This window comes from Eretmochelys imbricata, chromosome 1, assembly GCF_965152235.1.
Source record: "Eretmochelys imbricata isolate rEreImb1 chromosome 1, rEreImb1.hap1, whole genome shotgun sequence".
In the NCBI taxonomy this organism is placed as follows: Eukaryota; Metazoa; Chordata; order Testudines; family Cheloniidae; genus Eretmochelys; species Eretmochelys imbricata.
In genome coordinates, this window is record NC_135572.1 from 54,689,136 (window position 1) to 54,833,314 (window position 144,179).

Consider the following 144,179-nt stretch of genomic DNA (forward strand, 5'->3'; position numbering starts at 1 on the left):
CAGGAAGTGGCAACTCAGACACTCCTTAGTCTCCCTTCCCCCACACCCACTTGGGCCCTGGGCTAGGACCCGGTGGAGAGGGAGGGCCGGGGTCCCCCTACCTTCTCCCTCCCCACATCCAGTCAGGAGAACTCGTGGAGCACCACAGAGCAATGGACTGCAGCACTAGCTGCCAGACCTGCAGGCCACCGGCAAGGCTATCCCAGCACTTTGGGAACTGTTGAGCCACAGCCTGCCCACTAGGCCTGCTGGCCTCTGAGTGTGCCTGCTACAACCTCAAAACTAGTGCCCTGAAAACCAAATTGATTCGTAAGCAGCACCATCTTCTTGTCAAAATAATTTATGCTTTATAAATGAAAACTGCATCCTTGTATACACATGAATTACGAAACAAGTTTTTTTACAAGAGCCTGATTTTCCAGTTGTGTTACTATAGTCCATTTCTAAATAACACTGGTTGTCTGTAGCCATGCTTGAGCTGTTTCTGATGAAACACACAGGTGGATGTCTGCAGCAAGAGTGACAGGATGTCAGAAGTACCAGGGGCTGCTATCCTAGAATATTATTCATGTGCTGCATCAAACATTATAAGGACTAAAAATCATTGATTTGAAATAAATTTGGGTTGAATTTGTTTTTCTACTGTGAAATGTGATTCTATAGTTTGACTCTCAGTGACATAGAGAAAAAAGGCTGTCACATTGCAAGACCACAGATGGGGGGTTTATAGTGTAAACTCACCTTGAAATTTAAATTAAATTAAAGCCCTTTCTGGTTCATGTGTAATCAGTAGAGATTGTCTAATTTGAATTTAGGCCCAGGTCAGGCTTTCCACCAGAATACCAACTATGTAGAGGATCTGGAACCTCCTGCAGGTTTCCCACCCCCACCCCTTGATGGTCAGTGTTTGGCCTCCCCTCCACTGAGCGGGAGAGAGATTGAGGATCCTGAATCTGAAGACTTTTGGGGATCCACTAGCAGCTATTCCATTGGCTGCTGAACCTGTAATGCCTCAACAGAGAGGATTCCATAAGGGATTGCAAACAAAAAGTAATAGTGACTCAGGGTGAACTTTGATCCCTTTGGGTGTTAGGGGAGAGGGAAGACAGCAGACGCTTGTGCCTCTGGATCTCACTCCCTCACTGTGTGTGCATTCCCAATCCATTTGGTCTGAGAGAGTCCTTGGGGGCTAGTGCCTCACAAGTTTCCATGCCCTCCACTAGTGTATGTGGATGGAGCAGTTTGGACTCCAGTTAACAGTTCTGTTAATTCACAAGTCATACTAGAATCTGTTCACTCTCTTTGAGTTATGTTATTAGACTGTAAGCTCTCTGGGGTAGGGGCTTTCTCTCTATCAGCTTGTATTGTGCCTGGCACAATAAAGCCCTGATCCTAATTGGGCCCCCTATTATAAATGAGTGATAATAAAATGAGCTCATAATCTGGAATAAACAGAGGGAATAGATGGACTGAGTAAGAAGGTGCCATTTTCTAATTTCTCCTTAACCATAACCACACTTTTTAATGTGGAAATCATTCTAGTTCCATATGCAAACAGAACAAAAATGTGTTAGAAAACAGTTATATGCACCAACACACCAGCAAAAACTCACATCCTACAAATTAAAATAAATTGAACAAATCTTGTATTTTTGAAAATGATTAGTCCGCACATAAATTTCAGTTCATTTTTAAAACCTCATATTTCAGTTAGTTTTCCATTGCTAAGTGACTTCCAGTCATTCTAGCGAGATGTGAATTATAATGAAAATATTAATATAAAGCAGTTTGTTAAAAGTCTTTCCCATAAAAAATCATAATTCATTATCTTAATGACATTTTAGATGACAACACCAAAAATTCTGAGAACAATTTTTCTTGGCAAGGTCATTTCATTACTTGTCAGAAGTGGTTTGTGTTTTTATAAATCAAGTTTATGTGGAGCAATTACTGGGTGGGGCGGAGTACTCAGTTGTCTTATTTAGAAAGAAAACAGGATCTGATTGCTTTTGTGCAGCAGCAAAGGACTACACAAGGGCTCTGATGTGCCTTACAACCCCCACCCCCCAGGAGCTGTCCAGGATGAATTCTGCCTCAGACAATTAGAATTCCCCCTGAAGAGTGGGGTGTGTGCCTACTGTTGCACTTCAGAGGTTGTAACATGCTCCCTGACTGCATGGTTGATCATTATGCAAGGAACAGTGCCTAAGGATTACTGATCTGTATCCCAAAATGTGCTCTATGTATTGGTCTAAGATGGTGTCAGACTACTTCAGCATCCTCCCCCGATAGGTAGATATGGTCGAAAGAGCACCAGTGATTACCAGTCATTAAGGTGGAATGCCTCTAACTATCCAACAATGGAGCAGCTATCAGAGGAATGTTCTAGATAGCCCGTTGGGCCAACTGGGTAAAACCAGTCTGAGGCAGAACGAAGTCTTCACGCCTAGGCCCTGTAACAGAGACATCACTGAGCATTGGTAATCAAACCCAGACACACAGAGGGAGTGGCAGCCAATGTTCCCTCTAATTTTTGACAGGCCATGTGTGCAAAAAATTTCTTCTGTGCAAATTGTTGTGCTTCTGTGCAAATTTTTGTGTGTGCGGTGTTTCGCCGTGTGCGCAGGGTTTAGGATCTGTGTGTGCACGCACACGCGCACAGCTTAGAGGGAACAGAGGTGGCAACTTTGAAGGGGTGTGGGGACATTTTTCCTTTGGAGAGGAGAGAATAGCATTCTTAAAATGTCTGTGTAGAAAGCACAGAGCTTGGGCTCTGGAACCTACCCCTTCCGTAGGCTTCAGAGAAGGAGCTGTAGCCCACGTCACAACTTAAAAGCACTGTCTACACAGCCGTTTTAAGAATGCTAGTGCAAGCCCTGCTGGTGCAAGTCTGTTGACCCAGGCTGGGAGGCTCACTTACGCAGGCTGTATAGACATACCCTCAGAGACAAACTGAGACCAAGCAGCAGCCCAAGATGACCTTGGCTTGCTCAAAGAATGTAAGTTCTGTTCCTGCAACATAGGCTTAATTCTTATCTAACTTAGTATTATCTACACTTCATTACAAGCTAACTATGCCCGTAGCTTGTGTTTTAAAATCCTCTTCTCTCTCTAATGCTTTGTTCCTACTGCTAAATAACACATACTTTGTTTCAAGAAAGCTGTTGATACTATCAATCGCTGGTCATGGGTTCCCAAGGAAAGGAAACGCTGGGGCCTGAAACCCAGGTGGACCTTTAGAGTGGTAAGCAGTTGCTATACGTAGGATGCTATAGCTAGATCCTGGTCTAAGTGTGAGAATCACATGACTCCGCCCCGAGACAGGTAAGGGCAAGACACCGATCACCTGAGGGGGTTCACTCAGAGTCCAGAAAGGGGATAAAGGTGCAGTTAGTCCTCTAATGGTGACATGTGACCTGCATTAAAGTCACTGCCTTTTTCTCCTTCACATTCCTCTTCAAGTTCCATGTCTACTGCAGTGCCCACCAAAAATCAGCCAGCCAAGGTGGACCAGCTTGACCAGTACTCAGATACCTGACAATGTAAAATAAAAAAGGAAAACAAACCCTTTCAAATCATTTGAAACCATCAAATTGTACAGAGTGTTAGCCTATGTAACTGCATGATCTTATTACCCTTACCCATTGTCCTCTTTTCCCTCATACTGTTTCTTCTCTTACTTGTGGCTGCCATCATGTAGGGGTTAGACATAGCTGACCTAGTAAGTGGGCCCTTCCAAATCACTGTAGTAATTCTATGAAATGTGTCTCGTTACATAATAGTTGTTAATATGGTGAACTTTGTTCCTATGAAATATCTAGGATAGTTCACACCAATGGGCCAACAGACTAGATTTGTCTCCTTTGCTATAGCAAATCTTCATATTCCTAGCATGCCTTGCAGGGCATGTGCATCATGTTTAATGTATGTTAAGACGTATTTTTATGTGAATTCTTTAGAGTACAATTACACTAGTTTTATGTGTGTTGATTTTATGTATGAGGTTAATGCATAAGCTATTGGTACTCTAGGGCTGACATCACATATGAATCCTCCTTTTCAGAATTCTTAGATGTTTTCATAAATGTAAGTGCTTTTGTCATGCAGTAAATGCATACATTTGCCTCTTTAGCTTAACAGTCCCTTGTGGGGGTTAGAAATAATTAGTGATGCATGGGAGAAAGGAACAATTCCAGTAATCCTTATGTGAATTATATGGGGGGGAAAGTGCTCTAACCAGTAGCCTAAAAGTTATAAAGTCGGCACCACTGCCCCCACCCACTTTCTGGGGAGTGAGGCAGCTGTCTGACTCATACTCACAAAAAACAACTAAGCTGGTTGAGTCTTGGAGAGGGTTTCCCAGTTGTGAATCAGAAATAGTTGCCTCCCTACAGCCTTGAGTTAGGTGCCTATCCCTGAGACAGGGGCAGCACTTAGGACACTTCCCTCTTGCTGGCATCTCCTATTGGCTAGTGTAGATAGCTCCCTCCCTAGCATGCTGCCTTTTGTGTATTGCAGTCTGACACCAATCTCTCCCCAATCACTGTATAGAGATCTTAGGTGCCTACCTCAGGCTTTGTGTATCAGTGTTGTTCTGTGATTTTTCAAAGCACCTAACAATTAGGTGCCACGATACTTAGCATTGCAATGCATAAGTCCTTTTGTGATTCTGCCCCTAGGTTCCTGAGCTTCCATCATTCAAGTCCCCAAGAAGCTTGAATTACAGTGTTGTCCTTAAATTCCCAGCCACTTGGGGCCTAACACACACCTCAGCTCCAGAAGGAGTCATAAAGTAGGTGTTTCCCCACCAATCTTGCCTTTGGGGCCCAATCTAGTAGACCTTCTGAGAGCACATCTAAATAGATGGAGGAGAAGATCAACCTAGTTATTGAGAGCATTGTGAGGAAAGAGGAATTCTGAGGAGGAAGACTGGCCAGGTGCTAAGCAACATCTTCAGTTTAACACCATGCCACAGGATGTAGCAAGGCTAATCTCAGTGAGGGTAGATGGGACATTCCCCATGGTACAATCTGGATGGTTGAACATCTGTGTCCTTTCAAATCTCCAACCTGGGTGCCTTTTAAACTGCTTTGCTGTGAGAACCACCACACCTGGCCTGTTCACACACTGCCTCAAGCATGCAAAATCACTCCCAACTGAATGATATGAGTGTTCTAGCCAGACACTCCTGAATTATATTAGAGAATGACACTAGCAAATTCTCAGTCCCAAAGTTGTACCCAGAAATGTGAGTCTTGTACTGTCCAACATCCTCCTGGACAATACAAGCTCAGAGAAAGTCTGTCATTTCATTAATGGAAAATTATATGCACAAACTCTGTTATCTCAAATGGAGGTTCCCAAACATTTCAATCCAAACACACACTGGTTTAGATAAAACAAGTTTATTAACTACAGAAAGATAGCTTTCAAGTGATTACAAGTAATGAGGCATAAAAATCAGAATTGGTTACAAAGAAATAAAAGGTAAAACCCAAGCTAATACCTAACTTATTTTGAATTCACTTAGCTTGATAAAGAAGTCTATTTGCCAAGATGTAAATTTCTCATTCACTACCCTCTTCCTGCCAAAGAATGGCCTCTTACCCAGGTGATTGTCCAGTTGATTTTGTTCACACCTGGCTGAGGTCATCGGCACCAACTCTATGGGTGCTCCGGGGCTGGAGAACCCACGGAAAAAAACTAGTGGATGCTTAGCACCCACCAGGGAGATCAGCTGTTGGAAACTGCCAATCAGCTTTTTAGCACAGCAGCCCTCATCAGCTCTTTGGCTGGCTGCAGCCAATCAGCTGTTTGGTGCAAAGTCCCCATCTATCAGCTGTTTCCCCTGCTGCTGCTCTGAGACTGCAGGCAGATGTGAGTCCTTCTAATTTTCAGGGCAGAGGGAGCTGGGTTAGGGAGGATAAGCATCCAGGGCACGGCAGCTTCTGGGCTAGCTGTGGAGTGGAGTGGAGTGGAGTGGAGGGGAGGGGAGGGGAGATGAGGTGGGCAGCCTCTTGGCAGGCAGCTGAGGGGAGATGGGCAGGCATCTTGGCTGGCTCCAGAGGGCTGCTGGGGGGAGTACGGGCTGGGGGCTTTCTCAAGGACTGAGCCAACCATTCTCAGCCCACCCTGGTGTTTCCCCCAGGACTTATGTTCCCCTGCCAGCCAGGAGAAACCAACTGCAGACCCCCTTAGTGCTGGGCAGGGGGACAAACCAAAGGACGTGGCTCTTTTAAGAAAAGTTTGCCCTTGTGTCTCATGAGTGACCTTGGGCTGAGGCCAGCAGCTCACCCCCTCTCCCTCCTTCACCCGTCCAGAGGGGCTTCACTGCAGCCCCAGCCCTAGCCCCTGGTGCAAACGAGCAGCCTCCCCAAGCCTGGATCCTGCCTGTGCCCAGATCCCTCCTACACGGGCTCTGGGAACTCCCAGCCCCTATGGTTCTGACCCAGGTCCTGGGGCACCGCTTCCATTCCCCCATGCATGGGGTGTTAGGAGGGGGCAACACACCACCAGTACTTCTAGCTGCATCCTCCTTGCAGGCTCTTCTTCATGGCCGGCTCTCATGCCTGGGAAAGTAAGGCTTGCCCAGCCCAAAGCTGTCTCCCCCTCCCCCACGCCCAGATTAAGCCTGCCTGACAGGGCTTTTCCTCCCAGAGAGGAAGTTTATCCCCTCCCCTGCCAATCAGCATTCCCTCCTCCCTGCGTCAGGAAGGATTGATTCCCTTCCCCTGGATCCACCCTCCCTCCCAGCTCCCGGGGAATTCCTTCCCTTGCATCCACCTCCCTGTATCAGCTTCAACTCAGGAGATGCTGCCTTGCTTCATCTTGGGACGCCTGAGCTCCTCTTGCTTCAGGATGCTGGCCTGCTGCAGCGGGGTGGAGGAAGCAACCACCCCTCTCCCCCACCTTTGGCCATGGTCCCAACAGGGGTGTTTGCCTTTTGTCTCTGAGATACTGGTTTGGTCTATTTTCTCAGATTTGGAATATGCCTTAGTAACATCATACAGTAGGATCTTATAACTTTGCATATAATGTTGCCAGATATATTTTACCAAGACAATAATGATCAGCAAATTATGAGTTTTTAAATGATACCTCACAAGGCATACTTTGTACAAGATTTACCATAGTTTTGTAAAAGTGTTGAACATAGGGGTACAGTCTGTCACCATAGGGTCCCTTTTTCATTGAGTTTAGCTGCTTTCCCGTTTTCATACTGTCCTATTTTTTGCACTGTATATTCATTTATTTATTTTCCTAAAAGAAAATAAAGATTATATGTATGCATTGCATTTCACTGTTCCTTTGTTATAGATTCACCTGCTTTCAGAGTAAAAGTTAGAGTAGCAATTTTTTCTTCATTTTCCTTTCTGTAGTTAATTAATGTTGACCAGATCAAAAGCTCCTTCTGCCTTTTGATATAAATTGAAGAGCGCTGTTGAAAAGGCCATGAAATTACATATTGTTTCACGTTAGCACGTTAGCACCAAAAGAGCTCATCATAATTAAATACTAAGAAACCCAGATTTGCCATTTGCTCTAAAGTGATCATCTCCCAATTCTATTTTCAAAAGCTGCAAAACACAAAATCCTGAGTTTTAGATGTAACATTTTGATCAACAAAACCAGCTGCTGAATGTCAGGGGATCCTGACCAAAATAATCCATGCTGCACAGATTCTAGTTCACTAAATTACTAAAATGCTGCACAACTTGATGCACAAAAGAGCTGGCAATCAAGCTCACTGTGTGTCTCTTTTTAACACCAGAGACTTTTTCTATAGACTCTGCTATAAATACTGCAGTGCCTGTAGCATATTTCATCTGAACTTGTCTTTGGTTTCAGAGATAGGGACTTTGATGACTAAGCGTTCAAACCTTTCGGATTATCTAAGAGAAGGTTACAAGGTGAGTTGATCATAGTTTAGTCACAGAGGTCACGGATTCTATGACTTTAATGAACATCTGTGATTTCTTCGGCTTCAACCCCTGCAGCAGCAGCAGGGCTAGAGCTGTCAGTCCCCGAGACGGCAACAGGGGCTGGAGCTGTCAGCTGCTGCAGCAGGGGCTGTTGTCCCTCTTCCCCCCATGTGGTGGTGCTTGGGCTGTCAGTCAGTCCCCCACTTTGGGGCTCGGGCTTCAGTTCCCCCAGTTGTCAGCCTCCCCCCCCTTTCTTTTTTATAAAAGTCACGGACAGGTTGTGGGCCTCTGTGAATTTTTATTTATTGCCTGTGACCTGTCCGTGACTTTTGCTAAAAATAACCATGACAAAATCTTAACCTTAATCATAGTCTAGAAGTACCTATATGGGGAGAAGCTATCTGGTAGATAGATGGTCCTTTGATGTAGCGGACAAAGGCATAATGAGATCCAATGGCTGGGAGATAAGGGCTTGTCTACACAGTGGCATAATGCGCACTACAGGAGATGTGGTATATAAAGTGCACTAGTATGTTGCACATTAATTGGTCTGTGTAGACCTCGCTGGGGTGCACTATGGAACATTCAGGTCACACCAGTAGGATCTACACAGACCAATTAGTGCGCTTTAGAAATTACACCACCATCACCTGCAGTGCATATTACCCCACCTTGTAGACAAGTCCTAAAATGAAAAATGTTTAATAGTGAGGGTAATTAATCAGTGGAACAATTTGTCAAGGGATGTGGTGGTTTCTCTGTCATCTGAAGTCTTTAAACCAAGGCTGGGTGCCTTTCTATAAAATATGCTGTAGCTCAACCAGGAGTTATCAGTTTGATGCAGGAAATATGGGATGAAATTGTATGGTCTGTGTTATACAGATGATTGGACTTGGTCTCTAAAATGTATGAATCTGCTTGGGGAAACACATCTGGGTGTCCCTCCTTCATGCAAGAGTGATTACGGTCTCATCAAAGACATGGTTCCTGGAATGGTTCAATGACTGGGTGCCCGGCATGTTCTCCCATCTGCTGTTGGAGGCCCCAGGGCATAATGGAATGTTACTCTTGACCATGAATGATTTCCATGTAGCAGTACTCATCTGAATTGGCTTTCAATGTCTTTGCCTTTGATTTCAAGGGCTGGGCTGTTCCTGGCTGAATACAAAACCTGTTTGGAGATACCCACCCAACTGTCTCTGTCCTTTGTTTGGAATAATCTTTGTTCCTCTGTGTCTGAGTAGGCATGCCGATCTTGTGCACATTTTCAGGAATTCACTTGTTTACACTTCACTTCTTTATTGCACAACAATATGCATAAACTTACAGAAATTATAATCAATGCTCTATAGAAATGTGGTAGCATTTGAAATGTTTCCAAGCAAAATTCTGGCTTTGATTGTTTTTGATAGTAGTATCAGACAAACAGACCATTCTGAGACCACCCACAACACACATGTCCAAGAATGAGTGTTTGACAGCAACAGCAATGTGGTGGAGGGAGTGGAAAGACCAGTGTCATTCAAGGGCACACACAAGATGCTACTTACCTTGCTGATCAGATGCAAGACTCCTAGTGTATACAAGTGCTTGTGCAACTCTATTCTTCCCTGATCCAACTCCTATGGGAGGCAACAGAGCTTGCTCCATACAGTACACAGGACATGACTCCCTCCTTGCAACCTTGATGTCCATTGGACTCTGTGAGAGTGAATATGGGCTGTTGAAACACCCCCAAGTGCCATCTGACACTGATTCTTTGCAGCCAATGCCCTTCCTTGGTTTGGATTGATGGGAGTGGGACAGATCTCAGCTCGGTGGTCCCATGAATGTGTTGGTGAGCATCCTGAGGCAGGGCAGAGCAGAACATCTCTGACTGCTGCCCCTGCAGTGGGTACTGGTGTCCCACATGTTTGCCCTGTTTAGTGGCATCTGGTCTATTCAGTTTGGCACTTAGTGATTGAGTCACTGGCCCAGGTGTTTCTGTTACTGCTGGGTGACTGAAGGGTGCACAGCTGGGGCGGAGAGAGTCTGACTACCAACACACAACAAGGGAGGTTGTGGGCAAATGGGTTCTCCCGCCCCTGTAGCGATGAAGCTATCTGCTACCCTGGAATGGTGATTGCCCCATCACCTATTGGGGCATAGCTGTGAAAGGCTGTGGGCAAGGTAAACAGCTGGTAGGTACCTTTTCCCTAGTTCCCCATCCCCCCGAGGAATGGGATGCAGCATGGCCTTGGCATCTCACTGCACAGGTGTTTTGTGTATAGGAATATAGCTTGGTCTGTGCTTGTCTGATACAGTTGGCAGATCTGCTCTTGGGATCCTTAAGAGTTCTGCACTGCAAGGAACTCCCTCTGCGAGGTACAACACACTCTCCACACTCTGCACCACTCCTGCTCCTTCTGATCTAGCTCTAAATCAGTTGCAAGCCTTCTATATAGGTGGCTGCACTTCAGTATGCAGATTGATGGCTGTTTGCTTGGTAGAGTCTGTTTCTAAAGTATAGAGTCTGGACGTAGTCCTACCAGACAGCCAATGAAAGACAGACCTCTAATTTATCCTTCAAAAATGGTTCTTCTTCGAGTGCCAGTCCCTATGTGTATTCCAATCAGACTCTGCCCTCGCTTGCCCCTGTTACTGAAGTGACACTGCTGAGTAGCATGCACCTCAGCCCACTGTTACAAGGGATGTTTGCCTGGCCCAGATCTGACTAGAACCAGGCAGGTTTTGAAGCCTGGAACTCTGAGTCCTGTACCGGGGAAGGGGTAAGCAGAGAGGGGGAAGGGGCCCCCAAATCTAACTATCCTTAAGGTATTTACCTTTTTTTTTCCAGTTATTACAGGAACAATCAGAGTTTCAATCTGCAGATAATGAAGGGTTCAGTCTCGGACCATCAGTGGTGAGAAAGGACAGGAGAGGTGGCTGGTCTGCACCGCCCCTTATACCATTTGATCAAAGCATGAGGAGAGAAAGAGCATAGGTGTGGCCCAACAGACACTACGAGCAAGAATCTATTGTCAAAGGGTTCAGCCAAAGTATCCCTGAAACTATTGATGAACAGCATGTACATAGATTCATAGACACTAAGGTCAGAAGGGACCATTATGATGATCTAGTCCGACCTCCTGCAGAACACAGGCCACAGAATCTCACCCACCCACTCCTGCGATAAACCTCTCACCTACATCTTTGCTATTGAAGTCCTCAAATTGTGGTTTAAAGACTTCAAGGAGCAGAGAATCCTCCAGCAACTGACCCGTGCCCCAGGCTACAGAGGAAGGCGAAAACCCCCCAGGGCCTCTTCCAATCTGCCCTGGAGGAAAATTCCTTCCCGACCCCAAATATGGCGATCAGCTAAACCCTGAGCATATGGGTAAGATTCACCAGCCAGCTACCCAGGAAAGAATTCTCTGTAGTAACTCAGATCCCACCCCATCTAACATCCCATCACAGGCCATTGGGCCTATTTACCATGAATAGTTAAAGATCAATTAATTGCCAAAATCAAGTCATCCCATCATACCTTCTCCTCCATAAACTTATCTAGAAGTGATCAAATCAGTCTGGCCTAGACTATCTCGGATGCAGCACTTTATGCTTCAGTGTGAATATCTACCATCCGGTAACAGCTCCTCCTTATAAAAAATGTTGAGACTATTCAATGTGAAATTCTGCAGTTGACTGAAGGAGGAAAATTAAAACACGAAAGAAAGATCAGTCAAACTGCAAAGATAGCACTTAATTAATGAAAAAAATCCCCTTGTTTGAAAGCATACATGACGTACACTGGAGAAGATGTAAGAAATAGGATGACAGCTAATTTCAGTGTATAGTGGTGTGAATGTATATCGAGCAGACAGAAATAAGGAAGATTGAAGCTTCCAAGGTAAAAATAAAACTTGCCATTCTCGAAGCTGGGAGGGAAGCTGCTATGTTGTTGGGTTTATGGCATGTTTGGAAAAGGATAGCTGTATGTTTACTATTTCCCCCCAAATCAATCCACCAGAATACATAAAGGAGCGATCTGAGAGTGTCACTGGCTTTCAAATGTAAAATACTTGTGTCCACAAAGCCTTACTAGAGGCTCAACAGGCATTCAATCAATATCAAGAGTGGAATACAGACCTCAAGCTTGGACCAGTGTGAACCCATCAACATGGGATACATTTTAAGCTGCAGCAGGCTCCTCAAGTAGAGGGACTGAAATGTTTTTAAACTGTAGCATAACCCAGAGAAAGGGTTTAAAAGGGAGGAAATACAGCAGTTTGCCAGTTCAAGGCACCTCCAACAACCAAAGGAGACAGCAATGATCCAGACCTGCTTTACGTGCATAATGTAAAAGAGGAAGGGGTTGCAAACACTTTGAAGGAAAGGAAAGAGCCCCTTGTTGATAGAGAGGAGAATAGATATTGGGTACTATTCAGAAAAATACATATAGCAGCTCTATTCCTGGGGCCACATCGCCCTCTATTCCTGCATGGGTTATTCCTGCAGAGGAAACCAGAAACTGTGCTTGTTTTAGGATTGCTGTGTCCAGTTTTCGATTGGAATGCTCAGAAGAGGGACCCAGGTGGCTCCGGTCCGCACCGCCGACCGGGCCATTAAATGTCCGTTCGGTGATGCTGCAGGGCTAAGGCAGGCTAGTCGCTACCTGTTCTGGTACCACGATGCACACCGGAAGCGGCCAGCATGTCCGGCTCCTAGGCAGGAGTGTGTGTACGGGGGGGGTCTCCACGCACTGCCCCCGCACTGACTCTGCAGTCCCATTCAACGGGAACTGTGGCCAATGGCAGCTGGGGTGGGTGGTGCCTGCGGGTGAGAGCAGCGCGCAGAGCCTTCTGTCCCTCCAGCCTAGGAGCCGGACCTGCTGGCTGCTTCCAGGGCACAGCACGGAGCCAGGATGGGGGACTAGCCTGCCTTAGACCCACTGTGCCACTGACCAGGAGCCACCCGAGGTACGTCCGCACCCCAACCACAAGCTCCAGCCCTGAGCTCCCCCAAACCTGGAGCTCCCTCCTGCACCCTAAACCCCTCATCCCCTGCCCACCCCAAAGCCCGGACACCCAGCCAGAGCCTCACCCCCTCCTATACCCAACTCCCTTCCCTGCCCAGAGTCTCCTCCCTCACCTTGAACCCTCATTTCTGGCCCCATCTTGGAGCCCGCACCCCGAGTTAGAGCTCTCACCCTCTCCCACACCCTAACCCCTCAATAACTTTTTTCCTTTTTCTTAGCTAATAAACCTTTAGTTAGTTTACTATAGAACTGGCTATCAGCATTGTCTTTGGTGTGAGACCTGGGTGTGTGAATGGTCTCTTGGGACTGGGTGTAACCTGAATATTTTGTGATTTTTGTTTTCATCTAAGTGGCCATTTATCATATAGTCTAGCTTGCCTGGATGGCAAGACTGGTGTGCCTAAGGGGACCATCTGTGACTCCATTATAAGACTACTGTGGTACTTTGGGAGTTCGCATTTGATACTGTGTTTGTGAAATCTAATTCTAGAATGTACCATCAGTTTGGGGGCTCTGCCCTGCTTTTGACAGCCTGCGCTGACGTAAGCACTCACAGTCATGAGCCATGCCAGACAGCTTGACACCCTGCTCATTGAGTATTGGGCCTACCCTGTCCTTGGTCTTCCTCTTGCTTCTAACGTATTTTTAAAATGTTTTCTTATTACCTTTTATGTTCCTAGCGAGTTTAATCTTGTTTTGTTCCTTGGCCTTTGTCAAGGTTCCTTCCCCACTCTGAACTCTAGGGTACAGATGTGGGGAGCTGGATGAAAGACCCCCTAAGCTTATTCTTACCAGCTTAGTTAAAAACTTCCTCAAGGTACAAACTTTGCCTTGTCCTTGAACCCTATGCTGCCACCACCAAGCGTGTTAAACAAAGAACAGGGAAAAAGCCCACTTGGAGATGTCTCTCCCCCCTCAGGCCCTACACCCCCTTTCCTGGAGAAGGCTTGAGAAAAATCCTCTCTAATTTGCATAGGTGAACACAGACTCAAACCCTTGGATCTTAAGAACAATGCAAAAACAATCAGGTTCTTAAAAGAACAATTTTAATTAAAGAAAAAGTAAAAGAATCACCTCTGTAAAATCAGGATGGTAAATACCTCACAGGGTAATCAGATTCAAAACATAGAGAATCCCTCTAGGCAAAACCTTAAGTTACAAAAAGACACAAAAACAGGAATATACATTCCATTCAGCACAACCTGTTTTACCAGCCATTAAACAAAAGGAAATGTAACGCATTTTTAGCTAGATTACTTAGTAACTTAACAGAAGTTCTGAAGAGCATTCCTGATCTGTTCCCGGCAAAAGCATCACACAGACAGACAGAGCCTTTGTTTCCCCCCGACCCTCCAGCTTTGAAAGTATCTTGTCTCCGCATTGGTCATTTTGGTCAGTGCCAGCGAGGTTATCTTAGCTTCTTAACCCTTTACAGGTAAAAGGGTTTTGCTTCTGGCCAGAAGGGATTTATAGTTCTGTATAAAGAAAGGTGGTTACCCTTCCCTTTATATTGATGACAACCTTTTTAATTTCTTACGTTTTCATTTTTGATTCATCCCTTCATAATTTGACCTTAGTTTCCACATTTTAATGATTCTTCTTTTTTGAGTTTCAGGTTACTGAAGATCTCCTGGTTAAGCCAGGGTGGTCTCTTACCATACTTCCTATCTTTCCTATGCATTGGGATAGTTTGCTCTCATGCTGTTAGTAATGCCTCTTTGAAAAACTGTCAAATATCCTGTAATCTTTTTTCCCCTTAGGGCTGATCTAACTTTGTAATGTAGACCAATGTACATCGCCCTGTGTCGACCTAGTTGTTCGTGTGTCTATGGCCATGTCTACACTACAAACTTTGGTTGACACAAGTTATGTCAGCATAAAAGCCGCTGCAGTTGTGTGCATGCATACTTGGCTCCTTGCATCAGCACAGTGCGTACTCACCAGGAGTGCTTGTGTCCATGCACAGTGCGTTGCACAATGGGTAAGTATCCCAGTGGGCAACCTGCCACCATCCAGTGCACTCTCTTTTGTGAAGATTTGGTCATGCATAGTGGGGCAGAAATGACTCACACAGGAGTGACTGGGAACAAGGGATTAATTTCTCAGTGTGCAAATGTCTCCATCCCATAAGTCACCTATATCCCATAATTTTTGCACCTTTTTAAAAATCCCATGAATCTGTCCGGCCCTCCTCATTGTCTGCCATAAGAACATAAGAAAGGCCAGACTGGGTCAGACCAAAGGTCCATCTAACTCAGTATCCTGTCTTCTGACAGTGACCAATGCCAGGTGCCCAAGAGGGAATGACTAGAACAGGTAATCATCAAGTGATCCATCCCCTGTCGCCCATTCCCAACTTCTGGCAAAGGCTAGAGACACCATCCCTGCCCATCCTAGCTAATAGTGATTGATGGATCTATCCTCCATGAATTTATCTAGTTCTTTTTTGACCCCGTTAGTCTTGGCCTTCACAATAGCCTCTGGCAAAGAGTTCCATAGGTTGACAGTGTGTTGTGTGAAGAAATACTTCCTTTTGTTTGTTTTAAACCTGCTGCCATCTCTGACACAAGCATGGAGCCTGCAATATGCAGGACATAGTGGATGGATTTGCAACAATGGGGTTCCCACACTGATGGAGCAATAGAGAGCGTGCATATCCCAGTTTTGTCACCATACCACCTTGCCACAGAGCTCATTACCAGAAAGGGCTACTTTTCCATGGTTATACTAGCAATGGTGGATCATTGGGGATGCTTCACTAACATCAGTGTCGGCTGGTTGGGGAAGGTGCATGAAGTTCGCATCTTTAAGAACACAGAAGTGTTTAGAAAGCTACAAGCTGGGAATTTGTTTCCTGACTGGTGAATTACCATTGGCAATGCTGAAATGCCAACAGTGATCCTAGAGGACCCAGCTTAGCCCTTGCTTCCCTGGCTCATGAAGCCGTACACTGGCCTCCTTGACAGCACCAAGGAAAGAATCAACTACCAGCTCAGCAGGTGCAGAATGACAGTTGAATGTGCTTTTGGTAGAGTGAAGAGACACTGGCATTGTTTACTCAGAAGATTGGATCTCAGTGAGAAAAATGTCCAAATGGTTATAGCTGCCTGCTGTGTCCTGCATAATATCTGTGTTTCAAAAGGGGAAATGGAGGTGGAGCAGGTGTTTGCTGAGTTTGAACAGCCAGGCACAGGGCTATTTGAAAAGCTCCACATGAATCTATACGGCTCAGGGCGGCTTTGAAAAAGCACTTTAACAGTGAGCCACCTTAATGCATTGCTGTACCTGGCCCGGCTGTTTTGGGGCCTGTTGGGAATTGGTGTACATCTATGAATATAACACTGACACTGTACCTACTAATTTTGTGGTGCTTGCTGTACATTTATAATTATTATATTGTTTTTTATCACTGATCCTATGTGTTGTCACCCTGTACAATAACAAGTAAGTGGGTGCTCTCACTACTGCTAGGCCCTCTACAGAATATGCTGTGAACTAATGAAGATGAATTATTTTCCAAGTAATAGAATTTTATTCAGTAACAAAATCAGTGCAAATAAAAATTTGTGCAATTTAGAAACAAATGCATTAAAAACTTAATACATTAATGGAACAGAACTTAACATGGGGAAAGAACATTCATGTCCATTTTACCTACACACGCAGGAACTGTGGCTTTCACAGGTCACTGTATGTGAAGCTGTGGTTGTCCTTAGTGTTCCTTAGGGTGGAGTGGTAGAGGTAGGGATGTGCCTTCTGATGCCATGTGGAATATTTAGGGGGGGTGGGGCGGGGTTCAGGAGGTGCTATACTGAAGTTATCCATGGACTGCAAAGGGAGGGGAGCCTGTGATTGTTGAAGCTGCAAGAATCTGAAGCATCTGTGTATACTGCCAGAGAAGTCCCATTATGTCCTGGTGGATCTCCATCTCCTTTTCCTGACAGGATTCCTGACCCTTTCTCCTCTCTGCTCTTTTCTTCTCCAGCTGTCAGCAATGTTCATGCTCCAGGCCCTTTGCTCACAGACTGATGCAGCACTGGCTTGCAGGATCTCATTGAACATGTCATCCTGAGTCTTCTTTCTCCTCCTTATCTGGCTCAGGCATTCCACATATGTGGAGTATGAGCCCCTCAAAGTAACAAGGCAGCAGCTACAGATAAAACACACCAAGTTACCACTGTCAGTATAATCACAGTGGAAGGTGAAAGTTAAGATTCAGAACTCCCTTCCCTTGTGCCCCTAAAGTTTTAAACCAGACATGCTCATTGACGCTTCTGCTTTGGAATGCTTATGCATGGTACCACTCACAGCACCGGCCATGGGAACTGAGGAGGGAATTCCTTGGTTGCATGAAACTATGAGTATAGGGTGATGGCACTGAATACTGGCACCATTTCTCACTAGCGGTGGTACTTTAAGCTGATATCTCATTCCTAAGGGTAACAAAGGCAGAGAGAGCACAACTGCTGGTGGTGTCCTAAAGCCAAGCAGGCCTGTATGCTGCCTACCCTGTTTACTACAATGGTGCCTGCTGAAGTTATCTCTGACTAGCATGGGAAAGTGTCCTACTGAAGAGGAAGAAATAAGCCTACTGTCCCTAGAAACTTTCAGGAGACAATTGCACAGTACCTCCATGAAAGTTTAATCGAGATTCCTCAGGAGGATTCAAGGGACATCCTGTGTACTTAAACACACTGCTCCATGTGGTTCCCCTGCCTAACTCTACAGAGGAATGAAAAGCAGAGAACACTACCTCTCTTTGTTGTACCACTATCTCTTCTAGCATGAGTAAATTAATGGAAAGTCAATAGCTGTATTCCGTTAAGTTGGGGCTGCCATCAGGACATCAATGTAATAGAAAATACAATTACACATTTCTTTGAGGTTCCTTCCCTTGCATCCTGCTTGCCTGTGCTCGACTGCTGGAACTGACTGCCCTGCGGTGGAATCTCAAATAGGTCCTGGCTCGGGGCATAGGCAGACCCCCCCCGGTTGCATGTCCCCCATCCTCCACCTCCTCCTCGTCCTTGCTGTTCACAGCAGAAGCCTGTGACTAGGGCACCATTGCTGTAAACAGGTTAGCAGCATATGGGCCCGGATGGCTTTAGGACAACAGCAGCAGCTGTGCTCTCTGTGCCTTTGTAACCCTCAGGAATGAGGTATCAGTTAAAATCACCACTGCCACTGGAAAATGATGCCAGTATTGAGTGCCATTGCCCCATATTCATAGCTGCATGCAACCAAGGAACTCCCTGCTCATTTCCCTCTCCACTAGCCACCCATCCTCACCATTGCTGGTGGTGAGAGTGGCATCGCACACAAGAAAAATATCTGCTTTTTCTGTAAATAAACTTCAAGTGTGCACGTCAGGGAAACTCTGACCTGCTTTTGGGCCATGCTGTTGGCAATACTGGTATGGGAAACTTCTAACTTGTTTACAAATGTAAATCTACCGACTTTCACCTGATTGTTATTAAGAATAAAGGTTTTAACTTTGCTTTTTTCATGGAGACAGCAAATAAGTAAAACTTTTCTTTATTTCATTTTAGTATTATTTTCTTTCCCCAAAAATTATACTGAGCACATAATGTGTACAATTAATTATAGAGGGCTAATTAAAACTGTAATACCGAATTCTATTTCACTTTAATATTCTTTTTTTCCCCCCAAATTTTTTTTTACTCAGCACATAATGTGTTCAATTAATTATAGAGGACTAATTAAAACTGTAATATTGAATTCTATTTTCATTAACAGCCGTATGTTATTACTTGAAGCACTTCCATGGGACAATACAAATATTGCTCAGAGCATTTTGAAGGAATTATGCTAACTAAAAACTAAGCTACTACAATTTTCATATTTAGCAGGACAATTACTGCTGGGATAGATTTTAGTATAGTCACCAAATGAGTGCTACTGCTTAAAATAAGATTTAAGAACCATCTTGTTAAAACTATAAGGGATACAATTAACAATAAGTTGTGTTGACTTGCAAATTCAGATGAATGATTTCATTACTGAAACAAGCTGATAATTAAAGCTTCACGGTAAGAGAATGAGTTGCCTTGTGTATTAGCCAGCTGTTTACAATAGTATTAGGTATGATAATGAGGGAGTATTTAAAATACAGATGAAGATTCTGTTAGAGCTTTCCCTAGCTTGACACAGCTGTGGTGAGGGAGCACAGTTGCTGCACTGAGACCATCTTCTGAAGATGTTTTGGTTTTGGAGGGCAGAGGCAGGCAGAATGTGTCTGGGGTACTGAAGAGGCTCATTAGTAGAGGCTCATTTTTTACAGTGTAGGATCGTTCTACCAGCTTCAGCCTGTCAGCCACGCAGAAGGGAGTAGGTGAAGGAGGCAAGACCATAGCCCTATCTCCGTCATGCTACACCCTTTTGGAATACTTTGCACAACTAGTGGTGCCGTGGCTACCACGTTCTTGAACTCGGGGATCACAAAGACCTGGACTGTAACTTCCCCGGCTCATAGGTGTGCAGGCTCAGGGGGAAGGTTCCTTCTGGCCATTTACCTTCTTACATAGCCAGGGAGAGGCTAGACACAATCTGGCCCTTAATTTGTTAAAAGCTATAAGGTAGGAATTAGCTTGCCTTGGCTTAGAAGGTTTAGGTTCAAAGTATTTTCAGTTTGAACCCCAAAGTTAGGCCAGCTGTTGACCTTTTCGTGGTGAAGTTAATACCTTGGGCTAATGAAGTAGTGCGTATATGTGAGGAAAGGTGGATCCCAATTTGAATTTCATATCATGGGTTAATCGAGCAACCTTTTAGGAGGGGATGCAGCCATCTCAGGCCAAAAGTTTTTAGTCCTGCTAACTAAACCAGCTATTTATACTGCAGCTATGAATGCCACTAGCTTAGGAGTAAATGTCTGCTATAGATCACTAACCATGACATTTAAGATGTTCTTAATTGTGACTGCAGGTGCACATGAGGCCCTGTTGCTGTAGTCTGATTTCATTACATTTCTTGATTACTCATCCACGTCATCATATTCCTTCTCCTTTTCTACATTTGCTGAAAGGTTTGTTTCCAAAAGATGCCAGCATGTGGGCATTTTCAGCGGTTATGGTATCCTTTGTTGAGATGGGAAACTACCAGCAGTAGAGTTGAAAGATTTTCCTTTTGGAATTTGAATCCAGAGTGACCTCTCCAAAATGTTCCTGTTTTATAGTAACTTTTGAATTGTTTAAAAACAGTAAATGCAAATGTTAGAATTCTCTTAGGTCAAAAATGTCTTCAAAGTGATCCAGACTAAAAATGGTTTTCTATGTTTCTGTTGTTCATCTCACTGGCTCTGAATTTAGAATTGGGTAGCAAAGGGCATGCTGTAGATCCTATTTCTTGCCATTTAATTCACAGATGGTGCTGACCCAGGTTTGGCATAAGATGGACAGAGATGACTGTCACCTTTGTCATTACAGTTGTCTCATGCTCATTTAAAATAATTGCACTCATTGCTCTGTCATTACTCTTATGATAGCCACCTGAGAGTCTCAGAATAGTGTAGGAATGGCTAATAAGACCTTTAACAGCAAGCATTTTCTAGTAGACAGCAAGTCATTCTTTTCTGTCTGTTTTGATATGGACTCTAGTATACTAATCATTCATTGTTGTCTCTTGCATTCATACAGAAAGCTGGCGTTCCAGTGCAAAGAGAATGCTTAATTAGATGTCTAGACAATATTTTGTGCTGCATTGTAGTTTGGTTAAGATACAATGTCCTTTGGAGTGTGGTTGATCTGGCCCTATGATGTTTGTGTTCACAGTACTGATATACTGAATGTCTTGTTCCTCAAGAGAGAAATATCAACAAAAACTCTGCAAAAGTGCTACATATAAAAACTGAATCTAGACTTACTGATCCCAAAACGCCATCTGTATTTATTTTTGAGGGGAGAGGGGAAGAAATCATCCCACAAGAGTTGCACATAGACCTTTCCCTCCTTCCATGAAAGGGAAGGGGGCCCCTACGGTACCCCTGGACCTGTAGAGCCCTCTGTAAGGAGCAGGTAGCAAAGACGGGTGCTCTATAAACTTTGTTCCCCCCTTATATCATATGCAGACAGAGGTGGATCTGCTCAAAAGTTAAAGCCTGACACATGCATTCCCTTATCCATGACCCTGTCCATGTGCAAAACCCGTTTTTACGGGACTGGGTGGGGGGGGGTTCCAGTGGTAGTAGTAGATTGGGAGTCTCTAACAAAGCAATGCTGCCAGCGGGATGGAAGTGGGGAGTAGAGGGCCCTGGAGCCATTATGAAGACACAGGGACACCTCACAAATGACTCTGGTCTAGGATGGGTCCCCTGAAATCCACTGTTCATGGAAGTTGACCCCCCTGCTCATTCTACAATGGACAAACCCTGTCCCCCAATATAACAATCTAGAGAAAGTTCTGTGAGGGGATCGTCCCCCATGCATCTTATCAGTTTTCCATGGGAGGGGGAAATCTGTACCCCAAGCAGGTTCTCAGGGGACTGTTCTATCCTAGTGCCAACAGAGTTGGCATATGACATTGTTTTTCTTATGAAGAAAAGGAAAAATGGAAAAATCACTGTCAGACTGACCAATGCTGTGGTGAAGAAAATCACCCAGGAGTCTGTGACTCTTGTGGTGGAGGACTAGGCCACAGGTCTATTATAAGGTGAAGTGAGTTATTTGTTGCCTGAGCTAAGCAACTTCTTGGCTTTTCCCTGAAGCGTCTGGGATGGTTGCAGGGGGAAAATATCTTACCAGGCATATCCTAATACCTGCCAAAATGCTTTAGTTTTCAGAAACTCAGAACACTGAGGTTCCCTAACTACTCCTTCCACTCTTCAGTTGTCCTATATCTCTCCAATATACATCCTTCAAACTTCACCAGTTTTTGACCCTTTGAAGGAAAAAGGGACTCTAGATCTCAGACTCTCAGAAGTCTCCATTTGTTTCTGAGCTGAATGACTTGTGTCACATAAAACTATGAATAGATGAGGTGATGGAAAAAGCCCAAAGAATATTTAAACCATCCTTACATAGACAGGGCACAAGGACTGTTGTGACTATTGCAATACTAATGAAAATAACATATCAATACACCGGGACTCTTCTGGCACTAAGTTGACTTACTATCTGTAGTTTCTTAAGCCAATAGGGGAGTTTTTACTAGATTTTGCTGTATTATGCAGCTAGCACAGCTGCTACTCAGATCTACAAGGTGACTTGTTCGTGTACCCCACCACTCAGTCACTATACCATTCACACATCTCAGTTTTAGATGTGGTAAGACGTGGTTTACTTTACAGCTCTCAGGTTTGCTTTTGTTTACTGACTGTACTGGCCTGTGTTTGGCATGCCCTTGAATACAGGGCTCCGTAACTCTGGCCCTTGTCCAAAGAAGTCAGTGGGAGTATTTCCATTGACTCCAGTGGGTTATGGATCAGGCCCTTTATCCACAAAGAATTACAGTCCCTCAGACTGTGCCTACATTTACCACAGCCAATATCTCAAGTGGCAAAGACTCAGATCCATAGTGGTTCTTGGCACCTGACTCCCAAACTTAGGTACCAAAGACCCATATTTAGGCACCACTATAATCTAGAAACCTGTCACTTGGCGCTGCCTAACACTGTAAATGCTTAAATTCACTCAATGGCAATTTTCCTTGGCACCTATGATCCTGCCTCTGAGCACGCACACAGCAGCTTTCCTCTAGGTGCCTGTCTTCCGCTTAAGCCTCAGAGCCACCCATGAACCAGGGGAAGATGGGTATTCACGGGCCTAACTTGCACGTGGGACTGCCTAACTGCACACAAAATAGCTGGGAGAGGAGAGGAAAGAGAAGGCTCACCCTTATAACTTTTAGCCCCGTGGTTAGGGTATTCACCTGGCATGTGGGAGACCTCCACTTTAAGTGTTCCTGTTGCCTGCTGAGGAGAAGGAATTTGAACAGTGATCTGCCACCTCTCAGCTGAGTGTGCTAACCACCAAGCGACACAGGGAGTCTCACTCTCTGCCCCAATTAATATTTAATTATTCAATTAAAGTGGAACAACTTCAATAGGTGAAGTTGAAGGAGACCCATATCAGAATATCCCATAACCCAGTGGTTTTCTGCCCTCTCCCAGCCCACGGAGGAGAGGGTCTGAGCAACAAAGGGAAGGCCAGCTGGGGAGAATCTGGTTCTTAGGTTGCAGCTTGCCTGAATTGATACAGACGCCCAAGAAGGAGGGTTGTGGGAGTGTGGCTCCTAGGAGGAGACGTCTGACTGAACCAATGTGGACTCCAAGAAAGAGGGCTGCAGGACTCCTGAATGAAGAAGGGTTAGAGCTAAAAAGTCTTTGTTTGTGGTAAAGACTAAATAAATAATTCCCCACAGAAGGGGATGCTTGTGTAGCCCAAGGTCTAGTGTCCTTCAGCAGCAGCAGCAGCCATGGGAACTACAAATTGTGGGCTACAAATTGTGGCATGTTGGGAGAACTTCCTGGTTCCTACCAGGAGGTACCTTCTGCCCCTCCCAGCAGGAAGTCCCAGCACTGACTGAAGCTGGGAACATGAGGAAGGCAAGCAGGGAGGAGGCTGCTGAACAGTAATCCCATTCTATGTTTCTTTGCAGAATAAAGCCTTGTTCCTGGTGGTTTGTCTGAGTGGGTCTGGTCTGAGGTGAATATACACTACGCACAATGCAGAGCACACAGAGAAGCCTCAGATCCAGTATCCCAAACTTGTGTACAAAGTCACAAGGCAGACTTCCCCTATCTTGAACAAACTCACACTGGGCCAGTGAACAGGAGGGGGGCTACACTTGTTTAAGTACTCCCATGCCAGGAGAAGGATGTGTTGGGATGACAGTTGCCCTCTTGGCCTCACATGATTATAGCATGTGTAATATGCTTCTCTCATGCTATTTTAGTGTGACACTGAGGACATTCAGGATGACATCATACCAAATTTCAGTAATCTTAAATGATAGACATTATCATAAAGGCCCACCTAAAAATTAGTATCTGTGCTCTTGTATATAATAAAAAACTTAAACCACTACCTAAAAAAAACATAATTGCACAAAACAAAGGTAGTATTCCATAAAACAGCCTTCATATCTCTGTATATTCAATAGCTAATATGTGTGTGTTTGAGACTGGAGACTTCAATAGGGAGCCGCATTGGGCCCTACATTATTTAACTGAAAAAATCTATAATAAAACATTTCTAGCTAAATTATCCATTTAATCACTCCATATAAGATTTTGTTTTCCTTCTAGGATTCTTCTTGGAAGGGGAAGCATTCAAAGTGCGTGAAAAGAACAAAACTGAAAAGCTTGTTCACTGTAATTAAGAGATTAGGGTAGTTTATTATTTGCCAATGAATCTGTTTAATCTAAGTTGACTGAGTGTCCTTTGAAGAAGAGGTCAGATCAATGAGGTCTTTCTGCCTTCAGTATTTATAGCCCTGTGTTCTGTATTCTCAGATGTAGTGTTTTCATCTGTGAAGACTAGAATAATGGAATTTTCAGTAAACAACAGACCACAGAAAAACAACTAAAAGAGGTTCACCAATGTGCATTGTTGTATGAATTGTTCATTTCAGATAGTAAAACCTCCAAAGTGATTTTCCCCCCAAAACTGATTTGAGCTGTAAATCTGTAAAGAACTGAAATCCATCTAAAGCTTTGAATTTTCAAAAACAGACCGTCAGTTATGAACATATTGGGAACCCTACTGAAATTATTGCCCAGTCTGCATATCTCTCGGGCAGAACTCCTTCTTTGTGTGCATTACTTATACAGGTAGGCCCAGGGGCTGCCGTTAGGACCCATAAAGCTCAGGAGAATGGTGGTGCACCAAATCCTGAGGTTTTCTGGCCATTAGGCCAGTCTCTGGCATTAAGCAGAGCAGCCTCAAGGCAAATACACTTCATAACTAGCAGTCTGTGGCCCCAAGGGGCTATTCTGACCACTGGAGATGTTCCCAGCACATAGAGACAATCCCTTTTTCTTGATCAAGCTGCATTCCCTTCTGTAGGGACTGTAGCTACTTCAATTTTCACCACTAGAAAAAAATCCACTACGCATGGGACATTCTCTGTTGGTCAACTAAACTGGCTTTAAGACTGCTTTTGTGTTCCTAGTTGTGCAATGCAGCCTTAACAGGGCCAAGAGTGCGGAGCTTAGGTTCCGATCCTCTTTCAGGGCACTTTAGGGCTAGGTCAGATCCCTGAGCCCAGGGAGAATCCTATTAAAGTTGCGGGGGAGGAGGGGCATTGCTCAGTTCAGCTGAACACTCAGAAGTTTGTATGTTGCTTATCCAAATCTCTCTGGACTGCAACATTGTGCTAGAAGTGTGAATACAGTGGATTTCTGGCACTACTTACTTCCAGTTGAGACAGGGTTAAAGACTGCAAAAACAGCCTTGTGCATGTTAGTTTAGTAGCTTTTCTTCCTGGTACTTGCTGCAGAACTGGAAAATGAAGAGGGTGCTGAAGTAGACAACACTGAAGAAACAAGCAGTAGTATATTCTTAGCAGGGCCGTCCCTAGAGACTGTGGTGCCCTTCGCAGCCCCCCTGTGGGGGGGCCGGCCCCAGCCTCCGAGGGCGGGGGCGTCCCAGGGGCTTTGGGAGGCAGGAGCAGCCAATGCAGGAAGGCAGCAGGGGTCAGGCCAGCACTAGCATTCACAGGGCAGCGGGAAGTGGAGCGACCTGGCCCCAACCTGCTCCGCTCTGCTCCCCCGGCTCCCAGGCTTGGGGAAAGAGGGGGAACTGCCCCCCAGCACTCACCGGTGGCATGGCTAGGAGCCGGCATAGCGTAGCGGGCTGGGGCCGGGTTGCTCCATTTCCCGCCGCCCGGTGAGTGCAAGGTGGGCCCAACCCCTACCCCTGCTGCAGTCCCCAGGGACGCTTAGCTCAGGGGACGGGGTTTGCGGGAGAAGGGGTGGAGATGGAGCAGAGCAGGTGTAAGCGGGGGAATGGTCCCGCTATTGTGGGGAACTTTCCTGGCTTCTGCACTACCCCGGTGAAGTGGGCTAGCGGAAGGATCTGAGTCCTCGCTCCCACTCCCTTTACCCAGAGGCCTCCCTGCCCTTGAGGCCTCCCCTTCCGCTCTCCTGTCTGGTAGAGTCCTTGTAACCCCAACAAGGCTGGGCCCAGGATTCCTGGGGGGCTCGACCCCCAACCCTGCTGTAGTCACCTAGGACAGGAGCTAGGGTGTCCCCACTCCGGGGTACTCTCTCTGCACTGGGCACTTCCCTGACCCACTGATCATTTCATACAATTTAAAGCAAATACAAGTTGTTTAATTAACAATTAATTTAAAAAAAGAATAAGTAAAAATGGGAAAGGTTAAAGAAAAACACATCACCCTGCTCTTTGGCAGGGAACATCACAAACAGCGTCTCTGGACGTCAGGACATTTCACAGTCTGTTCCTTGTAGATCCCAGGTCTCCTTCTCAGGCCCTGGCTGTGTTGCAGGGATGCTGCAGGTTGGACACTTGCAACGGTGATGGCCACACACCTCCAGGCTTTGGGTGGTGGGACCCTTCTTCCCAGAGTCAGCCCCCCGTTGCGTTAAGTTCCCCCTCCCAGTCTGGCCTGCAAGGACCCTTGGCTGGGGGTGTCTTTCTGCACTGGGCCCTTTCCCCAGGGTTCTCCCTTGCTGGTCCCAGTTGCTCACCACCCCTGGCTCTGTGGCTGCAGCTCTGCTCCCAGCACAGGATCTGCTCTCCCTGGGCTGCTTCTGTGACTGCTCCCAACTCTGACCTGCTTCCCGGGCTGCTTTTCTGGTCCCTGTGGATCTGGCACGGCTCTGCTCCCAGCTCAGCTTGGGCCCCTACTTCTCCTTAGCTCAGCCCCACTCTGTCTGACCCAGGCAATTCCAGCTCACATGGAGGACAGGAGCCCCCCGGCCTCCTGACTCCCTGATTAGCCTGCCCGCCCTGTCATTCAGGCTGACCTGAAGCATTGGCCTCTCCCCATTGTTCCGAGGGACTGTCAGCCTCAGGGTCCTCATTTTCCATTGACCCTTCCTCTTTCTTTTGGTACTGGGAGCTAGCCAACCAAAACACCCCCACTGAATGTTAGTAAGGGGGCAACAGTCCCCTTACAAGGGTGGGAAGAGGCAGGGCGGGGCTGAGGGGAAGGGGTGGGGCAAGGGCAGAGGCAGCTTTCCTGGGCCCTGCTGTGTGCAGCCCATGACGGGCCGGCTCAGCCGTCCGGGGGATCAGGCTGGCCGTTGGAGTTGGATGCAGCAGGCAGCTGCATAGGGCACCAGGAAATTTGGTGCCCTACGCAGCTGCGTAGTTTGCGTATGGGTAGGGATAGTCCTGATTCTTAGATCTGCACAAATGAGGACTGGTTTGAGTTTGGGACAGAGATTTCGGTCAGTTCTTAATTTCTGATTTTGTACAGGGCATGTTTATGAATAAAACCAGTAACAGCTGTTGGTATGTAATATAGTGAGATAAATAAACAAAGACCTGGTAACTTAAAATTGAAAGATCATTTTGATTTTTAAATACTGGGCTAGAAGTCTACTGCAAAATAATGCTTTACCTAACTTAAGGAAACATTATTAATGATCTTCAGTTCTCTGTTTATAAAATTTAAATGTTTGATTAGTCTGTATTTCTAAATGATTCTGAAGATTCCGCAAAGGTAACTTAGTCTAACTTTCAGGGTGCAAGGTGTTTGTTAGAATTTCGTTTTGATTAATTGTGTAAGTGATAGGCTGGTCAACAGAATCATTTATTTGCAGCCAGCATATCACTTTGTACATTATAGTTATTTAAACAGAAATCAATAGCACACTGCAACCTAGAAGGTATCACGTCTATGAATATGCATACCCAATTGACATATTTAAAGTATAAATTAAATGGATTCTATTAATTAAAATGCCATTACTGTGATTCTTACATTGCCATCTTGTGGAAAATCAATGCAATTTTAATCTCAGGGAACTGACACTGAAATTATCAGTTTGAGAGGGATAGTTTTGTAGCCTGATCTATGGATTGTGTATTAACTATATTGATTACATACGAATTCCCAGTTATCACTCTGAGGTTTGACAGGTTCTTGTCCCAAGATCAGGCCAGTATTATTAAAACCAGTGTTCAGCTGGGAACCCTGATGTGCACATTTGCGACACTCACACTTTAGGAATACTGTATAGGAAGACTGTAACAAGGCACAAAAAAGAACTAGATAAGTTCATGGAGGATAGGTCCATCAATGGCTATTAGCTAGGATGGGCAGGGATGGTGTCCCTAGCCTCTGTTTGCCAGAAGCTGGGAATGGGCGACAGGGGATGGATCACTTGATGATTACCTGTTCTGTTCATTCCATCGGAAGCACCTGGCATTGGCCACTGTTGGAAGACAGGATACTGGGCTCCATGGAGCTTTGGTCTGATCCAATATAGTCGTTCTTATGTATTTATAATAGTTTATTAATGCATTTAGCAAAATCACAAACACTCTAACCCAGCAAGGTAGATAGAGGTAATACAAAATGTACATCTGAACATCCATATACTCACACCATCCCTTGAGAATAACCTGATATGTTAGCTGTTATCTTCCTTACCACCATCACCTTCCTCATCGTCACCAATGGCCATCATCCTGGCACCTCTCATGGGCTATATGTCTCTCCCCCCTGCACACAGGTTGGGCTAAAATTTTTATAATATGTTACACTGGCACCACTATTCCTAATGCATATTTAGTAGGGGTGTCTCCACTGTTCCTTATTTGTATTTCCTCACCCTACTAATGTTGGGGTGCCCTTCTTCTATAGGTTGGGATATTAATTATCTCAATTTATTATCAGATACGTCATGTCACTCTTGTGGTCACACATTTGCAGATGTTCCTACCCTAAAATATGCAAAAGCTGGTGTTAGTTCATGTTCCTGGGGTTGGCAGGTGTCGTTATGGATAAACTTCCCCCTTAAACACTCTATTCCCAGTTCTCCAAAATTTAGGGGTGACCGTTGGGCCATTAATCTGTGCCAAAGTTCATAGGCCTCAAGCCTTATGCTAACTGCTGAAGCCAATGTCTTGCAGGATACCAGTCTGTATGTTCCTTGCATTAGTGCTGAATATTATAAATGCTAAAACTAGCTCTATATGCACAGTTTAAGGGGAGGAAGGATGACCCAGTAGTTGGGGGTACTGGCGTGGGACAGAGGAGACCTAGGTTCTATTCCTTGCTTGGCAATGAATGTCCTGGATGACCTTGGGCAAATCACTTAGCTCCCTGTACCTCAGTTCCCCATCTGTAAGAGGTTCTAGGGAAGAGATGGGCACCACCAGGTAAAAAAAGACCCATTGAAACATTATGAAAAATGACATCCCTGTGACCGACTTGGCCATGAGAGACGTAGACAAAGAGTAGTTGGAAGTTAATAGGAATACCTATTAGAGAGAGATTATTTTTGCAGCAAAGATGAAACAAAAACAAGTTCTGAGGGGATGCAATATTTCTCAGTGAGTGTTTCTTTCTCCAGCATGTTTTCACTTGGCATTTCTCTAATTATAACCAAAATGCATTCAAGCGCAGAAACATTTACAGTGCATTGTCTGGAGCAATAAACGCATTAAAAATACACTAATTGACTTGTTTTCATTGGAAAGCCTAGAAGGAATTAAAGATTTGAAACAATGCTTTAAAATCATAAATATTTGAATTGCTTATCTCTTACAATTAGAATAATGGCTGTCTTGTCCGAAAACATACCTTATTGAACATATCGAACAGTATTCACAGGGTGAATTCCTGCCCCCACTGACATCAGTGGATATTTTGCCAATGACATCGATGTGGGCAGGATTTCAATAAAGTTGAAAATTTGCCCTATTTCTTACTCCACATATTTGGGAGACCTCTCTCCCAGAGAACTCTATGGCTTTCTAAATACCTTCTCTTAAAGGGGATATTCTACAAGAAACTCAGAAGGTGTTCCTCCCTAAGAGTTTTCCTGCCTTCCTCTTCCCCTCCCGTGGGTGTCTCTATGAATAACAGGAATTTGCCCCAGGAATAGATTTTTTTAATGCAATTTCTTAATTTGGAAGAACACTAGGAAGTGGCATTAACATGTTTTTTTTTAATCTCAACAAAAGAATGGAAACAAAAGTTTGTCAACTCTTCATTAAACAATCCCCACCACCATCACTTTCCAATCAGCTGTAGTTATCATAATCAAAAAACTTATTTTTCTATAAATGAAAGCTTGGATTCTGGTGTACAAGATTCAGGCATCACAGGAAAGAGCTGGTTCATTGAGATACTGCAAGCAAGCTCAATGCGATCCATGCCACCAGTTAAAATCTAGAGTAGAGATTGTGAAATGAAATGCCAGCATTTAATTTTCTTTAACAAACTCCAAGGCAAATGATACTGCATCAGGGTAGTGACTCAAACCATGTTAGAAATAATGCATTGGTATTATGGGGCCCGATTCACCACTGTGTTCTTCTAGTTTTACACCAACGTAACTCCATTGAAATCAATGGAGTAGCACAGTGGTGAATCATGCGCATTGTCTATAAAAGATCAAATATGGTGGCGAAACCTGGGCAACACCCTGAGGACTGTATTCTCTGTGCCTCTATGCAATCATAATAAGCATTTTAACATCATATTTTAAAAAGATTCTTGTATGTGCCGTATTCACAGAGAAATAGGTAGTTACATTATAGGAAAATTCTTGGTGTTATATTTTTTACTGCAAAAAGGTAAACATACATGAATTTAAATCTGGTTTGCCTGAAATTTCATATGTTCAGTTCTTGGTACAATCAAGGAAAGAGATTTGGCTTGCACACTTTATCCATCAGTTGTTTTAATTTTTACTTGTAATTTTCACTACAGTATGTTCCTATTGCAAAAAATAATCTCCTCTCCCATGGATTCTAATGAAAGATTGTGTGCAGCCTAATGATTTATATTGCAAATCCAGTGTGTTCAAATCTGATAGGAGGGGGTGTGACTTTCTTACAATTTCTTTGTATCTTTTATTCTCTCAGAATCAAAGGGCTAACTAATGCACTTAAAGCTCTATCCTGTTGAAAATATCTGTGGCTCTAGCTGTGAAACAAGCCAACCTATTCAGTAGCGGGGTTGTCCTGCTCCCACCTCTCACACAATGCAGCTACCCTTTTATTCCCAGTGAGTCTGTCATTTTGCTGAGCACATACAGCAGTCATAGAAGGAAAAGCTCTGGGCCCTTTCTTGGCCCTACTGTGTAGCAAGACAGATTAGTGTTCAGACAAAGGAACACCTCGAGAAGCAGAGGACTTTTGTGCTTCATTTCTGTAAATCTGTCCTATAATGCAGAACCATCAAAGGGCCAAACTTTATACCACAACTGAAGATGTGAGGAAACTGAGGAAGGGAAGGTGTGGCAGGGTGCTGCTAGGAAAGCCCTTAATCAGCTCCTGCCATCCTAGCCCCAATCAGGGGGAATGGATTGGAGCTGGATAAATAGCCAGTGCTTGCCTGGGAACTGCCTGCACCTGCTAGCCTCATTAGCAGGAGCTAAAAGGCTGGGAGGAAATGGAAGAAGGGGTGGGGACCAGGAGCGGAGCGGAGCGGAGCAGAGCAGAGCGGAGCGGAGCGGAGCGGAGCGTAGCATAGCATAGCATGCTACTCTGTTGCTGACCAAGCCTGTGTTAGGCCAAGCCATTGTAAATAGCCAGTACATAATAGGAAACTGGTGGTGGGAAACGGACACAAATAAAGAGCATGGGAGTTGCACCAGCTTGGAGTGTCCCTGAGTCTATAAGGAGCGGGGCTAAGGGGTGGATACACAGGGGTGCAACAGGCACCCTGTTACAGAAGGGCAGTATCCATATGCCAGCAGACTGGACAGATAGATAATTCTTTCTCTGGGAGACTATGCTCCAAACCCTACTTTTGTGGATTTCCCAAAGTCAACTGCAGCCACAGAACTTGTTCCAAAGAGATCATATGACAACAATATCCCCAGAAGGTAACTGTCACACGAGCCAACTGGAGTTGTTCAAATGCAAGAGAGGGTTATTGAAGTACCATCTTTGCACCTAGACTTTGATGAGGCAACTCCAGATAAACTGGAGAGAAAATACATTGAAAAAAGGGTCTCTGAGGAATTTGAGAATTCCTTCTCCAGGTATGACCTGTATTGTGAACATATCTTTGGGTTACCAATAAAATCTGGCTGGAGGATGACAGTCCTTTCAGACATAAAGCCAGAAGAAGTAGTTTTTGAGGATTTGCATTCAACATCTGTATGAACTAATGGTCAAATTAATCACTGAAGAGCCTGACAGTCTTTATACATCACCAGTAGCAATTCTCTGAAAGAAATAGGTAGGTAAAGAACTCTCTTTAAATGGTTATGGACTACTACATGCTTTATCATTTGACTTGACTTATAAAGATGCCTATCCATTTCCATGAATAGAGGAGGTATTTGCCATGGTTTCTTGTTCCCAACAGTTCCCATCTGGCATGGGCCACTGTCACAAGACAGGATAGTAGGCTAAATGGACCATTGGTCTGACCAATACGGTCATTCTTATGGTTTTCTGCCCAGAATTTAAAGGGTGACTTACTACTATGTGAAAGTGGAGAAAGAGTATGCAAGGACAGACTTATCTACACCTGTGGGGATCCAATAATTCAAGAGGAAGCCCCAGGTATTGACAGATAACCCTAATTGTCTTCCAAAACATGATGAAGTAAGTCATGAGTCTTAAAGATGCAGTTACCTCCTGAAGTGACTCACCCTCTCAATAGTGGAGGAACATATGGGTCACCTAGTGAAGCAACTACCTGATCATGTGCTGAACTTCTCCCCTTCAAAATGCAAACTGTTTCAAAGATCTGTCAAGTTTTTGGAACACACAAACTCAGAAGACAGGATAAATAAAACAGCTGTGACAGAGGAACGGCTACAGTTTATTATGTCCAGGATCTACTCTCTTTCTTGGGATTTGCCAGACATTACCTGTATTTTGCCCTGAAGTCCTCTGCCATTGCAGAACCACTGAATGCCCTGCTGGAGGGACTAAGCTGTAAAACAAAAGAAAAAGGCCTGAGGAAGCACATCAAGAAAGATATCATAGGTTTCTGGACAGTGGAATGCTAGCAGGCTTTCAGTAAATACCTGGTAAACTAAGTTAATCTCTATACTAGCACAGGCATTTGGAAGTTGCCTTATCCTGCATACTGAGGCAAGTTTCCTAAGATTGGAAGCAGCATTTCTGTCAGATCCAAAAAAGTAAGTTTGTAAATGTAAGCCATGGACTGATCTGAAGTGAGAAATTGTATTGTCCAAAAGTTCAATTTCTTGCACAGAAATGGGGAGAGAAATTTCATGTCTATCTATCTTATATGGTGTAGGATTTGAAGTAACCACTGACAACAGTTCACTAATATAAGTTCTCACTATAGTCAAGTCAGATGCAGTGAGCCATTAATTGCTGGCACCGTTTCGTTTTGACATCCAATGAAAGGTTGGGATCCAGAATGGTGATTCAGAGAGCTTCTCAAAGATCCCACAGGGAATGTACGAAGAGGACTATAATTCAAGAGAAGAGGAAGGATGATCTCCACAGCTTGACCACAGCAGGAGAACTATAAGACTATAATCACATCACCTTTTGTTTCAGAGTAGCAGCCGTGTTAGTCTGTATTCTCAAAAAGAAAAGGAGTACTTGTGGCACCTTAGAGACTAACCAGTTGTGGTTCTCATAGATTTAAGTGCGGTATGGGACAAAGTTTTGAGAGTGACAAGCTAGGGTCAGGGCTAGAAGATTTCTCATGAAGAAAATACTATGCTAGAAGAATATAAAGATCCAGACAATAGCCAGGTATCCCCTTTAGTTTACCTGAGACTCCACCTACTGAGTGAAGGCAATTCCAAAGGAAGGGCAAATACATCTTAATTTTCAGTAATCTTGTTATTCTTGAGAAGGGTCAGAAAACAGATGAGAAATATGAACCCCATGACATGCTCTTGTAATGGAATGAGAGATGTTATACTGGGTAGTCTGTGAGGTCCAACAATTTGGTCCAGCCAGTTGTGGTGCCTCCATATACAGTATAAACAAATCTTTTATGGACTCCATGATGCCCCGGGCCATCATGGGGGTGTCTATTATCACCAAGAATTGTTGAGGTGAGGTCCTCTGAAATCTCACCCCCAATCTCAGTTTGGAGATAATGAGATGTTTAATCCAGTGGGCCACTCTCCTTCAGTCAGCCAGGGAGGATCCTGCTCTTTGAAACCATTCCATTATTGTTGATTACTATAGAAGACAATCAGAGAGGATGGAGTCTGAGAGTCCACCACTGGCAGGGCTTCATAGAATCCAAGGCTAGAAGGGACCATTTTGATCATCTCTAATCTGACCTAAATATAACACAGGCCAGAGTATTTCCCCCAAAATAATTCCTTTTGAACCGCTATCTTTTAGCAAAACATCTAATCTTGATTTAAAAAATTGCCTGTTGGAGAATCAACTAAACAAACCCAATTTTTTCAATCTTCCCTCATAGGTCATGTTTGTTAGACCTTTAATCATTTTTGTCGCTCTACTCTGGACTTTTTCCAGTTTGTCCACAACCTTCCTGAAATGTTATACATTTGTCTGCTACACTGAAGAGTCCATTATCAATTTTCTGTTCCCCATGTAGGTACTTAGATTGTGATCTTAATCTTTTCTTTTCTTAAACTAAATAGATTGAGCACCTTGAATTTATCACTATAATGAATCATAGAATATCAGGGCTGGAAGGGACCTCAGGAGGTCATCTAGTCCAACCCCTTACTCAAAGCAGGACCAATCCCCAATTTTTGCCCCTGATCCCTAAATGGCCCCCTCAAGGATTGAGCTCACAACCCTGGGTTTAACAGGCCAATGCTCAAACCACTGAGCTATCCCTCCCCCCTTTAACCATCCTTGTGGCTCTTTTTTGAACCCTCTCCAATCTATCAACATCCTTCTTGAATTGTGGACACCAGAACCAGACACAGTATTCCAGTATTCAGAGTAGCAGCTGTGTTAGTCTGTATTCGCAAAAAGAAAAAGAGAACTTGTAGCACCTTAGAGACTAACCAATTTATTTGAGCATAAGCTTTCATGAGCTACAGCTTGCACTTGCATCCGATGAAGTGAGCTGTAGCTCACAAAAGCTTATGCTCAAATAAATTGGTTAGTCTCTAAGGTGCCACAAGTACTCTTTTTCTTTTAGTATTCCAGTAGTGGTCACACTAGTGCCAAATACAGAAAAAATAACTTCTCTACTCCTACTCGAGATTTCCCTGTTCACGCATCCAAAGATCACATTAGCTCTTTTCACCACAATGTTGCATTGGGAGCTCATGTTCAGTTGTTTATCAACCATGATTTCCAAATCTTTCAGTCACTGCTTCACAGGATAGAGTCTTCCATCCTGTAAGTAGGGATACATTCCTTGTTCCTACATGTATACATTTACTTTAGCCATATTAAAACATTGTTTGCTTGCGTCCAGTTTACCAAGTGATCCAGATCACTCTGTATCAGTGACCAGCTCTCATTAATTGCCACTCTCCCCTAATTTTTGTGCTGTCTGCAAAATTTATTGGTGATGATTTTGTTTTCTTCCAGGTCATTGATAAAAATGGCAAATAGGGTAGGGCCAAGAACTGTTCTCTGCAGGACCCCAATAGAAACACACCTGAAGTGAGTGACTTTGTAATGCTAAAATGTACCAATATTTAAGCCTCTTACATAGAAAGAGTTACATTTTAAAGAAAATTTTGTTGCACTATAAATAGCAATATTATGACTGTAACTGATGCTTTTGTTGTCCTTCATATTTCTTACCCCAAAAAGTAGCTAGTGCATAAAATCTAATTCTCATTAAGCTAGATACGGGAGTTAATGTAATAAGTCTTAGGTCTGGGCTGTGGAAGCACTGTTTAACTTTCTCCTAAATTATGGTGCACCTACCATACTCACCCAATTGACACATACATAACAGGATGAATCTAGGCTTAAATATATGGTCCTTCAGTTTGCAGAAGATGTAGGCAATGTTCCTGAGCATAGTGCGTCATGACACTGTGAGCCATAGTTTCTTGAACTCTTGTGATTAAATCCCGTTAGGGTTCACAAGAACCCTTACTACAGTTTCCCCTTAGGTTAGTTCCTCAGTGCACATCTCAAAACATCCATTAAAGAGCAAATATAAAATAAGAGTGAAAAAAGAGTAATAATTCTGCAGATAAGGCTGACTGGAGAGGAGGGAGAGAAAGCTTTTCCAACAGCCAGTAGAACTGCTGAAATTGAAGATAAGGTGAGTAGGGATGGGAGAACCAATTTGGATAAAATAAGAACAGACCAAAACCCATTTTTTGAAGTTCAAAGAGGTCAGAAATGAACTTATTTTAAATTGATTTCCTTTTTGCATGCCTCAGTATATCTTGGCTTCAGATGGAAATGAAAGTGTAGCTAATTATCAGCTGACTCTTCTATAGACATCAAAGCAGACATGAGTCTAAAGGAGGCATCTGACGGAAGATAAGGGCGTGGCTTTATATGGGAGGCTGGGCCTCACATAAGGAGGTGGCATGGGAGAAAGCGCAGAGGTGTGTGTCAGAGAAACAGGCAGTAATGGCTGGCAGCATTGGCATATACTAACTAAATTAAAACACTAAAATAAAGCAAATAATTTTAAAGCTATTTCCCCTACCACTTTACATAAGAATTAATAAACTGGACAACTCCCAAGTTTAAAAAGCTCAACTAGGGACATAATTAACTATATGAAAGTAATCTGTATAGTAGTAAACTTGTACCTTGAGACTATAGAATGACATTAAAAAAAACTAAAGTGACAGTAAAAGCCACAGCCGCTGATTATGATTCAGAAGATCACTGCAACCAGATTCAAGTTCCACAGCCTAGAATGGGAGACTGGAATTGGCTATGTTGAGAGAAAAGGGTTGTTTGCCCTCAGTTATTTTACATTTCAGGCACTTGATATATTAGTTTGAAAAACTGCTGATGTTGTATCTGAGCATTTTAACACAGTTTAGTATGAAAACGCATCATCTCCTAACATAGCCAAACATGAAGCCATGCTTTAAAGCCCTTTTGGCGTGGTGTGACGTGAAGACAGATGGAGAATGTTGTGTGCAGTTTTAGCCGGTAATATGCTATGCCTTCCAAAGTTCAGTAAGTAGCTTAGCTTAGAACCATCACAATAATAAATAAATAAATCTCAGGAAGGCCAACGGCTTCCCCTCAGTCTTGTTATACCCCCTTCAACTTCTCAAATTTTAGAATGCTCCTCCTTCCAACATTGTCTGATGTCCCCCATCCCACAGCTCCATAAAATAACCACAAAAAGGATTACTTGTTCCTCTTTCTATTGAAATGCCAGCACTTGCTCTTTATTTTGACGTTTTATTGAGCAATACAATGACATCGCAAGAAATTACTATCTTGTTTATTTCAGGTGCATTAAGGAGGACTCTAAAATGACAGGATGTCTCAGAAGCCGAGCAGTGGGTCATACAGGAAATGTGTTAGAATTGTTAATAGTCTTGGTAAGAGGGTAGATCTAATAAGCTTAAGGCTGGGTGCATCAAACTTCTACTAGGAATTCGCTGGGCATGGGTGTACACATTTGTCTTCCTTTTTTTCCCCACTAACACCTCAACAGTGTTTTCCACAAGAAGGGACATATAAAATATATAACTGCGAATTGGCACTGGCTGTGGTTTGGCTGATCACTTATTCCAACAACACATCTGTGTATGTCTAAAGACCCAGAGGGTAGTGTTCAGAAAGTGCACGTCTGTGTTAGAGAGCTTATTCCTTCACTCTTCCACTTCCCTGGTTCTTCTTGCATGAACAGAGCAACAATACCCGAAGTCCGAAGGTGCAAACCATTTGATGTTTATTGGGGTGAACTTCCAGTAAGCTTAAATCCAAGTTCCTTTTTCCTTATTTTCAAATCCCAACTTACTTCCTGTTTGCCCCTAATTTATATAGTAATATTCTTAGCTATACCTTAACCAATCATTCTACTGAAATTTACCTAACCAATCCTAACATATTGTAACATGATTAGCTAACTAGTTATATCCCACCACCTTAATTAGTTTACACCCAGCAAAATTAATTATACAGCAGACAGGAACCAGACAGAGACCATGCAAATAAACAATAGCAAAGTGGGCAAAACAATACAGAAGTGAGGATTTCACAACTACATCTATAAAGACATAAGGGTTTCCCAGCTGTGTCTGTTGATAAGTGAGTTAGAATCATAGAATATCTGGGTTGGAAGGGACCCCTGAAGGTCATCTAGTCCAACCCCCTGCTCGAAGCAGGACCAATTCCCAGTTAAATCATCCCAGCCAGGGCTTTGTCAAGCCTGACCTTAAAAACTTCTAAGGAAGGAGATTCTACCACCTCCCTAGGTAACGCATTCCAGTGTTTCACCACCCTCATAGTGAAAAAGTTTTTCCTAATATCCAATCTAAACCTCTCCCACTGCAACTTGAGACCATTACTCCTCGTTCTGTCATCTGCTACCATTGAGAACAGTCTAGAGCCATCCTCTTTGGAACCCCCTTTCAGGTAGTTGAAAGCAGCTATCAAATCCCCCCTCATTCTTCTCTTCTGCAGACTAAACAATCCCAGCTCCCTCAGCCTCTCCTCGTAAGTCATGTGTTCTAGACCCCTAATCATTTTTGTTGCCCTTCGCTGGACTCTCTCCAATTTATCCACATCCTTCTTGTAGTGTGGGGCCCAAAACTGGACACAGTACTCCAGATGAGGTCTCACCAATGTCAAATAGAGGGGAACGATCACGTCCCTCGATCTGCTCGCTATACCCCTACTTATACATCCCAAAATGCCATTGGCCTTCTTGGCAACAAGGGCACACTGCTGACTCATATCCAGCTTCTCGTCCACTGTCACCCCTAGGTCCTTTTCCGCAGAACTGCTGCCTAGCCATTCGGCCCCTAGTCTGTAGCGGTGCATTGGATTCTTCCGTCCTAAGTGCAGGACCCTGCACTTATCCTTATTGAACCTCATCAGATTTCTTTTGGCTCAATCCTCCAATTTGTCTAGGTCCTTCTGTATCCTATCCCTCCCCTCCAGCATATCTACCACTCCTCCCAGTTCTTACCAGACAGAAAACTATCAACCTATATTTCCTTTTACATCTTCTAGGCTCTTCCCTTTCTCTGGAGGTGATAGATCGGATCACCTTGCTAACAGCCCCATATTGACTAGTTTGGAATGTGAAGAGGTGACCGGTCGCTTCCCAGCTTATGGCTGCCTCTGCTGCTTAGCCAAAGGCCTTAGCCTAAGAACAGGGCCTCAGACTGTCACAGTGATAGAAGGCCCTTACACAGATTCTTTCTTGTATACCTCTATTACTAGCTAAATGATAAACATATACCTACATTCTTAAAGTATAGGCCTTTACAGGCAGGCCTGAATATCTACATCCTAACAGTCTGCCTTCAGGGGTCTCTTTTGGATAGTTAAAATGTCCTATTATTTCATTGCTGTGTAATGTATAATTCAGGCTTGATCAATTGGCAAGAGCAAATGGGACATATACCCACTTTTGTCTAAATAATGGGGTGCGGAGGTACATGCGGGGAGAGCAGCGATGCCAGCCCTGCTTGGGCAGGGGACAGGCAGGGCTCGGGCGAGCAGCGATGCCAGCCCTGCTTGGGCGGGGGACAGGCAGGGCTCGGGCGAGCAGCGATGCCAGCCCTGCTTGGGCGGGGGACAGGCAGGGCTCGGGCGAGCAGCGATGCCAGCCCTGCTTGGGCGGGGGACAGGCAGGGCTCGGGCGAGCAGCGATGCTAGCCCTGCAGAGGGGAGGTGAGGGGCTCAGGCGAATGACTCAGGCCAACCTTATGTGGTGTCCCATTTTCCCTTCGGGATACATGGTCACCTTAGCTATGCCTTTCTCACCTCCAGCTTGGCTTACCATGATGGGTTCTACTTTAGGCTACATCCAAAGACCATTTTGAAGTTTTAGGCAGCACAAGATGTGGGTCCCCATTTTCAAACAGGGAGCATATAACATTTGTGCTCCATAGTCTGCACTGACTACCAGTTTCTAGTTGTAAATTAAGATGTTAGTTTCAGTCTATAAAGCCCTCTACAGTGTGAGTCCTGGGTACTTTTAGACACCAGTCTTCTATTTGTGAGAAATGCATGATTTGAAGGAAACCATATGTGTGCCTAACCCACATGGTACTGTTGATGGTACTGTTCTCTAACAATTCAAAAATTGCATCACTATCCTGCCAAGCTCATTGAGTCCTTAGGATATCTGCCAGTGAAGCCAGCCTCTAGTTGAGGGGGAGGATACAACTGGATGTCTGAGATGACAGAATGGAAATCCAGTTCCTCTTGTTAAATCTTTACCACTCAAGTCGAGTAAAAAAAAAAAAAAAACCAAATTGCATCTTAAGGCATTCAACTTTTTAAAATTTTGCATCATTATGCTATATCGTTTTCCCCACCCTTGAGCCATTGTCCTGCACTTTGTTTTGGTTGTGTCTGTTCATAACAGAAATATACAGCTACGCAAGACCCAAAGTTCAGGTTGCCACAGTCTCATTTTATCAGACAAGATGCATGTAATCAATTGCTTTTCCAGTTGAACTATCTGTAAACAGAACATACAATTCAGTCAGACTAAAGCCACAATCTTGTTATGCAGATAGTTGATTTAACTAGTCTGTATATTTAAATGAATATTCACTACAATGGACTGTGGCACTGCATTGTAGATGAGGCTTGCTTTGGGAAATGAGTGGTTGGAAGGAATTAGGTCCAATTAGCACAAATCTGCTTCCCTCCCCCACCCCCTTTGTTATGTGTAGTCTACACTTAATCCAGTAGGTAAATATTTCTTTGTTATATCCCCTGACCCAATGTTTTCCTTTGCTAGTAGCATGGTTTATATAGATGGTCAGCTCTTCTGGCTATCAGAGAAGTTACCATGCAGAAAACACAGTTTGTAGTAATGTGAAGAATCCATAATACAGCATGTTTCATTAAAATTCATATCAAAAGGCACATACTATGTTTGATTAAAATGTACTAAAAATATCCTCAGGGTGATTCATATGTTTTGGTTTAATCCAAAAAGGTTAGAATTAAAATCATGTCCACATAAAATTAATCCCTTTCCCAAAATTTCCAGCTAAAGATCCTTGCTTACAAGAAGAAATACATGTTTTTGCCCTGTAGTTGGAGTAATATCATTGGATAAATTTTATAGTAGTTAAACACACAGCCCTGTCCACTTACATGTAGGCATGTTTGGGAATCCCAAGTAGAACTGGGGAATTTCATTCTCTCTGGACATTTAATCTCGGCTCCTAATATGGAAGGGAAAAAAAGTTGGCATATAGGTTATGAACTGAATTACTCTGAACAAGATGTGAAAACTGGCCCAAGGATTTAGTGTCCATTCATTGTACATCAGGGTGTTGTCTCCAGGGGAAACTCACAATGAATGGAATAAGATCAGGCACAAGCACAAGAGGGAGTAATTTTAATGCCTATGAATACATAACACTTACAAATGTTTAAATAGGCTATATCCACTTTATATACTCCTTTCCAATGTCAAAATGGCCAAGGAACTTTCTGAATAACAATACTATAAACTGCTACTTAGTTTGGAGCTAGCTTGTACAGCCCTTACTTTCCTCAGTGAGCACTTACTCATGTTGGAAACCCCACTACCAGCTTAAGGAAAGGATGCACAATCTACTCCTCAGTGAACGGATGGTACTGTTAGCTATGCCATGTTTGGCTCTAGATTTGCTTTAGGTCACGATTACGAGGAGCAGTTACCAAATCTCTCTAGCTGTAGAATCATATTTCAACTGCACAGAAAACAGAACGAGAATGGAAGGAAAAAAATGAAATTTTTCTGATCACTCATCTAATCAGACACAAAAATGAAAGGGTAAATTCAATTTAGAAATGGAGTTTGGCCCCTCTGTAGAGGAAATGAAATAATTTAGAGTAACATACAATAGTGTAAAGTTTTCCATCTAAATCATTTCTCCTTCAGAACATTAGCATTTACAATGTAATGTGTTTCATGAACAAGCTGTTATATTGGTAAGCAGAGGCATGTGGTGAGATCAAAACAAATGCATATAGTCCATAAACACAGGAACATAGTAAATTGCTGCACAGGATGTTCAATCTCTCTTCCAAAATGTTGCACATTTTCCAAAATAAGCACAGTGTACCCTTCCCTTTAAAATATATACTCAACATTAAATAATAAATGTTTTGAAGCAAGGACAAAGAACAAGATTTTTAAAGGTATGTAGGTGCCTAAAAGATGAAGATAGGTGCCTACCAGGATTTTCAAAAGTGCCTAGCCACCCATTCACATCCTTAGGCATGATGAGGGAGTATGCACCCAGTGATGAGCTGCCAGAAGCTGAAGAACCGGTTCCTTCAGTTGCTCCAGGTCTTCAGCAGCGCTTCGGCGGCACGTCCTTCAGTCGCTCCGGGTCTTCGGCGGCATTGAAGAACCCGCCGCCAAAGTGCCGATGAAGGCTCATAGTGCCGCCTGGTGAGTAAAAATTCACAGGGGAGCCTCCCCAGCCGAGAGCTCAGGCGGGACAGATAGGATGGTCCTGCGGGCCGCATGTGGCCCACGGGCCAGAGTTTGCCCACCCCTTTAACAACCGGTTCTAAACTGGCTTCAAAATTCAACAACCAGTTCACGCAAACCGGCTCCAGCTCACCACTGTGTGCACCCCATACTGGCCCAGCAAGAGCTGGGTGGGGCCAGATGGCCCCAAGCTACTAATTAGGCTGCAAGGCAGGAAGTTAATTGAAGAGGACCGGACTCACCTGGGCCAGAACAGGTTTGGCCTGTAGAAAGTCAGATATTTGGCTACAGGGTAAGGGATGGCTGCTAGGAAAGAGCAGGCAATCCCTGGAAAGTAGGAGGTGTGTTTGAGATTGTAGGAAGGCAGGTTGTACAGACTCCCTGAGAGGAGGGAGTGGAAAAGCTGGTGAATCCAGAAAGGAGGGGAGTCAGGTAGGTAGGAAAGGAAAAATCCCAGGGAAACAGCAGCAAGGTCAAAGGCAGTGCAGGCTTTCGCTGTGTGTTATAGGGTCCCTGGGCTGGAACCTAGTGTAGAGGGTGGACCTAGGTTCCCTTACCAGCCACTGGGTAGTGGGTTAGGATGCTGGAGGTGACAGCTGGTATGGAAAGACTGATATCCCCTGAAGAGGAGGGACTTAGTGACCTGGCTGGAGGGCCAAGCCATGGACCAGAAGTGGCAAGAGCAAGAGAGGCCACATACATTAAGAAGATGAGTAGAGAGACAGCTGAGAGACTGAGCTAATCCCCAGAGTGACCAGCAGGAGATGTTATGAATGGAGAGGAAACACCATCTCAGGTGCCCAAATATCTTTACAAACTTGGCCCCAGGTCTTTGTATGTTTTCATACAGTGTCTAGCAGAATGAGGCTCTGGTCCTGATTGGGTCTTCTGAATGGCAAGATAATGTACTAAATTATTAATTACTAAAAAATTAAGAATATAAGAATGGCTATACTGAGTCAGCGCAATGGTCCATCTAGCCCAGTATCCTGTCTTCTGACAATGGCCAATGCCAGGTGCTTCAGAGGGAATGAACAGAACAGGCAATCATGAAGTGATCCATCCCCTGTCATCCACTCCCAGCTTCTGGCAAACAGAGGCTAGGGACACTCAGAGCATGGGGTTGCATCCTTGCCCTTCTTGTCTAATAGCCATAGATGGACCTAGCCTCCATGAACTTATCTAGTTCTTTTTTGAACCCTGTTATAGTTTTGACCTTCACAACTTCCCCTGGTAATGAGTTCCACAAGTTGACTGTGCTTTGTGTGAAGAAGTACTTCCTTTGTGTGTTTGCTATTAATTTCATTAGGTAATCCCCTGGTTCTTGTGTTATTTGAAGGAGTAAATAACACTTCCTTATTCACTTCCACCACACCAGTCATGATTGTATAGGCCTCTATCATATCTCCCATTAGTCATCTCTTTTCCAAACTGAAAAGTCCCAGTCTTATTAATCTCCCCTCATATGGAAGCTGTTCCATACCCCTAATCATTTTTGTTGCCCTTCTCTGTACCTTTCCCATTGCAATATATCGTTTTTGAACTAGGACAACCAGATCTGCAAGCAATATTCAAGATTTGGGCATCTATCATGGATTTATACAGAGGCATTATGACATTCTCTGTCACATGCATCCGATGAAGTGAGCTGTAGCTCATGAAAACTTATGCTCAAATAAATTGGTTAGTCTCTAAGGTGCCACAAGTACTCCTTTTCTTTTTGTGAATACAGACTAACACGGCTGTTACTCTGAAATCTGTCACATTAGCTATCCCTTTCCTAATGGTTCCTGACATTCTGTTAGCTTTTTGACTGCCACTGCACGCTGAGTGGATGTATTCAGAGAACTGTCCACAGTGATTCCAAGATCTCTTTCTTGATTGGTAACAGCTAATTTAGAGCTCATAATTTTGTAATTATAGCTGGGATTATGTTTTCCAATGTGAATTACTTTGCATTTATCAACATCGAATTTCATCTGCCATTTTGTTGCCCAGTCACATTTTGTGAGATCTCTTTGTAACTCTTTGCAGTCTGCTTTGAACTTAACTATCTTGAATCCTTTTGTATCATCTGCAAATTTTGTCACCCCACTGTTTACCCTTTTCCAGATCATGTATAAATATGTTGAACAGCACTGGTTCCAGTACAGACCTCTGGGTGACACCATTATTTACCTCTCTCCAGTCTGAAAACTGACCATTTATTCCTATCCTTTGTTTCCTATTTTTTAACCAGTTATTGATCCATGAGAGGACTTTCCCTCTTATTCCATGGCAGCTTACTTTGCTTTAGAGCCTTTGGTGAGGGACCTTGTCAAAGGCTTTCTAAAAGTCTTAGTACACTATATGCACTAGATCACCCTTGTCCACATGTCTGACCTCCCTCAAAGAATTCTAATCGATTGGTGAGGCATGATTTCCCTTTACAAAAGCCATGTTGACTCTTCCCCAACAAATCGCGTTCATCTGTGTGTCTGATCATTCTGTTCTTTAGGACCGTTTCAACCAATTTGCCTAGGACTGACTGAAGTTAGGCTTATCGGCCTATAATTGTCAGGATTGCCTATGGAGCCTTTTTTAAAAATTGGCGTCACATTAGCTATCCTCCAGTCATCTGGTACAAAAGCTGATTTATATAATAAGTTACATACTACAGTTAGTAGTTCTGCAATTTCATATTTGAGTTCCTTCAGAACTCTTGGGTGAATACCATCTGCTCCTGGTGACTTATTAATGTATAATTTACCAATTTGTTCCTCAATGTGGGACAGTTCCTCATATTTTGTCACCTAAAAAGAATGGCTCAGGTGTGGGAATCTCTGTCACATCTGCTGTGAAGACTGTTGCAGAAAAATCATGTTTCTCCGCAATGGCCTTATCTTTCTTGAGTGCCCCTTTAGCACATAGGTTGTGCAGTGGCCTGGTTGATTGTTTAGCAGGCTTCCTGCCTCTGATGTATTTAAAAATTAATTTGCTATTACTTTTTGAGTCTTTGGCTAGTTGCTTTTTGAATTCTTTTTTGGCCTGTCTAATTATACTTTTGTATTTTTAAAATAAGAATGTTATTATTTAAAAGGGGAAGACAATTTTTAACAACCCTGTCCACTGCTCTGTCTCAGGGAACAATTCTCAGCTGTCATGCTGTTTAGAATACACAGCTGTCTCTATCCCACACCCCTCACAAAAGTCTTTAAAGCAACTCTTAAATATCATCTAGTCTATTAATATATTCTTAGTTTAAAAACTCATAGGAATAATGGGATAGTGGGGGACAGTTTTCAAAAGCACCCTGGTGATTTAGGCCCTTTTGAAAATATGACCTCATTAAAATATATGGAGATTTAAGCTTTGTCTACACTATAGACCTTACAACAGCACAGCTGTCCTGCTGCAGCTGCACTGCTGTAAGGTCTCCTGTGTAGCCGCTCTATGCTGGAAGGAAAGTGTTCTCCCACCAACATGATTAAAGCCCCCGCAATGAGCAGCGATAGTTATGTTGGTGGGAAAGCATCTCCTGCCAACATGGCGATGTCCACACCAGCACTTCAGTCAGGGGTGTGTTTTTTTTCACACCCCTGACTGACATAAGTTTGACTGACAGAAGTGCTAGTGTAGACAAAGCCCTAGGGTCTGACTCTCTGCTCCACTGAAGTCACATTGACATAACTGTTCTACCGGAATGAAGAATCAGATTCTTACATTTAGCGAAGTCCATTAGAGATCTTACATTTCAGCCCTACTCAGTCTATTGTATTTCAGTACTTTTCTGTTATAGTGAAAGGTTCTTTTACTGAAATATGTAAGTTCTACACTTCCGTACAACACAATGCTAATATTCTTGAAGAAAACAGTACAAAACATATTACTGATGGAGATACTTGGAATCAACTTGAAAATGTACATGTAATGGTCGATGATAATAGTGAGCAAATAATTTACTCAACAATTTTAGACTTTTCAGTTCACAGAATGTCTGCATGCAGATTGTGATGTCCCTCTCATTTGTTCATTATTTGATTTAACTCAGATTTATTTTGAAAACTTATTTAATCTTATGGATCAGGTGTGTGCAGGGTATCACCAGTATTTAATATTTTATACTCTAAATTCAAGTTACATTAGTTAGTTGGCCACATAAGACACATGATGCCCTTTCTGTTTCCTGACTGGATGAATGTAATTCTTATAATCAGGACATCGCAACAAAGTCATGGGGGCTTTGTCTGGTGTATGCCTTACTTTCTATATGGTTGAGAAGTGTGTATATGTGGTTGCCTATATTGTAACTTAGAGGAATTCTTGGAGTTCTTGCAAATGTGTTCACAACCATTTTAATTGGGTATACCATACAAAAAAGAAATCCGGCTTTTCCACTGTACTCCAGTAGAGGCATCTCACCCTCCCTGTTAGACAATGAACCCAGACCTATTAGAAGACAGGACAGAGCTATACCGTTACTGTATGCTTTGATCTCACTTGGGAACCAGATTTACAATTTATTTCCTGCTTTGATCAACCAAGCATTAAAAGGGGTGGGGTGGGGGAGAACATTGTAACAAGCATAGGCATAGCTAAAGATATGGCTATTGAATATGCATTGCAAAACTGAGCTGTTGCCAAAAGCAGGCTTCAAAAATTAGTTCCCCTCCCACCCCAAAAAAACCCCAACAATTTGCAAATCTGAACAGCACAGCTTACGAAGCACAGTAATTTGATTTTTTTTAAAACTGAATTTACTACCATATGTGACTCAAAACTAAAAAATATCTAGGGAAGCATATCTACCAACTTAGTGAAGTCTATATTTAGCCTATCTTTCCCTCCTTCTATCAAATGTTTGCTAGCTTGAAAATTAACTAAATGAATTTCCCCCTCCTGCACCTCTCTCTCACTCCTTTCTATCAACCCTCATTATAGGCTATAGGAAGAAAAGTAGCTGTAACTCTCTCATACTCTTCATTGGGTTACTATCAATATTCTTACATTTGTCGGCTGGTATTACTGTCTGGCTTGAGGCTCTTCATTATCCTGAGGCAGTAGAGATATCACATCTGACCTGTACTGAAGTGCTGAAGATTAGGAGTGATTTCACTGCACCTGCTGCATGGTATACGAGTGTTGTGTGTGATCTCACGGTCAGTGTCTCCACTAGAGTATGGTGAAGTAATGTTTGAGAGGTGACATAGATGCCTATTTTTAAAAAAAAAAAAAAAACTGCTTAATGCTGTTCTCATTACATTAACACATACTGTTTAATCCTCTAAAATTCCATTCATGCATTTCTGATTGCATAAAGGCTGTTCGAATGCAAACTTATTTTGAGCTTCTGGTCTGGTCCATACAATGGGGACAACACACCATGAGGATTACAGAATCACAGAATCACAGAATATCAGGGTTGGAAGGGACCCCTGAAGGTCATCTAGTCCAACCCCCTGCTCGAAGCAGGACCAATTCCCAGTTAAATCATCCCAGCCAGGGCTTTGTCAAGCCTGACCTTAAAAACCTCTAAGGAAGGAGATTCTACCACCTCCCTAGGTAACGCATTCCAGTGTTTCACCACCCTCTTAGTGAAAAAGTTTTTCCTAATATCCAATCTAAACTTCCCCCACTGCAACTTGAGACCATTACTCCTCGTTCTATCATCTGCTACCATTGAGAACAGTCTAGAGCCATCCTCTTTGGAACCCCCTTTCAGGTAGTTGAAAGCAGCTATCAAATCCCCCCTCATTCTTCTCTTCTGCAGGCTAAACAACCCCAGCTCCCTCAGCCTCTCCTCATAAGTCATGTGTTCTAGACCCCTAATCATTTTTGTTGCCCTTCGCTGGACTCTCTCCAATTTATCCACATCCTTCTTGTAGTGTGGGGCCCAAAACTGGACACAGTACCCCAGATGAGGCCTCACCAATGTCGAATAGAGGGGAACGATCACGTCCCTCGATCTGCTCGCTATGCCCCTACTTATACATCCCAAAATGCCATTGGCCTTCTTGGCAACAAGGGCACACTGCTGACTCATATCCAGCTTCTCGTCCACTGTCACCCCTAGGTCCTTTTCCACAGAACTGCTGCCTAGCCATTCGGTCCCTAGTCTGTAGCGGTGCATTGGATTCTTCCGTCCTAACTGCAGGGTCCTGCACTTATCCTTATTGAACCTCATCAGATTTCTTTTGGCCCAATCCTCCAATTTGTCTAGGTCCTTCTGTATCCTATCCCTCCCCTCCAGCGTATCTACCACTCCTCCCAGTTTAGTATCATCCGCAAATTTGCTGAGAGTGCAATCCACACCATCCTCCAGATCATTTATGAAGATATTGAACAAAACCGGCCCCAGGACCGACCCTTGGGGCACTCCACTTGATACCGGCTGCCAACTAGACATGGAGCCATTGATCACTACCCGTTGAGCCCGACAATCTAGCCAGCTTTCTACCCACCTTATAGTGCATTCATCCAGCCCATACTTCCTTAACTTGCTGACAAGAATACTGTGGGAGACCGTGTCAAAAGCTTTGCTAAAGTCAAGAAACAATACATCCACTGTTTTCCCTTCATCCACAGAACCAGTAATCTCATCATAAAAGGCGATTAGATTAGTCAGGCATGACCCTCCCTTGGTGAATCCATGCTGGCTGTTCCTGATCACTTTCCTCTCATGCAAGTGCATCAGGATTGATTCTTTGAGGACCTGCTCCATGATTTTTCCAGGGACTGAGGTGAGGCTGACTGGCCTGTAGTTCCCAGGATCCTCCTTCTTCCCTTTTTTAAAGATTGGCACTACATTAGCCTTTTTCCAGTCATCCGGGACTTCCCCAGTTCGCCACGAGTTTTCAAAGATAATGGCCAATGGCTCTGCAATCACAGCCGCCAATTCCTTCAGCACTCTCGGATGCAACTCGTCCGGCCCCATGGACTTGTGCACGTCCAGCTTTTCTAAATAGTCCCTAACCACCTCTATCTCCACAGAGGGCTGGCCATCTCTTCCCCATTTTGTGATGCCCAGCGCAGCAGTCTGGGAGCTGACCTTGTTAGTGAAAACAGAGGCAAAAAAAGCATTGAGTACATTAGCTTTTTCCACATCCTCTGTCACTAGGTTGCCTCCCTCATTCAGTAAGGGGCCCACACTTTCCTTGGCTTTCTTTTTGTTGCCAACATACCTGAAAAAACCCTTCTTGTTACTCTTGACATCTCTCGCTAGCTGCAGCTCCAGGTGCGATTTGGCCCTCCTGATTTCATTCCTACATGCCCGAGCAATATTTTTATACTCTTCCCTGGTCATATGTCCAACCTTCCACTTCTTGTGAGCTTCTTTTTTATGTTTAAGATCCGCTAGGATTTCACCATTAAGCCAAGCTGGTCGCCTGCCATATTTACTATTCTTTCGACTCATTGGGATGGTTTGTCCCTGTAACCTCAACAGGGATTCCTTGAAATACAGCCAGCTCTCCTGGACTCCTTTCCCCTTCAAGTTAGTCCCCCAGGGGATCCTGGCCATCCGTTCCCTGAGGGAGTCGAAGTCTGCTTTCCTGAAGTCCAGGGTCCGTACCCTGCTGCTTACCTTTCTTCCCTGCGTCAGGATCCTGAACTCAACCAACTCATGGTCACTGCCTCCCAGATCCCCATCCACTTTTGCTTCCCCCACTAATTCTACCCGGTTTGTGAGCAGCAGGTCAAGAAAAGCGCCCCCCCTAGTTGGCTCCTCTAGCACTTGCGCCAGGAAATTGTCCCCTACGCTTTCCAAAAACTTCCTGGATTGTCTATGCACCGCAGTATTGCTCTCCCAGCAGATATCAGGAAAATTAAAGTCACCCATGAGAATCAGGGCATGCGACCTAGTAGCTTCCGTGAGCTGCCGGAAGAAAGCCTCATCTACCTCATCCCCCTGGTCCGGTGGTCTATAGCAGTCCCACCACTACATCACTCTTGTTGCACACACTTCTAAACTTAATCCAGAGACACTCAGGTTTTTCTACAGTTTCGTACCGGAGCTCTGAGCAGTCATACTGCTCCTTTACATACAGTGCTACTCCCCCACCTTTTCTGCCCTGCCTGTCCTTCCTGAACAGTTTATAACCATCCATGACAGTACTCCAGTCATGTGAGTTATCCCACCAAGTCTCTGTTATTCCAATCACGTCATAGTTCCTTGACATCACCAGGACCTCCAGTTCTCCCTGCTTGTTTCCAAGGCTTTGTGCATTCGTATATAAGCACTTGAGATAACCTGTTGATCGCCCCTCATTCCCAGTATGAGGCAGGAGCCCTCCCCTCACAGACATTTCTGCCTGTGCTTCCTCCCGGTATCCCACTTTCCCACTTACCTCAGGGCTTTGGTCTCCTTCCCCCGGTGAACCTAGTTTAAAGCCCTCCTCACTAGGTTAGCCAGCCTGCTGGCAAAGATGCTCTTCCCTCTCTTCGTAAGATGGAGCCCATCTCTGCCCAGCACTCCTCCTTCATGGAACACCATCCCATGGTCAAAGAATCCAAAGCCTTCTCTCCGACACCACCTGCGTAGCCATTCGTTGACTTCCACGATTCGACGGTCCCTACCCAGGCCTTTTTCTTCCACGGGGAGGATGGACGAGAACACCACTTGCGCCTCAAACTCCTTTATCCTTCTTCCCAGAGCCACGTAGTCCGCAGTGATCCGCTCAAGGTCATTCTTGGCAGTATCATTGGTGCCCACGTGGAGAAGCAGGAAGGGGTAGCGATCCGAGGGCTTGATTGACATATATACACATATACAACATATATACACATATACAACATATATACACATATTGGAGTGTACATAAACTACCTGTTTAATTAAGAAAAAATAACAAATCTCTTCACTCAGCTAAAAATATATCCTCTAGGTCATAATTTTTGTTTTATAAATGCTTCAAATGAACTATAGTATACATTAACGTGTAAAATTCAAAGATATGTCTTACTACTCCTTCTCCTACAAATGACATGATTTATGGGTATGAATAGAAGTGTTGCACATACCCAGTGTTGTTCCTTTGTATCACTATAATTCAGAGCATAAAGAACAGCAGCAATTAATTCTATTCAATCAAATTAGTCTGCAAAGTGTACAAATCCCACCCCCAGTACCAAACAGCTTCAGGAGAGATTGTGCTCCCTCTTTTTCCTTTTTTTACAACTAAATCAGATTTAAAATACTCTTAATTGGAGATAAAATAAAAAGGCCCAATCGCATAAACCCTTACTCAGTTCACCTATTCATTATCCTGGTAGGATGGGAGGGATTCAAGCGACATCTGCCTAACAAATCTATGCAAACATGCTGAGGAAAATGACTATTCTCAGTGGTAGAAATGCTTCAGCTCCTTATGCTTCTCGTCCTCCTTCCTTCCATCCCCCAGTGCAGAGGAGATGCAGAGGGACAGACATGCAGGATCACGTGCCTCCCCAGATATGGTGCCTGGCTTGTACTGAGCATGCTCAGTAACACTACTGAAGCCAGCTGCTCTCACTCTGGGCCCCCCCGCCTGCCCCAACCGCCCTGCAGTCATTTCAATGAGATTAAGGCTGTGGCAAGGTACAGGTGAATGTGTTGCCCTGAAGAACACATGTATGCACTTCAGTAACTGTGAATGCAGCTTCTCTTGCTTGAGCCTCACCCTCTCTATCTTGTTAGGGGTGCAGTAGCTGTGAGCAACGTAGCTACAATGAGAATGCATTGATAGGAACAACGTTAACTTAAAGATCACATCTCTGTCTGATTCTTTTTACAAGCAACGCCAGAGATTACTATAAAATGAACATAATCACAGAACAGAAATTCTCAGTTTTTCTCCATTTTGTTTACTTTGTGTATCTGGCAATATTGAGTATAGCAGTTTCACTCTTTCCCTCATGTAGACAGTTTGTGTTTCCATGGATTGATTGAAAAAGGTGACAGGTGACATAAAAAACAGGAAAACTGTATTGTAAATCTACAAATTGGGGCATCTAGAGCAGCGTTTCTCAAATGCAGCCACGGTGGCTACATGCGGCCACCAGCGGCTTTCCTTGCGGCCACAGCCTTCTGGGCGGTTATTGGTGGGGGCGGGGCAAAGCAGTGGCCCCTCTCTGGAGACACAACAGCTGGAGGAGTAGGCAGCCAGTGAGTTCTCCCCCTTCCCAGAGGCAGTGGGGTCAGGCTTCAGCCCTGGAGTGGCAGGTGGCAGGCTCCAGCCACAGGGCTTTGGCCTCCGTTCCCCAAGCTCATCATCCCTACCATCACATCTGGCCCCCGCTGCGTTCCCTAGTGCCCCATTGCCCCTGGTCCCGCTGCCTCCATACCCACCTCCCCATTCGCGGCTCAATTTGTCCCCTGGATTGCCAGGGCTGAGTTAGTCTGCTGTGAAAAAGTTTGTGCGCAGAAGTTGTTGAGTCAGACTTGCAGTTCCACCTAAATTATTGTAGTTATGCGAAACAAGGTAACGTAGCCCAATGTCTCTAAATGACATTGCATAGTCTCTGTTATCTGGTACCTTGCTTTTTCAGGACTTATTCATTTCCTCTTTGTCCAAAAATGAAAATTACATCCCATTTGTTAATCAGATCTACAGTTCAAGGAGAAAATTGAGGATGAACAATATCTTTTTGGTGAGACAATTCTGTCTTTTTAACCCTGCTGCATATACACCTTTCTCTGAAGAACTTCAGACCAAGCTTCAAAGAAATATTCTCAAATGTTGCTTCATAGTTAGAGAATGTTCCAAATTTTACAGCCTCCTAAATACCAAGGGTGAAATCCTGGCTCTACTGCGGTCAATTGCAAAACTTCCATTGACTTCACTGGGGCCAGGATTCCTTCCTCTAGTCTCATGCAGTAGTACTGTCTTGAAGATTCTGTTTATATATGTAATGCTAACATATGGTTTATGAGATTAAGAAGAATTTTCCTAAGTAACCTCTGGGCAACATCTATTCTGTTATAAAAATCACAAGTGTCTAAACCCTGATAGTTTAGAGAACCATTTAACAAAAGTAGAAAACTGCCCTACCAGACACAATTTCTATCTAGCTCTTCAGATTGCATCTTCTCTTCGCCTTCCTACTGCCCTCTGGTTAATCATCCCAATTTTATTAATGAGTTCAAGAATCTTCTGTGACTCTTTTTTGCTTTCCTTAGTTACAGCAAACATTCTATTGAGACAAGCAGATATTTTAACAACATATATACACATATTGGAGTGTACATAAACTACCTGTTTAATTAAGAAAAAATAACAAATCTCTTCACTCAGCTAAAAATATATCCTCTAGGTCATAATTTTTGTTTTATAAATGCTTCAAATGAACTATAGTATACATTAACGTGTAAAATTCAAAGATATGTCTTACTACTCCTTCTCCTACAAATGACATGATTTATGGGTATGAATAGAAGTGTTGCACATACCCAGTGTTGTTCCTTTGTATCACTATAATTCAGAGCATAAAGAACAGCAGCAATTAATTCTATTCAATCAAGAAAGAAAAATGAACAGTGCACAGGTAAGATCAATACAACATTTACTCCTCAGGAAATTCTGCACCAAAAAAAAATTAAAAATCTGGGCCCAAAAATGGAAATACTGCAAAATTGATGAACTCCTATAAGCTTGCAGCATCCAGTGGGCATAACTGGACACTGCAAGATGGAGGTTCCTGGGGTTCTGTCTAGGACCGGAGATATTGGCTAGTGTAATTCGGTTGCACAATTCAAGAAGTGGCTGGCCAAAAGTGCTCACTCCTGTAACTGGGAGCAGCTTACATGCCAAAGGCTGTGCGTCAACAGCCCAGGACTGGAGGTTCTCACAGCAGAGCAGGGTAAGGCTGGCTCCCAGAGTCGAGGATTGGAGTGACCTAGTAGATCACCGGTCCAGATAACACCAGGGGAACATCACATATCTGCATATTTTCTCAAATAAAGCACGCCAGTTTCAATTATTTTGGTAATTTATTTAAACAACAATACAGAAAAAAGTCACAATAACTATTCACCATTTCTTAAACACACGAAAGTTAAGTTACAAATAGAAAAGGAGTACTTGTGGCACCTTAGAGACTAACCAACTTATGTGAGCATAAGCTTTCGTGAGCTACAGCTCAATGCATCCGATGAAGTGAGCTGTAGCTCACGAAAGCTTATGCTCAAATAAATTGGTTAATCTATAAGGTGCCACAAGTACTCCTTTTCTTTTTGCAAATACAGACTAACACGGCTGTTACTCTGAAAGTTACAAATACTTGCTAACCAATACCCTGCATTCCAGTTATAATCCTGGCTGGCTACTTTTGGAAGTGCTTTGTTCTGACTGTCCTGACATTTAATTGACTGCTCGATAAACATTTTATTTGCCCTCAAATTCTTTTTTTTAATGGGTAAGTAAAATAGATCCTGAGCTGTAATCTAACCCCATTGTGCCTCTCTAGCACAGGAAAAACACAAGAAAGCACATAGATCATCCTAGCTGAGGATTCCCTTACTGTACTTTACAATAAGGCTCCTTTACACCACTCTGGCAATGTAAAGGAGCCCTACAATTTTAGACCTTTTAATGCTCCTGGGGGAATTCACTAAGAATGGGAACAATCAGCTTACAACAATAGGAACAATTAAGCAGGCAGGCTGCTACATTTTCTGCTCTGCTTGCAGGGACAGAGCCTGCCTCATGCTTACCTCCAAACACTGAAGCTCTACCGCTCCACATCCGGTGCGCCATAATAGCGAGCAAGAGGGACAGAGCCTCTCTTGTTGCATGTGCAGCTCCGTTCCCCCTGTGGTAAATAACATTTCCCCACACTCATCTCCCCCAGCTGCTGCGAGCACTCGAACAGACACGCCTGGACTGCTGGGGAAGGGGTGCACATCCCCCACCGATTGCTTTGCTTCCCCATTTTTCTGTGGGGAAGCAAAGAAATCTGCAGGGAAAATGAATTCTGGGCACACGCAGTGATTCCCCCAGAATTCCCCCAGAAGTAAACATTATGTCTACTACAATACACAGAACATCATTTTGACCGTATTTACATGACTATTATATTCCCTAATTTACACAGGATGAGAATGTTCCTTAAATGCATTACTATAATTCAACCTTCTATTTCATGGCAAAAATGTTTAAGCTAATTTATCATGAAGTCAAGAATTTTCACTGACACTTAAGGTTTTGTCTATAAAATTTAACAAAACAAGTTTTGGACTGTAACTACTTAACAGTGTCCCGGCAAATTACACAGTGGTGGTAGTCTGCCAACCTATAGCTCTCATGTCTCTTAATTTAAGGCAGTAGGGACACAGACAACAAAGGAGAGGTGATCCTGTAAAAATGAAGATACATTGCCCAACAGAGGAAATTTTATACATTCTCATGTCAAGAAGCTTTAAATTTTTAAGTTGATGCCCAGAGACCACAACCAAGACCAAGGCCTCATTGTACTTGGCCCTGTACTGATATATGGTCCAAAGAACTTACCAGCCTACCCAGACAAGAGTGGGAGAAAGGAAGTGTCATTCCCACTATGCCGGTAAGATTAAATGATTTGCCCAGGATCATATGGAAAGTCTGTGCCAGACGCAGGAATTTAATCCAGAACTCCTGAATCCCAGTCCAGGGCCTAACCCCAAAACTATCCCCCTTTTCCAGCTTTTTGGAAATGGATTAGCCTAATTATTGTTTTCTGTCTACTGCCACATGAGCCTTTCTAGTAAAAGCCGTTGCCTCTAGTGTGGCAATCAGGGCCATACTCCCAGCAACACGGACCCAAACAAATACTACACCCATGTGCCTATTATTTGCAGCAGCTTACCCGCACCAAAGAGAACTATGAGATCCTGGGTAAGGAGCTCCTAGCCATTAAGACAGCCTTTGAGGAGTGGTGACATTATTAAGAAGGGGCTCACCAAGGGAAGCAGTGGGGTCAAAAGACATATCTGGCTTCAAGACAAAGCTTGGTAAATTTATGGAGGAGATGATATGATGGGATAGACTAATTTTGGTAATTAATTGATCTTCGACTACTAGTGGTAGCTCTGCCCAATGGCCTGTGATGGGATGTTAGATGGGGTGGGTACTGAGTTACTACAAAGAATTCTTTCCTGGGTGTCTGGCTGGTGAGTCTTGCCCACATTCTCAGTGTTTAGCTGATCACCATATTTGGGGTCGGGAAGGAATTTTCCCCCAGGGCAGATTCGCAGAGGCCCTGGGGGTTTTTCGCCTTCCTCTGCAGCATGGAGCACGGGTCACTTGCTGGAGGATTCTCTGCACCTTGAAGTCTTTAAACCACAATTTGAGGACTTCAATAGCTCAGACATAAGTTAGGGGTTTGTTACAGGAGTTGGTGGGTGAGATTCCATGTCCTGTGTTGTGCAGGAGGTCAGACTAGACGATCATAATTGTGCCTTCTGACCTTAAAGTCTATGATTCTATTTAGTCCAACTATATGCTGAACACAGAAACCTGGAATATCTGCTCACAGCAAAGACATTAAACCACCGGCAGCTCTGGTGGGCTCTATTCTTTTCGTAGTTCAGCTTCACTATCACATGTTGCCCCAGAACCAGAAACAGCATGGCTGACGCCTTGTCCAAGAACTTTGATACTGAACCACATGGACCTAGCTGGGAACTGGCCCACATCCTCAAGCCCCACAACTGCCTGAATGCTGCTCCTTGCTAGGACCTAGTTGCACTGATTTGTTCTGACTCTGACTCGGAAATTCTGTCTAGCGAACTAGCTGCTATCAAAAGGGAATGATATTATACGTGGGAGGGGGTCACATCCATGAATAATGGCATTTATGTTCCTCCAGGTCAGGCTAGAGTGACAGCCTTACAGCTATGACATGACTCCAGTTGCCAGGACGCGTGGGTTGCTTTGAAACTCAGCAATTGATACCTTGTCTTTTCTGGTGGCCTCGAATGAGCCCCTGAATATGGGCCATCATACCATCCTGTGATGTGGCTTGATCCAAGATGCCATGCCACAAATCCTGCAGTATACTCTGACCTCTAGACACTCCATCCCAACCCTGGGTCACTATGGCATTGGAATTCATCGTGGAGCTCTCTGAGTCCAACAGGTTCATGACGATCTTGACAGTGGAAGACCACAGTGGTCTATTTTGTGCCCTACACCAGGTTACCTTCTACCAAAGAGACACCCAGAGTCACAATTTACAGCTCAAGTTTGGCGTGAGGCCCTACATTTTCTGAGGGTCCAGCCTCACCACTCCTCCACCTACCATCCTCAGTCCAATGGCCAGATGGAAAGGGTCAATCAGATTTTAGAGCAATACCTACAATGTTATATTAAACACCATGAAGATGATTGCTCCGCACTACCACCCTACGTGGAATTTGTGTACAATAACGCAGATCACACATTCACGGGGAAAAAAAACCCTCTCTGCCAACGATGGGTTCCACCCGAATTCTACCCACAACTACCTATGACCTCTCCTAACTCCATCACTTCAGACTCAGTGCAGAGGATTCATCAAAGCTAACTACAAGTGACATGCAGACTAACATCATCAACCAGGTCCCACCTATTCAGTGGTACAAAAAGTATGGCTCTCAAAAGAGCACCTCTGCATGAACAGACCCCTTGCATAAGTTGGACAAGTTAATCAGGTCACCACTGAACTACACCTATCCCGATCTCTCAAGATTCACCCGGTATTCCACATATCCCTCCTGAAACCCTATACTAAGAACTCATTTCCACACAGGACCCAAATGTCTCCCCTGACAGTGTGTGTATAAGGCCACAAGGAATATGTCATGCATGAGATTTTGGCTTCTAAATGCCAGCAGGGTAAACTTTTACACCTTATTGACTGGGAAGGCTATGGTCCTGAGGAGCATATGTGGGAGCCAGGGAAATACATTCATATACCGGCTCTAATTCAATAAGCCTTCCAGAAGAACCACCCTAATAAGCCTCGACCCACAGGGCCCAGAGGGCACTCCTTGGAGGGAGGTGGTGATGTCAGGCCCTGCTGGTCTCAAACCTGGGTGCATAGGTGTCATGGGAGTCATCACATTCCAATTCTCCACCCAGCAGCTCACAGACAGCACCTGGGACTGGGGTCCACGAACCCCAACTGGGCCACAAGACTTGTCCCTACATCTGATTGGGTGAGATCCAAAAATTCCTGATTGGGTCACAGCCCCTATTTAAGCCAGAGGAAGAAACAGGAAGTTTTCTGTATAAACTGGGTCTTACCCTGCCATGGACTGCTAGTCTGCCTTCCTGATCCTGACCTCCTGGTATCCTGACTCTCGATTCTGACCTCCTGACATTCTAACCCAGCCTCATTCCTGGTCATTGGCCCCTGAGCCCATAGCCCTGACCACTAGATTAATGGATTATAAAGCCAGAAGTGACCAATGTGACCATCCAGTCTGACTACATGCAGGGAAGGTCTCTTTCTTCCCAGCAATCACTTTCTTCCTGATCCACAAAGAAGAGGAGCCTCCAGGTCCATCGCTAAGCTCCCAAAATATCTGTGTTCACTCAGCAAGCTCTGGAGATGGTCACAGGAATCACATCAGTTGTGTCAACAGCAGGACACCCAGGGCATGAACCCTAACGTTAGTAGTGGTGCACCTGATTAATACATGCTATATTTAGAAGTCTTTACATATTTTTAAAGCCTTGACAAAACAAAGTGTGCAGAAAGTGGCAGAAAGTTGTCTTAACCTGTAAACATGTTATAGAAAGATTGCAGTTGAAAGCAAGTACAAAATCAAAGGAATCATGTGGACTGAGTTTTAAACTAAAATATAATATAAAAATGCATAGCTCAGGTCCTTCTCTGACATTGAAGGACCACTTCCTACTGTTTTTAGATATTATTTATTAACTTAAATTGTTGGTTACTCTTTGAAGCTTAAAAAACATTCTCTGTGCCAGTGTATTAAATTTCTACTTACCAAAAACATTTTAGCACTGTAGCATTGCATTAGATGAGGTGATTCATTTGCAGACATGTTTCCCAATTCAGAACTTTCCCCCTAAACTTCTAACTCCTTAGGAAATCCACAGAAAAGAGACATATGAGGAGTGGATCTTGGCATTGTACTCAGAGAAATTAGAAGCTGAAGTCTGATAAATACACAGTCTTAAGAGTTCTTCTGATGTCTTCTGCTGCAACAGGTTAGAAAGACCTGTCCCTGGATGAAGAAAATAAAAGGTCATGTTTATTTTGCTGCCAAACAAAGGCTTCAGCAATTGAAAACAACAGATTTTGCAAACACAATGCAGGATTTTCTCTGCAAATTGCAGACACATGCACTATCCTATTCTGTCTCAGTAAATCTCTCTTTTACACTCTTCAGAAACACTAGATTACTGATCTGCATAACTTTACCTCCCTGTCAGTGAAAACAGTCCTCCTGCAGCACCATTTGAAGACTTTACAAACCCTTTTCTGGGCTTCCCATCAAAGAACATAAAAAGGGGAATAGGAGAGTAATGAATGACAGAATAAAGGAAATGTACACCCACTAACCTTTTTTAGAGTACTGTGATGGTTACTGTAACTGACATCTTGTACTCAGTCTATCCTAATCAATCTTCCAGAAGCTGACATTAAATTCTTATTATGTAGTCCAATTCCTGCTGTTTCTTGAAGTAAGAAAATAAAACTAAATCAATATATAACTATGAAGTCATTACAATAAACTAAATTAACTGCAGTAAAAATGTCATCCTGATGGAAAAGTCCTAACAGCATATGCACTTAATGAATAACTGAATTAGAGCAACAGTAGAAATAGGGCCCCTACTAGTTTCTCCATCATTGCCCTAGATTGAGAGTGAAATTTTGGTGAGACTGAAGTCACTGGCAAAATTCTCATGGACTGTGGTAGGGCTAGGATTTCACCCTGAGTATACAGCAATGCTCTTCTGAGAACCTGAAGTAGAAAAACTGTGAGAGGGTCCCATTAGTTAGTATTAGAAATCAGGAAGCAACTTGGTCTGGAATAACGTTAATGTTTTCCAAAAACAGAAAGATACTCAGACTGCAATAAAAATGTACTCGGATTGAATTTAAATCTTTCTACACTGTTTTGTTTTACTGTATGAGCCTGTAATGTCTGTACACATTGCCTGATTCTCTGAGTCATCTCGTAAACAAGATCATTTCATCTCCATTAACAAGTCAATCTACAGTATTTCAGTGTATAAATAAGTCAATTATAGCATTACATGGCCTGATCATGGAAGTAGGGGAATCAACTCAGAGGCAAGCTTAATGGGTAAGGCATTCTGTATAACTGGATGAAACTACTTTCTTCAACTATAGCATGTGATCATACAAGGATGATCTTTTGCATTTGCTGGTAACAGTAAATGACCCAGCAGGAAAGAAATAAGCACCCCTGCGATTAAATTGTACCAGCACAGCTGCAATCATATCACAATTCAACAAAGCATGGGCACAAAGGGTAGGATTCATGAAAGGACTACGGTGTTGCAACCCTGAGTGACACGGCACCTAGAAAATTACAAGAACAGCAATGCAATCCACAAAGCCAAGTTAGGTACCTAGGCTCTCCATATAATGAATGAGGTGAGATTGGTGCCTCCACAAAACCCAGCATGCTAGGCAGGAAGCCACCTAAGCCAGCCAATGGGGGATGCTGACAAGAGGTGCATGTGCTAAGCCCTGACCCTCTCTTGGAGATAGGCACCTAAGTCTGGGCAGCAGAAAGATGCCTATCTCTGCTTAGTGATCCACGAATAGGAACCTGATGGCTGGAGTCAGGCCGTTTAGGTAACTAAGGGGTTTCTTGTGAGACTAAGTAAGGAGTTGGCAGCCAGGGATTAACAATTCACCAGGAATGTGAGATTCAACCTGGATTCAATTTCCCTCTCTCTGCTGGAGGAGGAAAAAGGATTTGAACAGGGGTCTCCCACCTGTCAGGTGGGTACCCTAACTATTGGACTACAGAATCATTCATTCATATTCTCCCTTCCCCCATTCTTGACTACTTAAGTATTTACCCACTGTGAAACAATCATTGGTGCCAGAGAGAAAATGACTGAGGTGGGAGATCCAGGATGCAGTCCCCCTGCTCCAATCATTCTTTCAATGTGCTGTGACATTTTAAATTAGGCATGCAATTCTACACTTGCATACAAAATGGCATCATCCATGTACATTCGGGAGGTGGACAGAATCACCCCCTGGGCACAGCCGGCCCTGGGACATGCAAGGCATGCATTGTTTACACCAGGGGTCGGAAACCTTTCAGAAGTGGTGTGCCGAGTCTTCATTTATTCACTTTAAGGTTTTGCGTGCCAGTAATACATTTTAACGTTTTTTTAGATGGTCTCTCTCTATAAGTCTATATATTATATAACTAAACTATTGTCATATGTAAACAAGGTTTTCAAAATGTTTAAGAAGCTTCATTTAAAATTAAATTAAAATGCTGATCTTATACCGCCAGCCCGCTCAGCCCACTGGCAGCCTGGGGTTCCATTCACCTAAGCTGGCAGCGGGCTGAGCGGGGACGGCGGCCGGGACCCCAGACTAGCAGTGGGCTGAGCGGCTCAGCCCGCTGCCGCTCAGCCCGCTGCCAGTCTGGGGTTCCGTCCGCCGGCTCCTGCCAGCCAGGGTCCCAGCTGCCGGCCCCGCTCAGCCCGCTGCCGGTCTGGGCTCCCGGCCCTGTCCACATAGAGTGGGTACCTACCTTCTCCCTGGTTCTAGCCATTCTCTTCCTCTCTCTCTCTGCACTGAGATGAGGGTGGGAGTGCACTGAGCACAGGGCTGGGGGTGAAGGATCAGGCTGGGGGTTGGAGTGTAGGGACTGGCCAGGAGCTAGAATGAGGGAGGGGGCTCAGGGTTGGGGCAGGAGGTTTGGGTGTGGAGCGCTTACCTGGGCAGCTCCCATTTGGTAGGAGGGGTGTGTGTGTGTGTGTGTGTGTGTGTGTGTGTGTGTGCAGGAGCTCCCCTTTGGTGTTCAAGGTGGGGGTGGGTATGTGGGGGGGTGCAAGAGTCAGAGCATGGGGTTTAGGGGTGTGTGAGGAGGGTGCAGGAGTCAGGGCAGGGGGCTGGGTATGTGTGGGGGGGTGCAGGGGTCAGGGCACGGGGCTGGGGTGTGTGGGGGGTGCAGGGGTCAGGGCAGAGGGCTGGATGTGTGAGAGGAGGGTTCAGGGGTCAGGGCAGAGGGTTGGGGGTGTGGGCTGGGGTCGTGGGGGTGCTCCCAGCCCCCTGCCCTGAGCGGCTCATGGCAGGGGGCTGGAGCGGATATGCCGATTCCACCCCCTTTCCCAAGGTCCTCGGAGCAGGGAGCAGACTGCGGCTCCACTTTTCCCTCTCCCACTCTGTAGCAAGGGCCGTCAGCTGATCAGTCGCAGGGAGCGAGAGAAGGAGGGGCAGGATCCCTGCATGCTGGGGGAAGAGGCCGGGGGAGGGGGAAGCTTGCCTGCCTTGCAAGGAGAGAGTGGGGGGGCGGAGAAGAGCGGGCTGGGCTGGGCAGGATTTTTAATGGCACGCTGCTGTAGACAGCAGCGTGCCATTAAAGATCGGCTAGCGTGCCGTCTTTGGCACGCGTACCGTCGGTTGCCGACCCCTGGTTTACACAAATGGCACACTACTGCTCTTTCATTATGGACATGGGGGAACAGTTTCAATAGGATTGAGGGAGCTCTCACAGCAGAATATCCCTTAGCTCTGTGATTAGAACACTCTCCTGAGAGGTGGGAGATCCCCCTTTCTCTACCTTAGGTAGAAGGGGAAATTGAACCTGTGTCTCCCATATCCCAGGTGAGTGCTCTAACCACTGAGCTAAAAGTTATACAGTGTGCAACAGCACCATCACCTCCTCCTCTGTCTTGATTTTGAATGGCATCCGATCTGGTAAGCATGCCAGAGGTCACCTACCACATTGGGCCCTGCATGTGACTTAGGTGGCCAAATGCCTGTCTTTCCCTAATTCATGAATTGCTCTGGGGCTTAGGTGGGAGATAGGCGTCCAGATGCCAAGAGTGAGGCAGCAATGAGTAAGCCCAGAGACAGAAACTGCGACACTGAAACCCCTTGGCAAAGAGTCTCCTGTTCTTTGCAAACTCCCCTCAGCTCAGACCTGGAAAACTCACTACACCAAACATGTCTTACAGGATATTTATCCATAAAGAGTAACATGTAAGGTATCTACAGAAATCTTGTAACTTGTCAAGATTCATAATCATTATGAGGTGGAAGTATGGGCAATATTTAAGGAATTATGTATTTATATTGCAGGTATGCTTTATGGACTTAGAGTGAAAAATATTCACCAGGGATAATGTGTCTCATTGATGCCCATTTGGGCAAAGGAAAGTTGTCACCGCACCCCTAGTTAGCCAATGAAGTGCCTAGCCTTGCTCGCTCCCAAGATTATCAATTGAAAACCATCAGAAACAACTATAAATGATCGAAACCTCTTGGAGGTGAAAGAGGAACATTACAAGACAGGAGTTTGCCCGATCTGTGAATGGAAACAAAAGACTGTTTTCAGTATAATACAGAGGAGGGAGAAGCACTGTGTATTCATTCACTCAGGAAAACCCCTGGTGGAGGGGGATGCTTTCCTGAATGTTTGGATCTTGGCTTTTGTCAAACCAGCCAGATCTGCAATAGCCTGATTTTTGAGAAAAAAAGCCTACTTTATTATATAGGAAAGATAGGTATTGATAAGTGTAGAGCCAGATAAGCATTTTATGATTTTGTTTTGTCACCAGGTGTTCCCATCACTTTCTCTCACTTCTAGGTAAATCGTAAAAAAAACCTACACCTGTTTTATTATAAGTAAGGCTACGATTTAGTCATGGGTATTTTTAATAAGTAATGGACAGGTCATGGGAAATAAACAAAAATTCATGGCCCATGACCTCTCCATGACTTGCAATATAAATACCCATGACTAAATCTTAGCTGGGGGGGCCACTGTCTCGGGGTTCTGGGGGGAGCCGCTGCTCTGCGGGGCCTAAGAGGGCTGCTGCTCGGGGGGGTACTGCTGGGGGAGGGTCGGGGCTGCTGTTCTGGGGGGTCCTCGGGAGCCACTGCTTTGGGGGGGTGGGCCTGGGGCCAGCAGCACCAGCTGCCAGGAGCTGCCGATCCACAGCTGCTCTGGCCATCCATGGGACTGCTGCTGGGGGACACCGAGGTGTGACTGCTCCCGCCACCCCCGGGATGGCTGCTTAGGTGGTCCCTGGGGCCAGCCACACCGGCCGCTGCTTGGGCGGTCCCTGGGGCCAACCGCCTGGGGCCACCCAAGCAGCAGCAGATGCGTCTGGCCTCAGGGCAGCTCCAGCAACAGCTGATGTGGCTGGCTGTGGGGCTGTCCCCAGGGCCGCTTGAGCAGCTGTCCCTGGGGCCAGCCACACCGGCTGCTGCTTGGGCGGTCCCTGGGGCCAACTGCCTGGGGCCACCCAAGCAGGAGCAGATGCGTCTGGCCTCAGGGCAGCTCCAGCAGCAGCCGATGTGGCTGGCTGTGGGGTTGTCCCCAGGGCCACTTGAGCAGCTGTCCCTGGGGTCAGCCACACCGGCTGCTGCAGAAGTCACGTAGTTTGCGGAAAGCCATGGAATCCGTGACTTCCGCAACCTCCATGACAGACATGGAGACCTAATTATAAGTACTCACAAGTGCTGTGTAGTTTACAGGAGCCATGGTTTAAGATAAAACTAGTAAGCAGGTGTACACTGCATCTTTTGAGTGCAACGGATCTGGAATTTCTGTGAGTAGCCAGTGTCAGGAGCTTGATATCATAGGGGAAAGATTCAAAGGGACTTGAGTGTACCTACAGTTAACATGCCTGCCAGAGGAGAGTGCTTGAGCAGCTGAAGGGCTGGCAATGCCAAGGAGCCGACACGCAGATGTCACAAGAATGGCTCCTTCTCCCTGGAGGCGGGGAGTAACAAGGTCATTGGCGGTCCTGGGTACCTTGAAAATTGTCTCAGAAACTTAGGTACCAAGTGACTTTAGGTGGCAGGTTTGGCAAGAGTTTTGTATACCATTCATATGTTCACTTGTTTTAAAAACAAGCATTCATATATATATATCAAAAGAAATTATTATGTACACGTATCACTGCCAAAAATGTCATAGTGCTCATTATCATACATGACAAAAGAAACATGAATCAATCTGGGACACCTGGAAAATTTAGAAAATAAGTGACATTTCATAAAAATACATGAAAAAATGTCCTGGTCCCTTTATACGCTTATGATGGCTTTTTCCATTCATTATAATTAAATTTCTGGTCCAAGGTCAAAGACTATCATAAATGAGATCACAGGACTACAAGTTCCACTTGGTCCAGCCATTTTTCCTGTAGGATGCTAAATATCCTTCTGACTCATTTTTTAAAATCTCAGTAATCAACTTCTCTTAGCTAAAAAATGTTACTGGCCACATGCGGAAAACTACATCATCTACAACTGATGAATGCATTCAGTATTCTTGCTTTGGAAGAATATAACTGTTTGCTTGGCAGTCAAGTATCAGAACTATATATGTACGTGGACCACCCTTGTATTAATACGTAGAAAAGAAATTTTGCAATGTACAAGACCTAGTCTATGGGTATGTCTAACTCGCAGCTGGCCTGTGGCAACTGACTTGTGGGCTGTTTAACTGCAATGTAGACATTCCAGCTTGGGTTGCAGCCTGTGCTCTAGGGCCCTGAGAGGGTCTCAGGGTTCAGGCTGCATCCCAAGCCTGAACGTCTACAATTAAACAGCCCCTTGGCCTGAATCCTGCAAGTCTAAGTCAGTTGGCATGAGCCACCACAGGTGTCTAATTGCACTGTAGACATACCCTAAGATTCTCCATTTTATCTGATCCTGGAAGGATTAGATTTTTATTGGTGAATGTTGGTAAACATCAATTTCATTGTACATGCACAAATCAATGAAAAAACATTTTAATCAATAACTGAAATTTACAAATAGGCAAAGTAAGAAAAATGCTGCTTGATAACTTCTTAAAATTTGATTTAAGGATATTTACTTTATATAGTTTGACATGTGATGTTGACATTTTGTGTTTTAATGGTTATAAAGTTTTAATTTTTGAATCTCAATGTCTACTTTCAATAAATAATTGTCTGTCCCCTCTTACTGTCTGTCCCCACCATAATTTCCCACACCAGTGAAAATGTAAATCAATTGCAATTAAAAATTCTTATAACCCATACTTTACAAAATTCGATACATTTAAATTGATAAAAATTAAAATAAATGTTCAAAAATAAACATTAATATTATTCATCAAAATAATTTAAAAAATTGAATTCTACCTACCCTAATTATGACTGATATGATTAATCATTATAACTGTCTATTTTGTTTGATTTGACAAACTATTTTTGTACATTATTTCTGACACATAAATGAGAGAACTGTAAGGATAATTTTAATTGTGTTTTGCTAAATAAAGATTACTGCGATGCGTTCATTCATATAATTGTCCAAAATACGCAAATGAAACCATTGTGTTCCTCATGTTTTATTTTCTTTTGATTCTGTCATATTTTGAAGAGACACAAACACTTTGTGCATGGCAATTTTTTTTTTTTAATGTTTAGATTTAAACATATAGACACACACTGTTATATTGTATTTGCTTTGATCTTTCTCTGGAAGATGAGGATAACTTTCTGTCAACTGCATTGTGTTCTAGTACAGCAGAATGCCCTATTTTATAAAATAAGTGGGGAATAAGTTCATAAACTCAAATAGTTAATTGAACATCTCAAAATTACAGTAAATGTGGTGCATCACTTTCTTCTCATCCTTCAAACCACTCCAAAGTGATTTAAGGCATCGAAATACAAGGGGATGTTGAATTGTTAATTACCATCACTTTCATAGAATCATAGAATATCAGGGTTGGAAGGGACCCCTGAAGGTCATCTAGTCCAACCCCCTGCTCGAAGCAGGACCAATTCCCAGTTAAATCATCCCAGCCAGGGCTTTGTCAAGCCTGACCTTAAAAACCTCTAAGGAAGGAGATTCTACCACCTCCCTAGGTAACGCATTCCAGTGTTTCACCACCCTCTTAGTGAAAAAGTTTTTCCTAATATCCAATCTAAACCTCCCCCACTGCAACTTGAGACCATTACTCCTCGTTCTGTCATCTGCTACCATTGAGAACAGTCTAGAGCCATCCTCTTTGGAACCCCCTTTCAGGTAGTTGAAAGCAGCTATCAAATCCCCCCTCATTCTTCTCTTCTGCAGGTTAAACAATCCCAGTTCCCTCAGCCTCTCCTCATAAGTCATGTGTTCTAGACCCCTAATCATTTTTGTTGCCCTTCGCTGGACTCTCTCCAATTTATCCACATCCTTCTTGTAGTGTGGGGCCCAAAACTGGACACAGTACTCCAGATGAGGCCTCACCAATGTCGAATAGAGGGGAACGATCACGTCCCTCGATCTGCTCGCTATGCCCCTATTTATACATCCCAAAATGCCATTGGCCTTCTTGGCAACAAGGGCACACTGCTGACTAATATCCAGCTTCTCGTCCACTGTCACCCCAGGTCCTTTTCCGCAGAACTGCTGCCTAGCCATTCGGTCCCTAGTCTGTAGCGGTGCATTGGATTCTTCCATCCTAAGTGCAGGACCCTGCACTTATCCTTATTGAACCTCATCAGATTTCTTTTGGCCCAATCCTCCAATTTCTCTAGGTCCCTCTGTATCCTATCCCTCCCCTCCAGCGTATCTACCACTCCTCCCAGTTTAGTATCATCCGCAAATTTGCTGAGGGTGCAATCCACACCATCCTCCAGATCATTTATGAAGATATTGAACAAAACTGGCCCCAGGACCGACCCTTGGGGCACTCCACTTGACACCGGCTGCCAACTAGACATGGAGCCGTTGATCGCTACCCGTTGAGCCCGACAATCTAGCCAGCTTTCTACCCACCTTATAGTGCATTCATCCAGCCCATACTTTCTTAACTTGCTGACAAGAATACTGTGGGAGACCGTGTCAAAAGCTTTGCTGAAGTCAAGAAACATTATGTGATTTATTTTTCCATCAGGAAAAACAGTTCATATAACTGGTCATTCATAAGATTAGTGTTTGTAAAACCGAGGGTCTACTATATAACAATGAATAAAATTAAAATTACTCTTAAAAAACAACGAGGAGTACTTGTGGGACCTCAGAGACTAACAAATTTATTTGGGCATAAGCTTTGGTGGGCTAAGACCCACTTCATCAGATGCATGGAGTGGATAATAATACAGTAGGAAGATATATAAACACAAAGAACATGAAAGAATGGGTGTTGCCATACCAACTGTAACAAGACTAATCAATTATGGTGGGCTAATAGCAGCAGGAGGAAAAATCACTTTTGTAGTGATAATCAGGGTGGCCCATTTCAAACAGCTGACAAGAAGGTCTGTGAGAGTAAGGGATTGTCATTCAAGATAGGTTGTAGATCCTTGATGATGCACTGGAGAGGTTTTACTTGGAAGTTGAAGATGACAGCTGATGACGTTCTGTTACTTTCTTTTTTGGGCTTGTCCTTTAGTAGGTGACTTCTGGGTACCCTTCTGGTACCAGAATTCAATACTAGAATAAAATACCCACCTGCTGAAGTGAAGAAACAGATTGACAGAATCAGAAGGGTACCCAGAAGTCTGAATAAAGACAGGGGATGGGTCAAGAACTAAAAACTAATTTCCCCATGCTAATTTTCCCCCTACTGTTACTCACACCGTCTTGTCAACTGTTTGAAATGGGCCACCCTGATTACCACTACAAAAGTAATTTTTCCTCCTGCTGATAATAGCCCACTTTAATTGAATTGTCTTGTTAGACAACATAAGGCAACTCCCATCTTTTCATGTACTATGTATATATATCTTCTTACTGTATTTTCCACTCCATCCATCTGATAGAGTGGGTCTTAGCCCACAAAAGCTTATGCCCAAATAAATTTGTTAGTCTCTAAGGTGCCACAAGTACTCCTCCTTGTTTTTGCTGATACAGACTAACACGGCTACAACTCTGAAACTCTTAAAAAAGGCATTTCTCTTCAGCAATAGCAACAAAATATGAAGTTTCTAGGCCAATACATTTTAGACATATCAGGAGCTAAAAAACTGTTGGAAAACTTTTCAAAAAGAAATCTACAGCTGCATTTCCAAAACTCCACACCATGGGCCAGATCCTTTCCCGTGACCGAGCTCAGATTAGTGCTAGAGTAATGGGGAGGAATTAGGGAGCTGATTATGACTTCCTGGTTCTGAAGACTGGTCTGCACCAATTCTGACCTGAATTAGATCTTCTCTAACTTATGCCACTTGTGTAGCATTTTAAATGGACACTACACCACTGGATGATAGGCATTGCAAACCTCTGCTACTCCATGTGTGATATGACTAATACATCCAGGTTGTGAAGGGAGGTAATGTCGCTGGTGCAGGAACAGCCCCTGTCAGTTTTGTGGGAGCACAGAGTTCTACACCAGGGAAATTCCCTGCTGACCACTTACAGCTCAAATCTAGATCCATAATTAAAAAACCCTTTAGGTGCAATTCTCCACTGCTTTGAACCTTGTGTAGTCTTATTTCTGGGCAGCAAGTATAAAATGCTACCAAATCAGAATAGTAGCCTCTTAGACCCACCTGGCACATGGGTAAATAATTAGTGAAGGATTGCAACCAAAGGATTGGTTTCAGAGTAACAGCCGTGTTAGTCTGTATTCGCAAAAAGAAAAGGAGGACTTGTGGCACCTTAGAGACTAACCAATTTATTTGAGCATGAGCTTTCGTGAGCTACAGCTCAAATTATGGGATTGGCCAGCATGGAATTGCCTTGGTGTAGGAGAACACCATAGGGTCTGATTTATTTATTTATTTAACCAAACTTTCCAGAAAAAAATTTCACCCTGAGATGAGATGCATCATGTAAAATTTCAGGAAGAAGAGTTTCGTTTTGCGGAAAGGAAGGGCAGGACTGAAAATAATACAGCTCGGTGTAAATTTAACATTAGTAAGTAGATTTCAATAAGGTAAAAACTTTGTGCCTATCCTATTTTTATTCTACATCCTGATTGTCCTGTTTAACTTCCTTTTCACACAGTTAAAACAGACCTATTTAGGTGGATATCTTTATATTACAGGCAAATGAGAAGAAAAGCGCCTTTGTTCTGCAATCTTTAGGAGTAGCCTCCCTCTTCCTGTTTATTTTTTAACACATTAATTACAACTCTAACTATTATTTTAAAGTACTGCATTGGTTTTTATTTCTTTAATTCAAATATATTCACATCATGCTCTTCAGAGGGGTATTTCTGTTGTTTTGTGGAGGGGTTTTTAATCTCTTCTGCCGAACACTTTCCATTCTGCTGGTTTATTTCGATTTATTTGTTTGAATCTCTAATAGTGCCTTCCAGTTAATGTATTATAATTACACACTGCGAGAAAAGCCAGCTAACTATCTGTGCCTCATTTCTATCACACAACACAGTCAATACCTCAAGGGTGTGTAAATAAGAAATGCACAAAACATAAATACAATAATGAACCTCCAACTCTAGAATTGCTGCGCCAAGTCTCACTCATTCGGGGAAAGAGAGGAGACTTAGTTGGGGGTAGATTTTAGGGGTTTTTGTTTACAATATCTCTGGAAATGAGACGGAATTTGCTGTGCATAATTAAATGACACATGTAGCATTCCGCTCTAGTCCATCCCTGGCTGGATCTGTATATGGAATAACTCAATATTCCCTGGTTGGCAAATTCAGTTCATATCCTCCTATTCAGTATTAAAAAAACCCTCACTCGGCCACTCAAAGTAAGCAATAGTGGTATAAATGAATTTAAACAAGTGTACAAGACCTAGAACGCAATGAACTAATAAAATGCCACTGTCTGGCAACGACAGAGCAAGCACTTCTCTGAGAACACTTTAGGTCCTGAATCTAATTTTAAATATCCCAACTCTGGGGCTTGCAACAAGTGAGAAGACTATGCCACAATGTAATAGATTTCACTACAAAGTTCTTTTGGCATTATCTCAATTGTTCCCTTTCTCAGTTTCATCCCATGAGCCTGAGTTCTTATACCTTTGTGTACCTCAGTAAATTAATTTCTCCTTGGTGTTTACATTTTTGTCATCTATTATCATGTCCCTCTGTTCAGTCACTGCTTAGCCAATTTGCACATATTTAACTCTTTTAATCTTTCCTCATACATCTCAGTCGTGGTTAACCACCTGTCAAACAATTCATCCCAGTTTGTGCTACAGCTCCTGAAATAACCTTTCTCCACAGTGGGATACATTGTGAAAACCATCTAACTTAAAACTGTGTATTACTGCCTATGACCATACCCAGTTGCCTTCTGAGCAAAATATATTGGCAATAGCAGAGTTCATGGAATCTCTGGTTCTTAATTTCCAGATTATAGAAACTCTACTTGAGACAGGGATTTTGTTTTGTTGATGCAGAGGGTGCAGAAAGGGAACACTTGATGCTATGAATGGTCTGGTTAGAAAAGATTTATAAACGAGAAAGTTTGCACAGTGTTTCCTAAAGGTGGTCAGATTCTAGAACAGGGATGGGCAAACTTTTTGGCCCGAGGGCCACATCTGGGTATGGAAATTGTATGCCGGGCCATGAATGTTCATAAAATTGGGGTTGGGGTGCAGGAGGGGGTGAGGGCTCTGGCTGTGGGTGCAGGCTCTGGGGTGGGGCCAGAAATTAGTTCAGGGTGTAGGAGGGGACTCCGGGCTGGGGCAAGAATTGGGGTGTGTGGGGGGGGTGAGGGCTCCAGCTGGAGGTGCAGGATCTGGGGTAGGGCTGAGGATGAGGGGTTTAGGGGGTGCTCCAGGCTGGGACCAAGGGGTTCGGAGTGTGGGAGGGGGCTCCAGGCTGGGACAGGGGATTGGGGCACAGAGAGGTGCAAGCTCTGAGGCTGGGGGTGCAAGCTCTGGGGTGGGACTGGGAATGAGGAGTTTGGGGGTGCAGGAGGGTGCTCCAGGCTGGGATCAAGGGGTTCAGAGGGTGGGAGGAGGCTTCAGGCTGGGGATTGGGGAGCAGGAGGGGCTCAGGCTCCAGGCAATGCTTACCTCAAGCAGCTCCTGGAAGCTGCGGCATGTTCCCCGTCTGGCTCCTATGCATAGGCAAGGCCAGGCAGCTCTGCGCGCCACCCCGTACACAGCCGCCACTCCTGCAGCTCCCATTGGCAGCAATTCCTGCCCAATGGGAGCTGCGGGGGCAGCACGTGGGGCAGGGGCAGCTTGCGGAGCCCCCTGGCTGCTCCTACCCGTAGGAGCCGGAGCGGGGAGATACCGCTGCTTCCAGGAGCTGTGCAGAGCTGCAGCACATGCATGCAGAGCGCCCCCAACCCTGCTCCCCAGCAGGAGCTCGAGGGCCAGAATAAATCAGCTGGTGGGCTGGATGTGGTCTGCGGGCCATAGTTTGCCCACCCCTGTTCTAGCATCATCTAAATTCCTCCTCTGGAAGTTCATTCTCCATCCACAGTCTCTCAACTCTCTCTTATCTTGCTGAACCCTACTCTTGGCTGAAAACTTGAAATGACCACAGTGAATGAAAAGTGGCAGAAAAGATCATTTTAATCTATAAACAGGCATGTAAAATTACTGTTGAAAAAACTTCCCACAGAATGTAGTCACCACATATCTAAACAGTTTGTCTCAACTAAAAACTGATGTTTAAGGGTTTTCTAGGCTTCTGGTGATGCTACAAAATGGTTTTACTAAAAGAAAGTGTATATATAGATATGAACCACAAACTATTCTTTGGATGGGTTCGCTTTGACAGGATAAAATTGCCAATGCTTTTGGACAGGCTTTCCTGGAGAGCACCTAGTAACTTGCTTACACCTGGCAGGGGGCATAATCCATCATCACATTTCTGATCCTGAAAGATTTTTTCTTACCATCCAGACAAAGAGAAGGAATCAGAAGCCATTTCATGGCTGTATCCTGAGCCACTCCTGAGATGTGAATCTAGGGTCTATTTTTTTCCCCCTCCTCAACATGTCAGTTTCCTCTTTCACCTTATTTCTTCTACATCTCTTCTTTCTTTTTGCCTTCTATCTAATAAGACTCCAATTCAGAAAGCTGTGACAGATTTAATTTTGCAACAATTTTGCCGTGACCAGTTTGGAAAGCAATAAACGATAACAAGCAGCCTAATCTGCAATGAAAAATTTACCTCCCACAAACCAGTGAGAGGAAAATAAAAGCAATTTAGCCAAACATTTGCCAGAGGAGAAAAAGCCAAAATTCAGAAATGGCCAATTGGGTCACACGCTGTAGCCTCTGATCTTCTAACAACTGAACAACAAGTACTAGAGACAAAAAGCTGCATTTTCTTATGTTTTCCTATTCTTTCACAATTATTGATTTAGTCTGTTTTGTCCCGAGAAGAAAACTGATTAAAATTTTACGAACAAAAAAACCTGAGAGCTAGTACCTAAAACTTATTCTCGTCTTCTAAGCAAGAGTATTTGATACCATTCAAGAATGTCAGGCAAGGAGTTCACATTTAAAACATGCTATAGAGAGAACACAGGAATTGTTAAAATGAAGACAATTTTGAATTGTACCTGTTTTTAGTAGGTTTTGTTTCTTTTCTTCTGTCTTTTTTTGGGTTCATTTAATGAATGTTGAAAAATTATCATTTTTTGTTTGTTGAACAATCAAAACCAAGACCAAAGCAACCAAACCTAAATTACTGATAGTTTGCAAATGGCACAAAAATTGGGGTAGTAGTGAAGAGGAAAGGTCACTGATTCAGAGCAATCTAGATTGCCTGGGAAACTGAGCACAAGCATGTGTTTTAATACAACTAAATGTAAATGTATATATCTAGGAACAAAAAATGGTGGCTATACTTACAGGATGGGGAACCTCTATGCTGAAAAGCATAAGAACAAAAGAGCAGTCATACTGGGTCAGACCAAAGGTCCATCTAGCCCAGTATCCTGTTTTCTAACAGTGCCAATGCCAGGTGCCACAGAGGTAATGAACAGAACAGGGAATCATCAAGAGATCCATCCCCTGTTGCCCATTCTCAGCTTCTGGCAAACAGAGACTTGGGAGCAAGTATCAGGGGGTAGCCGTGTTAGTCTGTATCCACAAAAACAACAAGGAGTCCGGTGGCACTTTAAAACCTAACAGATTTATTTGAAAAGGAGGACTTGTGGCACCTTAGAGACTAACAAATTTATGTGAGCATAAGCTTTCGTGAGCTACAGCATCCGATGAAGTGAGCTGTAGCTCACGAAAGCTTATGCTCAAATAAATTGGTTAGTCTCCAAGGTGCCACAAGTCCTCCTTTTCTTTTTGTGATACAGACTAACCGGCTGCTACCCTGAAACCGGAGATTTATTTGAGCATAAGCTTTCGTAGGTAAAACCCCCACTTCTTCGGATGCATGGAGTGAAAGCTAGAGGCAGCATCCCTGCCCATCCTGGCTAATAGCCATTGATGGCCCCACCCTCCAGCAGCAGTGACTCTGAAAAAGATTTGGGGGTCATGGTGGATAATCAGCTGCACATCAGCTCCGCGCCTGACGCTGTGGCCAAGCGCTAATGGGATGCTCGGCTGCAGAAACCAGGGACTCTCAGGCAGAGGCTCTAGTGGGTCCCGGGGCCAGTGCTGCTCGAATACTGCGCCCGGGCCTGAGGGCCACAATGCCAGGCGGCTGCTGGCGGACTGGAAAAGAAGTCCTGCCAGCTGCCCCGGGCAAGTCACCCACCGGCCGCACAGGGAGGCGAACCCCGCCCCTCCCCGCGAGGACCCTGCCAGCCTGGGAAAGTCCTTCCCGACCCCGCCGGGCTGCTCCTCGCACCCCGCCCCGCCGCCCCCGCTCTCTGTGCACCGGGCGCCCGGGCCACCGCGGGAGTCGGGGAGCGGGTGGGCTCAGGGGGCGGAGCCAGGCCCCGGGCCTCGCCGCGCCTCACAGCGGCAGGACCCAGAGTGGCTGCCCCCGCCGCTGCCTGACGAGGACCCGCTCCCTGGCCCCGCCCCCGCCGGCTCAGGGTCCCGCTTGCTCCGTGGCGGTTTTGTTCAGGCGGCGGCCGGGCAGCTCGGGCGGGGCGGAAGCGGAGGCGAAGGACCCCGCCCCCGGCCGGTCGGCCGGCGCAGCGGTGGCTGACGTGTGCCTGGGGGCGGTGGCGGCGGTTCCTGGGCCCGGACCGGATCATGTGAGTGACACGGACACCCCCCCCCCGGCTCCCCCATCCGCCGCGACCTCCCCCTGCCCCGCCGCCTCTAACGCTCTGTCCTCTGCCTCCCCAGGTCGAAAGTCACCTTCAAAATCACGCTGACTTCGGACCCGCGGCTGCCCTACAAAGTGTGAGTGACCCCCCCCCCCCGCCGCCTCATGCCTTGTGCGCATGCGCTGCCACATCTACTTCCCCTGCACCTACTGCCCGTCCTCCCATGGGCACCACTGCACGGGCACTGTCCCCCCTCCCTGGCCCGTGGGCACCCCCCACACCCTATGCCCCCAGCCACCCCGCCCCTGGGCACTGTCCTCTACACCAGCTCCCTTCTCCCCCCCCGCCGTCAAACGCTGACAACATCCCCCAGCTGCCTCACCCCCAGGCACTGACCCCTGTATGCCAGCCCCCACCCTGCCCCTCGGCACTGCCCCCCATGCCAGCCTCTTGCCACTGACCTCCCTGCTGCCACCTCCTGTGTCTTGTCCATGGGCACCGCCTCCCTCCCCACTCCAGCCCCACAATCACCCTGACCACAGGTACTGCCTCCCCACACCAGCTCCTCCCACGCCAATGGGCACGGCCCCCTCACACCAACTCCCTTGCCATCGACCCTCCCCTGTCATGGGTATTGCCCCTCCAACTCTCTCTCCCTGCCCATGGACACTATGCTCCTGGTCACCGCCGTGCCCACAGACACTATCTCCAGACACTGATCCACCCCCGCCCACTGATACTGTCTGCAAGCCTCCCTCAGCTGTGCCCCCAACCCACCCGTCTTGCCTACAGGCACTGCCCCTAGACCCATGAGCACTGCTCCCTCCTACATACTTCTTTGTCCACGTAGACGCTGCCTCATGCCTATAGTCACAGAGTTTAAGGATGAACGAGACCACCAGATCATGTAGTCTGATTTCCTGTAGAGCATAGTTCACCAGCACCACACACTAAACCCAACAACTGAAATTAGATCAAAGTATCGCAGCCCACAGGAGACTAGATTGTTCTATGCCACAGGCAAAGAACAGGTGGGACTGAAGTGCACTGATGCCAGAGGGCCCTGCAATGGCAGAAAATTGTTTGAGATATACGCAGGTAATCTCGGGAAGTGACCCATACCCCATGCTGCACAGGAATGTGAAAACCCCCTAGGTTCACTGATCTGGGGGATTTCAGAGTAGCATTCTTTCCCAACCCCATATAGGGCAGTCAGTTCGACCCTAAGCATGTGAACAAGAACAAGCCAGCAAAGCACATGAGAGTGAGTGCTTGTGCCACTTCAGCCTCCTTCTCTTTCCATGTGGGTATTGCCCCGTGCCTATAGCTTCAGTTTCATTCCATGTGGGCACTGCTCCACATCTGCTGCTTTGTCTGTGCTTTCAAGAACGTTAGTTTCAAGTGTAGTACGGATGGAAATGGTATTCTTATGGGACTGATTTGTTGCACAGTTATTTGTAATTGATGTTTTTGTGTAGTTTACTAAGGCCATGTTTATACTACACAGTTTTGTCGACATAAGGCAGCTTATGTCAAACTAACTATGGAGGTGTACACACTGCAGTGCTCCTGCCACTTTAACTTGCCTGCTACGCCTACATAATAAAACCACCTCAACGAGAGACTTAAAGCTTAGAGAGACGTAGTTAGAGCAACACAGTGTCAGTGTAAACAGTGTGTTGCTTACGTCACCATAAGTGGCCTCCAGGAGGTATCCCACAATGTCCACTGTGACCGCTCTGGTCATCGTTTTGAACTCCACTTCCCTGCAGCCAGGTACACAGGTGAACACTCCACCCCTGTTAAAGCCCTGTGAAGTTTTGAACTTGCTCTTCCTGTTTGCTCGATGTGGAGAGCTCTGATAGCAACTTCCCAGCTGAGCATGCCAGCTCCACACAGCAAACACGCGCCTGTCTGAAGGTGGTGGATTTCCTGGGTCTGTGGAGAGAGGAGGTTGTGCAGGCACAGCTCCAGTCCAGCTGCAGGAACTTGCTTGGAGCATCGAGGGGTATGGGGAAGGGCTACGATAGGACACACACACAGCAGTGCTGTGTAAAACTCAGCAGAAGACATGGGAGGCAAATAGTCACCTCTGGTGCAAAGCCGAAGACATGTTTCTTCTACAAGGAGGGGGCTGGAGTCAGGGTGATGGTGAATTGTGCCTCTCCTCCCCTGTTGAGCTTCTCTTATAGCCTTGTGTTCATAACACACAGCACAATACTGAAGAGCAGTGCGGATTCCATGCTTTCTGACACAGACGGCTGGCTCACAGATTACCAGGGCAGTTGAACAGCAGCTGGAAATCTAGTAGGATGCCCATGGAATGATGGGTCAGTGAAACCTGCATCATGTGATGCTGAACTTGCCACCATGAGGCATTGCAAACTCTTTCCAAAACACCCTGTGGTCAGTTACCCAGTGAGATAGCCACCCTCGGTGTACTGCTTTCTGCATCAATGTAAGAGCTGCTACTGTGGATGCATTCCGCTGATACAAGGAGCATAGTGTGGACATGCAACAGCGGTTTAATTTCAATAGTGGCTATACATTGACTTAACCTTGTAGTGTAGATATAGCCTAAGTAATAATAATTAATATATGGTTTAAAATGAGTGGTATTCCGTATAACTAGATAAAGTTTAAAAATGTGCAGAATTAGGGTGTGGTTCAATGATACTTGGTTCTGATCTGGCTGAATTTAAATTGTTTTATTACTGTCACCTGGACAGTACTTTACAGATGCAGAAAAGGGTAGCGCTTATCTTCTTTCCCATCAAACAGACGTGTTCTTTATAGATGGTATATAGCTTTCTACTGCTCCTGGTCTATTTATCTAGGTATCATCACTGTGGGCTGGAATGACGCACAGGACTCCTCATTAATCTGTATGATGTAGCACTGAGGCCAGGTCTACACTACAAACTTACATCAGTATAACTACATCATTCAGCGATGTAAAAAATGCATGCCTCTGAGCGATATAGTTATACCGACCTAAACCCCAGTGTAGACAATGCCCTTCCATTGATGTAGCTATTGTCTCTTGCAGGGGTGGATTAACTATGCCTACAAGAGAAGCTCTTCCCTCGGTGTAGTAGCGTCTTCACTAAAGCCCTGAGTTCATAACTGGCCATATTGCTCATCATGTTGGTACCACAATATGGTTTTTGAAGTCTTATCATTAAATCAGTGGTACTACTCATGGTATTAAACACCATGCCCCATAGTAAGTATTTGCAAGATCAGGCTGTTGGTAGGGGAAAGTTGAATATGTAATCTCACACACTCAAAAAGGTATGGAGAGTAGATACTGGGAAGTCTTCCACAATTCTTATGTGGTAAACATGTTGACATCACTTCTTCTGGAATGCCTGTAATAATTTATTTAAAAATAAAAACTTCAGGTTTTTATTTTTTTTGCAATGTACTAGTCTTCTTTCTGTTTTTTAGGCCCTTATCATTGGGCACTACCATTGATTTCAGTGAAATTATAATCAATAACTTTAGAACCATTGGAATTAGTCTCTAATTTGGTCTAGAAATCATATTTTCTATTAACTCTTCTTTGTTTCAGGTTAAGTGTGCCTGAAAATACACCTTTCACAGCTGTCTTGAAGTTTGCTGCAGAAGAAGTAAGTGTTGAATTGTGACAATGTTTACATCAATAACGAAAGAGTTAAATTACAAGACTCGTGTAAATTTTTGTGTGAAATTATAGATAGCTGGGTCTAGAATGATTCATGTTGGAAGTTCGCTTTTATTGAAAAAGCTCATTGGAATTTCATCAAGGCAGTTACATAATTATTCTTTTTTTAAAGTAATAAAAAGTGATATCTGATCCATAACATATTACATGGGTGTAAAATGTATATGTGTATGATTTAAAAATATGTAGAGATAGAAAATAGGAAGTAAACATTAAATTAATGAAAGAGAGAAACCTGGTAAGCAGTAATGACTGTGGACAACAAAATGTCGTTGGCTTTTTTGCTGTAACACATTAAAATTTGTTTTGGGCTGCGTATGAGGAAGTGCCACATCACAGTTCAGTGGGGAAATGGTGCGTCTCTACTTCGCTTTGGTGAATCTACACCTGGAATATTATGATATTTTGACCTTTTTCTTACTCAAGGGAAAGTGATAGTTTGGAGGGATTTCAGAGAAAGTAAAAATGATGAAGGGGCTGGAGGGATAAATGTGAAGAAAGAGCCGGAGAAATGTGTATAAATTGCCAAGTGATGACTAAGGTGGAGGCATAGCTTATAAGTATTTGAAGGGTATAAACTCCAAGGAGGAGTAGAGAAGAAGGATGGTCCAGAGGTTAGGGTGCCAGGTTAGGATTTGGGAGCCCCAGGTTCAGTTCTTTGCTTTGTCACAAACTTCCTGTGTGATCTTGAGCGAGTTACTGTTGGCTTGCCATTGTAGGAAAGTTTATACAAGTATAAAGTAAGACGTGAATTTAGGCTGTGTCTACACTGTTACTTTCAGTGCTAAAACTTTAGTCGTTCGGGGTATGAAAAAACACACCCCATGGCAACAAAAGTTGTAGGGCTGAAAAGCACCAGTATAGACAGCGCTTTATCACCAGGAGCCGTGGTCCCACCATTAAAGCTACCACCCCTCATTCGGGGTAGTTATTTTTTATCACCAGGAGAGCTCTTCCCTGGCAATAAAGCTTGACTACATTGCCCACGTCGCTGTAACATGGGCAGTGTAGTCATAACCTTACACTAATATAGTTATACCAGTATAACTCCCTGTGTAGACACTCTTATTCCTGAATATTGTATTATTCCTGAATTATTATACCAGTATAGTTAAACTGATACAATTACACCAATATAGCTTCTTGTGTGGACACTCTTATTCAGGAATAAGAGTGTCCACACAAGAAGCTATGCTGGGTGTAATTGTATCAGTTTAACTATACTGGTATAATTATATCCGTATAACTGGTAAACCTTTCCTATGTAGTCAAACCCTTATTCTCTCTCTCTGCCTTGGTTAGAGGGATAAAAATGGCTAAAAATAACAGTATGGCTGCAGTGGCTCAGACTAGCCACTCAAGTACAATCCCACTTTACTCCTTGGAACATGTACTAGAAGAAATAATAATGTATTGGCAGAGGGAATGGATTTGATGACATAGGCCATTCCATATTAGAAAGGGTTTGCCAGTATAGCTGTTCAGGAAGATCCTCTTACTGGAGATGCAATTTGCATCACCAAAGAGTGCTTTTGCCAGTATAGCTTATACCAGAGGTCGGCAACCTTTGGCACCCGGCCCACCAGAGTAAAGCCAAAGGGATGAGCTAGCCACTGCTTCCCGCAGCTCCCATTGACCGGGAATGGCGAACCCCGGTCGGTGGGAGCTGCGGGGCTCCGTACCTGCAGACGCGCCAGATAAACAAACTGGCCCGGCCCGCCAGTGGCTTTACCCTGGCGGGCCGGGTGCCAAAGATTACCAACCCCCGGCTTATACCAGTTCCCCAAACAAAATAAGCTATACTGGCAAAACAACTTTTTTGATGGTATAACTGCATCCAAAGTAGGGCTTTTGTCAGCTTAGCTATATTGGTGAGGGGTGTGATTTTTTTTTTTTAAACACACACTCTTAACCAAAATGGCTATGCCAGTAAAACTTTTAAGTGTAGACCAGACTTTTGTAGGTCTTTTCCATTTCAAAGGCTTTTGTGTACACTAGAAGCCCATGCTTTAAAAACAGCCATGTTAGGAAAGTATTAGTTATTAAAATGGTCCCATTAAACAACATACAGTTGCAACTAGTGTGTATTTATGTACTTTGGATCATGCCTTTTGAAATCAACGGGAGTCTTTCTGTTGACATCAGTGGGCTTTGAATCATCCCCTTTGTGTAGGTTTACAACCTAGAGGGATAATTACAGCTGTTTTCAGGAGGCTTAGAGGGAAAATGAAGAACAATTGTTGTAGTGGGCTCTTGTACCCCACATATCATTAGAGTTCAGTTATATAAATCCACTTAGCGCACACAGAAGAAAACATTTTATTTTTGAAAGATAAGTTTTGATATTTTTATAGTTTTTTTTGGAAGCCACCTATAATACAATATGATGATATTTAGCTCTTTCACACACTGGTACAAGGATCTATTGAGGGGAGGAGGAAATAATGAAATGATCACTTTTAAAAATACTGCATTGTCTTTGGTTATTATTGTTATTTATAATATTTATTTGTACTACAATAGGGTCAGCAAGCTCTAGTCATGAACCCAAGACCCCAGTGTGCTACGTGCTATACAAATATAGAATAAAAAGACTTTGCTTCCTTGCTTATTAGTTACATTCTTTGGGGAAGAGGAGAGGGGTAATTTAATTTTTAATTCAGACCACAGGTACTGCATGTATTTGGCACTGAAAAGAACAAGACCTGGTTTCTGGCTTTATAAATGGACTATACTCCTTGAACCACTTAGTTTAATGTTAACTCAGTCATTTGAATAGATGAATCATTCATTTACTGTGAAGGGAATTTTTTAAGATAACATACAGAATATCCGTAGCCCGTCAGAATAAACATGCAAGTGCTGGTTTAGAATTTTAAAAAAGCATAGTTTACAATGTGTTTCTAGAGGCAGAGAACTAAATGATTTCTAAATTATGTTTTTAGTAGGCATGCCATCTGAAATATGTAGATATTTTGTTCAGTTTATTAAGATGTTATCAATCCTTAAATACAGGTTTCATATGAGTTATGTTTTTAATACTATACCTTTTAATATAGTTACCCCTTTTGACTGAGCTGTTAGCTGAATTTGGGGTGTTGCAGGTAGGAGGAGAAATTGATGACAGAAACAGGTATTTTCTTTGATGCAATCTCGTTTGTTTACAAAAATTATACATAAAGTCCTGTTTTCCTGAATACAATAGGAATCAAACAGCAGGAGACAGTTTCGCTACTTGTACTTCCATACCTGTTCTGCCACCAGCACTCTGTGCCCACATAGTTTTCTTTCTTAGCTTTCCATCAGGGCCACATTGCCAGCACTTCTGTTACTTTTGACTTTCTTGCTGCTTCGGTCTCTCTGTCTTGCTTCTCACCCTCGCATGTGCACATACACGCACACACACCCTTAAACGATGCCCCGCTGAGCCCCTCTCCACATAGTTCACGTTCCTGAGTGGCTTGGATGTGCCTTTGTTTTGGCTGGAGACATGGGCCTGTGTTTAGGGTGGAGTCAGCTTAATTGTTTCAGCCACCTGATTACCATGTCCTGTTCGTATTTATCCTGAATATACAGCAGATGGTTATTCCTGACCCATAACAACAATGTTTAACTCAGCCCATAGCAATATGATATTTTTTTTTGGTATGACTCTGTGAAGCAAGTATTTAAACCAAGAATTAACCATTCTTTTTATACCTAAGCATTATTTTGCCACAAATATTGCAAAGAATACAAATGTGGACGTTTCTAGAATAAACATGGTATTTGCTTTCAAAAAGCATAAGTCCAGCAAAATTGGATGGCTTTTTCTACAGTATCAGATATGATCTTTACATTATTTACCTACAACAGTTTGAAATATAGGCATTCCTGCAAAAAGGTCTTGATCTGGTTCCCGCTTCTTTTAACGGAGCAGGATCAATCCCCAAATCCATATTTCAGACACAAAAGCTCTGTTAAAAACAAGTTACAAAATCAAGCACTCAAAAGTTAGAAAATGCTTGTGCAACCTTAATTTAGCCCCCCTATTCATTATGATACAGATTTTCATTACATGATCACATACTATTTTTTCTACTGGACCCCTCCCTCATTCAATGCACATCTCCTGTTCTGGAGATGAATCAGGGCAGTGTAGTAAAGGAGGCTGATGTCTGTAGGATCCCTGCCTCAATTGTTGCAGGAATTGAAAAGAAATGAATAACACAGGGAACTGTAAGAAGAGAAAGGATGGTTTTCTGGTTAAGGCAGCTGGATTCTATCCCTGCTTCTGCCACAGAGTTCCTGTGTGATGCTACCATGCAAGTCATTGAAACCAAACCTTTCAGAGGTGGTCACTAATGATGTTTTCCTCATTTTCTGCATGCCCAACTTGATATCTTGGGCCTCTTTTACAAAAATGCTGATCGCTCACAACTGCAGTTGACGTCCAAGGGAGCTGTGCTTGAATATATAAAGTGGTATAAAAAGTTAAGTACGTTCAAAAATCAAGTCCTAGGCATCTCAGCTTGAGCACCCAAAATTAATGGGTACTTTTTACCTTACTGTCTCTGTGCCTCAGCTCTCATCTGTAAAATGGAGATAATTCCACTCCGTCACCTCACAGGGGTGAAGATAAATTAATTTTATGAAGCACTCATATATGAGAGTGATGAGGGCCGTAGAAAAAATCATGCAGATATCTTCAGAGCAGGGTTTGAATATTGTGTGCTTAATGAGGTCTATGGCCACACCTTACATAAAAAAGATTAATGAACAGCTATACAATACTTTGTATTAATTTGAGCACTGTCCATCCAGTGCACTGAATGAGACAGGGATCCGATGGTAAAAAGAGTATGTGATCATGTAATTAAAGGCTGTATAGTAATGCACATGCGCAAGGGGGCTCAATTAAGGTTACACTGGAAACTTTAATTGAGGCATTTCCTAACTGTTAAGTGCTTGATTTAGCAATCTGAATAATGTTTTCTTAGTATAGTTTTTGCGGGTGTGTGTAATTTCATAGATTTCAGAGTAGCAGCCGTGTTAGTCTGTATTCGCAAAAAGAAAAGGAGTACTTGTGGCATCTTAGAGACTAACAAATTTATTTGAGCATAAGCTTTCGTGAGCTACAGGAATGCATCCGATGAAGTGAGCTGTAGCTCACGAAAGCTTATGCTCAGATAAATTTGTTAGTCTCTAAGGTGCACAAGTACTCCTTTTCTTTTTTTGTAATTGCATAGCTTTTTAAACAAGCAAACTGAACAAACATAAATTCCATCATGTGGCATCATATGGACACTCAATGATTCATCAACAGGATTGAACCTTATAGTTCAACCATGCAAATCTCTGCAATCTGAGCTTACAAAGTAACTGTTAGTAGTAGTAAGTTGTCATCCTCTGTGTGGGCCAGCAGTAAATGGGATGAGACACTTTGCCAGTAGGTTTCACACATACTTTCAGACAACAGAGGACTGTTGGGATAGGAACCTTGGGTTCCACTGCAAGCTCTGGAGGGGAGTGTGCTCTAGTAGGAGCAGACTCTTCTTGTTTCCCCAACGTGACCCCTTATGCCCCTGCCCCTCCCCCTCCAACATGTCACTGTCCTGTCTTTTCCCCATCTCTGGCTCATTGTCCCAGTCCTTCTTCTCTTGCTTGTCCAATCCATCTCTACTCCTCAGGCTTCTCATTCAAGTCCCAGTTTCCTTGTCCAGATGGTTCTAATCTACTTTATCCCACTTCCAAACTCCCTCTCCCAACATCCAGTCCCATTCTCCTTGCCCAGTCTCTCTCCTTCCACTGGCTCCCAGTTCTATTCTCCCTCCCTGCATTCTTCATCCAGTCCCAGTCTCCCACATTCTCCCTGGTTCCTTGTCCCTGTATCCCCCGCTCTCTTATCCCAGTCTCTTTGCCCAGCAAACCCAAGTTCTTTCCTCACTACCCATCTTGTCAGATCTGTCTCCCCTTCCCCCAACACACACACTCTGGTTCCTAGATGCAGCCTCCTTGTTCAGCCTCCCCCCACTTCTTCATGTCGTGTTATCTCAGTGTCTGCCTACCCCAGTTCCCAGTCCTAGTCTCTTTGTCCAACCAGTTCCAAACTGCCCTTCCTTCCTACACAACCAATTAAAGCCTTCCCTTTTCCCACCCCCCACAGCTTCCAGTTCAAGCTTCCTCTCCCTTTCATTCCCAGTCAACGCCCACCAACCCTATTCCCTTGCTCAGACGATTCTGGTTTTCTCTTCTCCTTCCAGCCACAGTCTTGTCAGACTAGTTGTCCAAATCTCCTCTTTTCTCTCCCCAAGTCCGCCTTGTGTCTACTCTGCTTTTGAATTTGGCAGTTTCCACCTTCTTACTGGCTGAGTGCCAACAGAGGTGTCACTGAGAGCACAGGACAGACAGGTTTCTTGCTCTCAGTTCCAGTGCCAAGCCACACTGCAACCTCTAGCAGCCATTACAGGGAAAGTCCAGCTTCTCTGTAGCCTTGGGCTGGAAGGAAGCATGTTCAGTCATTCACTGGAGATGGTGCATATACAGACCAGTCATATAGGAGATGTAAGAGGATGGATGCTCAGTTGCTCTTTGGGGATAGCCAGCGGTATCCTTTCCGTTACATACAGTTGGTGCATGAATTCAACGGTTCCTTGGAATATTAGCAAATAATGAGTAACATTGGGAGCCCTATAAGCACTGATTACTGCTGCTTTCCCCTTTCATCCCAGATTTCATAGACTTGGGCCATGTCTACGCTACCGCTTATGTCAGCAAAACTTATGTCGCTCAGGGGTGTGAAAATAACACTTCTTTGAGTGACATAAGTTTTGCCGGCATGAGTGGTAGTGTTCACAGCACTTTGTTGGTGGAAGAGCTTCTCCCGCCAACATAGCTTTCACTGCTCGTTGAGGTGTTTTTTTATGTCAACGGGAGAGCTAGAGAGTCATAGAGCCATAGAGTTAGAAGGGACCGCAAGGGTCATCTAGTCTAATCCCTTGCCAAGATGCAGGATTTGTTGTGTCTAAACCATCCGAGAATGATGGTTATCCAGCCTCCTTTTTGAAAACATCCAGTGAAGGAGCTTCCATGACCTCCCTAGGCAGTCTGTTCCATTGTCCTACTGTTCTTACAGTTTGGAAGTCTTTCCCTGAGATGTAATCTAAATCTGCTATAGCTTGAACCCATTGCCACTTGTCCTGCCCTCTGTGGCAAGAGAGAACAACTTTTTTTATGGCAGCCTTTCAACTATTTGAAGACCGCTGTCATGTCCCAGTCTTAATCTCCTCTTTTCCAAACTAAACATACCCAGTTCCTTCAGCCTTTGCTCATATGGCTTGCATTCCATCCTTCTGATCATCTTTATCGCTTGCCTCTGGATCCTTTCCAGCTTCTCCATATCCTTTCTATACATAGGTGGCCAAAATTGGACACAGTACTCCAGCTGAGGTCTAAGCAGCACCGAGTAGAGCGGTACTATCACTTCCCGTGACTTGCATGCAATGCCTCTGTATTTTGCAACTGCATCGCATTATTGGTTTATGTTGTGGTTGTGATCCACCACAACTTCCAGATCCTTTACAGCAGTGCTGCTGCCAAGTCAGTTATCCCCTATTCTGTATTTGTGCATTTGGTATTTCATCTCTAATTGTAGCACCGTACATTTGTCTTTGGTTGAATTTCATTTTGTTGTCTATAGCCCAGTTCTCTCATTTATCAAAATCTCTTTGAATTTTAGCTCTATCCCCAGCTTTGTGCCATCTGCCAGTTTGAACAGTACGCTCTCTAGTCCTACATCCAGGTCATTAATAAAGATGTTAAATAGCTCCAGACCCAGAACAGATCCCTGTTAATCCCTCTTGAGACCTCTTTCCAATCTGACATTATTCCATTCAGAATAACATTTGTTTGTGGTGTTTAACCAGTTATATATCCACTTAATGGCAGTTCCTCTGAGCCCACATTTCTCCAGCTTACTTATTAGACTGTCATGTGGGACTGTGTCAAAAGCCTTGCTAAAGTTTGGGTATATTAATGTTCACCACTTTCCCTCTATCCACCAAACCAGTTACCCTGTAAAAGAAGGAAATCAAGCTGGTTTGGCATGATTTGTTCTTAATATGTCCATGCTCCTGGTATTCACAAATTGAACATTTTATTCATTGCTCTATTAGCTTCCCAGGTATCAAGGTCAGGTTGACTGGTCTACAGATCCCTGGCTTCTCCTTTTCCCCTTTTTTAAAGATGGGCACTACATTAGCCCTTCTCCAGTCTTCTGGGACCGTTCCTGTCATTGATGCATTTGCAAATATTATTGTCTATGTTTACCTACATTTTAAATGTATACCAGGACTCATTAAAAAAACGAAAAGGAGGCTTGAATCAATGTGACTTTCTCTGGTAACAGTAACCCTTTGTCCACACCTACTATTTTCTCCTGTACCCTGATGTTAAGCATAATATGTGGTAGACCATTTGAGTCCAGAAACAGAGCATACTGGGTCAGATCTTTCAAAGATTTAAGCTTGTGAGTCACTTTATGGACCTGTGTGTTTACAGGATGGGGATGTTCAGTTGGAAGCTCTTTGAAGCAAGAACTGTATTTTACTATATCTTTGTACAGCACCTAGCACAATGGGGTCCAATTCTGGCTGGGACCTATGGACAGTACTGCCACATAAAAATAATATCGTAGTCCATCAAAATTCCTAACTATTTTCAATGCATTACCTTAATATAGAAAAATCAAGTAGCCTGCAGTGAGTGTTTCAATCCAAGAGACTTTTGAAAGATTTACTGAAAATACGGTCAGAAGTGCAGAATAGAGTCTATTTTCTATCTGGCCAGCTGTGACAGGTGTTTTTTTGGTTTTGGGTTTTTTTAAAGGAGTTAGCAGTTTATGAAATGGTTGTAAATTCCCCCACATAAATTGTCTCAGTAGCAGACCATCCCTGCCCAGCCCCAAGTCAAGTCAAGCAGGAATTCTGCATTGTGATTCCGCTCATTGTGCTCTTAATAAATGTTACTAAATATGCACACAAATGATTTTACAGTTGCTCATGCACTGAAAAACACCATAGCTCTCAATACCGGGACACTGTACATTTCAGATTTCAGCCATTTTTGCTATAGCCATGTCTTTAAAAAAATAAAATCACGTTTACGCAAAGACCAAGGCTCCAGTTCTGCAAATTCTTATGCACACGCTTAACTTTGTGCCCATGAATTGATACTTGAGTAGATTCCGTGAAATTGTTTATGTACATAAGTGTTTGAAGGTTTTATTTGGCCATTTTTATTCCAGAAGGTTCTGGCATCTATATTTGGTCAATTTAAATTAAAGCAACTTATAAAACAAAATTGCATATTTGTTCCAGAAATGTATGCAATTTAGTAGTTACTCATTTTCATCAACATTTTTGGTGCTGCTCCTTACAGTATTATCAGAATTATTATTTTTTGAACTTTTCAATTAGCATAATTTTGACATTATTTCCAGATTTTTTTTCAGATGATTAGATCTAATCAACTGTTTTAACACTGTGTACTTTATGTTCCATGTAACCTCTTAGTGCATAATAAGCTTTGATTGTAAACTATTATTTTGATAGTCCTATAAAATCTGAAGAGAATTTTTTCCCATAATTATTCTTTATACAGGCCTAAGCATCTAAAATTACAACAGAGTTTGAATGTTCACTGTAGTATTTTCCACTTTGTTGTCTGTCTTTAAAACTAATTTGTCATACTTTTGTTTCCTTTAGTTCAAAGTTCCTGCAGCAACAAGTGCTATTATAACAAATGGTAAGAATATGGTTTTTATATTGTTGATTCAGTTAAGCTGTATTCCAGAAAAGTATAAGCAGGTTTTCTCTATAACCTAACCAGCATACAAACTGATGAGCTTTAAAAGTAATACCTCACTGTTATACATAATGCTGGTGCATGGGATTTTGCCATTAATATTTTATTGCTATTTGAGAGGTTTTATTCTACAGCATATCTTGTGGTTCACTATGCTGAAATTTTTATCATCAACTGTAAATAATAAAGCTGACTAGCGATACTTTTTGGCAATAGGAAATTAATAAAGACTGATATTTAATAATTATTACAGTATATTGTTTAGAACCTTGTATATTTTGCATTCATTTTAATGTTGTAAGTTTACGCTACGAGATACTTGGATCTTTTTTTGTTTTAGCCCCTAAATCAAACTGTTTTTGTTTGTTTGTTTTTAAAACTTAGATGGAATAGGAATAAACCCTGCACAGACAGCAGGTAAGTAGTTATTTGTGAAGTCCAATTAAAAAAAAAAGAATTATTTTTTATTCAGTTACGATGCACCACAGTGAATGACTTATGTTCTCATCTAGTTTATCCAAGTTTTAACAGCTTTTCAAATAGGGATCCAGAAGTACTAAACAGTGGCTGAAAACTGCATCCAAAGCCTCATGTCAAACATTAAGATCATATAATTATTGCTCAATATTTTGTTTATTTAGATCTGTGAAACAGTAGGTGCCTAGCTAATATTCCAGCTAATATTCACATAAATACTTAATATGATAATGAAAAAGAAATAGCAACCCCATAATATAATACTAAATAACCATGCAGGGAAAAAACAACAACCTTTAACTTACCCTGTACATCACACAGCAATATTTACTACTTCTGCAGCCTTTCTAAATAGATTTAGCAGTGTGCCCTGAAGGTCAACTAGTTAAAGCTACTTTGGACTGGGTGAGAGAAACATTCCAAAGGAAAGGGAAACATTCCTGCCAGCAGTCTCCTCTCATTCATGTCGAGGGGGATCCAGTTAAAGGACCTCTTCTGATCTCAACTGCGGCAATGTGCCACAGAGAGAGAGGTGGTCTCTCAAATAGGAAGGTTTGAAGTCATTTTAAAATCAACATCTTAAACTGCACCCAGAAACACACAGGCAGCCAGTGCAGCTTTTGGAGGCTTGATTGGGTATGTGCATGGAAAGACGCTCTGTTTACAAAGTAGGCTGCTGCATTCTGCCCTAGCTTACCTTACAAATAAATTTAAGGTTTAACCTTAAGAGAACATTGCAATAGTCTAGTCTCCAAGTGACAAAGGCACGATTTATGTTGGCAAGGTCCACTTTGGAAAGACTTTTGTGACTTTTGCCAAAATCTTCTGATTGCTTTACCGAGCCTACCAATATCCTCTCCTTCTTATCTGGAATGAGCCTCAGCCAGATCTAACTCATCTGTGTCCTAGTCTCCACGAAACGTTGTGGTAGACACACAACCACTCGGGATCAAAAGAGAGAAAAATGAAGCTGGGTGTTTTCGGCACATTTGAAATACAACAACTCTTTATTTCCCACTAAAGCCCAGTCCCACAAAGGACTTAAGCACCTTGCTGAATCAGGGTATAGTCCACTAACATCCTCATATGTACACTGAATGAGAAGGAGGAGAGATTAATAAGACTGGGACTTTTCAGCTTGGAAGAGAGACGACTAAGGCGGAATATGATAAAAGTCTATAAATTCATGACTGGTGTGGAGAAAGTAAATAAGGAAATGTTATTTACTCCTTACTACACCAAATGAAATTAATATGCAGCAGGTTTAAAACAAAAGGAAGCATTTCTTCACAGAAAACACAGTCAACTAGTGGAACTCTTTGCCAGAGGATGTTGTGAAGGCCCAGATTATAACAGTTAAAAAAACCCAAAAAACTAGATCAATTCATGGAGGATAGGTCCATCAATGGCTATTAGCCAAGATGAGCTGGGATGCAATCCCATTCTTTGAGTGTCCCTAGCCTCTGTTTGCCAGAAGCTGAGAATGGGCGACGGGATGGATCACTTGATTACCTGTTCTGTTCATTCCCTCTGGGGCACCTGGCATTGGCCACTGGGCTAGATGGACAGGACACTGGGCTAGATGGACCTTTGATCTGACCCAGTATGGCTGTTCTTATGAGAACAAGATAGAATCTTAGAGAATCTAAGGCAGATGATAAATCTGATAATGCAGTATGGATACTTGAACTTCATCCATCACCACTAGAAAGTCATCTCGGAATGTTACAAGAGCAATATCGTAATTGACATGAGTCAAATAAATAAGAGGCATCTAGGTACCGAGAGTTCTCACCACAATCTTCTCATGATTCTTAGCTGCAAAAGGAAGATTAGACGCAGGGTGATCGGAAGCCAGATTGTCAGCATCAGGTGACGGTTTCTTAAATACGTACCGATGCTGCTAAGCAATGCTGGCACGTTGCCCTTCTGAAAGTGTTGAAAGTCTTCACCAGCAGTAGGTTCTGCACATTCACTGGTATTTAGTGCCCCATGCTTCAGTTGTCATGGGTCATACGTAAACCTAGATGACTTATGACAAAGCTGGTTATCAATAGACATGGTATCATGTACTACTCCTGGGGGAATTCTATGCCACTGCGCGTGCTCGAATTTATTTTCCACACAGATTTCTTTGCTTCCCCACAGAAAAATGACTTTCTGATGGGGAAACAAAGGGAAGCTACAAGCGCGGTATTGCGATCCTCCCCAAGAGTATGTTTCAGGTGTCCAGGGCAGCTGGCAGAGAGGTAAATCACTGTGGTGCAGGAGGCAGGGCTGGGGAAGACCCAGCTCCCTACCCTGTGCTGGGCTCAGCTGCTAGTCCTGGCTGGACTAGGGACAACGGGATTTCCTCTTGCCTTCCACAGCATCTGGGGCTGGGTCAGACCCCCACCCCCCCCTCCAGATTTCTCCCCCAACTGCAGGAAGCTCTGCAAACTCCCCCATCCCCCCGCTTCCTGCACCCATCACTCCTCAGCTGCAGAGGGAAGGATGCCTGTACAGGGAGTGGCTCCCCCATCCACGCAATCCCCATGCATCGAGACCCCCTCATACCCAGACCCTCCCGTCGATCCTCAATCCCCTGCACTCAGAACCTCCCCGATGAGCCCCACTCCCCCTGCATCTGGGCCACCCCAACAAAACACCCGGATCCCCACCCCACCAAGCCCCAATCAGCTGCACCTGGATCCCCACCACACTGAGCCACACTCCTCCAGCATCTGGATACCCCACTGATTCCCCCCTCCCACCAGACCCCCCCCTACAGAGCTCTAGACCCCCACATCCAGACACCCCCCACCCCCGCTGAGCCCCAGTCATCTCCCCCCCCCCCCCCCCCCAGAGTCCCGTTACCATTGCACCCAGAACCCCCCGCAACAAGCCCCTGTACATCCAGATCCCTCCTTCACCCGGATCCCTTACTGAGCTGCCTGCACCCAGATTGCCCCACGCAGAACCCTTTCAACCCACACCTGGATCGCCCCCACACTAAGCCACTCCACACTTGGATCCTTGTTTTGCTGAGCCTGCCTGCCCACACCTGGTGCACCTGCACAGAGTGGGGATGTTTCTGGGGCAGGCCCAGTCCTTGTGCTGTGTCAGGGTTGGGTGCAGCCTCACTGCTGAGTTCGGGGTGGGGAGAACTGCACAGGGATCTCCCACCTCTGTGCAGCCAGTGGCCTGTGCTCCCCAGTGCCATGCTCAAGCCTCCTCGTTTATTTGACAAATAAAATTTGCAGAATTTTAAAATATTGTGCTCAGAATTTTTAATTTTTTGGTGCAGGATTTTTATTGTTTCAGCTCAGAATGCCCTCAGGAGTAATCATGTACTTACCGATATACAAGAACTCGTGTTTTTAATATTTTCATTTAAGATGCTTTTGGTGCTTTAAAATCTCATTTGATAGAGCAATTGTTTCAGTCTTTAGAAACCTCAGAACGTGAGGATCTATTGGAAAAAATTTAATGTTATCCCTGCAGATCTCAGTCATTCCATGAGAAGACACAGTCCTTCCGTGCCATTCCCCTGTCTTCCCACCCCAACAACAGTAATGTTATTCTGCCAAAATATAATCTCTCCTCTTTCCCCACATTGACTGTGAGTTACCTCCATTTTGGGAGGGAGAAGTAAAAGATGCAGAGCAGGAGTTAAAGCAATCCAACCAGCATTAACTCCCATACAGATTTCCATTTGGAAGACGCTCTGGTTTGGGAGCAAGCATGCCATACCTTTATAAAGAAAACACTGTTGCATTAATGGTAGAGGCAGGGAGAAAGGGGCAGGAGTGAGTGGTGTGTGAATGGGGGTAAATGTGGGCCTGTTTAAATAACATTTGTACAGCTTGTGTGTGGTTTGTAGTGGCACAAGTATATTTCATCCAGATTAGAGTGTTTAGTCGTCAGGGTATCAGATTCATTGTTCAAGCCCTAATGTGTTTGGATATAATCTGCTATATTTTCATGTTTCCTTTGTTGTGCTTTGGCTTTGTGAGTAGCATAAAATAATACAATAGCCGTATAAAATCTTTTGGCTTTTTTGTGCTTTAGCAGTATATGCTCCTGGCAAACCTCTTAAAAGTATATGCTTGTGGCAGGACACTCCAAGTGCGTGGATCTGCCAGCCCTCATTAGGCTGGACAAATGGAATGTTGTAAATCACCACCACTGTGCCTAAAGTGTCCCTTAGTTTAACTTCAAGGGAAACAGATAAATGTTGCTCCACTGTAGTGATAACTTGGACAAGTGTTAAAGATTTTGATCTCTGTCATAAAAGCAAGCACTTAGCAGAAGAGATGTTGAGGCTTCTGGGAGAGAACTTGTAACAGGCATATTTTCACACATAAGTACCAAGGGATAAGTGCCTTAGATATTTGTCACATGTAGGTAGATTTTTTTAGGGAATAGAATTGAAATTTGTACAGGAAATACTCCCTAAATGTTAGATATTTTTACTTAAAACTGCTTTATCTTCCTGAAAAGCCTGTCACTACCTGCAGTATAGGCCTGCTATCCATTTAAATTGTGGTTAAGGTTCTACAGAAGCTAGGTTTTGTTTGCTCAGTCACACTAGTAGTTCGCAGTCTCAGTGTACCTGTGTTTTTTGTATTATGATTGGATTGGAACAGCTACCTAAGGATTGGACACTACTTCCTAAAAGGTGGACTTACTCTCAGCTAAAAGAAAAGGAGGACTTGTGGCACCTTAGAGACTAACCAATTTATTTGAGCATGAGCTTTCGTGAGCTACAGCTCACTTCATAGCTCACGAAAGCTCATGCTCAAATAAATTGGTTAGTCTCTAAGGTGCCACAAGTCCTCCTTTTCTTTTTGCGAATACAGACTAACACGGCTGCTACTCTGAAACCTGTCATTACTCTCAGCTCTCACTCTTACCTTGTTTTCTCTGTTTTTCTTTCATTTCCTGTGTGGTCTCATTTCTCCACCACCATCACTACCACCACCCTTTATGTCCCTTTATCAATTACTCCCCCTTCACTCTCATTTTACTTTCTCATGGTATCTCATCTTCTTTCCACCTCCAACCTTGTGGTGGTGGTCTGTGTCATTCCCTGTCCAACCATTATTCTCTGTTTTATTCTCCCTCCCTACTTTGGTTTTCCTGATGCATTGTTCCAACCTGTCCTATTGTATGTGTGAGCATTAAAGTGAAATTTACTAAATTCCTGATCTCTGAAGTGTACTGTCTGCAGGTTGTTAAGATATTGGAAAGTGGTCTTCATTTTGCTGCCCGTACAATACAGCTGACTGAGAGAGAAGGAGAAGGAAGGAATGAAGGAGGAGGAAATTTTAAAATAGTATATAATTTTCTGTTTTCAGAGGCAGAGATGAGGAACCGCTGACAGGGCTAGAAGATACATTTTTAGTATAATACATAAAAGTAGAGGAGTGAGTCTGTTTTTCTCTTCAATGTCCTGCTCAGGAAAGAGATTAAAAAGTACTGCTGCAGAGATGTAGAGAGATGATTCTTTCAACTTCTAACCACTGAAATAAATATTTCTTAAGGCTCCACTAGATTTCTTTCTTCTTTTCATTTACAGTTTGAGCTGGTCATAATGTTTTAAAAGAAAAAAAATGGAAAAAGTTTTGACTAAATTTTCACATTCTCCTCCTCCTCCCCCCTTCCAACCAAATATAGAAGTGGTCAAACTTTGCCCGCTCTCTTTTTACACACGCGTGTGCATACACACACACACACTTTTCATAGCTCTATTTACAAACCAGGATATCAAGATGACTTATCGCTTTCTAATTTTTGGTTTTAGACGTATATTTTAATCGCCATCTCTAGCAGACACTTTGGTTGACATTCACATTTGAGAGGTTAAACATCCAATCAAGAAAGCTTTCTTCATTTGAGGCTTTATTCCCTGATATGCAAATACCTGTGAACAGGTAGTCACCTATAACATATGTTGACAACAGGGAAGAAAATTTTGAAGGAAATCTGATTTTAATGATGTTTGACTGCTTTGAGGTTCATAGAGCACAGAATGGGTAACATTTAAGTTAATTTAGGACTATGTTTTGATATTACAAACCGTCCAGTAGTATGGAGGCATTGAAAATCTACTTTCCAGCCTCCTGGCTGCTCCAGATTGGCCTAAACTGTATCAAGTCTATACCCAGTGCTGTGGAATCTCCCTGATGTACTGCACCGCCAAGGTTCATTTGGGTGTGTGGGAAAGAGCAGAGCCAAGATTCCACCCACTCTCCCTCTGACCGCCTTCATTGCACCTCTAGAAAACGGTGGAAGTAGCAACTCTGCTGAACCTGCTTCTCTCTTTATGTTGCTTCCCGTGATGTGGGTAGCTGGTACAGAGTTTAAGGGCATCTTGTGCCCCTGTACCTCCACCAAGAGATGTGTACCTGTATATAAATTCATAGTAAGATCACCTTAGGCTTGGAGAACTTTAAAAACCTGTAAGAAGATTCAATGCATTAGACACCTGTGAAAAAAGTTCTTGAAAACACAAGCTAATGAGTGAGGAGCTGACTTTTCCTGCTTCATTGTTATTCAAGAAAGATAGTACATTTATATTCAAACAAAAAATTATGTTGAGCTAGTTAAGGTTGGGAGTATGTGTCAGTGATGTTAGGGTTGCCAGGTGTCCGGTTTTCGACTGGAACACCCGGTCAAAAAGGGACCCTGGCGGCATTGGTCAGCACTGTTTACCAGGCTGTTAAAAATCCAGTTGGCGAAGGGCTGGCTCCGCACAGCTCCCAGAAAGCATTTGGCATGCCCCTCCGACTTCTAGGCATAGAGGTGGCTGCGGGGGCTCCGTGTGCTGTCCCCACCCCGAGCGCCGGCTCTGCAGTTCCCACTGGCTGGGAACCTGCCCCAGCTCTGAGCCCCCTCCCACACCCAAACTCCTTCCCAGAGCCCGCACCCCCTGCTGCACCCCAACCCCTTGCCCCAGCTCAGAATTCCTTCCTGCACCCAAATTCCCTCCTGGAGCCCATACCCCTTCCTGCACTCCAACTCCCAGCCCTGAGCCCCCTCCCGCACTCCGAACCCACAGCCCCACCCCGGAGCCCACCCTCCCAGCTGGAGCCCTCACCCCCCCCCATACTCCAACCCCTGCCCCACGCAGGTGCACCCTCCCACACACTGAGCCACTCATTTTTGCCTCTATCCCAGAGCCTGCACCCCCAGCCAGAGCCCCCCTCCACTCACGCACCCCAACCCTCTGCCCCAGCCTGGTGAAAACGAGCAAGTGAGTGAGGGTGGGGGAGAGCGAGCAATGGAGGAAGGGGGAGATGGAGTGTCCTGGGGCGGGGCCTCTGGGGTGGGGCAGGGCAAGGGTGTTCGGTTTTGAGCACTTTGTTTAATTTTTGTGACAGCCAGCTAGACTGTACTACTTGATCTACATCGTTAAAAACTCACTACCGTGCACAGTATATGGTATGAATAAAGCAGCCATAGCAGGCTGTACATAATGCTGGGAGGCCTTGAAAGCATATTGTATTTGCAATATCTTTGCTTTTTATTCTTTCCTTGAATTTTTGTTGTTATGTTTAAAATCATGGTGAAACTATTAATTTATATTGTTAACTAATGAGCTTAATATGTAACCTTGTGCCTGGCTTTTTTGTTTTAAATTGCAAAGTGTTCATTAGACTGTGCGTATGTGAGAGGAACTGGAAAATGTTATAAAGTACACAGTCAGTTTCTCATGCATAAGAGACATTCTGACTTTGTAATTGAAAACTGAAACATGATGATATTTTATTGTTCCTAATATCATACTTACACCTTTTGGTATCTGATTTCCTTGAAGAGCTCTTATTGATAACACATACGTGTATTTAACCTATAAGTGACCAATTTTCTCTTTTTTTGTTTAGGAAATGTTTTCCTAAAGCATGGTTCAGAACTACGGATTATTCCCAGAGATCGTGTTGGGAGCTGCTAATATCTACTGAGTGGTTTTGGAATAAGTAAAATCACCATGTTAAAGAATAAATGGTCATATTTATTTTGGAATTAGTACAACTAATGAATCAGCCTGTTTTAAAATTACTTACAATGACTTCCTGGGATTTAAAAATTAATTAAAAACAGAGTTTTCATTTTCTTTCCCTGTTAGCATTTAACAAATCATAAGCTGGCCTGGCCCTTCATCTACTAACAGAAGAATGGTCTGATGTAATGCTATATTCTTGAAAGCAGGATGGACCTCTTTCTTTTTACTAACAGAACCTCTTAGGAAATGTTATTGAAAACAAAAGGGCAAACCTTGTCAGTAGAAACATACAAGTGTGATTGATGGATTAATAACAGAATCCTGTATTTAGAAGTTCATTTCATGGAGGGAGAAGCTGTGTTTGATTTTTAGAAAAAGAGACCATTAGGAGAAATGCTTTCCTACTGAAAGCTAAAAAACATAAGTTTAAGCCCTGAATTATGTATAATGTACATTGTCAAACTCAAAGAAACAGTTTTCCTCACCGTTAAAATTGTCAGTCCAAATAGAAGGGGTATCTTGAAAACTTCAGACTCTTGTTACTGAAATATGCAGAGAACTTCTAAGAAATGTAAATACTTGGCTACAATCATAAGGTACTGGAAAAAAATTAATTAAAGAAAAATAAATATACTTTTGTTAAATCTTCATTTGAGCTTCATTGGTCAAACTAGCTTTTACAAATTTTCACTGATGCTGGATTTAACATTTTAAATAAAGTGTCCTCAACTGAAAGGTGGTGTAAAAACACAAATCATGGGAATCCCATGTGCTGTATGGTAGGGATTTATCGGTTGAGTACTACATTCCTTCATCAGCAAACATATTTATTTGAGGAAAATGTCTTAGTTTGTTGCTACTGTGTGTTACTTGGAAAACAGTGTTGGAATCACTTGTATGTTTGTATATTCAGAAATTAAGCATTTTGTTTATAAATTGTCTGAAGTTAAATTGTTACATCAACCACTGACCTACATTGGAGAAACCAGTATGTCTTGTTTTGACACACAATGATATACTGTAGTTTCAAGATAGTATGCATTTTGCCAAACAAATCATTATTGCATTTTATCTATCCTCATACATTTAATTTATTGAGGTTACAAAAAATTGAACAATAAACAATAATACTTCGTAAAAACAAGTATTTGTCATGTATGTGTTTATCTCATTCAGAAAACAGACCCAGAGGGGACTCGGAAAGGTGTACTGGTGGCTAATGCTATTCACAGGCACCCGAGTCCCCTTCTTAATGGAAATGAAGAAATGCGCAGGTGGAGGCCCCCTACATGTTCACATGTTCAGGAGGCATACAGATTCCTGCATTTTTCAGCTCTGTCTGAACTGCCTGTATTTTGGTTTCCCTTTAGCAGAGTAAACAATGTCCTGGAAGGAGGGGAGGGAGAAAAGAAAGAGTTGAAGCAACTTGTGTTCATTCGTCATTTTCCCAATCAGATTGTGATAATAAATTAGAAATTGTGCACTTACACCTTTTAAGCAGTATACTCTGAAATTAATTATAAATGGAGAGCTCCCTATTACAGTAAATTTTATGGTATGTTGATTTAAAGGGCAAAGTGCATAACTTCTATTAATATATTGCCACGATATAATTAGAATGAACAGAATTAATTGCTTCTAATTTTTGTCCTCAAGACTGTTTGGCTGGATAGCTGAAAACCACTTGCCATCAGAGCATAAAAAACAAACACGGAGTTTCTCTAATCAAGAAGTTTTCTTGTCTGTACAAAGTGCAATACAGCTTAAAGCCTACCAAATTCTAAGGTCACTGGAAAAGCTTCAGCATCTTTTTATGCCTTATATAAAGGGAACTAGGTTAAAAAAATAATTTCAAATGCTATATGCATGCATTTTATTATAAATACACTCAAGTAATACCTTGACCATTTTAATAAACAGATTTGACCTATTTCAAATTGTAACGAAGAAAATTGAGTAGATACTGTGAAAAGGATCTCAGCAACTTGGAACAATGAATGATCACATAGTATTGCATGGGTGTATTCTTGCAGTACATTCTTTTAAACCTGGGCATAACTCTCCTTACCATTAAAGCAAATGATGTGTTGCGTCAGTAGTAAAAGGCTTGTTGAACTCTTTGTGGGCGTGCAATCTGATTTGATGTGATTTTCCATTTTGTTATGACCAAATTATGTTTGACACTGGTGGGGGGGGGGGGGGGGAGGAGAGGGAATAACCAGGGACAAATTTCCAGGGGCTCTCAGCATTCATAGTTGAGGTGAGATTTTTCAAAGGAGGATAGTATAGAACTCAGCATCCAAAGTGGTGTGTACTTTTGGAATCTGGCTAGTTATGGGAGTTGAGCTCTTCATAAAATCTGGCTCTGATTGTGAGTGTGGAGCTGTTTTTGAAAATCTGCCCCTTGGAGTCTAATCCAAAGTTTATTGAAGTGCTCGCCTTGACTTTAGTATGTGTTAGATCACTCCTTTGGTGAACAGACACACGCAGCCAATTCTTGGGCTGGTCTGTGCATTGAGTAGGTCTCAAATATTCAAGTAACTATAATTTTTCAATGTAAAAAGTGTGATGTTTTTGTTTTTGGGGTTTTTTTTGTGACAAGTCAATATTTGCATGTAAGAGCCAATGTTATGATCCATGAAAACTTCTCTGCCAAAGAGCTTTGGTCAGTCCTTAGATTTGTAAATTGATGCAGAAAATGTATTCCTAGGACACATACATTTCAAATAGATTTACTTGGGAGTGAACTGCACAGAGACTGATAGTTTATGGAGGAATTGAGCGATTCTAATCTCCTGTTAAAATTGCTGCTATTGGCAAGTGCTGTCCTCACTGTTTCTGTCTCTGTTATTAGTATTCCCAAGCCACAGAGTTGAACCATAGCAACAGGCTCACTCAGGTTTTGGAGAGCAAAATACTTTTTTTTTTTTTGGGAGGAGTTATCTTCTTGTGGCTGAAAAATCACTGTAAAAATTGGTGATGACAGCTCCCAGCATTGGATGTTTTCTCAGAGGTAAGACACAGATTTTTAACACCTGCTTCAATGTTTAGCCCCTGCCAGTACAAAGGGTACAAGATGCAGTCAGAGTGAAAGGAGGAACGCTGTTCGTGTGACTAAAGGCTGGGAGTGGCTGTAGAAGATTATGGATGCAGCAGCCCTTCAGATGGCAGCTTGTAGATGATGGGTGAACTGAACAGCTTAATGGGCAAGATGAAACTAAATCCTTGAATCAGCCTAATGTTACTGTTGAGATCACATTTCAACAATCTTGTCATTAGTTACATGTTCTGTCTCAGTGAAATTCACCCATAAGAACAGCCATACTGGGTTAGACCAGAGGTCCTTCTAGCCCAGTATGCTGTCTTCTGACACTGGCCAATGCCAAGTGCCCCAGAGGAAATGAACAGAACAGGTAATCATCAAGTGATCCATTCCCTGTCACCCAATCCCAGATTCTGGCAAGCAGAGGCTAGGGGTACCATCCCTGTCCATCCTGGCTAATAGCCATTGATGGACCTATCCTCTATGAATTTATCTAGTTCTTTTTTGTACCCTGTTAGTCTTGACCTTCACAGCATCCTCTGGCAGAGTTCCTCGTGGGTGGGGGGGAAGGGGGAAGGGCGGAGGGCGACAGCACAAGCCCTATGCCCTATATTTAATGGATTTAAGTGGTGCATCGTCTTTATACCAGTGCTGTGCACAACAGTAAATTTCATTCACTGTTTCCACCAACTCCCAGGAGGCTGGAACAGCAAGAATCAGATATGGTCATTCTGTTTTCCAGAAGCTGAGAATGGACAATGGGAATGGATCACTTGATAATTACTTGTTCTGTTCATTTCCTCTGGGGCACCTGGCATTGGCCACAGTCGGAAGACAGGATACTGAGCTAGATGGACCTTTGATCTGACCCAGTATGGCCGTTCTTATGTTCATAGTATTCAAGTACTGTCGTACCTAACCACCTAGTATATGTTTAGTATAGCAGGGCACATGAAGCTCCAGTGGTCCAGTTTGAAGTCAAAATTATAAGAGGACCTTATTTTGCATGCCATTTCTTCCTTATATAATTATATTTGTGCTCACCTCTTTCCATTTGTTTGCTGTAGTTTTAGCAACAGAGAGCAGTTGTCAAATTTTACAATTGGATTTGTCATTTAAAATTATTTTTAATTTATTTCCGTCTGCAAGCAAGCAATAATACACTTAAGTATGAGAGAGAGGAGCTACATTCCTTTTACTGCATTTCTTTTGTGTATATTATTTACCTGCTTTTTCTAACTTCAGTGACTTAAAAAGTCCCCGTAAAGTAATGTGAAAAGACCCAAATACATGTGAATATTCAAGATACAAGTGCAAATAGTAGATCTCATGCATAATGCTGTTCATTACTAGAGAGCAAACTCTGTTCCCAATGCCAAGTGTGAATAACTGGTCTGGCTGTTGTGGATCTCCCAGCAGGACAAAGGGAGGAATCCTCTTGCTCAGGGTGTGGAAAGACAGCAAAGTTGCTCTGTAACCACTGCTCCAGCCTTAGAGCAGGACCCTAGTGATCTATTTCATGTGGAGAAGTAGCTTATAGATTCACACAACAGCAGATCCACAGACCTTGTTCCAAAATAAACTTTTATGGACAAGCAGGGAGACTGTAGAGATAAGCTTGGTGGCATGGAGGAAGTGCAGACCCTGAAATCTTCTACCAAATCCAGACAACTGACCTGCCGTGTTGACTGTGCACACAGAGAAAAGGGCGGGATTTATCCCGATGGGATTTTAGCTCAAAGGCTGAATACTAATTGAAGGATACAGTGCATGTATTTTCTAGAAAAGACTAGGACAGGCACAGGGGCTGTCAGAACTAAAGAAAAATACTTGTGAAGAATGTGCTTCATCTTCTACCTCTGTGCATCTCACAATCCTAGGGTTTCCTACATCAGCCTTTACTAGGTATGTGCTACCCGGACCCCCGTGACTCATCTGATTTATAAATTATACCATTGCTGGTGAGACAGTGGCTATGAGAGAGAGGAGTACTTCAGGTGGCCTATCGCTATTATTGTACATTGAATTATTTATTGTGATGGCCGATCTGTAGTGCCCTTGTACTATGTTGCTTTACTCTCTTTATGATTTAATGTCAGGGCATGTTACTAGATTTTTTTTTATTTTTTGCAAGGATCAGGCATTTTGAGACAATGAGTTAAAGTTCATGAGCGATAATTACCTTAAGTTGTTTTTCATAACTTTGTTAGGATTTCTGTAGCCACTTAGAATAACTCAAATGATAGGCTAATGTTTACATTAAAAAGCATTTGACTTTTTATACCAGACTTCCTTTTGAATGTTCAGTGATACAGGGTTTGAGTGATCCAGTGCTGTTGCTTTGTAGCACTTGTCAAACAACATCTTTGAAAACATCCTAGTACAAATAAAGAGTTAGAAGATGTGACCTAGACTACCCCGGTGCAGGGGAATAAAAAAGAGTAAGAACAGTCCCTACAGCCCTACTTGGGCATACCTGGACCTTAGGTACACATGTATGTGAGGCCGTGCACCTGTTTATTCCCCCCTGAAGAAGGGGGTCGGGGAATGGAGGAAGCCTCCTTTTGCCTTCACTCACCAGCCAGAGAATCTGAGCCAATGCAGGTGAGGAGGTAGTGATTTACTGTTGATCAAGGCAAGCAGAAAATGACTGCCTCCTTGGAGCTAGGAGGAAGCAGATGCAAAATGGAGTCGGAGATGTGTAATCTGTAGTCCTAGGGCTTCTCCTGAGGCAGTGCAGCTCGTGCAGCACCTCTTGCTCAGGGCTGGGCCCAAATAAAAAATCTCGCACAAAATATAAGTACTTGATCATGCAATACTTCCTCATGTGAGTTGCCTCATTGGGAAGTAATCTGTTTGACTCCAGTATAGGGATTCTCACATGAGCAAGGGGTGCACAATCTGGCTTGACTGGAACAACTGACCCACACTTTGTTCTGAAATAGCCATTAGAACAAGTTACAAATATCAGCCAATAGATCAGTTTGTCAGTGAATGTGGCTCGAAAGCAAGCGATTGTTTTCCCTGAACATTTAGCTGGGACTCCAAGTCTAATTCCAGTTGTCAACAGCAGTTTCCTTATTTAAAAAATTTACATTTTCAAGGAAAATACCCCCACAACTTTTTGTTCTGATAATTTGTTGCTGTGTGTCTGTACACCTCATACTTGCAATGCAATAAATAGGCTATCTTGCTGATCATCTCATAATTACTGTATTGAAAGGAGACCAAAGTTGAACTGATGTATGCCACGGGGGGGGTTTATGCTCTGGAGCCATCGAGACAATGACACGTCATCTGAATCTTTTGATATTGCAGATTTGATTTTCTCTCTTCGTACAAAGTAATATTTCAAAGGCTATTACAAAACATAATGATTGTTAGCTGGTTGTTAGGAGTCAGATGGAAAATGCAGCCGTGGTGTTTGTCTCTTTGCCCAGCTCACAGAATTGATGGTGAGAGCTCTGTGCAAGCCTACAAATGCCGACTGTACTGCATCACTATTGTATTCTAAATGAATAATCTTGGGAGATTAGAATTTGGGCCTGGGTTAAACTAATAGCTTTTATAACCAGTGAGGAAATTGAATTGGCGCACTAGATGACTAGTACGTCTCTCTTGCTTGAAATAAACTCTCTGCTTTTTTGGTGAGTGAAACTAGGGGAGACAACATATAAACCAAAAGCTCTATTATCAAATTTGTGCACTCATCTGAATTTTCTGTTTTATCAGCTACAAGTCCCAAATTAGTTGCCTGTTCCATGTCATAAAAGTTCTAAATAAATGTACAGTGTGAGGGCCGCTTTTAAGTGTAACCCAGTAATAAATTAGCGACTCTTCAAACTATAATTTCTTTGAGAGTTCCAAAATTAAACGGTCAAAGAACCAAATTCTGCCACCTCTTCTCACATTGAGTAAAAGTATGAGTAACCAACTGCAGTGAAATGAAGACAGCTACGTGTGGAGCATGTTGCTACTCAATGTAACTAAGGATAGCAGACTATGATCCTAAATAATGACACACTTTAAAATAATAGCTCAGTTCCACATTTTAAATTTAATCTATTATTTACTTAGATTCAGACAGGCCAATTTTTGTGTGTGTTTGTACAGGGCTTAGCGCAATGGGGCACCAATCCATGACTGGAGCTCCGAGGCGCGACCTCAATACGAATAATAAATCATCATCATTATAATGTTGATTAATTATCAGTGACGAATTTTGGAAATTCCTAGAAGCAGGAGATCATGCAAAGGCCTGGAAGTTGCAGACCAAGGCACAGATTTATCATAGCAGGCATGTATATATATATTAAATATCCTTGTGGAACTGATCATGCAAAGAATATTTAGCAGAACTTTGATGTTACTAACATAGGCCACAATCCTGCCTTCAGATCCACACAGGTGCAGGGTTCCTCACTAACCTAGTGAGGAGGACTTTATACTAGGTTCGCCGGGGGATGGAGACCTAATCCCTGAGGTAAGTGAGGAAGTGGGATACCAGAAAGAAACACCAGAGGGAGGGTGAAACAGGGGAGGCCTCCTGATTCATACTGAGAAAGTAGGGCAATCGGCTAGTTATCTTAGGTGCCTGTACACAAAGTCTGGGAAACAAGCTGGAAGAATTGGAAGTCCTGGCACACTCAAGGAACTATGATGTGATTGGAATAACAGAAAGTTTGGGGGGTCACTCCCATGACTGGAGCACTGTCATGGATAAACTGTTCAGGAAGGACAGGTGGGGGAGAAAAGGTGGAGGAGTTGCACTCTATGTAAGAGAGCAGTAGGATTGCTCAGAGCCCCAGTATGAAACTGGAGAAAAGCCTGTTGAGTGTTTTTGGGTTAAGTTTAGAGGCGAGAGCAACAAGGATGATGTAGTGGGGGGCATCTGCTATAGATCACCAGACCAGGAGGATGAGGCAGACGAGGCTTTCTTTGGACAACTAACAGAAGTTTCCAAATCACAGGCCCTGGTTCTCATGGGGGACTTCAATCATCCTGACATCTGCTGGGAGATCAATACAACAGTGCACAGACAATCCAGGAAGTTTTTGGAGAGTGTTGGGGACAACTTCCTGGTGCAAGTCTGGAGGAACCAACTAGGGGCTGTGCTCCTCTTGACCTGCTGCTCACAAATGGGGAACAATTGGTAGGGGACATAGAAGTGGATGGCAACCTGGGCAGCAGTGACCAAGAGATGGCCGAGTTCAGGATCCTGACAAAAGGAAGAAAGGAGAGCAGCAGAATATGGACCCTGGACTTCAGAAAAGCAGACTTTGACTCCCTCATGGAACTGATGGGCAGGATCCCCTGGGAAGCTAATATGCGGGGAAAAGGAGTCCAGGAGAGCTGGCTGTATTTTAAAGAAGCCTTATTGACGGCACGGAAACAAACCATCCCGATGTGCAGAAAGAATAGCAAATATGGCAGGCACCCAGCTTGGCTTAAAAGAGAAATCTTCGGTGAGTTTAAACACTAAAAGAAGCTTACAAGAAGTGGAAACTTGGACAGATGACTAGGGAGGAGTATAAAAGTATTGCTCAAGCATGCAGGGGTGTAAACAGGAAGGTCAAAACACAACTGGAGTTGCAACTAGCAAGGGATGTGAAGGGTAACAAGAAGGATTTCTACAGGTATGTTAGCAACCAGAAAAAGGTCAGGGAAAGTGTGGGACCCTTAATAAATGGGGGAGGAAACCTAGTGACAGATGACACGGAAAAAGGTGAAGTACTCAATGCTTTTTTTGCCTCGGTCTTCACAGACAAGGTAAGCTCCCAGACTGCTGCACTGGGCAGCACAGTATAGGGAGGAGTTGAGCAGCCCTAAGTGGTGAAAGAACAGGTTAAGGACTATTTAGAAAAGCTTGACATGCACAAGTCCTTGGGGCTGGATCCAATGCATCCGAGGGTGCTGAGAGAATTGGCCGATATGATTGCAGAGCCATTGGCCATTATCTTTGAAAACTTGTGGTGATCGGGGGAGGCCCCGGATGATTGGAAAAAGGCAAATACAGTGCCCATCTTTAAAAAAAGGGAAGAAGGAGAATCCGGGGAACTACAGACCAGTTAGCCTCACCTCAGTCCCCAAAAAAAATCATGGAGCAGGTCCCCAAGGAATCCATTTTGAAGCACTTGGAGGAGAGGAAGGTGATCAGGAACAATCAACATGGATTCACCAAGGACAAGTCATGCCTGACCAACCTGACTGCCTTCTATGATGAGATAACTGGCTCTGTGGATATGGGGAAAGCAGTGGACGTGATATACCTTGACTTTAGCAAAGCTTTTGATAAGGTCTCCCACAGTATTCCTGCCAGCAAGTTAAAGAAGTATGGATTGGATGAATGGATTGAATGAATGGATTATAAGGTGGATAGAAAGCTGGCTAGAGTGTCGGGCTCAACAGGTAGTGATCAATGGCTCGATGTCTAGTTGGCAGCCGATATCAAGCGGAGTGCCCCGGGGTCAGTCCTGGGGCCAGTTTTGTTCAACATCTTCATTAATGATCTGGACGATGGGATGGATTGCACCCTCAGCAAGTTCACAGATGACACTAAGATGGGGGGAGAGGTAAATATGCTGGAGGGTAGGGATAGGGTCCAGAGTGAAGTAGACAAATTGGAGGATTGGGCCAAATGAAATCTGATGAGGTTCAACAAGGACAAGTGCAGAGTCCTGCACTTAGGATGGAAGAATGACATGCACTGCTACAGGCTGGGGACAGACTGGCTAAGTGGCAGTTCTTCAGAAAAGGACCCGGGGATTACAGTGGATGAGAAGCTGGATATCAGCCAACAGTGTGCCCTTGTTGCCAAGAAGGCTAATGGCATATTGGGCTGCATTAGTTGGTGCGTTGCCAGCAGATCAAGGGAAGTGATTATTCCCCTCTATTTGGCGCTGGTGAGGTGACATCTGGAGTATTGCATCTGATTTTGGGCCCCCCACTCCAGAAAGAATGTGGACAAGTTGGAGAGAATCCAATGGAGGGCAACAAAAATGATTAGGGGACTGGAACACATGACTTACGAGGAGAGCTGAGGGAACTGGGGTTATTTAGTCTGCAGAAGAGAAGAGTGAGGGGGGATTTGATAGCAGCCTTCAACAACCTGAAGGTGGGGTTCCAAAGAGGATGGAGCTAGTCTGTTCTCAGTGAAGGTAGATGACAGAAGAAGGAGCAATGGCCTCAAGTTGCAGTGGGAGAGGTCTAGGTTGGATATTAGGAAAAACTATTTCACTAGGAGGGTGGTGAAGCACTGGAATGGGTTACCTAGGGAAGTGGTGGAATCTCCATCCTTAGAGGTTTTTAAGTCCCGGCTTGAGAAAGCCCTGACTAGGATGATTTAGTTGGTGTTGGTCCTGCTTTGAGCAGGGGGTTGGACTAGATGACCTCCTGAGGTCTCTTCAAACCCTAATCTTCTAAGATTCTATGATCCACTTGCGCAGATCCAGCTGCAGGATCAGGGCCATAATATGAAATTTACCCCAATGTAGATGGCTAGTAGAAGGCCTATGTACTGCTTAAAACCCACATAAGCCCACAAAACAAGGCTTTTAAGTAGGATTTCAAAAGAAAGCAATAATGCTGTGTGTTTTACTTAATATCACAATATTATATCAAGAACAAGTTTCTAAAAATCAAAATAGTAGAAACAATGGCACGCTACCCTGCAAGCTGTTTTGCCTGGCCACAGGGGTTCATCCACCCATTAGTCAATTATTATTCTGTTAGAAAAGTTACAGCAATATATTTCAGCCTTCTATAGAATCTAGGCCCTGGTAGATTCATTAAACAATTATGATCAAAACTGAATACATGCTAGAACATTAGGACATGACTTTATTTTTTTTTTTAATTATAGGACTATCCACCTGCATCCCCAACAAGGGTTCCATTCATGAGCTGTGACCAAGCTGCACTGAGACTCTGGTCCCAGGAGAGCAATTTTTTCTTATCTTTGGCATGCGATAATAATTCATTAGATATACTGTAATAGATCCTGTAATACACAACTCTGGTTGAACCTTCCTGGGTCTGCTATCAACAGTCTATAATGTATCGGGGTTACCATGGAATGTTACTCTAATAATGACCCTTACCCACTTAATTCATTGGATCAGATTCGGCTTATTTTATTTTCTGTTGCTCTGTATGGAATTCAGTATAGAAGCTGATGCTTTCTGTGTGGATTGAGTCTCCACAGCCATTCCCCCTGTCCTGCATGCACTCTGACAGCATGACTCCATTAGAACTCTCCTGTTAGGGCTTCCCCAAACTGCTCCTGCCCCCGGACTTTGTGCAGAAGGACGACGGAAGGAATGCTGCAGTGAGGTCCAGGGAAGTTGGGGACAGAGCCACAGAGCTGGCTGACCCCTTATCTCCACATAGGCAGGGAAGAGCCACATGGAGGGACCTTCTGTGCCTTTACTACCAGCCAAACATTAGGTTCTTCATCTGTAAAATGGAGAGACCCATTTATTTGTCAAAGTGTTCTATTCCATTCATATTAGAATCTGAATCAGGAAAATGTAGGGCTATAAAGGACTTCAGGTCATCTAGTTCAGCCCCTGTGTGCTGAGGCAGGACCAAATATACCAAGAGCATCCCTGACAGGTGTTTGTCTAACCTGTTCTTAAAACCCCCCAATGAGGGTAATTCCACCACCTGCCTTGGTAACCCGTCTCAGTGCTTTACTATCCTTATAGCTCTTGGAAAGATCCAAATAAAATTGGAAATGCTTGTTAACAAAGGCAACTAGTAGGCATCCTCAGTACCATTGTGTCTAACACCGAGTAGTGTATGTGTTCACCATCACTAAACACTATACCGATGTGGATGAGGAGAATGGGCTAGTGTATAGCGCATCCTGCCAAGTGCAAGATAGTTAATGCCACAGCATGAAACTTCAATCTACTCTGGATGACAATTAAGACAAAATCACCTTCTAATGATGATATGATCTATTTTAGGTTGATTTATTTAATTCAGATTAAGAATATTCACTTAGTCCTGCCACTTGAACCAATCCTGCTCACACTGACCCTGCACCATTAAAGTCACTGAGCACTTTAGTGGACACAAGATCAAGTCAATTAAAAGCAATGGGATTTATGCCATTGCCTTCAATGGGAGTGAGATTGGACTGCTTATCTTTTAATGACTTGTTTGTAGTTTTTCCAATTCATTTTTGTTTTGAAGCATACTGGCTGAGATCTTATGATGGACATCATATAGGGATGCAGATAAGGCATTAAGTAATTCCCTTTATTTAGTTATCCTTTCTCTGTCTATATCATAATGCTTGAGGAGGAAAGTAAAGATCTCCTATAATGCACCTTGTTAACTAATCAGTTATGCATATTTGGGAGAGATTACTTCCTGTTCTCTGTAGATCTTCATCCACATAGCTTGCAGAACTACAAACATTAATATGGGTCTAAAATTATTCAGCTCTTTAAAAAACTGCTTATAAACTAGGCAGGAGAAAAGCTGAGCACCTGGTACCTATCTAAATGTGCTTTAATTAAACTTGTCTCATAGGTGTTCAGGCAGTAAATTAATTTGAAATCTTACGAACATATCTGTCCATTCAATTAATTTCTTGACGCGTGCATTTAAAGATTTAAAACTTTATTTGTTATGGGGCTTTCTTTTATTTCATTTAATGCTGCATTATCTCCTATCAGCTCCTTTTTACATAATTGGCTGTACGTCTGCCTTTCTATCCACATCCTTTTGGCTTTATATTTTCAATAGGCGTCCTCGTTTTATTCAACCCCTTTCAGAATCTCCATCATCTGCACAGGCTTTACTTCATTCCAATTTTTTTACTGCTATTGTGCCCACTCCTTTCCTGTCAGCCACCTGCACCCTCCTTCCACAGCCTTCCTCTCTTTTATTTTAGGCAGCACAATACAAGTGCCACGTTCTGCCAGGCCCTCCTGATCAGTGTCTTTCTTCTTGTCTGTTTTGCTTTCATTTTTGTCCTAATCCCAAATCAACTGCAGCAGCATTTTTCATCACCGTTTTGTAACTTCTTTTCTCCTTTTAATCTGTGTCTTCTCTCACACTCTCCATATTGTTTCAACACAGCTACGTTTGTGTTAGTGGAAAGGCTCAGGGTTGAATGGTATTTGTGTGAATGTGCTGGTCGATGAGGGGGAAAGAGTCTGGGAGACATTAGCTTCATCTTGAGCTTTTAAAACCCATTGATGTGATGGAGCTTAATTTATTTTTCACACAAGTTGTCAAATGGGAGTAGGATGTTTTCAGTTTGTAAGGTTTGTTTTAGATAAGAATCAACTAAGGGTCATCCAAAGCCCATTGGAGTCAAACCACTGATTTCACTGAACTTTGGCGCAGGATCTAATATGACAGAGAGTTAATGTACTTTATACCTTCATTTACAAAGTAGTTAGTAACTGCTGCCATTTAGGCCCCAATCCAGCCCAGCACTTAGGCACGTGCTTAATTGTAGGCATGTTTGTAGGGTACAAAATTAGTACGTGCTTAAGTTCTTTGCTAGGTCAGGGCCTTGCTAGTCACAGATTTACCATATTTTACAAAAATATTTATTTCATTTATATTTATTTCAGTTTAATTTAATAGCCAAGGCCTATATCCACATGGGGGATTTAGGTGCCTAGCTGTCCTTTTAAGCACCTAATCCAATATTTAGGGCACTGCTGGCATTCCCAAAAGCCCTGCTCAGCTGCCATCCAACCCTGTCGGTGCCTAAATTCCACTGGAAAAGTCCCCCAGATGCCTACATTTCTGTCAGTGGGTAAATGCACAGCCACCTAAGTCCTGACACCACTGAGCTGCTCGGTGCCTAATGCACACCTCAACCCTAGCAGGATTCAGAAACAAGGCATTTCCCCACCTATCTCAAGTGCTGGACATAAGCTACTTGGTGTGCTCAGAGCACACCTAACCTGTGCAAAATTTGGTGATACTAGTGTCTCCCACCCAAAACCCCATTGGTTAAAGCACTTACACATGATGTGGGAGATATAGGTTCAAATCCCCACTCCACCAGGGCCCAGCTCCCTCCCTGCTACAGTGAGCACCTCAAGCAGTAGAATACTCTGAGGTGGGCCCCTCTCTTTGTTGAAGCAGTTCCATTTTATGGGAAATACTTAAACATTAATTGGGCCAGAAAAGTGGCACCCTGCTCAGTATTCTGGCATCTGTGAATCCCTAACTCTCCCTATGCAGTGGGTGGGAAGCCTGGGCACCCAACTCAGGGTTGTGAATTCCACAAGGCAGCAAGGCACCTACAAGTTAGATGTTGCAATGCTGAGCAATTCAGTGTTCCTGTGTCATAGAATCATAGAATATTAGGGTTGGAAGGGACCTCAGGAGGTCATCTAGTCCAACCCCCTGCTCAAAGCAGGATCAATCCCCAATTTTTGCCCCAGATCCCTAAATGGCCCTCTCAAGGATTGAACTCACAACCCTGGGTTTAGCTGGGTTTAGTGACACTAGTGTCACTAAATTCCCCCTGTGAAACTAGCCCCACCTCTTCCTGTGTGTACAATACCTAGCACAATAAGGTCCCAGCCCTTACTTGCACCATTGGATGCTACTGCTGCATTTTAAGTCTCTGACCCTTCAGCTGCTAGCAACCAGGTGGCCTGCTGCATCCACATGGAGCCACAGTAAAGCCAAGGGATAAAATCACAGAAGGACTGGTGTGCTGTCAGTTGCAGGACTGGGGCCTGTTTGTCATTATTAATGAGTGAGTAGCTCCTTTCATCTTAGTTTTACCATGGTTTCAGCTCCTAACTAGGTGCTATGCTCTGCATTTACAGTAAGAGAATTCTGGAGATGTAGCCAAGGATTGCTTTAGACAAGGGCAAGCCCAACTTGACCCAGAAAGATACAGGTCCAGATACTGCAGGTCCAGTGTAATGGTGAGTTTCAAGTGTTGAAAGTGGGTGGTTTGGTTTGGGGGTTTTTTAACAGATTTTTGATAATCAAATACAATAGACTCAAAAATCAAGGACACAGATACCCTAAGAAGCCCCCAAACCACTCTTTTTCTATTAATAATACCAGAATAATTTATACCAAGATCCCTCACCCTATGGTGTTGGTATCTTTAATCCAGGGGCTCTCAAACTGGGGATCGGGAGGTTATTATGTGGGGGGGTCATGAGCTGTCGGCCTCCACCCCAAAACCCGCTTTGCCTCTAGCATTTATAATGGTGTTAAATATATAAAAATGTGTTTTTAATATATAAGGAGGTTCACACTCAGAGGTTTGCTATGTGAAAGGGGTCACCAGTACAAAAGTTTGAGAATCACTGCTTTAGTCCTTCTTAGACAGTATTATTTTCCCCCTCTGATTGCCCAGTCACAGATACCATTTAAGGCTTAAATTCCCTCTTTTTACAGAGGGGTATATTTCCTAGCATGCTCTGCTGTGGTAGCTGGCACTTTAAATCCAGAAGAAAGGCTAAAATGGCAATTTTTGTATTCCTGTAGCTGACTATTATACCAAGTGTCAGAGGGGTAGCCATGTTAGTCTGTATCCACAAAAACAACGAGGAGTCTGGTGGCACCTTAAAGACGACTACATCTGAAGAAGTGGGGTTTTTACCCACAAAAGCTTTTGCCCAAATAAATCTGTTAGTCTTTAAGGTGCCACCGGACTCCTGACTATTATAGGTTCTAGCTCCTTCCTCTCCAGCTATAGGCAGAATGGCTCTTTTTCCCCCCCTGGTTTCTTGCTATCTTTTCAGCAATGCTCATTCCTTTAAGAGTGACTGTATTACTCCATAAATTCACCACACACTATAATCCCTTCACTAACTCCTCTTTGTTCATGGCTAGTAAAACCACTCAATGAAAGTGAGGGGAAAAGACAATAGAAGAGGTTTTGTATATCAAGCAGAGAATAAAAAAGAGTATCCAGCATTTCAAAAATCATCCTTAATGTTGAAGGAATTTACAAGAACATCTTGGGTAGGTATTTCGTTCAGCTAAATGGCACACCCTTAGAGGCAGGGAACTGGGCTAGTTTCAGCTGGTAGAAATTCTATAGGAAGAAGTGGGTGGGGATGTAGAGGATTCAGCCTTCTAAATCTGTGCCCATCTGCATGGATCCACTGTGGAAAACTAGCATTAGCCGATACAGTATATTAGCTGCAAAAAGAAAAGGAGGACTTGTGGCACCTTAGAGACTAACAAATTTATCTGAGCATAAGCTTTCGTGAGCTACAGCTCACTTCATCGGATGCATTCTCACAAAAGCTTATGCTCAAATAAATTAAAAATTTATTTGAGCATAAGCTTTTGTGAGAATGCATCCGATGAAGTGAGCTGTAACTCACGAAAGCTTATGCTCAGATAAATTTGTTAGTCTCTAAGGTGCCACAAGTCCTCCTTTTCTTTTTGCGGATACAGACTAACACGGCTGCTACTCTGAAACCAGTATAATAGTTGTAGATTGAGTTGAGTTCATACCCGAGGATTGGACTCCGTCACCCATACATTTATTGCCTGTTTCAGTGGGATTATTTGCAGAGTAAAATACTGCTTATCCTGAGTAAGAGGGGCAGAATCTAGCTCTCTGACATCACTGCACCTCAACCCACCAGTTTTATGTAGCGTAAGATGGAAAGTTGCAACCCTTCAAAGGTCCCCAGACCTTCAAAGCCCAGGAAGCTCCTACCTGCAAGAGGTCTGCTGAGAGGTTTTTCATGGGACAAGGAAAGGAGGAGCAGGTCAGACACTCATTCCTCTACCATTCTGTGCCTCTCGTTCCAGATGCTCTGGAAATGAATCCCTTCGGTGCACAAAGGAAGGAGTTCTGGCATATCTTTGAGTCTATTTTGTATCAACTTTATAAATGTTATCTGCATGCTTGTGAGCCAGACCTTGGAAGCATGTACATTTCAAGGACTATTCTACTGAGATGGTCCAGACAATATTGGTTTGTAGAATATTCATAGACCTTTGCATCAATCCATGTTGTATTTGTGCATTCCTGCTCACTGAGTGGGTTCCCTGTGGAATATGGAATTAGGTGTAGGTGAGTGATGCAAAATCCCAAGGCTGTTTATGCAGAGACCCAACCTTTGAAGCTCTAGTCCCTGGGGGAAAGGGGCCGTGACAGGTTCTCTCTCTTCCAGGAAGACTGAGACCAAAAGCCCTGAAGAATATAAAAGTGTTAGCCTAAGCTGACAGAGGGGTATCCTTCTTGATCTGCAAACTGACATGAACCCTTAACCAAAGGGGCTAACCCAGCTCAAAGGGATATAAGGGCTGGAACTTGCCAGGGTCTCCATATGGGAGATGGTTGACACTAGGTAAGCCTAACTTGTTTAGACCTTTTTATTGGTTTTGATATGTTTTCTCTATATGGCTTTTGTCCTCAGACAAAGGTACTTTGCTTTGTGAAAGCTGGTTGGTTGCTGAGATTCAGTGTCAGAGCTGTTGAGAGAGCAAACTGCAGGTGCAGGACTAGGTTCAAACCTGCTGGGATAAATCACAGTAAATTGCAGGGGAACTGCAGCCTAAATCTCTGGTCAGGAGGTAGTGGGATGTAGTTCCCTGCCTACAGCGAGCTGACAGCTGAAGGCCTGAGATCTAAGTGGGGCATCCCTTGAGCAGACCACAGAGGGGTCAGAGCTGCAGTTACCCTGAAACTATGGCTATGTACGTCACTAAAAATACATGGAATGCTCTATAAAACTACTATGACTGCAAGGAGATCATAGAATATCAGGGTTGGAAGGGACCTCAGGAGGCCATCTAGTCCAACCCCTTGCTCAAAGCAGGGCCAATCTCCAACTAAATCATCCCAGCCAGGGCTTTGTCAAGCCTGACCTTAAAAACTTCTAAGGAAGGAGATTCCACCACCTCCCTAGGTAAACCATTCCAGTGCTTCGCTACCTTCCTGGTGAAAAAGTTTTTCCTAGTATCCAACCTACACCTGCCCCAATACAACTTGAGACCATTACTCCTCATTCTGTCATCTTCTACCACTGAGAACAGTCTAGATCCATCCTCTCTGGAACCCCCTTTCAGGTAGGTGAAAGCAGCTATCAAATCCCCCCTCATTCTTCTCTTCTGCAGATTAAATAATCCCAGTTCCCTCAGCCTATCCTCATAAGTCATGTGCTCTAGCCCCCTAATCATTTTTGTTGTCCTCCGCTGGACTCTTTCCAATTTTTCCACATCCCTCTTGTGGAGTGGGGCCCAAAACTGGACACAGTACTCCAGATGAGGCCTCACCAATGCCAAATAGAGGGGAATGATCACATCCCTCGATCTGCTGACAATGCTCCTACTTATACAGCCCAATATTCCATTAGCCTTCTTGGCAACAAGGGCACACTGTCGACTCATATCCAGCTTCTCATCCATTGTGACTCCTAGGTTCTTTTCTGCAGAACTGTTGCATAGCCGCTCGGTCCCTATTCTGTAGTAGTGCATGGGATTCTTCCGTCCTAAGTGCAGGACTCTGTACTTGTCCTTGTTGAACCTCATCAGATTTCTTTTGGCCCAATTCTCTAATTTGTCTAGGTCCCTCTGTATCCTATCCCTACCTTCCAGCGTTTCCACCACTCCTCCCAGTTTAGTGTCATCTGCAAACTTGCTGAGGGTGCAATCAATGCCATCCTCCAGATCATTTATGAAGATATTGAACAAAACCGGCCCCAGGACCGACCCTTAGGGCATTTTGCTTAATACTGGCTGCCAACTGGACATGGAGCCATTGATCACTACCTGTTGAGCCCGACGATCTAGCCAGCTTTCTATCCACCTTATAGTCCATTCATCCAGCCCATACTTCTTTAACTTACTTGCAAGAATACTGTGGGAGACCATGTCAAAAGATTTGCTAAAGTCAAGGAACACCACGTCTACTGCTTTCCCCGCATCCACAGAGCCAGTTATCTCATCATAGAAGGCAATTAGATTAGTCAGGCATGACTTGCCCTTGGTGAATCCATGCTGACTGTTCCTGATCACTTTCCTCTCCTCTAAGTGCTTCAGAATTGATTCCTCGAGGACCTGCTTCGTGATTTTTCCAGGGACTGAGGTGAGGCTGACTGGTCTGTAGTTCCTCCTCCTTCCCTTTTTTAAAGATGGGCACGACATTAGCCTTTTTCCAGTCAGCTGGGACCTCCCCCATCGCCATGAATAATGGCCAATGGCTCTGCAATCACAGCCGCCAACTGCTTTAGCACTCTCAGATGCAGCGCATCCAGCCCCATGGACTTGTGCTCGTCCAGCTTTTCTAAATAGTCCTGAACCACTTCTTTCTCTACAGAGGGCTGGTCACCTCCTCCCCATGCTGTGTTGCCCAGTATAGTAGTCTGGGAGCTGACCTTGTTCATGAAGACAGAGGCAAAAAAAGCATTAGGTGCATTAGCTTTTTCCACATCCTCTGTCACTAGGTTACCTCCTGCATTCAGTAAGGGACCCACACTTTCCTTGACCTTCTTCTTGTTGCTAATATACTTGAAGAAACCCTTCTTGTTACTCTTAACATCACTTGCTAGCTGCAACTCCAAGTATGATTTGGACTTTCTGATTTCGCTCCTGCATGCCTGAGCAATATTTTTATACTCCTCCCTGGTCATTTGTCCAATCTTCCACTTTGTGTTAGCCTCTTTTTTGTGTTTAAGATCAGCAAGGATTTCACTGTTAAGCCAAGCTGGTCGCCTGCCATATTTAATATTTTTTCTACACATTGGGATGGTTTGTTCCTGCAACCTCAATAAGGATTCTTCTGAGATCATAATGCCAGATGATTTCCTCAGGCCTTCCTTGGAACATTTGCCTTCATGGACAGAGCTGAGCTACAGACAGTCTTTAGGAATGGAATTTGGATTATTCTAGCACAATATCCATTGTCACTAATGGAAACACTAAGGAGTTCATTATTTAAATAAATGACTGCTGAATTATATAAAGCATCTAATATGAAGTACTGGAGACTAGAATAACAAGCATATAAAAGATTACACTAAGTACAGAAACTAAAAGGAACAGTATATTCATGGAGCCATTAGAAATTGGTTTTCTAATGTGATACATGCATCACTCAACAAGGGTACAGCCCTATTAGACTTGTAATTATTTAGTGAGCTCTGTCTTAGCCATTATAATTTTTCACCTGTCATATTTTGAGGGTGGGGTGGGTCTTTTTCCTATTGAAAAGCAAAATTGGGGGGAAAATCCTTTCTAAAACTTAAGATTTTAAAAGAAGACCCTGCTGAGGAAGTGTTCCAAATGTCATCTACTTTTTTACTTTATAAAGGCAGATGAATACACTGTTTGTTATTTCAAAATGCAGTTGGACAGAGTTAAGAACTTACATTATGCCCTTGGAAATATTAGGATTTATTTATACGATGCTGTGTCCCAGTATAAGATAAAATTACATTCACTGCATTCCTAAGAAAAAGCAAGGTCAAATAATAACCTAAATCAAACCTTATTGATTTATTAAGTCTGTTTTCCCATGTATGGCTCTGCATGTAGCAAAGGGCAGGTGAGAGCTTAAATGAAAACTTAGTGCTTGAGCTTACTGAGAAGGCAAATGCCTTAAATGGATGCAAAAACAGTACACCTCTGTTCCTTCATTTGTCTCTTAAAAGCATAAATTGTACAGTTTGACACTACAGAATAACAGTTCTAAGCAAGAAAGACATAGCAAGAATTAGTAAAGCTGTATTACAAAAGAGCAAATACTCAAATATCAGGAAAAACCTACTGGTTCAGTGTATTGTTGCTAGGACTGGCTGGCAAGGTAGCTTCATATCAGCAAAACCAGAATAAATGCCAGTTTGCAAATGTTAAGATTTATTAAAGAAATGCTTTCCTGTAACTGAGACAGATTCAGAAAGACTCCAGCTGGCATACTTTGTAGCATATTTGAAGCAATACTCATAGAGCTTTATGCTTCCAATAAAATATTTGTATTTACAAGGCATATTCAACCGTACCAGAACACAATCTTGATTCATCCCCAGAGCAGGTCCATCCTGTGCACTGAATGAGGTAGGGGTCCTATGGGAGAAGATCTCATGTAATCATGTAACTAAAGACTGTATCATAATTCATACACACAAGGGGCCCACGCTGGCATAGAAGAGGCAGTCTTAATTCTGGTATTTTCTAATTTTTGAGTGCTTGGCTTTGCAATCTTAATGTATCACCATTGATATAGTGACAGGGTCACGCCAGATGGCTATAGGAGAGTAATTTTTTTTGAAGCAAAAAAGGTATTTTTTTATTTGCATAACACACTTACAAAACAAAACAGCATATGCAATGTGTAACACAGCAACCAATCACAATTGTTTTCTCATTAGCTTCAGGGGAGGAAAATGTTCAAGCTTGCCTGGGCCCAGAGCAGGGGGCTTCCTCAACTCTCGTGGTCTTCCACCCTTCCGAGTTACCTGGTGGTCCAGAGCGAGGGGGCTTCATCGACTCTCAAGGTCTGCCACCCCCTCGAGTTACTTGGCACCACGGCCGAGTGTCACCAACAATTCCCTCCTCTGAAAGCACCCAACAAAAGGGGCAGGCTGTGGGGTGGACAACCCGGGGGGGGGGGCATGTGCACCCACGTGTGAAAGGACCCCTCTAAGGTGGTGGTGTCTGCAGCAGCAATGGCTGGGGCCCCTTACTCTCTCCCCCAATCAAAGGGTCAAAACAAAGGGAGCCGGACGGGGACGCCGAGCAGAGAGCCTCAGACAGTGCCCACGGCTCCTCAAAAGCATCAAGGGAGTCGGTGGACACCGCTCAGAGGAACTCCACCCGGATACGTGAACAGACTGAGGATTGGAAAACAGCCCCACAGTCACAGAAAACTCCATCGGCCAACCTCCTCTCTGGTTTTATAGATGGCCATTTTAGCCAGGGCCAGGAGGAGGTTAACTAGGAGATCCCGCGACTTTGTGAGGCCATAGATGGGGAGTGCATAAATAAAAAGGTGAGGGGAAAAATGCAACCAAAAACGTAATAGGAGATTTGTGAGGAGCCGGAACAGGGGCTGCAACCTGGCGCACTCCAAATATACGTGCGCCAGGGTTTCCCTCACACTGCAAAAGGGACAAGTATCTGGGATGGGGTTGAACCGCGCCAAGTACATGCCCGTGCTCATGGCTCCGTGAAGGAGCTGCCAACTGATGTCCCCGATGGGCCTCCGAACCAAGGTGGAATATAGGCTGGCCCACCGGGGCTGCTCACCCTCCAAAGGTGGCAGAAGATCTCGCCACTTTGTGTCGGGGCGGGACACTAGGGTGAGGGCATGAAGGGTGTGGAGCACGAGCGTGTATAGATGTTTCCTTGGCGCGGTTTGGAAGCATACCAGCTGCAGTTCATGCAGCCAGCTCGCTGTAAAGGGGTGAGGGGGTCGATAGGGTCTACGGGGCAGGGGTCCAATTAAAAGGTCCGGCGGGCCTGGGGTAGAGGGTGGGCACGGCATGCCCTTGAGCAGGACCCGATCAAGGTAAGCTCTAGCAGTGGGCGGCAAAGCGGCCTTCACCTCCTGAAGTACGCGCCGGGGGGTATGAGGTCTGGAGAGCCCCATGCACCGAGCGAGCATCAGGGGATCCAGCCAGTCTCCCCAGTCGTAGTCCAGGAGGTCTCCGACTCTCATGACTTCTGCCAGGATCAAGCTCTGGTGCACCGAGCAGGACTCCGCCATCTGCACATGGAACTGGGGGTTATGTAGCAGGGGCTCCGCGAGGAGATCTGCCCCCTCGGTGGCCACCATGGACCTGGTTGTTAAAAACCGTTTCCAAGTCCGGAGGAGGTCCTGGTAGAAGACCGGCAGCCTGGAGAGGTCTCATGGAAAACCTCCCGGACAGAGATAAAAGAGCTACCGGTCATATCGGAGCCCTCGGATGTGGCGCAGGATAGCGTGCGCCAGTGAGCTCCACGCCGAACTGCCTGCACTATAAAGGAGCCTCTGTAGGGCCTGGAGGCGGAAGACGCAGACCTGAGTGTGCAGACACTTCAGGCCCTGTCCTCCTTCCTTTAGGGGTAGATGAAGAACCCCTACAGGGGCCCAGTGTATTCCTGACCAAAAGAACCCCAGAATCGATGTCCGGAGGTTGGTCAGGAAACCCGGGGATGGGACCAAAGTGTTGAGCTGGTACCAGAGCTTGGACAGGACTAGTTGATTAAGCACCAGTGCTCTCCCATGAAGGGAGAGATATCGGAGTAGTCCCATCCATTTCTGGAGCCACTCTATCACCCCGTCCTCTAAATTTTCCCAGTTCTCCGGTGGAGAGGGATGCGTGGCAGAAAGGTAAATGCCGAGGTAGAGCAGCGGACCCACGCTCCATCGGATGGTCTGAAACGCGGGTGGGAAGGAGCTCGCCTGCTGCCAGTCTCCTATCGCCAAGCCAGAGCTCTTGACACAGTTGACCCGGACAGAGGAGGCTGCCGAATAGATGGCCTGGCAAGCCTCCACCTGTGCCAAGTTGCCCGAGTCCTGGACCATGAGGAGCACGTCATCAGTGTACGCCAACAGGACCAGCCGCAGCTCCGGCTCCCGCAGCACCAACCCTGTCAACCTCCTGTGGAGGAGACAGAGGAAGGGCTCGATCACCAGAGTGTACAGCCAGCCCGAGAGGGGGCACCCCTGCCGTACGCCTCGCCCGAAACTGACCGGTTCGGTCAGGGTCCTGTTGAGCTTAACCAGACACTCTACGGAGACGTACAGCACCCAGAGAAACCCCACAAACTGGGGTCCGAAGCCAAACACTTGCAGAGTTTTCAGGAGGTACCCGTGGTCCACCCTATCGAATGCCTTCTCCTGATCTAGGGACAGGAGGGCGAAAGACAGACCGTCTCTATGCCTGAGTTCCAAAAGGTCCCGAACCAGAAATAGGTTATCAGAGATACTGCAGTCAGGGATAGTGTAGGTCTGGTTTGGGTGGCTCATGTCCACCAGCATAGACCCTAGCCACAGCGAGATTGCTTTCGCTACGATTTTGTAGTCCGTGCTGAGGAGCGAGACGGGACGCCAATTTCGTAAATCACAGAGGTCTCCCTTCTTTGGCAATAAGGCGAGCACAGCTCACCTGCACGAAAGAGGGAGGACCCTGCTCTGCAGAGACTCGGCCCAGATGGTGACTAGTCTGGGCCAAGGATGTCCAAAAACACGCGGTAGAACTCCACGGTCAGCCCGTCCATGCCTGGAGACTTATTTGTGGGCATACGACAGAGGGTTTCTGAGAACTCGGCCAGAGTGAGAGGCAACTCTAGCCGGTCTCGGTCGCTGGCGCTGACTGTAGGGAGCTCCTCCCAGAGCACTCTGCAAGCGCCAGGGTTGGTCGGATCCGGGAAGAAAAGACTTGCGTAGAAGGCTTGGGCCCTCCCGCACATCTCTACCGGTTCCTCGAGGGGGGTGCCATCTTCTGTCAGGAGGCAGGTGATGTGTTTCTTGGCCCCCCTCATTTTCTCCAGGGCATAGAAGAAGCGGGAGCCGCGATCCATCTCCCGAAGGAGGCGGATGCGGGATCGAACAAAGGTGCCCTGGGCCCGATGGTCCTCGAGGGCCCGGAGCTCCTCCTGCTTCTCCCGGCACGCTCCGCAGAGGAGTGGGTCCTTGGGGCTAGCGGCCAGATGCCTCTCCAGCTCTAAGAGCTCCCGTTCCAACTGCTCTATTGCCGCATTTCTCTGTTGGCTGGTGCCCCAGGTCTAGTCGCGGCAGAAAAGCCTGGCGCGCACCTTCCCCAGGTCCCACCATTGCCGCGCCGAGGGAAAGGCACGCCGCTGCCCTCGCCAGACCAGCCAGAATTCCCGGAAGGACGTCATGAAGCCCTTATCCTCCAACAGGCTGTTGTTAAAATGCCAGTCGGCCGGCCCCGGCCTCTCCGCACAGAGGGAGGCTGTCACGGTGGCTAGATGATGGTCAGAAAATGGGGCCAGCTGAATGCTGGAGGAGTGGTCTCGTGAGAGATGGAAGTGTGATAAATAAATGCGGTCCAACCAGGAGTGGCTCGACTGATGGGCTTCCACCCGGACAATGGTGAACGTGGAAGTGTCATCCGGGTGGTGGTCGTGCCAGATGTGCACTAGGGAGTGATGTTCGACTATCTCCCGGAGGGTGTCCGCAGCGGCCGGGCTCTGCGCGGTCCCCGAGCAGTCCTGTTCCTCGAGGGTGGTATTAAAGTCCCGTTCCAGGACCAGGCACTCGTGAGAATCTAAGGTGCCAAGGAAGGCGGACGCCCGCTGGTAGAATTGCAGCCGCTCCGGGCCCGATGTCGGAGCATAGACATTAATGAGGTTAACCACGAGCCCCTCCATACGGACCCGGAGATGCAGCAGGCGACCCAGCATGGCATCGGCGACCCCTAGCACCTCGGGCCGTAGTTTGGGGGAGAACAGAGTCGCCACTCCAGCCTGTCGAACCATGGCATGGCTAAAGTAGACCCTGTCCCCCCACTCCAGCCGTCAACTGTCTTTGGCAGTCAGGTCCGTATGGGTCTCCTGAAGGAAAACCACAGAGTACCCTCCCTCCAGAAGGAAGGAGAGCACCTGGGACCTGTGGAGAGCCATTCTACAACCCCGGGTGTTCAACGTTGTGATGGTGAGAGGTGTCAGGGGGAGGGTCGGGGGGTCCTCACTGGCAGGGACGCTCACATCCCCCAGCGGGCCACGCAGCAGCCCGTGACCCATCCTGTAGGTGAGTAATTGTTCACGGAAGATGCGGACCCAACAGTAGGCCGCGGCATCCTGCTTCCCCGTCCCTTTACCTTCCCCCATGAGGCCCTTGTGGCCTGGAGGATTTGAGAAAAGTCCCCCCATCGCTGGAGAGCAAGTTGTACCTTGTTGCGGGAGCCACGGACATCCTCTAAAAACTTCCACAGATCTCCTTGCAGCTCATGGGGGTTGGGGTTACGGTTTCCCGGTTGTTCCCCGGCGGGGCCCTTGGTGCAGCCCTGTGGTCCACTAAAACGGACAAGCAGGGTACAGACCCCCTATGGGCTGCCTGATGGGCTAGAGCTTCTAGGCCTGCCTCAAGTTCTAGGGTGATAGGGGGTGGTGGAGGGAAAATAGAAGCTCCTAATGAGTTGGGGCAGGAGAACACAAAGGCCGCTCCCTGGGGGTCATCAGTTGGGAAAGGGAAGGAGACAGCCCCGGGGGCATCAATGACATTGCAGGAGGTAAATTGGATAGGGGTAGGGGCAGGGGCAGAGGCGAGGTTCTGGGATTTGGGAGGCAAGCAGCTGGATGGTGGCGCCTGCCGATCAGGCTCAAGGGTTAAGAGGGTGGGGAGGGAGCTCTCAGTGACACTGGGCACGCGCTCTATGGTGGATTTAGCGGCCACAGCATCAGGACGTGGATAATCTTCTGTAGGGCCCCTGCCCGGGAAGGAAGTCGATTGCTTCGCACCAACGGGGGGTGCCCCTGGCGACTCATGTCCCAGCCGCGTGGTGCCGGCTGTCACCTGAGCTGGCTCGGTGGCCGTCAGCGGGGTGCCATCAGCGGCTGAGTCAGTGGAGGAGTCCAGGGGCTCCTTGGAGGTGGGAGCGGAAGCAGCAGTTAAGGGGATGGAGCATGGGGAAAAGAGGGTTGGAGTGAGGTCACCCAAATCGAGATTTGCTGGCAAAAGGTCGTCCTCCCCCTAGGTGACCGGGGTCAGATCTAGGGCCTCGATCTCCTAGAACGTGGAGGAGAGGACACTTTCCGCCGCCCCGGGGTTCTCCACGCTGGCACCCACCATGACGGGTTGCCTCGGGGTTCACGCGGGCTTCGGGTAGTATCAGGACAGAAGGGGCTTCCTCGAGGGTCTCGGAGGGGAGGGTCTCCCATGGAGGGGAGACACTGTCTTCCGGTGCTGCCACATCTTTCCCAGCTGACACCGGTGGATGGGAGGCACTCGTGGGCAAAGTGGAAGGTTCAGCATCGGTGCCCCCTTCCTGGTCTTCTGGGGGGCCTCCGCCTCGGGTAGATGAGGCGGAGCTCGACCCTTCCGCTTGCCTCGCTTCCCCTGGTCTAGGGCCCAGCCCTCCATGGCATCATCTGGGGGTGGTTAGCAGGGATCGTGTCAGGGGGTAAAGGCGATGGCTCAGGGACTTGTGGGGGAATGGTGGGGCAGCATAAGGGAGGGAGGATTCTCCCTGGGGCAGGCTCTCTCCCATGCCTGGTGGTATCTCTGCCACATCCTCCTCCATGGGCCCCACTAGATTGTCAGCAGCGAGGGCGGGGCTCTCCCACTTGTCTGGGCAATGTAGGGGAGGTGCCCCTTGGGCCTGAGTGGGAGTAGCAGTGATCCGAAGAGGAGGGGGGCGGGTTCCGGTACCGGGCAGCCAGGGGTGTCGGCAATGACAGGTCCGATGTCCTGCCGGGTCTCGGGGATCCCATATGCCTCTCCTTGCCGGGCTAAGGTGCAGTCCTTCCGGACATGCCCTGACGCCCAGCAGAGGTAGCACCGGGCTTCTCCCGTGGAAAACTACACCCGGTAACGGGCCCCCTGGTGGGGGACTAGGAAGGATCATTTGAGCGCCACTCCGTCATGCGCTGCCGACAGCAGTAAAAGTTGCACTTGCCGGTGGAAGGAAAAAATTTGATGGAGGGTGGGGTCCTTGCAGCCCAACGGAAGAGGGCTAATAACAGAAACAAGTTTCCCCAGGGTGGAAAGGGCCGGTAGCAGGGCAGCATTGGGGAGAAAAGGAGGGACAGAAGTCAGGACCAGGCGGACGCCCAGGTCCTCTAACGGCTCTAGGGGGACAAACACCCCACCCACACCGCCAGGCCCCTCTCCACTGCTTCCTGGGCGGCAGCCTCTGATGCGAAGAAGAAAACAACCTTCCCGTACATTTTGGAGGCCGCCACAATGGCCGAGGGCCCCACCACCCTCGCCAACGGCCCCACGTAGGTCTCCACGTGCAGTGAGGTGGGCACCAGGAGGCATCGGACACCATGCTTCCTTGTCATGGTGGGAAAGGGGCCCCGGCCACTGTTGATGGTGGCAAAGGTGGTGGGTGGGAGAGATGATGAGGCAGCAGGCGGGGGGCTGCCGCCTCCCGGGCATACATCCTGGGGGCTGAGGGAGGGACATCCGCAGAGCTGGTGGAGGGGACAGCGGGGGAGGACGCCGTGGTTGGTGGCGGGGCTGCAGCAGTGGGGGTGGCCCCTCCCATGGAGGGCCTGGTGGTTTTAGCGGGGCCCTTCCCCTTGTTCTTTCCCTGGCCTTTCCCGCCGGCTGGGAGGGCTTCCCTAGAGTCTGAGGAGGCGATGGGCATGGCAGCAGCGGAGGTCACCCCGGTGCCCTCCATTGCTGATGCCCCAGCGGGGGCAGTGGCAGGTGATTAACAGGAGTTGGGGTCAGGTAGAAAGGGACAAGCTGTGGGGTGCACAATTTGGGGGGGGGCAAATGAACCACCGTACGCTTGTCCAGAGAGTCCTGTTTGGTTGGCTGGTGCTTCTGGCCCACGCAGTGGAATCAGGGCGGGCAGCTGAGTCCAGAGACAGATGTTAGACAACCAGCAAAGATGGTGGAGTGGGGGGGTGAAGATCATAGTGTGGGGGTTGGGAGGACACAGATGGATTGGGGGGCAGCTCCGTGCCACACCCCCTGTGTCCCTACAAACACAGTTAAGACACAGTCAAGGCCTCCCCCCCACACGAGAGCACAGTTTGAAAGTTACTCAGTCTTAGGCCCCGTCCACGGCGATTTGTAGATTCCCCGGGCGGTGTTCCTCCGGTAGACGGCTTTTTCTCTGTCTGTTCCTGGCTTTCTTTTTTGCATTCCAGAAATGCCGGAGCAAGTGATAAGAGTCCTCTCGATCGGAGATGGGTCTGCAGACAAACAGCAAGCGGCTGGTTCTGGGTGCTGGGTCCTTCCACTCCCCCCCTCTGGGGAAGCGGGCTGGCAGGCCCCCCCTCTCTCGGGGGGGGGTTTCAGCTGGAGCAGCAGCAGTGTCCGAGGGCGGGTGGGCGGCGGGGCGCTAACAGCCGGCCAGCAGCCGGCCAGCACTCTAGCAACAGCAGAGAAAGAAAAAAACAAAAACACAAGAAAGGCAGGAGAGCGTCTGGCCCGGTTGGGGGGGAAGCTGAAAGCAGGGACAAAAGGCAAGGAAAGCCCAGGCCAGAGGGCAGCAGCAGAAGAGTAGGCTAAGTAGGTCCCTGTTCCCTGGGTAACAGGGAAAGGTGTTTTTTTTTTTTTTTTTGAAACAGAAAAGAAATTTATTTGTAACACTGACAAAGAATTACCAAAGGAAACAAAACAAACTATGCAACAAAACAACGCAAACAGAAGGTATAACACAGCAGCTTTCAGGAGGGAGAAGTGTTCAGGCTAGCCTGGGCCCAGAGCGGGGGGGCTTCCTCGACACTCATGGTCTTCCACCCTCCTGAGTTACCTGGTGGCCTAGAGCGGGGGGGCTTCCTCGACACTCGTGGTCTTCCACCCCCTTGAGTTACCTAGTGCCGCGCCCAGTGTCACCGATTATCCCTCTCCTGAGAGTGCCCGGCAAGATGGGCACGGCTGCGGGGTGGGCGATTTAGGGGTGGGGGGGTAGACACCCATGTATTATAGGACCCCTCCTAGATGACAGTAATGATGGTATTCACAGACGCAACAGCTGGGGCTGGCGTCTCTCGCTCTTCCCCTCAATCAAAGGGTCAGACGGAGGGAACCAGACGGGGTCACCGAGCAGAGAACCCCGGACAGCGCCCACCGCTCCTCGAAGGTGTCAAGGGAGTCGGTGGACGCCGCCCAGAGGAACTACGCCCGGATACGTGAATGTACTGAGGATCGGAAAAAGGCCCTACAATCGCAGGACGCTTCATGGGCCAACCTCCCCTCTCTGGTTTTATAAATGGCTGTTTTAGCCAAGGCTAGGAGGAGGTTAACCAGGAGGTCTCGCGACTTTGTAGGGCCACGAATGGGGAGTGTATAGATAAAAAGGTGAGGGGAGAAATGAAGCCAAAAGCGCAATAGAATATTTGTGAGGAGCCGGAAAAGGGGCTGCAATCTGGCACACTCTAAATATACGTGCGCCAGAGTTTCCCTCACATTATAAAAAGGGCAAGTATCCAGGATGGGGGTAAACTGTGTCAGAAACACGCCCGTGCTCACAGCTCCGTGAAGGAGCCGCCAACTGATGTCCCCGACGGGCCTCGGGACCAAGGTGGAATACAGGCTGGCCCACCGAGGTTGCTCACCCTCCAAAGGTGGCAGGAGGTCCCGCCATTTTGTATGGGGGCGGGACACCAGGGTGTGGGCGTGAAGGGTGTGAAGCGTGAGTGTGTATAAATATTTGCGTGGTGCGATTTGAAAACTGACCGGCTGCAGTTCATGCAGCCGGCTTGCAGTGAAAGGGTGAGGGGTTTGTTGGGATCAGCACGGTAGGGGCCCAATGGAAAGGTCCGGCGGGCCTGGGGTAGAGAATGGGCGGGGTGTGCCCTCGCGCAAGGCTCGGTTGACATAAGCCCGAGCAGCGGGGATCAAGGCGGCCTTCACCTCCTGAAGTACGCGCCGGGGGGTACGAGGGCTGGAGAGCCCCATGCACCAAGCGAGCATCAGGGGATCCAGCCAGTCTCTCCAGTTTAGTCCAGGAGGTCTCCGACCCTTGTGACTTTCGCCAGGACCAACCTCTGGTGCACCGAACGGGACTCCGCCACCTGCACACGGAGTTGGGGATTGTGTAGCAGGGGCTCCGTGAGGAGATCTGCTCCCACAGTGGCCGCCTGGAAACTGGTCCGGAGGAGGTCCTGGTAGAAGACCAGCAGCCCGGAGAGGTCTCGCGGAAAACCTCTCGGACAAAGATAAAAGAGCTGCCAGTCGTATCGGAGCCCTTTGAAGCGGCGCAGGAAGGCGTGCGCCAATAGGCTCCACGTCAAACTACCTGCACTATAAAGGAGCCTCTGCAGGGCCTGGAAGCGGAAAACACGGACCTGAGTGTACAGACACTTCAGGCCCTGCCCTCCGTCCTTCAGGGGTAAATGAAGAACTCCAACAGGGGCCCAGTGCATTCCTAACTAAAAGAACTCTAAAATCAATCTCCGGAGGTGGGTCAGGAAACCCGGGGCTGGGGCCAGGGTGTTGAGCCAGTACCAGAGCGTGGACAGGACTAGTTGGTGAAGCACCAGTGCTCTCCCTCGGAGGGAGAGACATCGGAGTAGCCTTGTCCATTTCCGGATCCGCTCTATCACCCCGCCCTCTAAATTTTGCCAGTTCTCCAGCGGGGAAGGGTGCGTGGCGGAAAGGTAAACGCCGAGATAGAGCAGTGGACCCGCACTCCACCGGATGGTCTGAAGCGCGGGTGGGAAGGAGCTTACCTGCCACCAGTCCCACACCGCCAAGCCAGAGCTCTTGACCCAGTTGACTCGGGCGGAGGAGGCTGCCGAATAGATAGCCTGGCATGCCTCCACTCGTGCCAAGTCGCCCAGGTCCTGGACCACGAGGAGTACGTCATTGGCGTACGCCGACAGGAACAGCCACAGCTCCGGCTCCCGCAGCACCAACCCTGTCATCTTCCTGCGGAGGAGACAGAGGAAATGCTCAATTGCCAGAGCGTAGAGCTGGCCCGAGAGAGGGCACCCCTGCCGCACTCCTCGTCTGAAGCTCACCGGTTCGGTCAGGGTCCAGTTGAGCCTAACCAAACACTCCGTGGAGGCTGGTGGAGGGAACAGCGGGGGGCGCCACGGTCGATGATAAGGCCACAGCGGTGGGGGCACCCCTGCCATGGAGGGCCTAGTGGTTTTAGCGGGGCCCTTTCCTTTCTTCCCTCCCTGGCCTTTTCGGCCATCTGTGGGGGGGTTCCTAGAATCTGGGGGGGGCGGTGGACGTAGCAGTGGCAGTAATCGCCCCGGTGCCTCTTGCTGCCAGTGCCCCAACGGGGGCGGTGGCAGGTATTTTGACAGTGGTGGTGGGGGGGGGCTCGGGGGTTAGGAAGGGGGGGAGGTGGGGGAGGAACAACTGATATTGGTAAAGGGGCCTCGCCCCTCTCATTCCCCGCCATTGTGAGCAGGGAGAGACGGGGAGACACCGGAAGGAGGAGGGGGGAGGGGGAAGCAGATTAACCGCTCCTCCCTGCTGGGCTGCAGGTGGGGGGGGTGGTGGTACCAAATGGGTTGGACTGGAAGGGGGGAAAAACAGGAATCGGGGTCCGGTGATAGGGGCAAGCTGTGGGATAAACAGTCCGGGGGGGGGGGGCGTGGACTCACGCACGTTTGTCCAAAGAGTCTCGTTTGGTCGGCTGTTATGTCCGGTCCGAAAGGCAAAGTTCAAAGCAAGCAGCTGGATCCGAGGCAGATGGCAGGTTGCCAGCAGGTACAGACAGCGTGGGGGCCGTGACAGTTGTAGTAATGGTGGGGGGGCTGGGCACCGATGGATCGGGGGGCAGCTCCGTGCTACACCCCCTGTGCCGCCACAAACGCAATTAAGCCACAGTCAAACTTCCCCCCACGAGTATAATTCAAAAAATTACTCAGTCTTACGGCCCCCTCCACGATGATTTGTAGCTTCCCTGGGTGATTTCTTCTGTCTGCTATCTTCTTCTTCTCCAGCTGTGTTGGCTGTGTTCCAAGGCTTTCGGCAGGCCGAGAAAAAATTGCAGAAATAAGCTGACAGCAAAACAGCTGGGTCTGGGGGCTTCCACTCCCCCCTCCGGAGAGCGGGTCGGCAATCTTCCCCCCCTCCGCCGGGGATTTCAGCTGAGGCAAATAGCTGCGCCCGGGAGCAGGTGTGTGGGGGGATGCTGGCGGCAAATTGGCAGCTGACCAGCACTCAACGGCAGCAAAAAAAGCGGCAGAAAGACAAAACAAAACAAAAAAAGCGTCTGGCCCGGTCGTGGGGGAGAACTAAGGCAGGCTCAAAAAGTACGAAAAATCCAGGCCAGGGGGCTTTAGGAAAGAAGAGAAAGCAGATAGCTGAGGAGCAAGCAAAGGACGTCCCGTTTCCCAACAGGGAAGGTTCCAGAACAATCAGGAACCTTCTGGAGACAATTAAGACAGGCTGATTAGATCACCTGCAGCCAATCAAGAAGCTGCTAGAATCAATTCATAGATTCATAGATATTTAGGTCAGAAGGGACCATTATGATCATCTAGTCTGACCTCCTGCACAACGCAGGCCACAGAATTTCACCCACCACTCTTACAAAAAAAAAAACCTCACACCTATATCTGTGCTATTGAAGTCCTCAAATTGTAGTTTAAAGACCTCAAGGAGCAGAGAATCCTCCAGCAAGTGACCCGTGCCCCATGCTACAGAGGAAGGCGAAAAACCTCCAGGGCCTCTTCCAATCTGCCCTGGAGGAAAATTCCTTCCCGACCCCAAATATGGCGATCAGCTAAACCCTGAGCATATGGGCAAGGTTCATCAGCCAGATACTACAGAAAATTCTTTCCCAGGTAACTTGGATCTTACCCCATCTAAAACCCATCACAGGCCATTGGGCCTATTTACCATGAATATTTAATTACCAAAACCATGTTATCCCATCATACCATCTCCTCCATAAACTTATCGAGTTTAATCTTAAAGCAAGATAGATCTTTTGCCCCCACTACTTCCCTCGGAAGGCTATTCCAAAACTTCACTCCTCTGATGGTTAGAAACCTTCGTCTAATTTCTAATCTAAATTTCCTAGTGGCCAGTTTATATCCATTTGTTCTTGTGTCCACATTGGTACTGATTTTAAATAATTCCTCTCCCTCTCTGGTATTTATCCCTCTGATATATTTATAGAGAGCAATCATATCTCCCCTCAGCCTTCTTTTAGTTAGGCTAAACAAGCCAAGCTCCCTGAGTCTCCTTTCATAAGACAAGTTTTCCATTCCTCGCATCATCCTAGTAGCCCTTCTCTGTACCTGTTCCAGTTTGAATTCATCCTTCTTAAACATGGGAGACCAGAACTGCACACAGTACTCCAGGTGAGGTCTCACCAGTGCCTTATATAACGGTACTAAAACCTCCTTATCCCTACTGGAAATACCTCTCCTGATGCATCCCAAGATGCATCCCAAGACGACATTAGCTTTTTTCACAGCCATATCACATTGGCAGCTCATAGTCATCCTATGATCAACCAATACTCCAAGGTCCTTTTCCTCCTCCGTTACTTCTAGTTGATGCGTCCCTAGCTTATAACTAAAATTCTTGTTATTAATCCCTAAATGCATGACCTTACATTTCTCACTATTAAATTTCATCCTATTCCTATTACTCCAGTTTACAAGGTCATCCAGATCCTCCTGTAGGATATCCCTGTCCTTCTCTAAATTAGCAATACCTCCCAGCTTTGTATCATCTGCAAACTTTATTAGCACACTCCCACTTTTTGTGCCCAGGTCAGTAATAAAAAGATTAAATAAGGCAGGCAAATCCGGGCACCTGAGTTTTAAAAAGGAGCTCACTCCAGTTTGTGTGTGTGTGTGTGTGTGTGTGTGTGTGTGTGTGTGTGTGTGTGAGAGGAGCTCGGAGCAAGAGGCACTAGGAGCTGAGAGTGAGAACGCAGACTGTTGGAGGACTGAGGTGTACAAGCATTAGCAGACACCAGGAGGAAGGTCCTATGGTGAGGATAAAGAAGGTGTTGGGAGGAGGCCATGGGGAAGTAGTCCAGGCAGTTGTAGCTGTCGCACAGCTGTTCCAGGAGACACTCTAGACAGCTGTATTCCACAGGGCCCTGGTCTGGAACCCGGAGTAGAGATCGGGCCCGGGTTCCCCCCAAATCCTCCCAACTCCTGGTCAGACACAGGAGTCGTCGACCTGGACTGTGGGTTCAGAAAAACAGCCAAGCTGAGGGCTGCCATGAAGCTCCAAGACGAGGAAATCCGCCAATAAGCGCAAGACCCACAAAGGTAGAGCAGGAACTTTGTCACAATTATATGTATATACACACACACACCTGAAAATAAAAGAATCTGACCTTTGATATATGTTGACACTTGAAAGATTTGATAAATATTTTAGGCACTTTGTTCTTTAGTAATCTGACCAGCATATTAAAACCATTTGTTCATGGATTAACAATGAAATGATGAACTTTATATGAGTTTGTGGAGTCCAGGTGGTTGCTGGGCAGTACAAGTGATACATTTCTGAGGGCAAGTCTGGGACTGGGAGTTTGCTGGTGTTGCCCTGCAGTGTAATTCATGAGTGGCTGGCTATACCAGTCATACAGTATCGCTGGGAGTGATTTACATGCTGGAAGCTGTGTGTGAGCAGACCAGAAGTGGTTGTTCTCTCAGCGAAGCAAGGTAATAGGCACCCTAGCTGGGAAAATTAAAGGGACGCAGCTTTCCATCTATCCAGATTGTATTCTGGGTAACTTCACAATAGGTTAATAGCATTTAGCTCTTGGAGGTTGACTCTACGTGTCATATACCTGCTAAGAAGCGCTACACATTTTGAGCTCTCAGTCTGTATTTCATCTTGCTTTCTGTTCAGTGGGTCTAATTCTGCCCACATTTAATTCCAATAAATTTCCTAAGGCCTTTGAAATGTTTGGATGGCCTAATGAGATTTTGTTCACAAGCTCACACTGTCATCTTTATTTTCAACTGCAGTGTTCTACATGGGCTTGAGGTCTTTCCTCTCTTTTAGTCTGTTTTATGATTCTTCTGACAAGCACTACTCCTTTCCCTTCCATCTGTGGTGTCTTCAGACAGATTTGTCAGTTATTTCCCTTTATTTACTCTAATGCAATTCTCAGTTGACAAAGTTTGAAATTATCCAAGTGTTCCTGGGTTACTACTTTTCACAATATCTCCTCTTCTTTTTTGTCAAATACTCATTCCATACTCTGTTTCCACTGTACTTAGTTAAAATTTCATAAAATCTTTTGCTGTCTACTTACCCTTTTTCTTCAAGTCCATCTTGTCAATTTCAACTGCTTTCCGTCTTTAGAACTTTTCCGTCATCTTGAACCTTGCTTCCAATTGGCACCTTTCATTAAGTTGATGTGTGTGTTTATATTATAGGCAGGTCTGGTAGCACCATCTATTATTTAGATTTACTGACACTTCCCATTATAAGACCCTGTTTTCAATTGTTTATAACTTTGTCAGACTTTAACCATTTGGGCTGAAATATTCTATACCAGGTGGCTGCCTCAAACTGTTTTTAGAAAGCTTCAGCCAAAATGGTTCAGCTTTTTCTGAGAACAAGGGGAAAATACCTAATATTGCAAAATAATGTAAAGGAAAAATCTGTATTTTGTTTTCTTAAAAAGGGGGCCAATCTTAAAAAAAAAAGGATTTAGCACCCCCATGCTTTGGAGAAGGGACTTGAAATTTGTCAGAAAGGTGGCTTTTGTGTTATGGATATGGCTTTTGCTGTTCTTGTGAAGAGCCACATAAATCTGGTCAAATTATAAGATTTGGAAAATACCTGAATTTGCATATGCTCAATAGATACTTCTTACAGTTTAGCAGCTAAAAATCTCCAAATCTTCAGCCTTCCTGGGCATACTTCATCTTCTCACAGCTATCTACATGCAAATGTGCAGTCTGGTCAACAATCATCATAAAGCGACAGAGCATACTCCATCCCCTCACATCTCCTATGTGTAATTGGATGGGTGCCTGTGTCATCCCCAGAGTATGCTTGTATCCCTGGGGTGGGATTTGGCACTAGTCTTGAAAGCAGGGAACCTCTCTTTGTGCTCTCAATGCCAACCTCCACCCTTATTAACTCTCAGGAAGCCTGAAGGAGAAAGCTGCCAAACTTGAATGCAGATGGGACAACAGCTGGACTGGGAAGCGGGGAAGGGAGTACAGCAGATTGAGACAAGGAGCCTGGTGAGAATGGAACTAGAAAAGTAAGGGGAGAAAAAAAACAACAAAAAAAATCCTGATGGATTTGGGGGAATAGGACTGGGAGCAGACTTATTTACACACAAATACTTGCTTACATATTGTATAAAATGATTATAATGGGCCAGATGTTCATATTTCTCAGCACCCACTAGCTGCCATAATTCTCACATGAGCTGCTAGGAGCTGACCACTTCCAAAAAATCTGGCTCTAATATTGCATTTCCCTATCTTCAGACATAACAGTCATGGGGTGGTGTCCACTGATTGCAAAACAAATGGAAAACACTAAATATATGTGCAGTACACGAATAGACTTACTGGTAAATATTTTGAGTTTCTAATCTTTTTTTTTACTCACTTTCCACAGTCTTGCACATACTTGATAGAACAATCACATGGTTGGAGTAACATTTGAACTTTAAAATAACACTTACAAATGCATTAACCATTATATAAACATAGAAATTGCTTTACTCCCAATGATGGTACACTTATACAGTTGTCATCTGTGAGCTTTCTTCCCCACCGCCTTTTTTATTTAGAACCTCCTCCCTGTCCTGGTGCATCAAGCACCCTCATCACTAATACCCTTTCTTAAGAGACATATTTTCTGCCAAGCTCCTTAAGCAATAATCTACCAAAGAGCTGTGTTAAAAACAAATCTGGAAAAATGGTTTAAAAATAACTCTGTAAATATTGCAAAGTTCTCTCATTCCTTCCCTTTAAATTTGAATATTAATTTAGGCTGAAGTTACCTTGTGCATGTTACGGCTCAAATCCTATAACTTGGATAAACTAGATAATGACTGTGAAGGACCAGACTTGGTTTATGTAACACTACTGGAAAAGTCTCAATAATCCAATTATTATATTTTATTTTGCAGATAAGATTGTGTGCCCTTGTTATTTTGTGTAAAACCAGCCTCATTTAATCTAATTTATGCAGGAATTGTCAGTCTGCATCTGAAATGCTAGATTAACTCTTATTTCATTGTCCCTTTACCTGACACTTGCAGTCTCTAATGGTCTCTGCAATACAGAGATTTGCCTGAATAACTCCCCGACTCAAATCAGTGACTGTATGTAGAATACTATGTCAAGTTAGTAGCTGACATCAATTCCCTGTCACTTCCTCCAATATGTCAGTTTGCAATAGTCTAATCATAGCATTAAATAGTAATGCTAGCTGCATTCAGTAGCACTGAGGGTTTTTCCATCACGGGCAGTGGGTACTGAAGGCTGGGGAAGGCTGAGCCTCCCTAAACATCTTTGCATGGCCCCACCCACGCTCTGCCCCCATGGCCCTTCCTGCTTCCTGGTCCTGTGCTATGGGGGGGGACTCTTCTTCTGTGGCCAGGGCACAAGGCTGGGGCTAATACAGTGATGCAAGTGGAATCCACTTCTCACTGATATGGAAGGAAGTACGGAGGGGCACATGACCTCCTCATGTGAGCCTCCATGTGACTCCTCCTCGCCTCAGCCCAGGGCCCCCACGCTCTCCCCAACCCCTTCCCATGATTTACCCACCTTACCTGGGGAGGGGGGCCTCTGTCCTTTTCCTGCTGTGCTGGAGACTTCGGAATCACAATGGTGAAAGGAGCACAACGTAGGGCTGCTGGGCAGCCCCATGCCCACAGCTCCTCTGGCGTGGCTGTACCACCCCAGCCCTTCCACGCAGGGTCTCCTCTGTCTGTACAGCAGCCAGCCCCACCAGAGGACAGGGCGGGGAGGGGGCAGGTCTGGGACAGTACAGCCACGCTGGAGGAGCTGCCAGCGTGGCTCTGAGCTGGATCCAGTGGAAGGGGTGGTTCTGGGTTCCCCTACTGCTCCCACCCCCCCACAACCAAGAAGGGAAGCTTAGGTGTCAAAAAGGAAGCCAAGAATGGCAAGTGCTAGAGAGTGGCCTGAAGATCATTAGATATTTGAGTTTAATATTTTCTGGACTTTTCTGTTAATCCCTGGAAGGAGAATGGTCTGAGCAATGCCCTGGCTGGTGGGCTAGCTCACATATGTCCACAGACTGTTGTGGCACCAGCATAATTAAAGAGGGTGCTGGACTGAGAAACCCCCTGCAATCCCACACCCAAGCAGTAGGAGGCACTGTGGAGGTGAAACAACAGAATCTCATGATGTTTGGGTTTCTTTTCTTAAAGGCCCAGTTACTGCAGTCTTGTGATTAGGGGAGACTCCCTGCTTCATTTTTTTAAGGAAGGCTTTTAGCCCTCATGATTGTAGGGAGAAGCTTTAAAATGTGGGCCCCAGAGGCTCAAAAACCAGAAAGTAAATAAAAAAAGACCCAGAATCACTAGGGTTTGTTTGTTTGTTTTTTAATCTCACTTTGGGGGCAGCTGACCCATGGTTTTTGAATTCTTGGCACTAACAATAGCAGCCCCTATCAGAGAGTAGAACTCCCACTGTAACTGTGGAGGTAGAGTACCAGCAATGGGTTAGTCAGTGGGGGGACCACACGGTTTACTGCACAGAGTACAAGATATATGACTATGCATTTCTTCTGGGTAATCATTCCTTGTGACCCTACAACGGGAGACACAGACCACCTGCTATGATAAAGAATTGGTCTGTCACTACCTGTGTATCTGGTGCCATGCATACCAGCTGCAGAGCTGAAGGATTTTACCACACACAGATTAATTTTAGTGAGCTCTGAAAAGCATGGAAAGACTCGTTTTTTCTAGTACTCAACAAGGAACAATAGAATAAAGAAAACAGTATTAATCCTACACATTATTCTCTCTCTCGCCCCCCCCCCCGACCCCCCCATTTCACTGCAGAACTTCTACATCCAACCTTCTCCAGCCCCTCCTTCTGCCCTGGCTTCCTGCCGCAGCTTTAAAAGCAAAACAGTATACAGAGTCTGTCACCTTGCCTGTCCACTCACCAGCTCCAGTCCAGCCATACCTCCCGTCACATCTTCCACCACCTCTACAATTTCTAGGACATCCCCCACCATCTAGAGACACCCATGCTTTTCCACCATGCCACAATTACATGATCCCTGTGGGAGGAAACAATGGGAGGTTTGGGGTGCTTATTTGTGATGTTCTTTGCCTTTAGAAACAAGAGCGAACACATTATTTTTATTTAAAGGTGATGTAACTTAACAATGAAATCCAGAGCCTCCTGTTCGCCACAGCCTGAAGTTCATGCTGATCTCTCCGCAGCCCAGAGCCCGTCTCCTGAGATGGAGAATAACGTTCGGTTTCTACAACCTTTATATGTCAACAGCTACCTCCACGCACCATTTGCGAAATGATGGAGAAAGAGAGCCATGTCCTGCTGAAACTAATGTAATTTAGTCCCAAAGCAACTTCAGCTGCAAGCGTGAAATATCCCCCTCCCCCAGCATTGCTAGGAACATAACACCTAATAGTGTTTCAAAAGCACATCAAAAAGCTGTGCCAACATAGCTGGAGGGAAAGGCAGTTTAGAATCTAATGTTCACAAAATTCCTTTCCCCATGGCTTTCCCAGCTCTCACCCCTCAGATTTAAACATGTAGCTGTAACTGCATTTGCCAATGGCTCTTTAACTGCGTGCTGTTCCTCGTACAATATGGTCATTGAATGTCTTGCTTGCATCCATATAATGTAACACAAAATAGCAAAGAATGCTGATTCTTTGGGTTCAATGACCACCTAGGGGGGTAAAGGCCCCCTTACTCCTACAGGTTACCTATATTGTCAGAAACTGGGAGGAGGAGAGGCGGAAAGAGCACCTATTGCTGGGCTGCTACTTCTCCTTCCTGTACTGGTGAGAAGCAAGTGGGTGGTGTGATGGTTCTTGGGGTACACAGGATGGGAGTCACCCTGTTATTCCCTGCCTCCAGCACGAGGGAATCTTGCCCATGGCGTCTGGGTGTCTGCCCCCTAATACCACCAGCCTTTCAGCCACTCAAGCACTCTCCTTCTTGGCTATGCCAGCCCTGACTTTGCCTTGCTGGTTAACAAAAGGGGCATCCCAGGCTCCAAGTCCCTTTGAATTTTTCTCCCTGAACTATCCAATCCCCAATGCTGGCTATGCAAGGAAATCCCAGCTCCTCTGCTCCCAAAGGAGCACTCTAGGTTTGCCTTAAATCACCGCTTCTATAAAATCACACCGCACTTGTGATAGAATAAAAGCTTTATTTAAGGAAGTACATGGATTCTACTCAAGACAAGTGGCTACAATTCAAAACAAAATAAAATGTGAACCTGGGTCTATACTTATTATTATGTAACTTTCCTATCTAATAAAATCGCTTTCCCTTCTGAAGTTCAGTCTGCTGTAGAGCTGGCTGGCTGGCTTCACAGAAACCAGGGATCAATTTTTCGATATCTCCACTCCCAAAGCATCTCTTCAGTGAAAAATTGAAAACCATTTCCTCCCCTGTGTTATACTGAAACAGACTTTTGTTTCTATTCATAGACGCAGAGAAGCCTGGTCTTGTTGTAATGGTCCTTTTTTACCTGCAGATGGTTTTGATTGTTTGCAGTTGCTTCTGCTGTTTTTCCATTGATAGTCTATTGAGCAAAGCTGAACAATTAAGCCTTGAGTTGCATCACCAGCTACACAGGGTACAGTGACAAATCCCTCCTGCTTGAATGGGCCATCATTGAAACATATTATCCCCTGGTGACTAATTTTTACTACAAGTCCATAAAGCATACTTTCAATATAATTATGTTATTCCTTGAATATTACCCATACACACATCTTGCCATGATTATGAATCTTTTCAAGTTAAAAGCTTTCTGTAGATACCTCACATGTTACTCTCTATGAATAACTATCCTGTCAGATGTTTGGTGTAGTGAGTTTGTCAGGTCTTTGCCAACGGGCCTCAGTAACACAGGGGAACAGAGGTATGGAGCTTGTTCCACTCTGCCAACATGCCACCCAGAGCAGCTGAGCTAAGGTGGTGCAGAGAGAAAGGTAAACTAGGTCAGGAAGAATGGTGATGCAGCTCCCCATGGATCAAAGGCAGTCCGTACTTGACTCCTGGGGCAATGAAACTATGTGCTGTCACATAATCAGGCTGGATAGCAAGCCCAGCCCTTTGTCATTACCACATTGGCACAAATTTTTGCCCTTTTCTTCCAGATTTTCCCCTTCCAATAATCTCTTGTCTCCAAGATACTGAACCACTTTAGCCCAAGTCCTACATTCTTAACTCATGTAAAACTCCCACTGAAGAATCTGTGCATTAATGTTTCAAAGAAGACTCTTGATTAAATAAAGAGTGCAGGATCAGTCCATTTCTCATTGCAGTATAGTTTTCTTCAGAGTGAGCTTCTCTAAAGTAAGTTCCATAATCACCTGGACAAAAGAAAATTATTGCAAATGGGGGAGGGAGGAAAAGAGTGGGAAGCTTTGTTGCAACTGGAACTTTTGTCATCTGTACAATGTGGCTCTGTAAGGCATGTACTTTAGCCTCAATTGTCTAGAGGCCTGAGATGGTAAATCAATGTTAGATTTTATTTGTATTTATAAAGCCTTCACTGTCTGGCCATGATTGTCTAATAATATATATGTTTGTAATGCTTTGTTGCTTGGTTCAAATATTTTAGCAGAAAGGGGGCTCAGGATATTGTATAGATGATAGTAAGTATCAGACATTATTAGAACCTCTCCTCTGGTCAGTTCATGTTCAGAGTAAGCATCTGAAAACCATATTTCTGGTTTAGGCCACCAATGGGAATTATTCCTTCTCCACCTTTAAAAGCCACATGAAATATTCATCACTTCATACAATTGGCTTTGCCAAAGAATTTTCATTTTCTGGAGTAGGTTTATTTCTGCATGTTTGTTGGGGGAGAAGAGAGGGAGAACATATTTCAGTGTAATTGAAAAAAGCTGATGAAAGGAAGAGTAAGTCTGATTCAGTGAAAACATACCTTAGGGAGAAAAGGTGCGAAGACAATTTATTTCCACATCCACTTTTGCTAACTGACCAACATAATAGAAGTGTTGCGGCAATGGTGTGTGACAGAAATTAAAACTAAGACAGCTCAACTGAGATTCCTGTGAGAAGGCCAAGAGAAATAGAAGAGAAAGCTTCCTTGAAAAGAACAGTTAATATGTTGATTGTGTTTGGAAAAAACAGTCATGATAAAGGCAGGCAATACTGGCTTCCAGAACAGTGATTGGTTCTGAGGGCCTGGAGGTCAGGGGCAGCAAAAACAGGGCTAGGAGCAGGATAAAAATAATTACTACTTTTTTGTTTTAAAAAAAAATCATATGGGAATAATACATCCTTTGCAAAGTGCTCTGAGATCTGTAGATGAAAAATGCTATAAGAGCTGTCTTAAGCTACAGTATATTAAGTAATAATACTTAATAGTACTTTCAAACACAAAAACACACATTTAAGATCAGGCTGTCAGTGTAGCTGTCATCTTACAAATAATTGTGCCTGTAATTTTTTTTTTTTTAAGCACATGCTGGATAAAAGGAGGCTGAATCAAGATCTCCTTGACATGAAATAACTTAACATTTTAAAATCAAATGCAGAGTCTGATTGAAACCACTGAAAGTTCAGAATGAAGGCTGAAGCTCAATCCATTGTGAGCTAGAATTACAAAGATCTCTGAGTGGTGGGAGAAAGATGGTGATCAAAATAGTCTTACATGTTAAAAAAAATCTTTATGCATTTAGACGAAAGTAAAATATTGTTAAGTAGGAGTATAAGGAATCTCCATATACATAGAGTGCGTAAAGTTCAAGAAAAAAGAAAAGGAATAAAAGAAGTCCAACATGAAAGGGCCATACACAGGACTAGATCAAGGGTATGACAGAAATTAAAGATAAAGGAAGATGTTATTAGATCATCAAGTTCATCCTCTGCAAATGTTGGATCGGTCTTTACAGCATATTTATTAGTTCTGTGCAGTATGGTGTTAAATGTTCCCCACGGAGGGACTTCCATCACTTCTCTTGGGAGATGGTTCTTCAGACTAATTGATCTCCTACAAATGTAGCCACCCAGCACACTCATTCAAAAACACATGGCTGTTGCATTTGCTGACATATTTATGGATTTGCTGTTACTGTATTTTGGTATTAAAGACACTGGTTCTTTTTACTTATGTAGGGAGGCAGTATCACAAACAGGATGAGCCCACCAAGATACCAATTCTAGTCAGATATCCAGCAACCGGGCTGTGGGGTGATGCCTAAGGAACAGCAGGAACACAAACTTATGTAGCGATTCTTTTAGATGAGGTTAATATACCCCAGTACACCAGAACTGGGGTCAGCCTGCACTTGGGAAAGTAAATAGTGAAGCAGCTTCTGAAACACAACAGAGAGAGAGAGCAGTCCATGTGGAGGTCTGAACTTGGAATCGTTGCTGCAAAGCTTTGCTATTACTTAAGGTGACCAGGAACCGTATTCATATAGTGTGACTAAAATAAGACTCAGGAAGAATATCCTCCTGAATCTTTCCAGTGATTTCTCACCCAGTGAAGAATTAACTCACACTAGGAGTCTGTTTTCCTTGAGCACTCTGAAGCTGTGAAATGCTAATTTAATTACCCAGGATTTCAGTCCTGAGCGTTACATAATTATTACCTTGAAAAGTCAATAAGGACAAGGAGCCAACATCTGCTGAGGTGAGTCTTGCTAAAACCCATAGTGCTGTGATGCCCACCCCTCTCCCCCCACAAGACCTGACAAGGTTAAGGTGGCTAGGTGGGCCAATTAACTGCCCAGGCTGCACCTAAAGGAGGAGGAGCCAGGGAGCAGGGATTAATTAGATGAGACTCAGCTGGACAGTAACAGACAGCACCTGTTTAAAGCCCCGGAGCTGAGAACAGCTGGGGGCTATATGGAAGTAATCTGCAGTCGTTACCTGGGAGGAGGGCATTTGGGCTGGCTAAACCCAGAGAGTTAGAAAGGCTCAGGGGAAGAATAGCAAGGTATAGGATAGTGCAGACCTAGGCCACAAATCAGAGGGTCCCTGAACTGGAACCCAGAGTAGAGGAAAAGCCTGGTTTCCCCTGCCAGCCATAGGGTTGCCAGGTGTCTGGTTTTTGACTGGAATGCCCGGTCTAAAAGAGACACAGGGGGCTCCGGTTGGCACTGCAGATCGGGCCGTTAAAAGTCCAGTTGGTGGCACAGCGGAGACCCTGGGCTATGGCACGCTCTCTACTTGCCCTAGCTCTGTGTGGGTCCCGGAAGCGGCTGCCAGGTCCCTGCAGTCCCTAGACACATGTGTAGCCAGGGAGGCTCCGGGCGTTGCCCCTGCCCTGAGGGTCAGGTCCAGAGCTCCCACTGGCCAGGAACTGCGACCAATGGCAGCTGTGGGGGCGGCGCCTGCGGGCATGAGAGCAGCGTGTGGAGCCTTCCTGGCTGCCTAAGTGTCTAGCGGCTGTAGGGACCTGACAGCTGATTCCCAGGAGCCATGGTAACCACTGCCGGGACCCTACACCCCAAACACTCTCCTGCACACCTGCCCCAGCCTGGAGTCCCCTCCCACACCCAAACTCCCTCCCGGAGCCCGCAGCCACACACCTTCGCACTGTGCCCAACCCCAGCCCTGAGCCCCCTCCTGCACCCCAAGCCACTCATCCCTGACCCCACCCCAGAGCCCTCACCTGACCCTGCACCCTAACCCCCTGCCCAGGCCTGGTGAAAGTGAGGGTGAAGGAGAGCGAGTAGCGGAGGGAGGGGGGATGGAGTGAGTGGGGGAGGTTGCCATGGGGAAGGGGCAGGGCGGTTCAGTTTTGTGCGATTAGAAAGTTGGCAACCCTAACTAGCCACTGGGGAAGTAGCACAGAGCAGGCACTGGACAGCAGACAGCCTGGGACAGTTCACTCTAGAAGACTTTGATTGCTGGAAGGGGAGGACTATAGTGACCTGGCTGGAGGGCAGAGTCATGAAGAGGAAGCTGGAGCAATTGGGGCACCGAGGAGGATGTGTGGAGACATCAGAGGAGGGCATGGCCCCTGAAAGGAGCTAATCCCCAGAGTGGCCAGGAGGTCATAGAATCATAGAATATCAGGGCTGGAAGGGACCTCAGGAGGTCATCTAGTCCAACCCCCTGCTCAAAGCAGGACCAATCCCCAATTTTTGCCACAGATCCCTAAATGGCCCCCTCAAGGATTGAGCTCACAACCCTGGGTTTAGTAGGCCAATGCTCACACCACTGAGCTATCCCTCCCCCACTGCACCCCTAGCAGAAAGTGTGCTCTGTGACCGTTCCTATAACGATCTGCTACCTCAAGTCACTGTCACTGCACCTTGACGTATTTCTGGTTTAGCGGCGTTGTGAGTCAAGCACAGAACTGAGTTTTGGGAGTTAACAATTCTGTTCCTGGCTCTGCCACAGGATTCCTGTCTTAACAATAGGCAAGTCATTCAAGATCTCTGTTGCTCAGTGTCCCACCTATACTAACACTTCCCTACCTTCCACAGGCATTGCGGTGTTTCATTAATGTTTGTAAAGTGCTTTGAGATTTCAGTCAGAAGTACAAAGTGTTACGGTAATCACTTGATTTCCCCCCCCCCACCCCCCCACCCCCCGTTTTGAGCATTTGATCTTTACTTTTGTGGCACTAACACAGAGTGTCCC

The 144,179-nt window shown here is 44.9% G+C and overlaps 1 protein-coding gene and 1 long non-coding RNA gene across 6 annotated transcripts; one reads left to right on the forward strand and one right to left on the reverse strand.

Annotated features, from left to right (window-relative positions):
- Positions 1-28,494: 28,494 nt before the first annotated feature.
- Positions 28,495-74,836, reverse strand: LOC144261261 (uncharacterized). 5 transcript variants are annotated; one of them, XR_013345195.1, is made up of 6 exons: positions 74,187-74,836; positions 60,106-60,221; positions 59,528-59,767; positions 41,268-41,338; positions 32,927-32,991; positions 28,495-30,264 (listed from the first exon to the last, which is right to left on the reverse strand). It is a non-coding gene; the product is annotated as an uncharacterized LOC144261261 (long non-coding RNA). The 5 variants fall into 5 exon arrangements; XR_013345196.1 differs by lacking the exon at positions 32,927-32,991; XR_013345197.1 differs by lacking the exons at positions 28,495-30,264; positions 32,927-32,991 and adding an exon at positions 40,102-40,620.
- Positions 74,837-75,644: 808 nt separating this feature from the next.
- On the forward strand, positions 75,645-98,960 carry UFM1 (ubiquitin fold modifier 1). Its single transcript, XM_077810652.1, has 6 exons — positions 75,645-75,788; positions 75,883-75,939; positions 79,378-79,435; positions 89,253-89,292; positions 89,737-89,769; positions 97,698-98,960. Coding segments are annotated over exons 1-6 (258 nt in total). The 5' UTR covers positions 75,645-75,786; the 3' UTR covers positions 97,766-98,960.
- Positions 98,961-144,179: the final 45,219 nt, after the last annotated feature.

What these genes read in the sequence shown, in the direction of transcription:
- UFM1 (XM_077810652.1), top strand. An exon ending in TGAAGTTTGCTGCAGAAGAA is followed by an intron (nt 79,436 to 89,252) that starts GTAAGTGTTGAA and finishes TGTTTCCTTTAG; the next exon opens with TTCAAAGTTCCTGCAGCAAC. An exon ending in AAGTGCTATTATAACAAATG is followed by an intron (nt 89,293 to 89,736) that starts GTAAGAATATGG and finishes TTTAAAACTTAG; the next exon opens with ATGGAATAGGAATAAACCCT.